General features: G+C 43.2%; 4 protein-coding genes across 12 annotated transcripts in view; all 4 read right to left on the reverse strand.

Annotated features, from left to right (window-relative positions):
- plekhg4 (pleckstrin homology domain containing, family G (with RhoGef domain) member 4) overlaps positions 1–4,511 on the reverse strand; it is a 92,734-nt gene extending 88,223 nt beyond the window's left edge. The window contains exon 1 of one of the 2 annotated variants that reach the window (XM_039613716.1): positions 4,387–4,511. In XM_039613716.1, coding sequence (XP_039469650.1) covers positions 4,387–4,461 — 75 coding nt within the window. In that variant the 5' untranslated portion in view covers positions 4,462–4,511. Of the gene's footprint in view, positions 1–4,229; positions 4,293–4,386 lie in introns of those variants that run through there. The other variant, XM_039613720.1, reaches the window with a different exon arrangement.
- A 3,836-nt stretch (positions 4,512–8,347) lies between these two features.
- Positions 8,348–33,157, reverse strand: slc9a5 (solute carrier family 9 member A5). Of its 2 annotated transcripts, XM_039613737.1 has the most exons (17): positions 28,861–28,982; positions 25,962–26,105; positions 25,565–25,867; positions 24,417–24,580; positions 22,110–22,188; positions 21,857–22,034; positions 21,381–21,601; positions 20,766–20,968; positions 18,985–19,074; positions 18,831–18,901; positions 18,610–18,736; positions 16,008–16,099; positions 15,732–15,858; positions 15,385–15,534; positions 13,853–13,922; positions 13,465–13,590; positions 8,348–12,678 (listed from the first exon to the last, which is right to left on the reverse strand). In XM_039613737.1, exons 2-17 carry the CDS (start codon positions 26,092–26,094, stop codon positions 12,062–12,064), a joined length of 2,751 nt encoding a protein of 916 aa, XP_039469671.1. In that variant the 5' UTR covers positions 26,095–26,105; positions 28,861–28,982; the 3' UTR covers positions 8,348–12,061. The 2 variants fall into 2 exon arrangements, with proteins under 2 accessions (XP_039469671.1, XP_031599579.1); XM_031743719.2 differs by lacking the exons at positions 25,962–26,105; positions 28,861–28,982 and adding an exon at positions 32,402–33,157.
- A 718-nt stretch (positions 33,158–33,875) lies between these two features.
- On the reverse strand, positions 33,876–93,746 carry fhod1 (formin homology 2 domain containing 1). 7 transcript variants are annotated; one of them, XM_031743712.2, is made up of 29 exons: positions 93,729–93,746; positions 92,171–92,401; positions 76,442–76,548; positions 74,099–74,163; positions 56,764–56,831; positions 54,536–54,641; positions 53,498–53,592; positions 53,311–53,422; positions 53,027–53,121; positions 52,803–52,946; positions 51,833–52,299; positions 50,134–50,241; positions 49,364–49,453; positions 48,652–48,678; positions 48,115–48,165; positions 45,436–45,593; positions 45,168–45,224; positions 44,913–45,047; positions 44,624–44,793; positions 43,428–44,024; positions 42,812–42,967; positions 42,530–42,712; positions 42,251–42,370; positions 40,362–40,523; positions 40,092–40,282; positions 39,801–39,993; positions 38,920–39,097; positions 37,959–38,135; positions 33,876–36,411 (listed from the first exon to the last, which is right to left on the reverse strand). In XM_031743712.2, exons 2-29 carry the CDS (start codon positions 92,333–92,335, stop codon positions 36,326–36,328), a joined length of 4,263 nt encoding a protein of 1,420 aa, XP_031599572.1. In that variant the 5' UTR covers positions 92,336–92,401; positions 93,729–93,746; the 3' UTR covers positions 33,876–36,325. The 7 variants fall into 7 exon arrangements, with proteins under 7 accessions (XP_031599572.1, XP_031599573.1, XP_031599574.1 ...); XM_031743713.2 differs by lacking the exon at positions 93,729–93,746 and having other exon boundaries at positions 44,913–45,044; positions 92,171–92,335; XM_031743714.2 differs by lacking the exon at positions 93,729–93,746 and having other exon boundaries at positions 44,624–44,790; positions 92,171–92,335.
- An 840-nt stretch (positions 93,747–94,586) lies between these two features.
- Positions 94,587–105,124, reverse strand: LOC116323376 (NACHT, LRR and PYD domains-containing protein 14-like). The gene is made up of 8 exons (XM_031743699.2): positions 104,183–105,124; positions 102,418–102,591; positions 101,558–101,731; positions 99,828–100,004; positions 99,546–99,719; positions 96,933–97,106; positions 95,720–95,893; positions 94,587–95,075 (listed from the first exon to the last, which is right to left on the reverse strand). Exons 1-8 carry the CDS (start codon positions 105,097–105,099, stop codon positions 95,057–95,059), a joined length of 1,983 nt encoding a protein of 660 aa, XP_031599559.2. The 5' UTR covers positions 105,100–105,124; the 3' UTR covers positions 94,587–95,056.
- Between the last annotated feature and the right edge of the window lie 39,055 nt (positions 105,125–144,179).

Consider the following 144,179-nt stretch of genomic DNA (forward strand, 5'->3'; position numbering starts at 1 on the left):
ATTTCATAAATGTGGGAGCAATCCAGCAAACAAACAAACCTGTCTGGCAGCTTTTGCAATCAGAATTATGACCTAAATGCACTGTGATGCCAAACAAGATCAGCTCTATAAATTCTCTATAGGCTCCTCTTGTTCAGGGTTTATCCGTTTATTTCTTCTTTCCATTTGTGCCATTTCAGTTATTACATGGTTATAGTTATACGCAGTATACAGTATAAGAATGGCTAGGGCAGGACACTCTGAATCTGAGGTAAACACTACAGACAAGAAAGAAAATGAGGCCGGCCAGCAGGGTGATGCTGTAAACACTTTCCGGATGAGTTTATAGTTTCAGTCGCCGGTTTACAGCCTTACTGAATCCAACTGGATGTTCGTTTTGTACATTCTGACCTCCGCTAGTGTTCAGAGGTCAATAAAGCCAGGGATGATTTACTGTGAGACTGACTGTCCCTCACTTTCTCTGTCAGATCCAGCCCTCACTCGTCTTTGACGTTGTTAAAGCAGGCCATAGAAAAGGCATCATACGTTCTGTATATAACATAAAGATGGCAAAGGAGGTCAAGTTTTCACTCCTGGACAACACAAAGCGATAGGTGATGTCACGGTAACTATGTCCATCTTTAATTTAATGTCTCTGCTGCGATGTGAGCGTGACAGTTTTGTAAATGTTAGAGCAATAATCACAGTGAAATGCTACAGATGTACACAGATGCTGAACAACAGAAGAATCCGGACTGAGAGACAGTGAATCTTAAGGTTCCCCCTGTGAGGAGTCCAAATGTCTGCTAGTGTCTGTCAGCTGCTTAGACTCTGAAAGCTTCTTCTGGTTTGTGGGTCACATTCAAAAATATTTATCCGGCTCTGAATTCAGCCCAGAATTAAACTAAAGGAACCTTTCATTATAATATAAACAGAATCCCCATCCTTCACCTTTCTGTTTGAAATACTCCAAAATATTGACAAAGAGGCACATCGACATTTGTCACATGGATTTCTTTCTTTTCCAACTACCAACTATAGTGGAACTAAAATGTCCAGCATTTAACAACAATAAAGAAACGTACTTTCTGACAGAGACAAAGGTGAGCAGCAAATCTTTAGAAGGAGGAAAACACTACAGTCGGTGGATAATGAAAACAGTTTAATTAATCCTTGATCACAGGTAAATGTCTTTAAACGCAAGCAGTAGACACAATCAGCCAGCAAAGAGTTTACACTGAGTTCAGTCTCCCTGTTATTTGTGACTAGTAATAAAGAGATTGCACATAAACCCTACATACACAAAACACTTAGCTGTGGTCCATCTTTGACAATTATTGTAAATATTACAAGAATCACTTTCGGTGTTACACAGAATGCAAGGGGTTAAAATGAAAAGGTGAAATCTGACCGATTTACAACTTAAAGCATTCATAAATATTGTGTTTTACATCTGATTGCCTCAAGGCCTTATGACATCCTCCACACTATGCACTTGAACATATAAAAATGATGAGCACCTCTTTCATTGAATTTTGAGTGTTTTATCAACTTTGTTACATCTGTGGTGTTCCCGGTCAAAAGTGACCGCCATAGGAAATGAATGGGAATCCACTCAACACCCCCCCCCCCCCAAATAAAGAAACTGAAAAAAGCAGACCTACACTTGAGACAGGTTAAATCTATGGGCTCAAAATGTGGTCATAAATATTTTGTACTTGTAAATCAGTTTTGTACTTGTAAATCAGGATTTGTATGTGTAAAAAGAATTTGTGCGTGCGTAAAAAGATTTGTATGTGTAAAAAGATTTTTGTGTGTGTAAAAAGATTTGTATGTGTAAAAAGAATTTGTGCGTGCGTAAAAAGATTTGTATGTGTAAAAAAGAATTTGTGCGTGCGTAAAAAAAGATTTGTATGTGTAAAAAGAATTTGTGCGTGCGTAAAAAAGATTTGTATGTGTAAAAAAGATTTGTGTGTGGACTTAGCCAAAAACCCCCCTGCAAGTTACAAGTACGAATTTTGACCCTATTTTTCTTCCTGTCATCTGATTGGTCAATGTCATGTCAATCACAAATGTAACAATCCAATCAGAGAACAGATGGGTTTGGCTGTCGGAGGGCACTTTTTGAACTGCAGGTCCTTGAAGGAATAAATGCCCTTTACATGCCAACCCAGCGTTTTCCTTCATCACCAGGAAGGAAAGCAGTCTGTGGGACGTCCGAGTTTGGTGATTTTTGTGTCACAGGTCTACGTGCTTTATACAGGGACTTCCACAGCTTTTCAACAGCGCTGCGGACGGACGGGGGGGTGGGGGGCAGTGTTTTGGAAATGACAGTCTTCATTACAAAGCTTTCTTCGTTATGAATTAGCATACATGTTTTATTGAACATTTGAAGAACTAGCAAAAAAAACAGAAACTCTTGTAGAGGACATAAAGTCAGAGATAGAAACGACAAGGAGCAGGTGCATCTAGTACAGGTAGAGCTGCTGCAAAAACCCACAGAGCTCAGCAGCCAGCGCAACAAATTCTGGATCCTTTGCTTTTAGTTAGCATTAGCAGCACATCCTGCGTCCGATGTGAAAGGACCTTTATGCTGCGCACTGTGACTCACAGCAATGGTCCCGGGTCAGCCCTGACTTTGTGTTAAACTAATCCTAAAGTAATAATGGTATTTCTAACCACTGACATACCACAACTTTATCCTTTCAACAGCTGCTGAAAGTAAGGGGACCTAGCTGCTATCGGATATTTATATAGAGATCCTCCAGCTTCAAACTGTATTACCCTTCAAGGACCTGCAGTTCAAAAAAGTGCCCCTCCGACAGCCAAACCCATCTGTTCTCTGATTGGATTGTTACATTTGTGATTGACATGACATTGACCAATCAGATGACAGGAAGAAAAATAGGGTCAAAATTCATACTTGTAACTTGCAGGGGGGTTTTTGGCTAAGTCCACACACAAATCTTTTTTACACATACAAATCTTTTTTACGCACGCACAAATTCTTTTTACACATACAAATCTTTTTACGCACGCACAAATTCTTTTTACACATACAAATCTTTTTACGCACGCACAAATTCTTTTTACACATACAAATCTTTTTTTTTACATACGCACAAATTTTTACACATACAAATCTTTTTACGCACGCACAAATTCTTTTTACACATACAAATCCTGATTTACAAGTACAAAACTGATTTACAAGTACAAAATATTTATGACCACATTTTGAGCCCATATAAATCCTACCATTAAAACCATCTGCAGCGTCTGCATGATTTTGGACGTTACACAGTACAAAAGCTGGACTCAAAACATAAACAACGCAACTAAGCTGTCCGAGTCACGGCTGTACTGCAGTTTTATGTGACTATTTTTAGTATATTATTTGTATCTACCATGTATCACAATTAACAGCCACAGCAACTGATCCTTAACCACCCAACTTCCCAAAGTTCAACATGCTCCTCATAACTTTAGGGAGTAATTCCAGCCAATCGTCCACCCACTAAACACTGTTCCTACAGTATGTTTAAGATGCAGGACGTGCTGCTGCAGAGCTCACAGTTACACAACATGCAGCTCGAGGCTAAATTCTGGAAAGACAATGAAAATCAGACAGGTTTACTGAAGGAGCTGAAAGTTACATCTGCAGATCATCATAGACCACAGAAAACTACAACTGAATACCATCACACACAATCATCAGGCCCTGAAGAGAAAACTGTGTTACTTGAGTTTCGTCCAAACACGCCTCTAATGACTGTTATCCAACTTTAACCTGACATGGTATAAGACAGTGACACACTCTGTCAATCCTGAGCTCAAATCCAGAAATTAGTGGAGAGACTTGATTATAAGTTTAAGCATTCAATAAAATAAAATGTCAGGAGTTTGTTTCTGTCATTTGTGAGAGAGACTAAATCCCTGCATGGCTTCCAAAAGTCCATTTACTGCTACAAGTGTCAATGACAAAAGTTGTATAATTAACTATATTACTCATAACTAAATTTATTTTTAAAAGATTAAAAAAAAAAAAAAAACCCACATAAATTCAGACTTGTGAAAGCTTTATTCCATTTCTTAAACCCAAAGAGATTAAAGGCGCACGAGGCTAATTTCAGCTTAAAGGAAGCTAGCAAGAGTTAGCCAAACCGCCAAATTCGTTAAACAGCAGTTTGAATTACGAACTTCCGGTCAGGACTCTATCAGGCAGAAAACACAAAAAATCTTCCCCTTACCGCCACTGAGGAGCTGTCTCCATATTTAAGGACATACCCATCATCCATTTAGGCTAACAAATTAGCTAACAGGTGTGGCTAATGTCAGGGAGTCAGGTTCAGCTTGAAACCGACCCTGGTGCGCGGTATCCGGTTATGTGTGTGTGTCCACACTCACCATTGTTTGGAGTTCTTCCTTCAGCCAGGATTCAGGAACATTGTTGTCCTGCTTCATCGCTTTATCACAAATCATCCCTCCAAATATATCCAACAGGAGACCTACCTTCACCCCTTCACCTGCATGGCGCCTCAGGGGCGGATCTAGAAGGGTGGCATGGGGTGGCAAGTGCCACCCTAAAATGATCCCTTGCCACCCCAAGTGCCACCCCAGTTTTGCATATGACAGCGTTGTTTATTAAAATAAGATAGCATTAACAGTTTGAGCGTAGTTACAGTCAACAGTGAATATAAATGCTAAAACTGAATATATTGGATAGTGTTCCCCCCCTCCACCATTAACAAATGGTTCAGCCCATAGCAGGACCGGCTTTTTTTTTGTTTTCAGTAGCAAGCGATGCTTATGATTGTGCCAGAGCACAATTTGAACAACACCATGGGAATTTCGGATTTTGCACAGGTGGTTGGATGTTACACTCTGGAAATGGAAGGAAGGTGAGTGTTATTAACCCTCTGTGGTCCACGGACACGCTGCACCTCCAAATCACATGACTATTTTAAGATGACATAGCAACAAGCTGCAGCCACGCTGAGTCTCTATTTCAGCCCACATTGAAAGTTCGGACTTAAAAGTTCTTACATTTTAATTACAGGCCAGTAAATCCAGAGTTATGATAATATATATAAGCCACGCTTTTTTCTAAATACTGTCGTCACGTTTTTGTGTGTGGGGGTTTTAAGCGTTTTCTAAGGACAGCGCGAAAACAGTAAAGGAAGGGGGAAAAAAGCCACCTCTTTCCTATCGGTGGAAAAATGCACCATGTCGACCAATTAAAAAAAAAAAGTCAACATGTGGGATTTTGTTGTTTAGGAAGAGGGGAGAGTTTTGGGAGTGACGGTAACGGCAGCGAGACAGAGCGAGCGAGTGAGAGAGAGAGAGTTTTTAGATGTGGGAGATTTGTGACGTTTAGTGTGGAGTGTATACTTAGTGTGTTGTGCTGTCTTGTGTAGCTGTTCTGTTGTGTAGTCGTTGTTTTGTTGTGTGTGTCAGTGAGGGCACTAATGAATGTCACAAAGGCACATTTGCAACGTAAACAGTGTCACTAAGTAGAAAACCAGCGGAGTGATACACCACCTGTTGTCAGGCCTGCAGGTTTATCCCTGTGCTGCTCTCCTCTCTTTTGGTGGACAAACCTTTTTTTTTTTTTACTGGCACACATCATTTGTGGGGCATCTTATTGCGACACCTGATTGTTCTCTCATTTTAGTTTTAGTAATATTTTTAAATGGTTGTTGAAAATGAAAGAAACAGCAGGTGTATTGGCTGCATTTTTAGATAAATAGTTGTATATGTTTACAAAATGTAGAATTTATATTTGCATTTCAAGTTATAAAAATTTACTCAACATGTCTGTGGTTTTTTTCACAGTAAAAAAAAATACTACTAGGATTTTAAGTTCTTTGTGTGATTTCAGATCAGTAATACTAATGCAGTATGTCAGTGAAAAAAACAACTAAATTCAGTTGAGCTGAAAAGAATGATACCAAACAAGGCAAGGGGGAAAAAATAAAATGAAACAATCTGAGGGTGAAATACAAACGTAAACTCAAAAGGAGTCCAAAATGTCCGGTTGTATTTCAGACCTCAGTGGGTTCATCCAACAAATCATGAAAAATTTGGTTTAAATTTATGTTCATGACAGTGCAGATTTCTGACATTTCGTGTAATTTAAGCTGTAACAATGTGATTGTTTTCTAACAAAGAACAGTGTGAAACTTAAGTTAGACTTGTGTTTGTAAATGAACCGCCCCATGTTGTGTAGCTTTCTGGATTTTATACTTATTGGGCTACATGTTTATTTATTATACAGGCTATACAGTACATAACATCAAAACTCACATATTTTATGTAACTAAAGTGTGTAATTATGTGGGCTACAGACGATAATTAAGTTATAGACTATAACGTGTATACTTACTGCATTTGAATCATTTTAACCATATGTAACCACCTGCATATGTGTTTGGGGGGGAAAAAAGGCTTTGATTTTGCCACCCCATTTCATTTCTTTGCCACCCTCATGCCACCCTAAGAAATTTTCTCTAGATCCGCCCCTGTGGCGCCTGCACTGTGCGTGCTCGCTCCACAGCGCCCTCTGCAGTCACGCAGCGTGCTGTGCTGGGCTGCATGTTTCGAGTAAGGGAAGAGCCACTGTACAAACAGCTGAATTCAAATACCATGCACATCGTGCTTACTTGTGCTACTCTCCATGAATTGTAGGAGGAATGACACATAAGAATGAGTTGATTGTTGTTGTTTTTTTCAAAAAACATATTTTTTGTTAGAAACGTATGATTTAAAAGTGGTTAGCATACAGTACCACAGACACTGCTTGTATTTATTATTTATTTATCAGAGGTCAGACTGAATTGGTCTGTGGGTCTGTTCAGGTCCTCAGGCTATATTTTGTCTCTATTTAATGTAATAATATGTAATAAACTGTAATATGTAATAAAATAATGTAATAAACATGAACGAGCTGTTCTAACTTTAAATTTGACATTTTTAAATCTCATCTGTAGTTTTTGCTGCACGTTAAATGACGTCTGCAGAGGTGAACTACAAAGCAAGCTGCATTCAGAGATAATCTGATTATCAGTCTCCTCGTCAAGACCTTGTTTGTGTACATACCAGCAAATCTGGCAGCAAATCCGGAACAACAAAAGTAAAGAGAAATATTTGTACAGTTTCAGCACGGCCAGATGAATGCATGTCGGTTCTTGTTTCAACACGATGCATACAGTACGTGCTGCAAGGCTTTGTTCAGAAGCACTGATACCATACAGCTCAGCAGGTTTACGTTTACACACAGCCCCTGGCTTGTCACAGCTATAAAGTGTGGAGTGACTCTGGTATTTAACTCTGACGCTTTTAAATGTTAAAAAAATACTCCTGAACTTTCCGAAATTAACTAAAGTTTTCAACCCAATCTGAAGAAACAACAACCATGAGTTTAACTGCCAAAAATATATACTGTGTACTTTGCCGAAGAGATACCAACAGAACTGAAGGACTAAACTGTACTACAAGTGTAATACGAGTTTGTACCACAAGATGGTGCTGTGAGTGAACACAGCTTTATTTCAAATGGAAGGTCTGGAGAAGGGGTTAAATTGAGCTGAAACAATAATTAAATCTGATTGGAAGTTTCATACAAAGTACGAGTGAGTTCATTTTCATGTGCTGCAGTCTAGCACACACTCTGTCTGCTAGCTTAGGGTACGTGGCTGTATTTTCCAGAGAGGGGATGTTTGCCTTCTTTGCATCCATCATAGTAAAAGTCCTGCAAATGAAAAATCCTTCACAAGTCCAGAGGTTTTCTAAACCTACCGAGCGACATTAATGATTAAAATGACAGAAGTACCACCAACGGAGGGGTGGATGTAAAAATTTCCCAGAGTATCGAATGTTTTACTGCTGCAACTGAAACCAGCAGAAAGAACATAAAGGACTGAAACTCTCAGGTGGAGCCGACTTTTAGTCCAGTACTGCACTGTTTGTGAACACTTCAAATTATGTGTACTTTACTAACATTTATTTTACTCATATTCTGAAGGAGAACTGTACAATAAATGTCAAGTAAAAATATAATATTTCCTCTTAAATGAGATAGAGGAGAAGGACAGAGCAGCATAAATTACTGAGTATTATAGTATTTCTGTGGACTGCTAAGATACATTACATTACAGTGTACAGGTGTAGTTTAAAAACATCTGTCCACTGATTGGTGGTTGCAGTCTGAGGGCGTTTTAGCTTCTGTTACTCTGCACAGTCTTGAGTAACAGTATCAGACGTAGTGAAGCATGCAACGTTTCCCTCAGACATTAGAAGTAAAGCATCAAAAAAGTAAAGCAGGTAGAATAAAGAAGCACGGAGACAGCTGGGCTCATTCAGAAAAACACTTCTCACATTTATTGACTCTTGGTTCTCTGGGCCGAAGCCAAAGCTAACACACATTTGGCACAAAGACAGATACGATTCATTGGATTTTTCCAAACAACAGCCCGAATCACAGGCCAAACAGACGGAGACCTGCCGCTGTGCAGAACGTTCCCCCGTCTCAGAGATTCAGGCATCACTGCGGCAATGATCGACGGGACACGGCGAGGTCATCCCCACCCAGATCCAGGTTCAAGTATGTTTACAGTGCGAAGGCCTCTCTACAAGCAGCGACATGTTTCCTGTTATCACGGCTGCACCACGAGGCGACAGCAGAGATGAGGCAGATCACAGCAGCCTGCTGCAGCCACCCAGTGTGCACTTCACTCCATCTTAATTCAGGTCTTTGCACTTCAGTTATTTACACATGTGCTGACTTCTTCAGCTGCAGGTGCTACTTTGTGTTAGTTTTTTCAAGGAGCAGCTTCAGCCTAAGGTGCAACGAGGAAGGAAAAAGAACAGAAGAAAGACCAAAATGTCTAAGTGATCATTAATACTTCGTATGGTTTGTGCTTGGGACGCCAACCTTAGCTGTCTGAAGTTACAAAAACAGGATGTATTACATTCATGAAACAAAATATATTTATCAGTCGTTTTAAAGCAAAGCGGATTCATTTTTGAATCAAAATATTACAAGATTCTGAGATGTTCTCATGCGCTTCGTTTTGAGTGAAGGACAAAATAAAATGTGTCAGTTCAGTGAGCTGGAACAGGCGTCGGCGTGTTTACTGAGGTTGGGATGTTGACATTTCTGTGAGTCAGGTGGCTTTGCAAAGACTTTTATTTACACTGAATGTCTTCTATCCTGCACTCTAGTAAAATAAAAACCTAACAGCAACCTTGCTGTTAGGCAGGTAGTTTCAACTTAAAGATCAATAAACTGAAAACGAAAATTCTTTGAAAAATAAAGAAACTGTAACTGTTTGCATCCTGCAGCTTCACAGAGAGTTTTATAATTAGCTCACTACGGCTGAAATGTTTTGAAGTGCAGGTCAAAGCTGGATGTCGCCTCTGGGTCTGAAAAGTGAAGCCAGTGCAGAGCATATTATTTCTAATGGCCAGCAGGGGGCGACTCCTTTAATTGTAAAAACAAAACCCTATATTTAGATTTGTATTTATATGATTATTCTATATTTTGGAAATTATTGTCCTCTTTAAACTAAAACAGAGGATAAAGCCGGCTATGATTTATGGCACGGCTCTCTTGTCAGTGTCAGAGCCACCTCAGCCCGAGGCTTCAAACATGATGCTGTCTTTTATATACAGTCTATGGAGCATCAGCACCGTGGAGAACAGTGAGATCTCGTTTTAGTTTTTTGTTCTGTGTGCTTTCTGGATTGAGAGGCCGACAGGACTTTGAGGGTGAAGCTGAGCGGCTGCAGAGGCTGCAGATCTGTGATCGGCTGACGGAGTAAAAGCAGCTCGATGAGACGTTAAGGCAAAAAAACATTCTTTGGCAAAACAAGAGAAAACTAAAGAAACCATCACACAAACATGTTTGCCTGCTGGTGGGATAAAAACCTGCAGACGGCCGGAGACTGACCTCTACACCCACCCACACACACGCACACACACAGAGACAGAAAAACACATGCAGTAAGACAAACACTGAATCAACAGAGAGCTGAACACAGACACGACAGAGTAAGGCAGTTACAGACGGACGCACGCCATAGATATGTTCATTATGCTTGTTATTACACACTTTGGTCATTTAAAATAAACTACTCTGTAGATTTTATATATCTGCAGTTTTACAAAATACATTTTCAGATTTTTACGGTTTACGAGCAGCTTTGACAGAATAAATACACACATTCAGATTCTGAGCAAAGCAAAGAACTCTGACTGTCAGAAAAGCTTCTATCAGCTCAGGTTAAAGGGTGGCAGCAGGTGGAGGTCTTAACCCCTCTGTGCAGCAGCGCCCCCTGCTGCTGTCTGCAGTTGGGTTTTCAAACCAGTTGCTCATGAACCCAAACTACAATCTGCACCAGAAAATTTGCCTCAGGCAGCAACTGATTAAAGGACATTTAAAGGAAAAAACTCTGAATTTGTGAAGGTATTTAATTAGTAACAAATCAACATTAAACAGGTAAAATCAGGCACAAGTCAGCAGCTGCAGAGAGGGGTTTGAATGCACTTGACTACAACCAAGGACCAAGGATTATTTTTATTGTTTTATTCATAATCTGTGATTATATTGCACTCACTATGTCACTTATAACTCCTTCACTCTGTGATAAACTACATAAAATATGAAATTTTCCTCCAACTTGCAATCAAGTGGGCTTTGTTAATGTCCACCTGCAGCAAGAATATTCTGATAAGTGATTACATAGTTATAAATTGCGGATTTGATCAATAACACACAGATTTTCCTATGCAGACCTACAGCAGAGCAGCAGTGAGACTGAGAGCTGATTCTGTCGATGAGTATGAGGCCAAACAGAGATCAGACAGTTCATGTACAGACTCAAACAGACAGTGAAAGGATCGACTACAGAAGTTTGTCTGCAGGACTTTCTGACAGAAAGACAAAGGCCACTTTGACTTCACCTCCGTGTTCGTGCTTTTAACGTTACTTATAACTCTCTCCCTGTTTGCCATCCACTCTCAGACATCGAGATAAATAAAGCTGGCAAACATCTTTGTGAGAGAGAAGAGCTGACAGGAAACTGCATATATAATCTTTACTAGAACGCTGCACTTGATGATGTTAAAGGTGCCTTGGTTTTATGCCCACTGTAAGGACATCCATCTGTGGCGCTAGCAGTAGAGCTTTGTCTGATAATCACTGGGTTGGCAGGTTGATTCTAGGCTTGAGTCCCTCCATGTGGTGAACAGATAGTTAGTGTTTTGTGGCCCCTCCACTTTTAAAATGAATCAGAAAGCCCTGAAGGGAAACTTCTCTCAGCTCTCCACTGACTTAGACGTTGATTAGTCTGCCACTAAAAATAGTTCCAAATAAATACACTATGTCCTCCTGTTTATCTGATAAAACTACAGAGAGCTGTCTGCAGGAATTACCAAACCTTTTCAGAAAGCTTTAAGGCTTCAGCACTGGGCTCAGAGCTGAGAGCCACAGACTGAGAAGAAACGATCCCGATGAAACAGCAGCAGGAACTCAGCTAATTTACTCAATCATGTCCAAAAACAACAAACACCTGGAGCTTTGGAGTACCGTCAGTCTGAGCCCGTTTACCCTGCTTTGAGGTCAAAAGACAAAACTCTGGATGTTTGAGGAGAATTTAAAGGCTAGAGAATCGCAGACAGGAAGCTGAAAGCCACGAGAGACACATAAACACACGACTGCTTTGAGTCTGAACATGAGATCTGATGATGATAAAATCTGTAACATCACACCGTTCACCTGCCTAACAGTCACCTGAATCTGAACACTTGTCTGCACCTGTGTTGGCTGGTGACGCACAGATCAAAAGCAGCAGGTGACCTCTGACCTCTGCAGGTTGGTCACATGGAGCTCAGGCTACAGGAGAGAAGATCGGACCCGCTAAGAGGTGCAGCTGTGGGAGGACGGATGATGAGCTAGTTTCCTATTGGACGGCCTAACAGGAAGCACATCACCTGATGTCTGTGAGTATCCTGAAGCTGCTGATTGGTGGAGTCCAGCCCTGCTCTGCAGGTGGGTGATGTTCCACTGATCTAGGATCTCCTGTTACAGCTGGGTGGGCCCTCTGCTGTGAGGCTCAGGAGGGGGCGATGTCACCAGGCTCCTCAGGTACACGCAGGGGGTCCTCCTCCTCCCAGAGCCGGGGGCGGAGCTAGGTGGTGGCGGTGGAGGCGGCAACGGTCCGGGAGGCTTCAGGGAAGACATGAGCGGCTGCATCTCCGCAGCCACTCCCCCTTCCACGTCCTCTTCTTCTTCCTCCTCCTCCTTCTTCTTGTCTGGGAAGAGGAACGAGCCCTGAGACACCTGAGGTCCGATGGAGAAAGTGCTGCCCGCTGCGCTGCCGGGTGGCGTGTAGGAAGCTGGGCGGGGTCCACCCAGCCTGGAGAGGGCGCTCACCCGTGGGTGGACGGGCTCAGCAGCGGCTGGTGGGGAAGAGATGCTCTCCAGAGAGGAGATGCTCTGGTTCCAGGCCTGCTGGAGGTCCACTGGGATGATCTTTGTGGCCTCCAAAGACACGCAGGGGGGAGGCGAGCCCAGACTGCCTTTCCACGGCAAATGACTGTCTTCACTGGTCGGTGAGGAGGATGCAGGTGGTGGCGAGGGTGGTGCAGGTGGTGGAGGTGGTAGTAGCGGAATTTGACACCCTTCCAGAGCTGCTGGCACTGAAGGATGAGACACAACAAGGGGACAGTTACTGAGCAGCGAGGCTTGAAAGACTTAAAGGTTCATACTTTAAGAAAAGCAGGAGCTTCTGCTTCTGCTTCTAGTTAGTCATGTGACTTTAATCAGACTCAGGGACTGTAAATCAAAGACGGATGTAGCTTCTGGATTCAATAAGGAAAGCTAAGACTGAAGTGCCCAAAATCTGCAGTCTTCCTAGCAGCCAGCAGGGGGCGACCCCTCTGTTTTCTACAAGAAGTCTGGCTCTGTTAAAGTCGATGAGAACATGTCCCTAAAACTCACTTAATCTGTTAGCTCAGTAAACACTTCCCTGATGACTTCACAGCTTTATTTGCTGGTTCAGTTCAGTTTGTGAATGCAACATGATTTTAATTTTGCAAATTATGGTCCAAGGGCCGGTGTCCTGCAGGTTTTAGATGTGTCCTTGATCCAAAACAGCTGATTTAAATGGCTAAATTACCTCCTCAACATGTCTTGAAGTTCTCCAGAGGTCTGGTAATGAAATAATCATTTGATTCAGGTGTGTTGACCCAGGGTGAGATCTAAAACCTGCAGGACACTGGAGATCCCCACCCCTGCTTTAAAGCGTGTCTTCCTTAGGATTAATAAGTTGCTACATTATGAGCATACTGTGTCCCTCTGTCTGCCACTCCACTCCTCACTTATTACATCCAGATTCACGCACACAAGAAAGGCTGGGGCTACATCTGTCTCCTACATCCAGTCTGAGGTCCACTGAGTTTTTGAGTGACACAGTGAAGTTTTACCCGATTTGGGTCGTTGCTTTGGCGTCTCGGCCTTCCGAGCTATGAAGGTGATCCCGACGTCTTCGTCTTTCTCGGGATCTGAATGTTCAGCTTTGTCCTCCGTCTCCACGGGAACAACCACCGGATCTGAACACAAAGACAGAGAATCACAGCTGCTGGTAGGTGGAGACGTTACCTGTAGCTCTATTTGTATCGTGCAAGACACATGAGCTCAGTCTCAACCTGTGACTTTGTGTCCTGTGAATAAAAAAAGATCCATAAATAAATCCTCTCTGATGGCAGAGGAATCTTTCCTTAGAGGCTCAGAGCAGATGTGTGGATGCGTTGGTAAGTAGAAAGAGCCTGCTGAGGCTGCAGCACTCTCTCTGTCGGCCTTTATTTGCGTTACCTTTGTCCTGCCAGCTGACGTTACGTCTGGGTTTATCGCTGCCGTCCTCCTTGACGTCGGATCCTCGCCGCTGTTGAAAGGGGAGAGAGCAAACGCAGTGAGCCACAACAGGAAGCAGCCGGCCTTCAATCAGCAGTCCTCCGTCCTTCATGACAGACAGCGGTAAAAGCCCCTGCGCTGTAATCCAGCAACCGTGTCACAGTCTCAAATGTCATGTTACAGTTAAACAGACTGACGCAGAGATCCATGTGCACGTTTAGACATCTTTGTGAGGACAGAAAATTGGATTGCTACTATACTTGTGGGGACAAAATGCCCGTCCAAGACTCAAAATCACTTTAAAACCTTTAAACTTTGTTTCTCTCCTTCATCTTCCAGCTGTGTCACTCAGTATGAAACGTTTACAAAAGTCTAAAATATAGATTTCCTTGGACCCGTCCAACGACCGATCCACCACGTGTCCACAGTAATCTGCGGACTGCACCGTGTCATTTAGAGGGCTGTTAGTGGTAAAATGGGATTCTTTGTGAAAACAACTCCAGGTTCACTCCAGAAAGTGTTTTTCTTTCTTTGTTTTTAAGAAATAATCCAGTAATTTTCTGCCCGTCTGGTTCTTTCTGTTTACTGAGCTTTCAGCACAGGTAGTCCGCTGCATCATGTCTGCATAAATAAAGCTGAATGAATAACTCGCACCTCCATAATCAGCTTCGCCCACACAACACTAACAGCGAAACTTCGCCATCCAGTGGATCCTTCAGCCTCTCTGTGATGGACCTGAGCTGGAAACTAGCAGGACTTTACTGAGCTTACAGAAGATATACGCCCAATAAAAATGCCAGATTTGGAGCAACGGTGAGAACAGATGCAGGTGTGCACTTTAAGTCCCAAAACAAGGGCAGTGAGAGCAGACCAAAACCAAGCTTGAAACTACTGATCAGTGCACAATGAGGCTCGGTGACTCACTCACTGCTCACTCATTTCACAACACAAAGTCACACAATGACACTGTTTGTCTTCACAACCTTCAGCCATAAAAATTTTGCAGTGGGTCTCAAACCAAAGGAAACATTTTCCAGCTACAGTACAGTAGATGTAGAAGTACTTTATGAAGTACATCTACTGTACTGTAGTTTCCTCCATCATCATCAGGAGTCATCTGATCGTTCCAGATCCATTCAGTCCAAACAGAGCAGGTCATGGGTTTTCTCTTGATTTAAAAGAAAACATTGTTCAGAGCATGCTCAGAAAAGTGATTCTTAATCTCAAGCATTTCACTTCCTGGTTCATTAAAGGTGAAAAAAATATTCCAAACCAAACTAAACAACCCCAAAAACCTGTCTGTAACGAGAGCTGTTATTTCAGCATCACAATCATTCTGTTTAACACGAAAAGACAGAGGATCCTGGGACCGGCTAAATCCTGGAACAGTCTAAAAGCTGTACCTAACAAACTGGCGGCTGGTGCACTAAGCAGAACTTTATGTTTTCTCTGGACTTTGGTTAAAGCTTGTTTTGGTGACTGATGCGTCTCACCTTCTTCAGGCTGCGCTCCTTCTTGTGGCGTTTGTATCGGGTGGATTTGAAGGTCTCCATGCGGCTCCTCATGTTCCTCTGAAACACCTCCCGGTCCTGGCGCTCCTGCTCCCCCAGCGGCATGAAGTGACGACTGTAGTGGGACTGATACTGAACACAGAGGACACCAGCCTCAGCCTCACACACTCAAACACATTTCATTTCCCAGTGAGACCTGCTCCCCTGTCCTGATCTTCTTCAAAGATCTCAATAATGACTTTAAAGACCCTGAAACATCTTGAGTGCCCTCCAACACAATCTCCAGAACTTTAAGAAACCTTGGGGCTCCCTGATGGAAAAAAACGTACCCGTCGCCTGGGTTTGTACAGGTTTCCAGCGAGGACATGGTGCGTCTCCATGTCCTCCTCCACTTTGGCTCCAGGAATGTTATCGATGACCTGGAGGTCCAGACACACACCGCTGCCGTTCTCACGTCTGGAACAGACAAACATCAGCGAGCATTCAGGCCAGTCAGAACTGAAAAGCTCACAGAGAGTTTGATAATTCACTTATCAAAGGGCACAGGGTGAAATCTGAAACTTTTATTAGTCCGGCAGGGCAGATTTTGCAGTCATGTGACTCACAGGTAGTTTGTGACGTTGGTGACTTCGGGGAACGAGGCTCTGCTGGCCATTGAGGGCAGAGACAGTCTGGCTGAGGTCAGGACGTTCCCACCCTGCACACACACACACACACACACACACACACACACACACACACACACACACACACACACACACACACACACACACACATTCAAAACATGTCTTACTGCAGGTGCACTACTGGCAAATCACCTGGTGTTCAAACAAAAACAAAATCAAATGAAACCAACAGCGAAGCACCAAAAACTTGCAGTTCCTCTAATGACCACCAGAGGCCCCAGCACTGAGTCAGTCATAAACAGTATTAAATCTGAGACCGTCCTCATTTGTAACAACCCACAGTTAATGTTATTGTATACATTTTTGTGGCTTTCTGACAGGCAAAGGGACATTTAACCCTGAAGTCAAATTAACAGATTTTTTTTCTTGAAAGGAGCCACCTGAGGAATTCCAAGCATGTCCCACTGGGAGGAAGCTCCAGGGTAGACCCAGAGTGGATATTCCCACCTATTGTACTGTTTATCCATCTAAACTGCTTTGGTTTGAGGTATTCAGTCACGTCATGTTGCTCAAAAAATATGTTAAAAAACCGAAAGTCTGTTTCCAGAAATCCTGACCTGGTTTCTAAGAAGATAAAACCACAAAGTTTTCTGTAGGAAAAATGATAAAAAGTTATGTATTTTTAAAATGTTGTGTATGGAAGTTCAGAATCCTATTTTGGGATGGATTTTTAGGGTTGGAGATTTTTATGCTCCTCTAAAACACACATATGATGGATCGTCATATAATAAAAAGGCTGTCTCGATGTGAAGCAGCGTCATGAAACTTTCCTGTTTTCCTCATAAATCTGGTCCAGGGGATTTTTCCTTGTCTCAGTTGGTGGGCTGATAAATAAAACTCACCTCTGCTCTGACTCTAATGTCGGCCTCACGGGGGGACTGAGCGTTAGCCTGGAGGCCCCTCACTGTGTCTTAGGGTGATTTATTAAAACGCTCAGCTTGTGCAGGGAGGGTCAGACTGTTTGTGTTTCACTCTGCTGAACAGGAAAGTTGACACTCGTGAAAGGAGACGCCAACAAGTCCAAAATCAGAGCCAGCTCAGTCTGAGAACACTGAGACAGATTTTAAAGGAAGGACCTAAAAACAGGAACATTTTCAAAGCCATAAAAGAGACGATTTCATGTCTTTTCACAGGCAATTTATCTCCAAAGGTGGGAAATTCTTTTGACAAAGAGGTCAGTGTAGTCATTCTTCTTCTTCTTTCAGCTGGTTCCTTCAGGGGTCACCACAGCATCTGCCTCTATCTCACCCATTCCCAGCATCCTCATCTGTCACACCAACGCTCTGCACGTCCTCCTCCTCCGAAGTCTTCCTCTTTTCCTCCTGCCTGTTAGCTCCATCTCCATCCTCCTTATATATCACTATCCCTGCTCTGCCTCTCTAACTGTCTCTGATGTACTCATTTATAATCCTGGTCCAGCTCGGCCTCCATCTCCAAACCACACATCACAGCAGGTCTCACTGCCATCCTATAAACCTTTGCTGTCACACTTGCTGCTGTCTTTGTGTCACAAATCAACTCTGACACTCGTCTCCACCCACTCCACCCTGCCGGCACTCTCCTCTTCACCTCTGTTAAGCACTGTCCTCTCTGTTAATCACAGCATTAAACTAGAACAGGAAAAAAATAAAAAAGCAAGTAGAGCAGAACGAAATAAAACAGAATAATACAAAATATAGTATCTCAATAAGTAAAGGCTAAATAAAATAATAAAAGACAAAATATCTGAATGAAACTAAAAAAATCACTTTCTAAGTGTTGCAGAAAATAATCACAGTGAATGTCAGAGAGTATGAGTATCAGTTTGACCCTGTAAGGCATAAATTATATATATATAAAATATAAAATATATAAAATATAAATATAAAATAAATATCATGAGTTAAAGAAAAATAATGAAAATGAATAGTTTGGCAGCAATGGACTTCCATACAAACAACCAGTGCTAATCACCTGTGTTATGTAATTTATTTTTTCAAATTATATTTTCAAAGTAAAAACAAATGATGATGTTTTCTTAATGCTTCTGGATTTGTTTGAGTCTCTGTCATATTTTGAATGTTTCTAACGTGTTTCCTGTTCTGCTGTGTGCCGTCTTCCTCCTATACACAGTAAACCTCTGTGAGCTTCACACTGGAGCCTACTGGCTCTGATTCTTGGTTTAGTTCTCCACCTGGTGGCTTTCAGAGGAACTCACAGAGACGGGACGTCATCGCTCATCAGTCCATGAAATATGCAAGTCACTGTCAGCAGAGAGGGATTATACCTGGTCGTTTACGGGCACTTGTGTGGTTTTCTTTATGAATCTGGTCCCATTCATTTTCATTTTCTGAACATTTTCAGTGTTGACAAAACCAAAAGCCATAACTGACTTTCATCAAATGTTATTGTGCTGCTATAAAACCATGATTGATGTAAAGCTGACACGCTTTAAAACTCTCTCGATATGACAGTGAAAGACTTGCTTACTGCTTTCCTTCTTTACACTTAATGTTAGTAATGCTTGGATGGTTTTTCCGACCTGGTCGATGACGCTGATGGCGTCTCTGATGTTGATCTTCTGATAAGCCTCCCATAGTTCACTCTTCCTGTAGACAGACTTCCTCAGCAGCAGCTTACTCAGGTAGTTCTTGTCAAACTGCTCCCACCTGAGCTCAGACAGAGCGACAGGTATGAAACACTTTGTCTCTGCAGCGTACTCTGATGTTGCTGTAACATTGCAGTGATGTTGGGGGAACTCACTTGTCTCGCCAGTGGTGATATCCTTGCAGTCCTGCGATGTCCTCCACCGCAGTCAGGATGTGGTCGAAGGCCTGGAGACAAAATATTATTAAGAAGGGCGAAGGTGAAGAAGAAGAGGAAGAAGAAGAAGAAAGGGGGAAGAAAAAGAAGTCACCCTCTCGTGGATCTCCTCGTTGATGGTAGGCTTCCTGTTGGTGGCACGAGGAACTTTGAGCCACTTCACCAGTGGTTTGATGGTCAGACCCTGATGATGAGAGAAGAGGCTCAGAGAGCTTCTGGTCAAAAGTATGTGGACACCTCCTCTAGGACCTTCTGTTTTATTTCAAGGGCTAAAGTCATGATGGCACTTCCAGTCTAGCATTTGAATCTCAAAGAGACGTTTACCATCGAGGTGACAGCAGACCAACCAAAACAGAGCCGTCTATCTTTGCTGTATGTGCATCTGAACCCATTAAAGGTGGATTTACCAGCACCGGATTCTCCTGTGTGGAAGATTTAGTGGAATTTTCTTTTGCTTTTCTAAATATTCTTGAACCTTGTAGCAGTGTTTTTGCCTTCTAGTGCTTCTTTTTCTACATATTAGATGAATATAATGTATACTTTATTGATCCCCGTGGGGAAATTCCTCTCTGCATTTAACCTATTCACTCTATATAAGTATAAGCACTGATTCCACAACATTACAGTGGACCTAAAACTGGTGCAGTATAGCCCTGCCTCATGTCTCAGCCCCCCCGGAAGAAGACTCACAGCCTCTGAAGCAGTGTTCCAGTTTCTTCTACTGTTTCTCTAAAACAGCCCATAAACTTGAGAAATGATTTGCTCATAATCCAGAGATGAGTCAGTGTTATCCACCTCTAAGTCATGTTTTCGTTATTATCAAAGTGATAAACCATCATCTGTTGCACTCAGACGGTAACTCATTAACAGAAGACATTTGTGGGAATCACCACCGTCTGCTGAGGTCCGTGATTCATGACGGGAGACAGGAATCAAAGGTCCTTCAGCCTCAACATCAACTCATCACTTACACCAGAGTACACTCTTTAGATTTAGTGTTTATAATAGAACAGAATAGAATAAACAGACACTAACTCACTCGGCTGCTTCTGATTCCAGGGGATGGTTTTAGCTGGAAATGCTTATTTTATCTAAATTAAGATGATATCAGACACATGCATGTGTGATTAACACCCAAGATGATGGAAGGATGAATCTGTGAGTCCTCCTAACAGCCTGAAGCAGACACATTTTATGCTGGGTCCTCATTTTGATTGGTTGCTTTGCAGTTGACTCCTTTTGGTGAGTTGTAATGATGATGAAAAGGCCTTAAATGGTTCTTTTTGGAGCCTGAAAACAACTCCTGTGTGTTATCTGCAGAGGCTTCAAAGCACACTGAGCGCAGCATAAAGACAGGGATGGTTTGACCTGCAGCTAAAGTGTGTTTCACTAAAACTTCCAAAAAAGTCGCATAAGAACAAAAGTATCAGCAGAGTTCGACTTTCCTTCAATTTCCTTGATAATTTCACCACTGAATGTGAAATTAAAGGACACTTTATAACATCGACACAGCTATTCAAAAGTGAACAAACTCGTTTCTGTTTTTTAACACGCTTCACTTGTGACAGATTCCAGTTCTGACACATCAGATCAACAAGCGAGGCAAATTTCAGTCAGTCAGCAGCCAGTTAGTGAGAAAAACTGAAAAATGGCTGAAGCGAACAGACGCTAATCTGTCAAATTTAAGGGGGGAGTGGAGCAGGGCCACCTCAGGTCACCCTTTAGCCACGCCCCTGCTCCCATCTGTGCAGAAGAGTGAAACTCACTGGTGTCAAACTAAATTTAATCTGTCTAAAAGTCACGGCGTGGGTCACCTGACCTCATTCGTTTGCTTGTTTGTCTTTCAGGGAGGGCGCTGAACGCCATCTTTCCTACCTGGAACATGACGGTGAAGAAGACAACCACGATCGTCGTTGCGACGAAGTAATCCTTGGCTTTGACTTGCTCGCCGTCTAGCAGTACAACCAGGGCGAAAGCCACCGCTCCCCGAAGGCCGCCATATGACATCACCACCTGGTCGATCTTCTCCAGTGGGACAAGCCGGAAGCGGTTCAGAACCCAGGTCTGACCAACCACACCTGGAGAAGAAGGGGCGACAGTTTCACCTTTGTGCTGCATGAAATATCTTAATTTAAGGGTGGAGATCATTCAACATATTTTCTGGATTCAATTTAAATTCTACGCGCCTCCTTTCAGCAGGGAGAGGTGCAGCAGGAGGGGGGAAAAAGCCTTAAAGGTTAAAAAGGAGGTTTTTCTCTGTCTGATACGAGTGTGACATTTGAGCGTGCTCAGTTAAAGATCAGCCATGCAAAAGGTCATCACAGGAAAAGCAAACAGAAAAGGACAAAGCTGGTTTATTCCATCAGCGATCATCGAGCAGATGCTCCATATTTTTCTGCTTTTCTGCGAAGCCGCCGTCTCCTCGTTCACTCTGAAACATATCCTAGTAAGATGCTGAACTATTTTAAGACATGATGGAAACCAACTGACCGACAGCTCTGAAAATGAAGATGAAGACGAGGGTGCAGGACACCAGGCCCGTGTCCCAGGCCCACTTTGACTTGTCCACAGCTGAGATGCCCAGGAAGATGAAGATGATGGTCTCGGCGATGCTGGCCAGAGTCTTCATGGTGTACTTCACCGTGGTTCGAGACTTCTGGGAAATGTTGGCCTCCACATATTTGTTGGCCCCGATACCACAGAAGGTCATGCTGAGATGTGACAAAGAGAAAGTGAGTTCTTGTCTCGGTGAGAGACGCCATGCTGTAAAACTTAAAATCAGACCAGAGTAGATACAAAAGCTGGATGGCAATGTTTTTGTTTTTGCAACCAGAGAAGTCGCCATCTGCTGATGATCAGAAAGAATGCAGATTTGCGACATTGCTCCACTGAGTTAACACCTCAGACCCAGAAGCCGCTCCATCTTTTATACACTGGTAGTTCTGATTTATAGAGGATGGACTTACGACAGGATGGCGGACAGGGAGAAGAGCTCGGCGGTCAGGTAGGCCAAGTAGACCATCAGGAAGACGAGGAGCGGCTCGATGATCCGGACTTTCTTGGTGAAGCGAGTGATGAAGCCCAGGATGACGGCAAAGATCAGACCCACCATAGTCCCCCCGATACTGACGATGAGGAAGGAGGCTGCAGGAGAGGAGGAGGATGTAAGTCACAGGACTCGGGTTTTAAGTCAAAGTTTATTCCTTTCTGTGGACTCACCGACTCCTTTGAAGTAATCTGCTGTCTGCACATTCTCTGCTCCCACTTCCACAAAGGAAATGTAGACTTTATATAAAACCTGCAGAACACAGACAGGTTTAGACTGTAGGTGTTTGGAGGGCTGAGCCCACGGATGGTCTAATGTTTAGTGATTTGGATCTCGGGAAAATCAGCTAAAGTGCTTAATAGCACCACAAGGTGGAGCCTCATTCTTTTTTGTTATGTGGAGCTGGAGCGCTCACAGACTAACAGAGGTCATCATGTATGACCAAACAGCAACCTTTGACCCCGGGGCTGATAAATGATAAAAACTGTAGTTCCTTGAGTGACCACTTGAGGCTGACTTCAAAAAGAGAGTCAGTCCTCCAACATGTTTACAGCCTGGCACACAAATAGTTTCCATTTATAGCTAATTATTTTGGTTTGTTGTTTTTTGTATCTGTATAGATTTTGTTCCCATTTAAGGACTGGCAGCCTCAGCCGGCGGTTCTCTGCTCAGCTTCACCTCAGCTTAATTAAGTTTTTAATATAATCAGTGTCTCAGCAGTGTGGAGGTTTACACGTTTTGCTTCACACGCAAAAGATTCCCCGATTTAAAAGCAGGAGGTGACACAGAGCAGCCTCAGGGGTCACAGGCTGGTGTACTCCGAGTGTCAGCCCTGTGGGAAGGTTGTGTCAGGTGGGGCACGTGCTGCAAAAAATCTGCTCCCAATTATTGCAGCTTCATTTGCTGTGGCTTCCCTTTGGGAAACCTCTCAAGAGGTCTGTGCTGCAGTTTCTGTGGTTTAAACTCTAATACAATCAAGATGAAGAAACGTGTTGTTGCTGTTTTGTTTACTGCCAGGTCACCTCTGTGCAGTGCATTTTTGAACGTACTGCCCAACAGTAGTGATAATCAGCTGGATATCAGCTCACTTCACTGGGTTATATTGCTTTCTATTTTATTGTCCTGCAGTGGAAACCCCTCCCTGCTTTTCAAACACTGGTTTCATGTCCTCTGCTCTCTAAGCTGATTCACACAGTATGATTCTCCCCTTTATACGTACAAATAATCATTTCACAGCAGGAATTCCAGGCATTCTAACTGTTTACAGGACCTTAATGTGCTGCGTGACAACAGTAAATTATAGCGTGCGGCTTCGGGGAAGCATGCAGCACTCAGCTGAGCCTGAACAGTAATAACTGTGATGTGAAGCGATTGAGCAGCATTAGTGTGCGGCCAGCCTGAGAAAATGAACTCCTTCCTCGTCCTGTGCTTGCAGGTCATGGCTGCAGTGCTCCCACACTTTGGTTTTTTCCATTTCTTGGTGGGATTAGCTCAGATTCAGAGTGCTGCTGAGGATTAGACAGTTGCAGTGTTAATCTCCTCACAACTGATTAATCTCAGCTTTCTCAAACAATAAATGTGAGAAAATGTGAAGGTTCTGCTCTTCTGGCCTGGTCCGTGTTCATCACGCAGCTCTGCTGCTCCGATTCATCAGATTCTGTCTCTTCTCTGCCTCTCGTGATGTGGAGTAACATCGTAAATCAGCGGACCTGCTGACGCTCAGACTGGCGCTCAGACTGGCACTAGCACCGACACTCGACCTTTCACTGCTACCATCACTTCATACAAATGCAACAAGTGGAGTATGAAGTGCAGGAAACAATATGTTTGCACAAACACGGCCCACAGTGCGTCCTTGTGTGCTAGTCATTGTTGACCTTGTAAGCCGCTCTGTTGCCACAGCAACACACCTGACATGATGAGGCATGTGTGAGAGCGTGTGTGTGTGTGTGTGTGTGTGTGTGTGTGTGTGTATACAGCTCTGCCTTAACATGTCATGTGTTTCTGTGCTGGTTTTACACCTACTGTGGGGACGCATGTCTGTTTGCCACATTGTGGGGACACAAAGCAGTAAAGTGCTCAGTTTTAAGGTGTGTTTTGAACAGAGGGTGGGGCACATGTGTGTTGTTTGTTTTTTACTGTAATTTAAGTTAGAACATATGACAAGAAATGTTTTGCAAATGTGTCAGCAGAGATTTCAGAGACTAAAAAAAAGAGAAACACATACATACAGAAAATACATTTACACATGTATCAGATTTTCTGGTGATGTTTTAACAAACTTAAAGTCATCGTGATATAAAATCTCGTATTATTATTGGAGTCTTTGAGGATTGGGTGATACAATGAAATTTTAAAACCAGTCACCATCAGTAACCAGCTGGTGATTGTTATTGATGGTGAATAACGGCACACGCATGTGTGTGTGCCACTTTCCATCCCCCATCCCTTGTGTCTGACTGACTGTGTGCGTTTCTCACCACGGTGACGGCGTCATTGACCAGTGACTCTCCAAACACGATGATGAAGAGCGTTTCATTGACGTGAACCTCCTCAAACACAGCCAGCACCGCCACGGGGTCGACGGCTGAGATCAAGGCGCCGAACAGCAGGAAGTCCAACATTTCGGCCTGCACATGCTCATCTGCAGGCGCACGCGAGAAATATGAAGAGACAGGACAACACAACAATAACAGGAAGTTTCCAGTTTTAAATGAAGCAACTTCAACATTTTAAAGGAAATTATTCTGCGCCACTGGTTCTCAGATGGTTGGGGAACTCTGTCAGTACTGTATATGCAATGATTACTAAATCTATCACAAACCAGTGAAGACAACAGAGAGTTCAGAAGAGAGTGCAGGTAGGGTGGAGTGGGTGGAGATGAGTGTCAGGGGTGATTTGTGACAAAAGGATAACAGCAAGAGTGAAAGAGGAAGACCTCAGAGGAGGAGGTGTGACAGAGGAGGAGACAGAGGCAGATGATCTTCTGTGATGACGAAGGAGAGGTGATATGTGTTTGTTTTTTCGCTGTCATATATAAATCGTGCTCCAGAGTAAGAAGCATGACCACAACCATGATAAACATGACCAAAGTTTCAAGTAATCAGGTCAGCACACGTCCAAAAAACCTCCTGTGAGAAACGAAGATGAAGAGTTAAAGGAAGAGGAGGTACAGAGTGTTGTTTCAGACAGAGGATGGACCGGAGGGATACACCACAGCCCAACATGACAACATAAATAAGGACTATGTTGAAATTTGGATTATGGAAAGCTGCTCTCGTTCAGTCCAGAAAATAACAATAAAGGTGGAAATGAGCACCATGAATCTCCTTTAATGGCACTTAATGTACTGTGGATTGTACTGTAAATTTACTGCACTCGCTGTGTGTTTGTCCTGAACAAATGCTGTTCGCTGGCACATTTAGCTCAAATTTATTCACAACTCACTCTTATTTCTGTTTCCTGGAAAGAGGCGCTGCCTTAAAGGCTAAACTCAGAGAACAACAAACTGATTGCTGTAAAGAGCTCGGATTGAGGGCAGACTCTAAATCCTCTGCACAGAGGTGGGGCTGTGCAGGACTGCAGATGCACACCTGTGACCTATGACCCCTGCACCCCCAGCACTGACCTATGAACCCCAGCAGTTTGGCTGTGTACAGGGAGAACCCGGTGCAGAAGGCGTTCCACAGCGTTCCCACCACAGCGTATGTCAGGATGGCTCCCAGGTTGTCGAAGAAGAGCCTGGCTGGCATGAAGTATCCGGCATCACCCACGATGGTCGGCAGCAGGAAGAGGAAGAAGAGGCTGGGCTCTAGCTGGTATAGCTGCTTCTTATTGGCTATGAGGACGACCCCGCCCAGGACCAGACCCAGCAGGATCAGCATGCAGCTCTCTGGGACCACGGTGGTGAAGCGCTGGGAGAAGTGGAACACTGCAGGACAAGATGCACCGATTACAAAACAAGGCATGAAAAAGTTTGCACGACTTCGTTAAGTTTAATTCTTTATCTGCTTTTCTTAATTTACCTTCTCTACCTTCTGTTTCCTGCAACAGCTCCTCCTTGTTCCTTCTGCTACCAAATCCTATGTCAGCTTTATTTTTTTCCACCTGCTTGGCTCTGCAAACATCTGACTCTGCAGCTCCTGACTCATGATTCATTTTAGACAGGTCTGCAGGTGTGAACACAGACATGTGTCGCACGTGTACAGAGATGTGAGGAGGGAATTATTTCCTCTCTAAATTGTTGATATTTTTGCGTTTGATGAAACACAAAAACAAAAATCAGCGCTGCCATTGTGGCCTTGGACATGTAGTTAGGAATCCATCAAGGCCTGCGGTGAGTCACAACAACACACACACACACACACACACACACACACACACACACACACACACACACACACACACACACACACACACACACACACACAGAAATGCTGGTGATGCTCCTCATAAATCAGGACACAGGGAAAAAACATCAAAGCCTGAACGAACATACTGTGTGCGTCTGTTTCCATGATGATTCATTTACACCAATCAGAAGGCTCTGCTCCATCAGCCAGGGCTGGATCACCATCCAGACAAACTGGGAGTCAGAGGAGCCTCTGACTTCCTCGTTATCATTTCAGTCGACATAATTTGATCAGCTGAAGCAGAATGAAGCAGAACTACAAGTGATCCTACAAGTCAGCCGAACCCAGAACCTTCCACTGCATCATCATCATCATCATCATGCTTCCTGAATATTCTGCAGACCACTGAAATAAGTCTTTTTAAACAGGGTAACTCTGCATTTTATTTAAGCTGGTCATCGGGATCACAATGCTCCGTGTTCTCCATGACCATGGATAACATCATTGGGTCATCCCCACACTGAATTCTCCACATACACACATGGAGCATCAGCTGTTTGCAGCTTTTAACTAGAATAAAATAACAAAACATGAACAAAACTTTAAACTGCATGTGTGAATGAGCTTTGTGCCTGACTCACATACATGAACAGATATGTGTGTATGACGCTCTTACAGAAAGCAGTTCAGTTACATGGTGTACTCGTACACGACTCTAACTGTGCTCTGGATAACAGATAGCAGAGGAGCCACAACAAGAGGACAGACAGAGACAGCGATACAGTCCTTCAGCTTACTGTAAAGAGCGCTGCATAACTTTTGTAATTTTTCTACCAACATCATAAGATAATGTCTGTCGATCTTTGAGCTTCTGGGTCTGTGTCCTAACCCTTTAAAACCTGAACCATGAAATAATTACTTAGTTTGGAAAACAGAGTGTTAATTAAACTTTCTGACAATCTAATTAACTATTCATTTGCATATACTCTGCAAGTTTTAATTTGTATCATATTTGCTACATCTGCCATTTTTATTGCAATTTATTTAGTTTTTGGGGGGAAAAAAACACAAATGATGTTAAAGTCTCAAAAACTCAAATTCTCATGTATCAAATATGATGCATGTTACATTAAAGGCTTAAACTTGCATTATTTTTAATAGCCAACAGCAAACGACTTCTCTGGTTGTAAAGAAAGACGTGTGAGTGTGTAGAAGTTTAAGGGAAACGTTATTCTACTGCCTCTGTGAGCTATGACTCCAGTGAGCGCTTTTCTGATTATTACTAGCTAGAAGTATGATTGAATACGAGTGAAGTTTCTCTCGATTTCTCAGTCGGATCTGCCCAGGTTTCAAACTCCAACACAGCAAAACTCTCATTTTGAAGCTTTACATCAGGACTTAACGGTGGCCATGCTCATATTTTTTATATACTATGCTCAATAAACTAACTGCTGTGCATTCAATGAACACATTTAATAAACTATATTTAACAAATAAAATGTAAGAAAATATAAATGCAGCCCATAAATGTTGAGTTAAGAGAGAGCTCGTTGTCTGAACAACATCAGTTGGAAATAAAATCCTAGATTTTGGTGCTTGATGCTTCATTGCTTGTTTCAAGAGAAGCATGTTTAGTATTTGCTTTGTACAATAGTACACACACACACACACACACGCACGCACGCACGCACGCACGCACGCACACACACACACACACACACACACACACACACACACACACACACACACACACACACACACACACACACACACACAGCTGAACCACCTACACGCCAGATGCACAGCGAGGACAAAAAACACTGAGAACATTCAGCTGCTCAACATGACGTCCAGACATGGACATTTATACACCACACATCCAAAGCAGCTCTGAAAACACAGACTGACAGCGTCTGAGTCTGATTCCTCTGAGCTGCAGAGCTCCACCATTAAAACTCATCTCTGAGGTTTCATCACCATTAATCTACACACATACGGTGGTTTATTCTGACTCACTGCAACACGCACCACCCTGCTGCCAAACAAAATCTAGAACAACAAACACTGATTCATCCACTGCAGAAAATAGTCCCCAAAATGGTCTATTAACTCCTAAATGACAGTGAACAGTCTCTCAAAGAAATGACTGAACCTGAAATTTTGTTTGTTTTGTTATGAAGGTTTAACTTTTGAAGATTAAAAGCTTAAAAAAACACAGTTTTAGCTTTAAAAATGTTAAAAGACACCAGGAAAGGGCACATTTGTCTGAGACCATCTTCAGTGGCGGATTAATCCACCCGTGGCGCTCTGTGACCCTGGAAGGATCTCACAGGGACAGGAAACGGGGAATTTAACAGTAGATGCTTGTGTTCGGCTTTAACGACAGGAAGAACACGCAAGAGATCACCAGACCTGCTGATTTACGTCTAAATCATCTGAATGTGTGCAGCCAGCTGCAACAGAGCCACAGTGTGTGTCTGTGTGCACGCATGTGTGTGTCACTAACATTACCGCATTAGTAAGCAGTATGTATAGCATGTGCGTGTTATTGTCTTGCAGCGCAGTGACTCACCAGCAGCTTAGAAAGCATCTCTGGATGGTGTATGTCAACAGGTATTCCTCATGTTGTGAGGTTAAATGTGCAATCACACTATGGGGACGAGTCTTCTTTACAAGGACAAAAGCATGAAATCGTCAAATTTTTAAGGTGAATGCAGCGTTTAATGTTCGAGTTTGTTTCCAGGAAGCGGATGAGAGTCATAGTAACATGGCTGTGTGTGTGTGTACCTGTTTAGACATCTTTGTGGGGACCAAAAATTGGAATGTTACTATACTTGTGGGGACCAACAGTCACGTATGAGGATAAAAGTGCCTGTCCTCACGAGTTTGAAGGCATTTTTGAGACTCAAAACCTGGTTTTAGTCTCAGGGTTACAATTAGGTTATACTAAGGTTTAGGCATTCATTTCGAAGCTTAAGGATAGAGTAACTGTAAGCGGCTAGGGAAAGTGTTATGTCAATGAGATGTCCTCATTAAGATATCAAAACGAGAATGTGTGTGTGCGTCAGTTAAAGTCCTGCTGCTCTGGTTCGGCTCTGAAACGCCCTCAAACACTGAAGCTTTCAAAGACCGAGGTTCAAAGGTTTCTTTGTTCTTTTCACATTTTAATACTACATAAAGTTTATTGTTCATTACTATTAATGTTTTACTTATTTTAGCGCTGTTTCTTTCTCACTTTATTTTTAAATTTTGTGTAAATGTCAAAGCAACAAATGCTGCAGCTCATGCGATTACATGAAATGGCTGATAAACATAAAACTTGATTTTTTTTAAAAAAAGCATAAGGTTCACATCCAAGGTGAGATGACAGAAATAATGATCTCATCATGTCCAACCAAGAAAACAAGCTATAGAAAAGCAGCAGCAGCTGAAGTTTAACCTATACTACAAACTTTTTGAGCCCAACTGAATTGTTTCTAATGATAATTAATAAATATGAATAAATATTCTGTGATGGATTCATGCAACAGCCAATCCCTCCAGCCTCCAAATATAGTTTTTTTCTCTCCGTTAAAAAGTGAAAATATTTATTTATGTATTGTGTGATGACCCTGCCGTCAGTTTGTCCTCAGAGGTCGGGTAATCTTGGGCTGGAGCTGAGGAGGCCTGGACACCTGGTGGTCATTGGGACTGATTGCACCCTACACTAGCAGACATGGCCAGTTCTTGGCTGATGGAGACAGACTCATCCACCCACTCATCCAAGCACACACGCCACATAAGTGACCTCTTAATCTATCTACAGGGACTCCTTCATTTGTGTCAAGATGGAGACACCTTGAGGAAACTGGGGTCTCCTCCGGGATCTGGACCCGGGACCTCATGAAACCCAAAAATTAAGGATCATTCCTCTACGCTCTTCTTTCCTCTACTCCTGTGCTTGCTGCTCCCTGTCAGTGGGACCCTTTCCAGCTGAAAGTAGGCTCTAACAAGATGCTGAGGTGCTGGGGTAGCACCGTTTCAACAGGATGCACCTGATATCGAGCAGTCAGTAAGCTACTTGCCCCACAGGTTCAGGTTTTGCCAGCTAAACTACTCTGTTGTGGAGAAAAGAAGCACTCACTTTAATATGGGCTTTGAAACACTTTGAAGTGCACTTATGCAGCAGTGGGAGTCCTCTTGTGGTATATACCAACCACAATCCCAAACACAATTTTTGCACACTGTAGAAAACACAGATCAGCACATGATGGGAAGGTGCTCATTTTAACAGCTCTGCCAGCTGGATGTCCAACATTATGTCCGTTTTGTTTTTTTCATTTCTGGAGTTTTCTTCTTCAGTTCTCTTAAAGGTGCTTCTTAGGTACTAAGATGCTGAGAACAGAATTGGTGAGCACTGTAATTGGTGCAGCAGTAACTAGAGTAATCTTAGTATCTTCATAAATACATTTGTTAGTCTTAATGGCTGAAGTATGTAACAGCTGGTGTCACTTTTACGATCTAATCATAACAAAACAAAACTAAACCACCCATATTTCAGACAGAAAGGGTGTAGGTCGAAGCAACAGCTTGTACCCCTCATACATACTACACAGTTTAACCAACCATGAAGTGACAATACTACGAGTCAGTACGTAGAATAGTCAGATAAAAATTTATGTCCAGAAACAGACATCAATAGCTGAAACGTCCTGTTGATGTTTAAAAACTCTTACATTTGAACATTTACAGTGATGTAAAACCAACAAACACTACCAATACTACTAATAATAATAACAAATGTTATACTTAATATTATGGAGTACAGCACGGATTTATTGTTGTGGTCTCATTTATCTGGAGTCTTTATTTCTTTTTATGAAAACAATATAATGACTGATCCTGTTCATGTTTTACTCACTAAATATGATTTTCTCGTTTTGAACTTGGTGATATCTCAGTTTTCTAATCTCGCTCCATTTATCATCTAATCTAATCCCAAAGGAACTAAATGCGTTTTTATTACTTCAACAACTTGTTTATCATCTGAAGATTCATTTTATTTCTGTCTTCTGTCTGGTTGGTTCATTTTTAAACTAACCGAATAATCAGAAATAATCAGATATAAATAAAAGTTGTTAACACTGGATTAATTAACAGGAAAAGAAGGTACTGTTATGGAAGGCCTCAGGTTTGACTATTTCCTTTGGGTTTCTGTAATATTACAATATTACAATAATAAAGAAATCCAACATTTATTAAAAATGTACACCAACGAAGAACATTTCATATGCAATCAAAATTTTAAAAAGCTCAGTTATTTTAGTTTGTACGGATACCATTTGATTAAACTTGGTGTTTTATCGAGTTGTTCAGCGTGTACAGTGACTGATAAATCAAAGATTTCACAGGAGAACTGCGAGGCTAAAACCAACAGTTAGTTCTTCCTCATTATCTAAAACTCCGATCATTACTTTCAAACCCAGAAAATATTTTAAACTCTTGTTTCGTCTGATTACAAAAATGTTCATTATCAGAGAAAACTATAAAAGAAGGAAATTATCCCAAGCTGAGGTAGGAGGCCCCACTGGGGCATACTGCTAAAATAGCGTGGTCACTTGTTGGTTAATATTATTAGTAAAATATTAAAATTATTGGCAGTAATTAGTGTCTTTGTTTAAAAAAAAAGAAAATATTTGTTACTTATTTTTTCAACCATTTAATGAATTAAGCCGTCAGCTCGAAGTCACCATCAGTAATGAGCCTAATTCTTCTTTTAAAGTTGTTCTCAACATCCTGGTAATCGTCAAACAAAAAAGAAAAAAAATCATTTACTTTTCTCTACCATTTTTTAAAATGATTATTATTTTGGTAGTTGACACTAATCAGGGTTAGAAACATCAGTAATGATGACTTAGACATCAGTGTTAACTATATCAAAAATGGGGTGGGTTCGGGGGGCCCAGCAGGAACTTTCTGGCCCGTGGCTCCGCAGCAGGTGAGTCCGGCCGTGGCTGCAGCCATTCCCTGACTCTCATTAAACTTCCAGGCTGGTTCTAGCTGCAGTAAGGAGACCAGTAAAGTTCCAGTCTGTGTACAGGTGCTGGGACACAAACACACACAGACACACTTACAGATCTTGGCCACGCTGGCCACCAGTAGCCAGATGGCGATGATGTACGGGGTCTGGACGTAGCTCCACTCCCACTGGACCACCCGGTACCCGCCGCCGTGATGATGATCATGCTCCCCTGGGTCTTCCTCCTCTCCGGTGCCGGTCGGTTCCTCTGCAGCGGACCGGGCCAAGGCGACGCCGGGCGCCCCGTATTCCGCCCCGGGCTGCGGGAGGAGGAGCGGCGGGGCGGAGGGAGAGGCGGGGACCGGCGGAGAGAAGCCGAGCCCCGGCCCCCGGAGCGGCGGAGAGCCCGTCCCGGGCAGGTCGGCGGCGGCGGCCGGCAGCAGGAGCAGCATCAGTCCGAGCGGCAGCATCTCGTCCCTGGAGCTCAGCGGGCGGACATCCTCCGGGCCTTTATATACACACCGGGACACGGAGAGGACGCGGAGCGAGGCCGGGAGCCGGTTTACAACATCAACAACACACACGCGCGCACGGACCCACGCTCACACACACTCAGACTCCGGTAAGACACGGAGGAGGGGACACCGGAGCCGGCATGTGACCCGCCCAGTCCCCCTTTAAAGAGACGGAGACACTGCAGGTGAAGCTCTCCTCCTGACTGACTCACAGCTGACCTGATGCTCGGTACCGATCGGCTCTGACGTCACACATCAATACTGCTCGGCGTGACGTCAGATTTTCAGTTCATTGACATGTTTGAACTTTGCAAACATCTGGTGATTGTAACTGAGTTTGTTTAAATAAAGCTAGATTTCCCCCCTTTTTTTCTTTTTTTCTTTCTGTGCTGTTCAAGTGTGCTGTGCTCCTTCATGGGAGGATTACTGAGGAGGAGTAAGAGGAGGTGACCTGGGGAAACATGGTGAAGGGGCAGAGCCAGCTTGGGGAAAAAAAAAAAAAACTGAATGAGAAGACATGAGGTCACATCTGGCTCACTCTCCAGCAGGAGGAGAAACTATGTGAAGATTTAATAAACGTATGAACAGATATGATCATCCTGTAAAACCAGAACATGAGCAAGTTAAACCACACGCCTCATACAAAACAGCACAGTGTAAAACAGGCTCATGATTAAATGACAGCCTCCTGAAACAGACAGTATACAGAAGATGAGAGTGGTAACTGTGTCAATTCGCTGGTTAGTAAAGTCCAAGGAGTAGATGTGACAGGCACACCGCTATGGAGGACCACAAGAGCCACACGCGTGGAAATAAAGAATTCTGTGCTTAAATAATAAATTGTACAATAAATTATGCATTTGCAAATTCATTATTTACAGAATTCTTTATTTCCATGTGTGTGGCTCTTGTGGTCCTCCATACACCGCACCCTGTATAGCAGGAGCTTTTTAATGATGAAGCCACGACAACCTGAGGCACTAAACTGGACGTCCAGTGCAAGAATATAACATGAGACACGAGGAACATGAAAATATTGTTGTGTGGATCGAATGAACAGACTGCAGACACGTCTCTCTTCTTAAAAATCTTTATTAATTATACCAGCGACACATTCAACCATCCATTTAATGTTTCTATAAAATGTTCGTCTTGCTCTTTAAGTTAAAACAAAGTCGTCATCAGTTTGTGAATGGAAAAAAAAAAAAAAAAAAAAAAACATATGTGAAGAAGATTTTCACAAACTGACCTGAAGTCAGTCGCAGAAAGAAACGCGACCATAAAAAAAACACCTCAGAGTGCAAAAAACACCAAGACCGAACGCACACGGTCAGTCCTGTAATCACTCCCTCACACACACACACACACACACACACACACACACACACACACACACACACACACACACACACACACACACACACACACAGATGTTTGTACCACGTTAGTGATTTTAGGTTTTAATCCGAGTTTTTTTTTTTTTAACATGTGTGATTAAAAGTTTGCAAACTGAGTGTTAATTAGTTTGAAGACCACGCCTCCACGAGTGCCCGAGTCTGTGTGACCACGCCTTCCAGTCTGTGCCATGTGTTTTGACCTGATGAGCCCACCTTCTCCTTGAATTTAAATAAAACTATACAACTGTCAAGTTTTAAACAGAACACCTTTGTGTTGTTTGTGAAGTTTGTGACGCTGCGACAGCAAACTCTCCAAACTCTTCAACTCTGTGCAGGTCGGAGTGCAAATCAGCTTCAGGATGACAAATTTTAAATCTAACAAGAATCTGACCTTTTATTTGCAACTTATTCCTCAGATTATTCCAAAAGCTCCAGAACAGCCACTAAATGGACCCTGCTGTTTGATAATTACGTCAGCTGAGCTTTCTATGAAGTACATTTGCCTCCAAATCCATCAAACGCACTTTCATTTATTTTAGAAAACAGGTTTAAAATTGTAATTTTATTATGATATTTTCTAAAGTCTCACAGTCTCCTGATTTAAAGTTAAAACAGACCAGTTAATGAGCCAAACGTGAGGATATTTCACACACTTCCATAAGTTAAACATATTCACCAGCCTGTTGTTTCTATTGAATTTTAGCAGCTGTTTCTGCTGAACTCTCAGACTCCTCCTGATCCTTCGCTGACAGTTTTTGGCTGTGAAATAAAGAATTTGAGGCCATCCAGTGTGACGAACCTTTAACAGAAGAGTCCATCCTGTGAAATACGACAGCACATTAAAAATAAAGCTTAGCTTAGCATAAAAACTGGAAATGCAGAGAACTGGAGCCTGGATCACCTGACAGCAGCAGTAAAGCCCACCAATTAAAAATGTTTTATGTGCCGGATGACTTTTATTTCCCTCAATTTCATTTTGGAGGACGGGTGTTTGGATATGTGGCCAGTAAAACAAACTCAGACTGCTCCCATGCCAGTTTCACTCATGATGTCATGTTCCGACTTGAGCGCATCATCCAACTGTTCGAGCGGCATCAAATCTGGATCCAGCTTTGCAGACGTGCTCAGAAACTACACGCTGATGTGGCTTTCTTATTCTTTTTTTAACTTATTAAACTTAAATTTAGGAAAGTTCATATTAAGAACAGCTATGAAATTTTATTCCCAGTAAGTTTATAATTTAAGGAGCGAAACTGTTCCTTCACATCGCTGATTGTCTGTTTACACGTCGCTCCAAAGATTATAGTAACACTCCAGTCCAGCAGGTGGCAGTAACACAGAAGACCAAACAACAAAAATGAGTACGAAGCGACGTGTGTAGGAGAGGCCTTGCTCGACTTAAAGCAAACACACAGATTTTATAAACTGGGGAAACTTCCCAAAGTTATCTTAAAGTCAGTGAAAAATGTAACAAAATACCAAAAGTTTAAATTTAAACTAATCACCAAAAAACCCAGAAACAACTTTCATAAACTGCTGTCCCAAAACAACAAACCCCCGGCCTCTGAACAGCCGGTGTGGCGTGCCCGAGCGTGCCACGTGTTCGAAACCCAGAAACTCTGTTTTGAGATCTCGATGAGCTCGAGCCGAGAGTCAGACAGGAAGAGACGCACCGACAGTGTCAGCACAGAGTGACACTTCAGAGTCGGCAGTGATTCAAGTTAAAACTCCAAAAACAAACATGGGAGCAGTTTGAGAAGTCGAAGGCTTTGCTGTGCTTCTGCTCTCATTTCATTTATCCGACTCTCACACTTTCAGTTCTGGACGGACACCTGACAGCGAATCCACCTTAAACTCATTTCTCCGTAAGACCGCAGGTCTGCATCCAGATTTCCTCGTGAGTTTCAAAGCTGCAGGAAACCAGTAAAAATCTGTCACGCGAGAAGAATTCTTCTCACAACTATTTCTACATCAAAGTGTCTGAACAGCTGCGGCAGATGTGCCGGTGGAAGAGTCTCCAAACGCAGAGCGCACGTCTCCCGATGTCTGCTGGAGCCGCTCAGCTGGTCTGGGTTCAGTCTCTGTAATCAATAGTTCGCCGATTTATCGATCAGCTGCAGTCGCAGCTCAGACTCGGTCTCCTGCCGTCTTGTTGTTGAGCCCCAGAGCCTGAACCACCTCCACACCGAGGCCGCTCTTCAGAGTCCTCCTCACTGAAACACACAGAAACAACGTCAGCATTACAGGAAGCTGGGGCTCAAGTTTCTTCTTCACTGATTTTGATTCTTTTCACAAAACTCTTCAGAAAATCTTCAGCCTAAAAATAAAAAAAGTTAAAAATATCTCCTGCTCAAATTCATTTCTTTGTTTCTTTGGGCTTTAACGTCTTAGAACAGACCAAAGAGGAGGCACGGGTGGACCAGCGACTCCCAGCTTCTGCCTGATAACAACTATTTTACTTGGAAGGCTGCTTTTTCTTCTTCCATCTCCTCCTAGAAGAGAACGCTTCAGGAAATCGTTCCTACAGTTCTCTATAACACGTTTTTCTGTGATACAAGATTCCACACATATTTCTCTATTATACCATGTTTCAGCCTTTCTCAGATTTATAGTGTAAATATAATAATTACTCATGTAATCTGCACTAGTTTCTTGCACAGTGTCAGTCGCTGTCATGCAAATTTAAAGAATAATAATAATCATAATTTCCTCGAATCTGAGAAGCTAGAAGCTGCAGATTTGGGCGTCTTTTGCTTTAAAATAACGCGTGAAGGTCAAACACGCCAAAAATGTTCCAAAAAAAGATTTCAGTTTATCGTACTGCCGCCAAGTTACTTAAAACTGAGTCTGCAGCCTGCGAGCAGCAGTTCATCGTGTCCTGCGCTCAGCAGCAGGATGGCTGGAGCTGATGGTTATCTGCTGCTGTGGACAGATTTACTGAGGAAGTGCAAACAGCGATATGAAGCTGCACAGATATCAGCTTGTTTTGGACACACAGCTACTGTTGTGTCTCCATGCAGTCTGAATCAGACTGAAGCTCAGAGGACTCGACCTTCAGCGTGACAGGTCCCTAAACACCCCAAAAACACAAGCAAGGGGCCGCCGCTACCCCTCGCTCAGGTCTGACTTTTCAGGTCGTTCTTCAGAAAAAAACGGACAGAGTACCTGACAGCGTCGCGTTCATCAGTTTAAACTGTGACGGGAAAAAAGTGACTAAAAGTAAAACAAAAAGAAGCTTTGAAGAATTTTCAAAGGCAAAAATTTAAATGTCATTGAAACTTTCTTCAGCTGTGTTTGACCAAAATCATAAAATTCACTGAAATAATAAATAAATACATAAACGAGAAAGATTTAAAAAAAAGAAATCCTGTTTCTCTTCCGGGTGCCCCTCAGCAGGCTTCTGAAAGTTAGCCAGTTAGAAGAAAGCACGTATGGAGGGCGGAGCTTAAAGAGGCGAGCGCTCGTTTCAGAAAGGTGATGAACTGCATGAGACTCATCTAAATGAAAATGCTGATTTTAAGCTCAGACTGCTTTTGCAGAAATGCACCCTGGGAGTTGAAGTCACATAAAGCCTCGACTATACTCCGTTAGGGACGCGGGGCTGCTGGAGACCCGAAGGCTCAGCAAAGCTGACGCAGCCTAAACGCTCCGCCCACGAGCCTGGAACGTTACAAAAAATTAGGCACGCCCTTGCACTCACCATCTGATGACATCACATATGTCACAGCGAATCAATATTAAGACGTAAATTCATACTCACGTGACTTCCTATTCACTCGGGACCGTTTGCGGTTCTTGGGGCTGGAGGATCTGCCTGAGGGATTCTGGGTAACAGACTTGACGAGTCGGTCCATGATCTCATCTGTGGCGTCGTCCTGGGAGCTCGTCCCGTCTTCTTTGGCTACAGACATCTTGGGCGGCTCCACCCTGCCGAGACCTGAGGAGCAGAACCGGAACATTAGCCGAGAGCAGGAACGTGACAAGGAGCAGGGTGAGGGCGCCTCGGCGGTACCGTCCACGGCTGCTCGAACTCGTTCAGAGTTTAAGAAGCGTATTTATATCAGTTTTCTAACTTTCAGCTTAATTTCAGTGTGACGCAGCATCTACCAGACTCACTAGACGACCGAATATTTCACAGTGATTGGTTTAAAAATGAAATTATTTCAGTCGTGCCGAAACAATTGTTCATTATGTTAGTTTATATATGGAGGCATTATGTTGATGGAAATGGAAAAGAAAACACCTCAGTTTGTTTTTTCATTTTAACCAATCAGAGTAACTCCAAATGAGTCCTGAAGGATGTTTCTACAGTGTCTGGTGGAGCGCCGCCGGCCGCCGCCAGCTCTACTCAGATTTAAGCAAAAGAAAATGATTTCCCTTTCTTTGCTGCAGCTCCAGCAGAGGTGGAAATGTTCAACTTCTATGCTTTCCAGTAAAAAAGAAAAAGCTGATTTAGCGCGTCTGAGTTCACATCACAACGCCCTCACATTTTCTGCGTCCTCACTCCGATGACTCACAACCTGCACAACATCAGAATGTGGGGAATCTCGTGCTGCAGACCACATCTCATAATGTCTGATTTTACTGGTCGAACGCTCATTTCTAGCAGAAGCAGCACAAGCCTGACGCCTTAAAGTTAAACTGATGCTGGAAGTAAACGTGGCGCTGACAGTCAGTTATAGTGGGAGTCGTGTGGAGGTGAAGAAAGCTGCTGGTCTTACTGCGGACGGCTCGGGAGCGCCTCAGGCCTCTCTGATCACAGTTCAGGGTGCTGCTGTGACTGATCAGCAGGTTCTTCATGTTCTCGTGCTCCTCCTCCTGATCTTGGTCTGCCTCCGCTGCCATAGAAACAGGGGACGGGCTGTCCGGACGTGACACCGCCCCTGAAAACTTCTCCGTCTGAGGAGGGGAGAGTAAGGACAAGCCCACTTTAAAAATAATATCTGTAAACAGTGATTTAATCTCTATATTGTAAATGTTTTTTTATTCCTCTCTCTGTTCAACAGTGAATGCTGGTGAATAAAAACCAAATGGCATCCTCTTAGGACCGAAGCAGCGCCACAAACTGCAGTTCCTCAAGTGGCCACGGGAGGCATACTCCAAAAGTGAGTCACTCCCCATAGGCTTCCATGTTAAAATGCCCAACTTTACAGCACAATTAAACACATTTACAGCCTGCTGCAAAAAATGTTTTGGTCTGTAGAGCTGATTTCCTCCTTTGCAATAATCACACAGGCAGTAAACTGATTTATACCTCGTCCATTTGAATTTAATTAAAGCCTGAAGATGGAGGCGTGGCGGCTCTGATTGAGAGGTGTGTTTGCAGTGGTGGTGCCGTTTGGAGTGTTTAAATTGTACTGAAAGATCATCTGAGAAGTTCAGTGAGCTTCAACCATTATATGAATCTGCTATTTAAAAGTACAAACCTGTGAAGCTTGAAGTTTATGGGTTTTGTTGCTGTTCTTTAATTAATACAAATATTTATAATCTATGTAGATAATGGCGTTAACTGATTGGCACTGCATCAAATCAAGTAACTCAGATTTTGCGATTCTGTTGCCGCTGACCTCTGACCCCTCTGACAAACAGGGGAGAGTCTTACCTCAGTGATCATCTTTCCTCGGGTCTTGGTGCGCTCTCGGTGAACGGCGCGTTTCCGTTTGATGGTGAGCACTCGCTCTCTGGTGGTGCGATATTCCAGAGCGAATTCGCTGATAATCCGACAGAAATTTGTCACCTTGATGTCTCTGACCGAGGAGGACGGCTGACCCAGGAACAGCAGGAAGGAGTGGAACCTGGAGGAGGAGGTGGTCAGTGCATCATCATGCGGAGGACAGTGTGTGTGTGTGTGTGTGTGTGTGTGTGTGTGTGTGTGTGTACGCTGATGTGTCACCTGTTGATGACTCTCCTGTGGACGACCTTCAGGATGATGATCCTCTGCGTGCAGTCCTTCAGGAAGTCCGTTAGCTTGTTCTTCAGCGCCGCTTTGGTTTCATGTTTGGCCACCACCTTCAGGTTGTCCCATGATGCTTTGCAGCGTCTCTCAAGCTGGACCAGGTTCTCCGACAGCAGCTCAAAGTCCACCTGGAGAAAAAAGTCAAGTAGTCAGCACCAGGTGATTTTACATCAGGGCGGCGTAAAGGTGAGAAGGACTGAACTGTACTTTGGCCGAGCGGTTGATGGCGGGGATCTCAGAGTAGACGTCAGAGGATTCTGGGTAATTTTCCACCACCAGGTTACAGGTGTGATGAAGCAGAGACTGACGGTGGACCGTGTCCTTCACCTCCACCACTTTCTCCAGGTAACTCAGCTCAAAGCCTTTAGCCACGCGCACGCACACACACACACACACACACACACACACACACACACACACACACACACACACACACACACAGAGATTCAGAGGACGACGTTCGATCTCCGCCTGAAATCTCTAATCTTGACTCCTTATTTGGAGGAATAACAAACTGGCCCTCGCTCTCAGAGATAAATATTGGATGTAAACAAAGCGCCGTGCACGTGTTTGAGATTCTTATCCATCACCATTCCCATCACAGAGGCGTCTGATTGGCCAGATCTAAGATCCCAGATGAACTACTGACCAGTGTAACCTCGAAGATACGTTACCATGGTAACCAAACCTCGCCCATAACGTGATCCAAGTAATGATTAGCACGTGCGAAAAGTATACTACACCTAGTAAAGTAAAGCTACTTGAACTAATAGATCATCACCATCCAGCAGTGTCTGTTACGTGTTTCACTACTGCATTGCATTGTGGGATATTATACTACAACATTCCCACAGAAATAGCTTGGACGTGGTGTACCGTCCAACAAAACTGTTCTTTGTGACTTCAGCGGTCAAACAGGGCCGGCTGTGATCACTTCCTGGGATCTGTTTTTCTGACTCAACTCATTTATCAATGATAAATTAGTACATCAGAGGATTTGAATAAATACAGATGTAGACAGACAGTTTGTGCAGGCTTTTTAAAGGGCGGATTCAGAGTAATGAGTCTGCCAGCATGTAAAAATAAAGCTTAAATCAAGCTCTTTCAGCCTGATTTTATCTCACTTTTAATAACGTGCAAATACATAAACACAAACAAATGAAAGCTTCAGCCGAAAGTCAGTTTGAGAGCACAAACCAGCCTCTCGATACAGTCTGAACTTTCCCTTTAAAAATGTAAACTGCTGCTGTGTATTTATTCTATCTTGGCTTGCTAGTCTGTAACAGTTACAGTTTAAGCTGTGCAGTGATGAGGAGGAGGAAGACAGCGACGGGATCGTAACAGCGCCTTCAATCCCTTTCAGTTAGGGCAGCAAACACGATGCACAGCCTCTGGAACAGCCCTGCTTTGGTTTATGTTCAGTTTTCTTTGATGTGATAAAGTGAAGAGGAGGACAGCAGCTGTTAGCAGACCTGCTGCTACATCCTTTTTAATCAGCCATTCAATATTTTAAGCCCTGGTTCATTTACTGTCACAGATCATAAAAGTCTTCCTAAACACTGATGTATTCAGTTTTTATAAAGAAGTTGGGGAATAAACAGCTGCTTCCATCTTCATGTGAGTAACCGTGCATACAGCCTGTCTGTGAACAGCAGGGTGCAGAGAAGGAAAGGTGAGGCTGTGGCTCTCGTGTTGTGTAGCAGCTGCTGTCAGCTCAGACTAAAGCACCGCTGACCTCCCTGCTGCTGACTGGCTGCAGTTAGAGTGCTGTCACATGTCGCTGAACCACCAGGGAAAAGTGTTTTTAACCAAACTACTCTGTGCAGCAGCTGTTCAGTTTATTTGGACAGGTCTGGAATATTTTATCACTGCCTGCTGCAGCAATAAAATCACTCATATGCAAGTACGTTTTTTAATGACGTGTACATACTGCACATGACTTTTTGTAATCATGGAGGGATTCACATTTCCTGCTGCGAGGGTTGAGAGTTTCTACACCTCTTCTCATGTTCTCTGTGTGTGTGTGTGTGTGTGTGTGTGTGTGTGTGTGTGTGTGTGTGTGTGTGTGTGTGTGTGTGTGTGTGTTACATCCTCACATTGGAGCTGTTGAGGAAGTTTCCAATGGCAAGCAGCGTCGCCAGGATTCTCCTGAAGGTCTGATTGGAGGAGAGCTGCTCCATGCCGAGCTTCAGGTCAAACAGCGGCTCTGCTATCTCCTGCAGGGGGCGACACAGTCACAGTCTCAGCATTGTAGTATAACAGCCCGACTATCATCAGATCCAGTTTTCCTGTAATCTTGCTGAGCTGATCTCAGGTGACTTTCAGCTTCTCTGTGACGTGTAAATCTTCCACTGATCTGAAATCAGCTCGTTTACCTTCTCCAGAGCCTCGTAGTTCAGTTTGAAGGCCCAGAGCTGAAGGCGGGGGGTCAGGCCGTTGATGGAGGCCAGGGTGAGCAGGAACTGCTCTGCTGTGCCCAGAGGGAGGTCAGGGTTGGCGAGCTGAGCCTCCTGGATCTTCTGCTTCTCCTCCTCTGTGGGGGTCATGGTCAGGATCTTCTGCTCAGGACAGAGAGAGAGCCAACAGCGTTAAAGTTCAAGATGAAACAGCAGACCGATCAGACTGTGACCCGTCCACACACAGGAAGTCACCCCTACCTCGATGCCCTCTTTGCTAATGGCAAACTCGTCAAAGCTGAGGATGGCCGACTTGATGACGTGGATCGCCGGCAGGACGGTCATACCGATGTTGATGGCGTTACTCCTCTTGGAGTCCAGAACCAGAATCTCGGTCTTCTTGGTCTCCGGTCCTTTCTGCACACAAGCGACATGTTAAAAACTCGAGGAGTGCGACAGTTTTCCTGCTCAATAATTCCTCCTCCAGCTTTGGAAGAGAGCTGCTGACACATGACTAGCAGTATCAGCGCTTCCTGTGATGTCATAAAGTTACACAGTAACACTTCTTAAAAATTATCACTTTTAATGGTAAACTGATAGTTGGTTAAACTAAATACACTTGATCATGAGTGCAGTTCATTTTCTATTTAGTATTCACTGCTTGTTTAAGTTTGAGTGGTTTGAGTTGAAACATTAAGTGTAGAAGTGAGAAGATTTTACAGCCCGCTGGAGCCCCCTGGTGGTCAAACTGTGGCAGACCGTTTTAAATGAGCTCATATATGTGTTTGACATTGAATAATCTTTCTGCAGCCCGTCTCATTTTGCCCTCTGTGGGTCTCAGGCAGGGTTTTTTGAAGAGAATCTATCGTCCACCCACCTTGGCTACTGGGAGCTCCTTGCCTTTGGACTCAAACAGATGCTCGAGGCGGGCTGTGTCCACCGCCACCTTATCCAGAGACGCCCACACCGTCCCCCGACCGAAGCGACACTTCTTTGGTCCGTCTGCCTGCTTCAGCTCCTTCCAGAACAGCTTCACCGTCTTCTTCTTCTTCTGAGAGGCCTCAAGAGGAGGAGGGGGGACACCTGGTGGAGGTGGAGGAGGAGGGGGTGCGAGGCCTCCCGGTGGAGGAGGTGGAGGAGGAGGGGGCGCGAGACCTCCCAGTGGAGGAGGTGGAGGAGGAGGAGGGGGAGCCCCCGGCATGCCAGGAGGGGGAGGAGGAGGGGGAGGGATGCCAGAGAGGGTGAAGGATGAAGCGGAGCTGTCGAAGGTGTCTATGTCCAGGACGTCGATGTCCTCCTCGTCCAGCAGATCAGAGAAGTCCAGGTCCTTGATGCGCAGGGCGGCGGCGCTCGGCTGCAGCTGGTCCCAGGCGTCGTTGGAGCTGCCGGGGCCAAGCGGGGTCATCTGGGTGGTGTCCAGACTGCGGGCGTGCGCCTCGGTGTCGATGCTGCTCTGCTGCCGGATGTAACGCTTCTGATGGTGGATGGAGACACATTTATCAGCTTTGCGTTCAACCTCCAAACCGTTTCACGCACCGATGAGCCAAAACATGACGCGACCCCGCAACCCGCTCTTAGGCACCAACGTGAAGCCAGCGGGTCTCAAACTGGAGCCACTGATGCAGGCGGGTGTGGGAGGGGCTACAACAAGAAAGCAGCACCAACTTTTCATTTCATGAAAAGCAAACAAAGCTGATTTGTTCTGCTCGCCCTGAACGTTTGTCTCAGAAATGACCTCAGCACTCGTTACAGAAACTCTGCTGAGCTCCTCACAACACTTCAGAGAATCTCTAGATTCCTGTCGGAGAAGTTCAGCTCCTCACCTGAATGTTCTCATAGACCCAAGAAACCCGACATATCCAGACCATCATGTTTTGGCTCATAACCCCTACAGTAACTAGGTGCATCAACTAAAACCCAGTTCACTTTAAAGATACATGCAGCTGTAGTTTATAAGTGAGTAAAGAACGAAGGATAAACACAGTACAGAAACACTGCTTTTAAAAACCTGCGGATCCGCAGAGAAGAAAAAAAAAGCATCTGCAGACAGAATAATGTCCTTCATGTTCTGACCTGTTCTTCAGCCAGTCGGGCTCGTGCCGCCTGCGTTGAGCCTTCCAGACTCTCCAGCTCTGCCCTGCGGGAGGCGCTGCTCTCATTGGAGGTGGAGGACTCTGCTGAGCGCGCTTTGAAGCTGGTCAGACGCTCAGTCACACGACCCCGAGCAGACACATCGTCACCTGCTGGGAAAGGGAACGAAATCACAAAAGAACAGAAGAACGTTTTTGCAACTTTATAAATATATATGACAATAAATAAAGTCTGGAATGTGCAGTGAGCTGCAGAAAAGTGGCTCTCTCACCAGGCACGACGCTCCCCTCTTCTTCGTTGGTGTCTGCAGCTGCAGACGGGCTCATGGGTCCCGTCTTTGAGTAGAGCATGTCGAGCCTGAACTTTGTGTCGTTGGATAACGTGCTGCCCTGTCGTACAGAGGCTGCTGCAGACAAAAACACTCGTTTTTAAAGGTTTATAAAGTTTAAACCGACAGACAGATTCAGGGGAAGACGTGTTCTGCAGTTCCTGTCTCTGCCTGTAGAGGGCAGCTGTAGGATCTCACCTGGGTCATCCTGGGAGTCTGAATGTCCGTTTGTTTCCAAACTGCTTGATGTTGAGCCTGAACGAACACGAACAACACACACACACACACACACACACACACACACACACACACACACACACAGTAAGCAGAAGAGTGGCTGCCAGTTCACACATTCAGTCAATCTGGAGTCACAGGAACAGCATTAGCACCATCACCGAGTAGCAGAACCACGACGCGCACATCAGGAGGCTGTGTGCAGCTCTGTGACTGTAATGTGAAGCTTTACCGTGACGTGACGGCACTTCGGCTGCGCCCTCGTCCGCTGTCCGTTCCAAAGTTGGAGTCACAGCATCATCAAATGAGGGCAACTTAATCTCGCTTAAGTCTTTAGTCCTTCGCTTCTTCTGCCACTGTTGGGCAGCCAGGTTGCGCAGGAAGGTGCCTCTGAGGAGGGAGAGAGGAGGGGGGGCAGGGATTAGACCTGATCCCAGACTCCGAGGCTGCTTTGAGGAACCGGGAGGCAAACTTTTCTCGCGTTGAGTTAAAGGGGACCTTTTTCAGTGTCTTCTCTTATTTCCTGTCTTCTTCAGATTGTTGCACTTTTGGACGATCATATTAAACAAACGTTTGGTCAAAGTTTCAAATAAATAGGTCAACATATTTAAAAGCTCAGGTGCTACTTATGGAGGTTTGCCAATCAGGAGGGTGGGTGGCAGATTTAAGTGGAAAAGGTCCCCCTTAAGTTACTTTAACACCGAATCATCGCAGTCAAACTGATCTCAGATTCATTTTTATTCTCAACTGCAAACCAAACCAGCTCCTGGCAGATTAAACACCAGCAATTAGACTCCACCCAGAGTTACAAAAGACAAAACCAAACCAAACTGAGGACCGGAGGACGTCGTCAGCCCCACCACCAGCAACACAACCCCCACCCACATCCGACTCTGCAGCACTGAAACATCCCACCGGTGCAGATTTATGACTTTAATATGTCAGGATTTGGACAGACCACTGAGCCGTGGAGCCAACAGAAACACAAACCCAAACACACAATTTTTATATGGTGTTTTTATTATTCAGTTGTTCTTGGCCACCAACGAATCTCTTCTCATTTTGGCGTTCTGAGGTCAGTGCTAATTTAACATTTTCTAGTTCATTTTATGAAATGAGACGCTCTTTGGTGACATGAAGGGGTCAGTTTGGATGTGTGGTAATCATAACGTGTCTGTTTGTGACAGCGTGCCGTTTCCTCATCTACGACTGGTTCTACAAATTTTTTAAAAATTCAAAAATGCGCCCCAAAAAAGCTGTGAGTAGGAGAGACTCACAAAACGATTGGTCCCAAAGTCGGACCCAGCGATGAGCTCCTCCAAGCAAAGTCATATTTAGATAAAACTGGAGCAGAAGCAGGAGACGCGTCTGAAAAGTCCAAACCACCTTCCAAACATAACCGACTGTGTTACTGCTGAAAACAGGGCCGTGTGGGGTGTTTTCTGATTCTTTGGGGTCGTTTTACATCTTTTATCTGAGGTCACTTCGTACAGAGACACGGGGGTCCCGGGGGTCCCGGTTATCCCTGCCCATCCACGCCTATAGTGCAATTCACTGGGACTCTTACTTTGAAAACATAAAGAATATTTTGTAACGTTTCCGTAAAACGTGCAGAAACTTTGCATTAGTTACATATTCAGACAGAAATATTATCATATCATCTTCTGATTAGTTTAAAGTCTTTAATACTGGCAGAGATTTGGAGGAGTCTTAAGATGTTAAAAGAGATGCAGCTGTTTCTCTCCGCCAAATGGAGAGAACAAAGTTCTTATGTGAGAAATTGTTTTTATTGAGGTACAAGTACACAAGTCTTAGCTGCAAGCGTACTGAAAAGTACACTATACCATGTATATCAATACACATGTAGTTAGCTTATTTCTACCAGTACAGTGGAGTAGAGAGCGGTACTTTTGGAGATGGACCGGGTCCAGGTCCGGGGGACCGCAGGGCTGCCGGGTTCGGCTCTGCGATCGACAATCTGGGCTTCACGTCTGTGTTTAGTGGCTGCAGCTGCCTCCCAAAAATCACACAGCTACATTTTTGCTTCACTTTATGAGTTTCTATTGTTCTGGTCTGAACCACAGAAGGACAACAGATCCAGACCAAGACCAGGACCAAGAGAAAACTACGGCTCAGGAGGGTTTGTGTGCTGGGAAATAGATAATCTACATTTAGCACAGAGATACTGGAGGCTTTGCTTTTGCTTCTCATTTGTGTGAGACTTGAGCTGAGAACATTATAGACGGTGTCACTTTGAGCTTCTTGGAGCCGTTGCTGCTGCAAAATGTGACCCCGCAGCAGCTAAAGACCCTGACATGCACACAGACTGCATGTAACATGTGACAATGCATGAATGCATCCAATGCATGTTTCCATGCTACATCCTGCTGCTACAAACAAGCTTCTGCTTTCTTTGAAGGAATCCATGTCCATCTACTCTGAGCATTTCCTTTTACAGTGCTGCTTTCTCTCTTTGGTCAGTCGACACAGAACGGCAGCCATCGTTGGCTGAAAGATCACGACGAGACCGTGCACGGCGTCATTACACTGAATGACATCGGCACGATTCTTTCACGCCGGTCGCCTCGTCTGAAAACCCAAAATGACATAAAAGCAGCAGCTTTAAATCTGCATTAAGGGAGTTTAAATGTCACTCAAACACCTTCATAACACACAACCCAACCCACTGAGGTGATGTAGTCCAACCAACACACACACACACACACACGGGTGAGTTACCGTCACCTTAAAGGACATGAATTAATCACTTCCCGCTGACTCACCTTCACTCGAAAATACAAAGAGTCCTAAAGTTGATTTCAGTGATGACACACACAAACCAAACAAGCACCAGAGCCCGACAACCATCCCTGCAGCTCCCAGCATGCAGTGGGGCTGCAGCGGTACTTACTGAAACTTCCTCAGCACCGGCTTGTCCTGATTTACATTACAGTCAACTGGGCTGTAGAGACACAATACACATCTGAGCATGACACACACACACACACACACACACACACACACACGGAGAGACCCACCAGACGCACCAGCAGGCTTTCATCATCCTGTTCAGGCTGCAGCTGCATGCTGTAACCGGCTACTTTAATGTAAAACCTGCCGACGGGTGCTCAGCTGCATAAAAACCCTTAAAGGAGCCCCTTCAAAGTCAGACCTCTGTATATGTGGCCCACCTAACAATAGACGATCCAGAGAATCATGTAAAAAAGCAGAAACTGAAACCAAAAAAATAGAGCCTGAAAAGAAAACCGTTCAGCACAGAGATGAATGAGGTCAGTTAAAGGTTCCCCTCCCATATTGAAGCACCTGAATCCAGCCCGATGTACAAAAGTGTCACTCGTCAAAGACTCATTTTATGCAGCTGAACACCAGACTGACGACTACAGACACACAGGACGATGAGGAGCAGGAGGTGGAGACGTGTACTTACCAGAAGAGCTCCTCATCCTCCCCAGAGCTGGGAGAGGAATAAAAGGAGACGGAGAAAAAAAAAAAAAAAGGGAGCAGGAATTTTGGAGGAGAAAGAGAAAGAGACAACACATTATAATGTTATAACCGAGAGGAAGCACGCCGAGAGTAAAGGACTAATAACGGAGAGAGCGAAGAAGCTGCGGCTGAACTTTTCACCGTCTGCAGCCGTTCTTACTGCAGCGTCACCGTTTTTATCAAACTGAAAATCAGAGCCAAAAATCATCTTTGACAGACAAAAATGATTCTGAATCACATAGAAAAACTAAAAGAAAAGGTAACGAGACATCAACAACTTAAACATGGAAGAAAAAGTTCAACTAAACTGACAAAAAACTGACATAATCCATCTCAAAATAATAATTACATTTTCCATAAAATTATCTGGATGCTCTATACACGCCATTAAATGGGAATCAGCCAGGAATTTAAACACAGAGTATAATCAAGTTTTTATAAAAGAAAAATAACGAAGGTTAAAGAAATGATCCAGAAACAATAAAAAAAAAATGCCCACAAAGTTCCAGAACAACGCTGGACCCTTTAAAAGGCGAAATTTGATCCCTCCTGCAGTGATAACCCTGCACAGCGACGCCACACACACGTGGTTTAACCGTCCGTTAAATAAACAAACAAGAGAGCGCCCCCCCAAAAAAATCAGCTGATTCACTTACTTTGCTTTAGTTTTGGGGTCCGTCTTGTTGTCGGGCTGCTGCAGATTCGACTGCGAATTCTCGCGCAGAGAGAGATCTGGGGAGGATGGACTGTAACACACACACACACACACACACACACACACACACACACACACACACACACACACACACAGAAAATAAGCAAACAGCCAAGAAGAGAGAGAGAGAGAGACTGCTTTAAAAACATTGCTCTCTGCCAGTTCATTCCACCACTGCTCTGTGTGTGTGTGTGTGTGTGTGTGTGTGTGTGTGTGTGTGTGTGTGTGTGTGTTGCTCCACGTCTGCAGCGACCATCAAGAAAAATCAGTGCTACTGTCAGCGTCTGACGGGTCAGTGAGGAACATGTGACCAGACGTTAGATGAACCCTTAACGAGCTCCTGTTATTGCAGGTTTTTCACAGAGCTGTGTGGACAGCAGAGTGGATGTGAACCAGTCCACGGTGAGTAAGACTGAAAGCTAAAAGTTCAGCTACACGTTATTTAGAAAACACCAGACAATAGTTGCCTCAAGCCTGTGTGGTATGAGAAATATACATGATAGTGAGAAATGCATGTTATTGGTCTGTGATTTTGCAAAAAAAACTTAAAATAAATAATGACAGTGATTGTGAATACTAAAGGGACTGAAGGCATGGCAGTGGACAGAGTGCTGCAGGGAGCACTAGCATGACTGCAGAGTGTTTGTTAGTCTACAGCAGACAGGCAGGAGTCCTGGTTGCAGGTCTGAGGTCAGTCTCAGTGCTACAGACCTGCAGTCGGCCCGATGCTCCTCAGAGATGGAGCTGGTTTTGGAGAAGAACCTGGATTTCCTGCTTAGACCCAGAGACGACATGTGGTGGCTGAGGAAAGAGCGACTCCTAGTGGTCAAGATGCAGGACAGCACAGCGAGAGAGAGGGAGAGAGACAGAGGGGAGGGAATCGGTGGTTAAATCAGAGACAGGGAACCGACACCAAGACACCCAGATGAGGAAAAAAAAACAAAACAAAACAGAAAAAGAGCCCGAGATAAGAGGAAGAAAAAATATAACCAGAGGTGAGAGAAAGCGTCCACGGTGGTGTGATCTGTTGAAAATCACCACAACTGGAAAATCCTGATTATTCTGCCATCATGACAATAATCAGCTTTAAAAAAAATTAATACCCGTTTTTAAATCATCAAACCAGTCAGTTAAAAAAGACAAGAAAACTTGGAAGCAATAAACTCTCCTGGGATAAATCAGCAGATAATAAAAACAAACAGGTAATAAAACTGGCTAACACGTCTCCATTGATTAATCTGATCCCTTTGAGTTTGTACTGCAGAGTTTGGCGAGCGTATGGCAGCGCACTGCCGTAATCTCAGGGAGGACAACAGCCATGAGGGACGGCGGGCCGTTTGGTGTGCAGTAATATTTAGGCCAGGGGTGGGGATGTCCAGGCCTCGAGGGCCGGTGTCCTGCAGATTTTAGATCTCACCCTGGGTCAACACACCTGAATCACATGATTAGTTCATTATTAGGCCTCTGGAGAACTTCAAGACATGTTGAGGAGGTCATTTAGACATTTAAATCAGCTGTGTTGGATCAGGGACATCTAAAACCTGCAGGACACCGGCCCTCGAGGCCTGGAGTTCCTCCAGGCGGTGGTACATGTTCAAATAAGGACCACATGAAGGCCAGGATGCAAAGTTTCCCAGCAAAACATTCCTCTGTAGTGACAGGATCGCTGCTCCTCACATCAGCTGTTTTCAGTGTTTCTGTTGTTATGGCTGAGTGGTGTTTAGATTATAATATAGATCATGACGGTTAACTCTTTCACACCTACAACAGCCCGTTTTTCACGAACTTGAACAACTCTTGGTTGTGAACACAGAATGACTGAAACCACTTTCCTCTCCGGCTCTGCAATGACTAAAACACGACTAACATTCGACCTGCCGGCGTCCCTTTAAACGCCCGTTTCTGCAGAGGCCAAACACGAGCAGAAAGGTTTACCCGCTGAGGACAAACATTCCTGCTGATTGAACTCACAGAAAAGCTGCTTCCAAACAAAACACGCCCCTCGTCTCCCCCCCTCCTCGGTCCGTCTGTCGGTCTAAACTTGGTAAACTCCGAGCAGCGGGAGAAGACGACGGCGCAGACCACAGCACCCGAGGGAGACGCAGTCTGACTGCTGCCTCCGATTAACAGCCGACACGGCGTTTGACCTGCAGGAGAGTCACGATCACAGGAAGGACTTCAGGTCGTTTCCTCCCACAAACCAGCAGAAAAGCACGCTTGCACATCTGAACCTCCACTACTGCCTCGATTTCAGGTTTCTACTTGGGCTCCGTTTAGTGAAACATCTGGAGCTGTCGAATGTTATACGAGCTTCCTCGAGATTAAAGGTTACCTAGCTGTCATTGATTAGTCTCACTGATTATTAATGATCAGAATCAGGACGTAAAGGTCACGAGCAGAGTGAACTCACGGGCTTGGCGGCGTTTTTGTTCCCTGCTCTGTGTCCATGGTGCCGTTGGGGGACGTGTGGGGAGGCAGCGGAGATCCTCTCCGGGATCCGGATGGACTGGAGGCGGAGCTGCTGTGCTCGGAGGCCAGCGGGGACGAGGCCCTGCTGCCGAGACCCGCCGTGGGGCTCGGGGAGGAGATGACCGGGGAGACGGTGGGAGAGGCAGCGGGGGAGACTGTGGGAGACGCAGCGGGGGAGGTGGCTGGTGACACCGAGGAGTTGACAGAAGATGGCGAGAAGAGGGTAGGAGTGGTCGGGGCGGTGGAGGGAGACGAGGGTGTGGGCGAGGAGCGGGCGTTGAGAAGATTCTGACTGGACGAGCGGCGGCTCCTCGGTCCATCCTGCTCGCCGGTTGCCAACTTTCTTCTCTCTTTACGTAGGAGGGGGGAGGAGTCATCCACCTCACCGTCTTCGTACTTCAGAGTATTCTGCGCGCACACACACACACACACACACACACACACACACACACACACACACACACACACAAAGAAAGACTGAGCATGCTCTAAGATCTTTGTCCCTCATATAAGGGGTAACAGAAGTCACATGACTGAATGATGATGGTTACAGACCTGCACCTTATAAATTCAATGCTTCTCATATTAGCGCCATAAATCCTGCGATTGCTGCTGGTTACACACTGAAGCAGCGTCCCTGTGCACTGACACACATCCTAAATCTCACCGTATCAGCACTCAATGTTGGGATGTTGTGCAAAATGCAAATAAAGCTGAGATGGAGCCACGATTTTTATTGATAACAGTAAATGTTTTTAAAGGCCGAACTGCAGCAGGCCAGCTGTAGCACTCAGGACCTGTTAGCAGGGCGCTTTCAACGACAGACTTTCACCGAAAAAGACGTCTGTTTGGAGGCAGCATGTGTTCCTCAAAAATGTACATGTATGTAAATCCCTGTTTTTCGTCGTTACCTCGTATATGGTGAACTGCGTCCGCAGGTCTGGCTCCGTCCCCTTGCTGTTCATGTGTTTGCGGACGACGGCCTCCATCCCCAGCAGCTCCAGCTTGTCCGTCACATCGTAGAACGAGTCCTGGTCCGGGAGCGCCGCCAGAGTCTGAGAAGCACATGGAGGAGTGAGTTTGTGGACCCTCCGAACTTCTGACCTTCTCGCTTACATTTAGAAATTTTGCTTACCTTGTTGATGAGTGTCATGGCGAACACGAGCAGCTCCGTGTCGGCGCCGTTCCTCTCCTCCAGGACCTCCATCATATAACTCCATGGCTTCACACCTGCCAGACACACACAAAAACACCGGATCATCATGCGGCTGAGCATCTGGTGAAGCTACCCGTGTCACATTCAGGGCATCCGTCAGAGGAAGAGGTGATAGGTCACATGGAGCAGCTAATGAGAGTAAACGTTACAGACACGTTATACGTGATCTTACATAAAAACATCATCTGTGTTTTTGTGCGCACCTCTCTGTCCAGCCACGGTGTTGACGGCTCTGATGAGCAGAGGACTGTTGGACTCTGAGTACTCCACGAAGACGATGAGCAGCTTCAGGGCAGTTTTCACCACCAGGCGAGACTAAAACAGACAAAGGTGTTGAGTGTTTGACCAGCAGGTGGCGTCGCACCACTGCTCTGAGGTCCGAGGACTCACCGAGCTTCCCGTCAGCGTGTACAGCCACTGCACCGTCTCGTTGTGGTTGATCACTCCGTTCATGCCGTCCACAAACAGCATGATCTGACTGAGAGCTGAGGACACACAGACAGATGGATGAGCGCTGGCGTTTCCACAGAAGGCTCCAGCAGCTGCAGAGGAGCCTATAATCTGCAGCTGCTGACTCAGCTTTCTGTGGGTTTGCTGGACGTGTGAAGCCGAAGCTCCGTTTCCATTCTGACCGAACACAAGAGCATGCGCCGATCCGAGCACGTGGCCCCGGGTCTGTGTTTCTGCGCTGGCGCCGTCGGCACGTTCCCAGTGAAAGCGCCAAGTTTCACTGCTGCCACTGTTTGTGTTCCTGTCATTTAGGTGAAATTATGCCTGCCGGGCAGAAAGTGCTGCAGCTGACACAATAATTTACACATTTGTTGCTTCTGGGCTTGTTTTTCCTTTTCCAGTTATACTAAAAGCTTCCAGCTGATCCAAAATGCTGTAATTCAAAGTAACCTCAGTAAGCTTTACAGCAAATCTCACCATTAAAAAACACAACACACGTCTACACTTTGCATTAATTGAACCAATATTCGATTTCGTCTACTATAACCTTATGATATTAAATTAAACTAAATCAAATTTTCCTGTTAAACTGGCGCTGGTGTTAATGTTCCTGTGTCGCTGTAGATCTAAACACCCGAGCAGGTGGATTACCTGCAGGATTATGAGCTGCGTTTAGTGCTCAGACCAAAAACTAAACAGTCCTACAGTTAAACACACAAACCTTCACATCAGGCATGTTCACTGAGTGGATATCTGCTTCAGACAGGCTTCTCACAGATCTGTGTTCAGCCGTGTGACAGCTCAGGCACGATGAATCATAAGAAATTAAAGAAGTTAATTTAGTGTTTTTGGAATTTACAAATGCTTTTTTGCCTTATGTGAATGACCTCGGTGCTCTGAGCATCTCTGTGCACACGCAAACATTCAAAGGTTTCACAGCCTCCCTTTAATCCTCAGTGAGAGTCGGTGGAGTCTCACCTCTCAGGATGTAGTTCTGGTAGTTGTGGTCGGCCTCCGCCCCGACTTTAATGAAACACGTCAGCCCGTCGGAGGCCACAAACTCTGGAACCAGGTCTTTATCATCCTGCAGACAGAAAAGACTCGTTTAGGAGACTGTTCCAGCTGGTGTTACAGAGAGCAGAGCTCCTGCTGCAGAGGCAGTCACGCTGCAGCTTGTTTTTAATACTCAAGTCAGACCTTCGTTCCCCGAGGTTAGCCTGCAAGGCTCACAGGTAACAACAGCTCGCACAGACAAAAGCATGAAGCAACACATCAATATGTCAACAGTTAATCTCAAGAACTTCAGGCCCTTCATAGTTTATGTGCCGACCTGCAGAGTCTGTCGTTTCTCAGAAATGGCTCATGTGACTTTTGTGCTTTATGTGTTTATATTATCTTTGCTGATGGATTAATATAGAAACAGGACGTCCCCGCAGCTGCTTCTCATGGTGAAGCCAGTTTTTTATAAACTCATGTAATCAATCCTGTCATGAGAAACTGCATTTCCTCATATTTTGCCTTTAAAATGCCAGTGCTGCAGCATGGGGAAGGGAAGTGTGGGAACGTCGTGTTGGAGTGTATTGTTATGCCTCGAAGTGGCCTCGAGCAGCAAGAAGCCACTCGCTGATGAACTTTGATCAGGAATACCAAACTCGGCTGCTGCAGCCACTTGTTTTTCTAACGTGTGCGTTCTTGTGAGTTTGACTTTGTGTCTGTGTCAGTGCCTGCTGCAGTTACAACATCCATGCCAACGGCCACTGAAGAAATCTAAAGACTGTCTCATAATTACCAGATAATATTACAGGAACCAGCAGCAGTGTGACCTGTGTGACCCATTTCTTTTAATCATGCAGGATAAACAGATCCGAGAGGGTTGTTCGAAGCTTTAAACAGCTGGTTTGCATTTAAGACGTTTTTACACCATCGTTAGCCAAAGACACTACGTCAGGTGGCTGCCATTAATTATTTCCACTTTTAGAGGAGATTCTTTTTTCTAATGTTAATCAGAATAAACCTGAAAAAAATCCACTTAGAAACCAGAGAAACTAAAACTACAGCCACAGAGCAAACAACAGGTGCAGGCATCTCCCAGGCTCTAGCTCAGACTACTAGATGAATGCAATCAAGACCTCAGCTGAAAAGAAGTACACTATTTTTTGGACTATGAGTCGCATTAAGCGAAACAAAACAGTCAGATAAGTCAAACTTTACTCAACTCATTCTTTTTGCTTCCTTCACTTCTGTACCATTGATTCATTAATGTTGAATTCCCTAATAGCTGCTCTATTCCCATGTTGTTGCAGTATATTAATGACTAACCTCGTATTGTGGATGGATTATCTCAGTTGTTCTCCTGACTGAAGTTTGGTCCGTTTACAGCATCCTGCCATGTGATTGCATTTGTACCTAACCATCGGGAACTCTCACGTTAACTTTTATCGAGTGGAAAAAAGTTAGCGTTCATCCTCCAGCTTCACTGTGTTTATGCTATGCTAACATAGCTGTGTCACTAGCGATCACGTAGCACATCATTATATAGCAGCTAGCCCAACTTCAGTAACCCTACAAACGTCACTGCTGTTTAGTTTTCTGTCTTCATTTATGTTGGAAGTGATAGCAGAGCTGTACGTTTGAATTCTTTCAGAAATCTCAGTCAGAACATGCTATATCATGTTTAGATGGAAGCTAGCGAGCTAACTTCCTGCTAACTTCTAACTCCGTTAAATGTAATAAATCCTGTTTTCATGGATGCCTGGATGTTAAACTTAATTGTTACACCTGGTAAAGCAGCAACACTGATCATTTTATTAAAGACGAAAGAAATTAGACAGTTTTTAACTCTCAGTGATGCCGCAGTGTTTTGGACCCGAAGAGACGGAGTTTAGGACCCAGATTACTCAGCGACGCTCCTGACTACGGTAGCCGTAATGCTTCACAATCCATCAACCAGGGGTAGCTTACCAAAGTTGTACCAAAACATTTTTTGACATATTTTTGAGCGCCCTGCACCATATAAAATCGGTTCGAGGTCAGTGAGCACAACCAGAATTCATACATAAGGTGCACCAGGTTATAAGGCGCACTGTCGATTTTTGAGAAAATTAAAGTGCGCCTTATAGTGCGCAAAACAGTAAAATCATTTCACGTGCATGTAAGTTGAGCTGCGCTTAAACGAGAAGTAAAGTTCTGACAGGTGAGCGTGTTACCTGGAAGAGCTGTTTGAGAGAGAAGAGGGACCGCCGGAGCTCTGGACCCTGGGAGTTGTACAGTTTCTCTGAAACACAAGGAGAGATGCAGGAAGTCACTTCATAACCAGTGGTGACATAAAAACGTCAAATAGCCTGTCTTCAAGTTTTAAGCACAGCACTTAGTACTTAACCTAACTTAACCTAAGAAGCTTCCCTTAAACAGAGGATGGAGATGGCGGCGGGGGGGGGGGTTAAAAACAACAAAACCATTTCCTGTTCCCCCCCCCCCCCGCCCCCATCACAGCCTCTGATTTTGATATGATATGTTTGAAATGTAGCCGTTCAGAACAAAAGGCTCAATTCTGATGACACAACAGTGCAGTTTAAGTGAATCTAAACCAAAATACCATTAAAATATAATCAATTTCACAAAATTCTCAAACACTCCTTTTACTTTCATTTAAACACAGTGAATCTCTGCAGAGAGCTGAGCAGGAATGACTGATTTCCACTTAGATGAACATTAAACATCTTTACTGCTCTTAAACACAGACTACACCTGAGCAGGTGATGTGCACGTACAGATCTCTTTAATCCGGGAGGAACGATGCAGGTTTCTGAAATTTGAGTCATGTCAGATCAGGACTCTCAGGTCCACGACAACACAAACATGAGCAATCAGAAAACAAACAAGCCTGCAGTTCATCAAACAAACAGCAGGTGGCGCGAAGAAGCTACAGCAGAGGAGACCACACTCATTAAAAAGCTCAATTAAAATGTGTGTTTTCTGACTCCATTTCCACTGCTCAGTGCACCAACCACAAGCATCTTACAACCAGAATGAATGAGTGAGTCCCTGCAGTTTCAGTTGCATGCTCTGCCTTTAAGCCCACTTTGGAATTTTTGGAATTTCTGTGTGAAACTTGACATTCTGCCCGTGTTAGCCAGTAACTGCTGTTTCAGTTGTAAACAGCACTCAGTTTATAGGAGTGAGCTTGCACTAGTCTCTGCTCAGTTTCATGGTCATGGTCGGTCAGCGACAGTGTCATCCACCTGTATGCAAAGCTCTACCAAGGCTCAAATTTTCCTCCACGACAGATGCAAATGGCGTCAAAAAGCATCAAACTGATGTCTCACAAGTTTTCGTTACCATCTTCTGTGAATTTATGAAGCTGTAACACAAAATTAAAGATCAAAGTCAACATCTGGCTCTGAATCAGCTACAATGTAACCAAGACTGACTTCTCAGAAAATTTCATGCAAATCGCTTCATAATCCTAATTACAAACAAGCTGAACCAATCCCGTGTCCTCTTTGGTGACACCAATGACCCCATAAATCTGTGTTCTGAGCTTGTTTTGGGGAGCCGGGAGAGGACTTCCTTTCTACTTTTTTTTTTTTAATCTCCCATTAGATGGAGCCTTATTAGCTTGTTTTTCCTTACAGCAGTACCATAATTAATATGTTCAGTTTTTCCTGGTTTCCAGAGTCTGACTGGACCACCGCAGGTTGTGGAAACACTGCCCCCTGTCCTGCAGGCTGCCTCGTAACCACGTGTCAGCCTTCAGGCTCAGGCCTCTCGAGACTGGCACCAAAAATGAGTCAATCCCCACAGACTCCAAAAAAATTCATCTTCAGCATTAAAAGGCATATTTATAGCTTGGTACAAAATAAATGCATAGTTTCCACTTTAATCACAACTGGACATTTTTAAAACACCTGTTTTGGTTAAATCTTAAATTTATGGGCTTGGCTGCTTTGATTGTGCTGCTGTGATGATACAGGGAGCTGTAACTGCTACACCTCTAAACCGGACCCCCACACCATGTTTTAGGAACAATAAGTGGGCTTTCTGTTACAGCTCATCTAAGAAGCTTGTACTTCGGTCTCACATGCACCTGAGAGCTGTGTGCATCTTTTATATACCAGTCAGACATTTTTGATTGCAATGAGATTTGTGTGTCCACTCAGGGTACTGACCTTAAAGGTCAACACTGTCTGGGACATTAGCAACATATCAGGATTGTGCTCAGAGACGTCTCGTCTATTCCACAAGAGCTCTGGGAAATAATCTCAATCTGATGCTGAAGCTAAATAAACTGGAGACAGTTTGAGTGAAAGTAGAGAAACAGAGAAGTGATTATAAGAGTTCATGAGAAACTGACTCTGGAACACAAATCAAAGCAAGGAAAAAAAAAAGGATATGAAACAGAAATAAATACAAACATGCAGTAACCAGGGCCTATCGCAGAGGGAGGAAGTCACAGGAGGTGTACGTCGCTACAGCCACATAAACCATAAATCACTCCTGAATGGCCCGCGGTCACGAGCAGCCGCTCGTACACAAATACTGACTGATCGATTTTATACAAGTGTGACTGGCTAAGAGCCTCGCTGGCAGCTAAGACATCTAACCAAAACAAGGAAGTTCAGTGTTTACACGTCAGACAGTTAAGAGCCTCTTTAATGATGAGGGATGTTTGCATGGTATCAAAACACAATCGTGTACAGAGTTTTCTTCAGACGGAGACGGCCATCAGGCGGACGAGCGTGGAGAGACACATTTCCTCCATCGCCCTCGGCGCTACAGTGACGCCAGCCCTGCAGAAATAACAGGGGCTTAATAGAAACTTGTGATGAACAGCTTCGCAGCCTGACGTTAAACGGCTGGAGAAATATCTCACCGGACGGCGTGACATTTCTAAATCTGACAGAGCCATCCAGAAAAGCTGTTCGTCAGCACAATCAGGAGAAAGCATCGCAGGAGTGATTCCCGACACCTGCAGGGAAAGTGAGGACACACTTTCATCGGTTTGCATTTGAACTGCCGACATGAACCGAGATTGTACGATGTAATAGCCAGCCTGCGGTTGGCATGGCAAGGATTACAACAACAAGAAGATAGAGGATGTTGTGTGTTTGTTGTGAGTCCTGGTTTTAAGATGTAACGGAGTTGACAGGCGAGGTTTCCACCACAAATATTATGAAGCTTTGAAAGCCTCTATCAGCTACCAGCACTACTTCAACTAAACTGCTTAATTTAAAGGTGAAAATCAGTTTCAGTCACATCTTGATTGATTTAACAAAAATCCTCTGTGGAAGCATCCAAAAGGCAAAAACGGCCACAAAATCTTGGACATGACTGTAACTCAGGCGTAGTTTCTGTTGCGGATGCGTACAGATATAACCAAACCTGGACTTCACCTTGTGACCATCTTCTTTGAGAGCTCACTGCTGTTTCCACAGCTTATGTTTAAGTCATTATCTGTAACATGCTGGTCAGTTGTCCTACACCAAGATTTGCTTACGGTCATATCTAGACCAATCACCAAACACTTACATCATTCAAAGGTTCCTGTTTTCCTGGAAAGTAGTGACACTAAAACAGGAACTAAAAAAGTTCTTAGGAACTTTTATAGCCTTCAGCTCCTTACATGTGGATCGAGACTCTTCAGAGAGCTAGAAGATAAACCAGAGGAGGCACCTCTTATTTTAGCTCCCGTCTCTTTAAGGCGACGGGTCAGGATGGGTAACACCTCCTGCACAAGTCCCTCTGTTACACAGTCACCGATCTCTGACGGTTTGCAGTGGGATGATTTATTTTTCCCCAAACTTTGCTCCTGTGTCTCACATTAAAGCTGCAGCTGGTGTGTTCGTCTCCAGAGGTTTAGGCAACGTTTCGGAGGCTCAACTGAAACTGCTCAGTGGGCAGAGGCGACTTATCATTTCAAACTAAATTACAGCTGACAGATGAATAGTTGGTGATATTTCAGACAAACAGAGCGAGGGAGATTACAGAGGTGCAGACACAGGCAGGCGGGGGGAGGGGGTGGGGGCTGGGGGGGGATGTCGCTGCAGAGTTCCTGTCAGCGGACACGAACACAAATAAAGCTCGAACTGAGGAGCTTTACCAACGTCCGCCCCGACGGGAACGGCGGCCCCCTGCAGCTCCGAGGCTTAAAACAAAGGCTCCAATCAGCCCAGAGTCAGTCTGCACATCTGGGATGAAAAAGATGGAGCTGAATGGAAACAAGTCCTAAAATATTTCACAACCGCTCCAGTGTTTCACCACAGAGCCAAAAATAAAAAAAGATGACGTCAGAGGGATGAGTGTTCGCTTCACCACAGAGTCACAGGAGCCACTCTAGCTCCAGTTTGCTGAGGGAACCAATACTGGTCATCTTCATCTGGACTCAGTCATTATGAACAGTCATTCAGTTTTATTTATAGAGCACAAAAATAAAAGCAGTCCCCTCAGAGTGCTTTATATTATAAAGTAGAGACCCTAAAGCAGGGGTGTCCAACTTCAGTCCTCGAGAGCTACTGTCCTGCTTTTAGATGCATCCCAACTCCAACACAGCTGAATCAAATGATTGGCTTACTTCTTCAGCATGCCATCAGGTTCGCAAAGGCCTGCTAACAAGCCATTCATTTGATTCAAGTGTGTTGGAACAAGGATGCATCTAAAAGCTGCAGGACAGTAGCTCTCGAGGACTGGAGTTGGACACCCCTGCCCTACAATAATACAGAGAATAAGCCAACAATCAAATAACCCCCTATGAGCAAGCACTCTGGCAAAACCGTGGGAAGGAAAAACTCCATTATAACAGGAAGAAACCTCCAGCAGAACCAGGCTCAGGGAGGGGCGGGGCCATCTGAAGCGACTGGTTGGGGCGAGGGGAGGAAGACACGCTGTGGAAGAGAGCCAGAGATAAATAATAACTGATGATTACACACAGAGTGGTGTGTAAGCTCATAGAGTGAAAAAGAAACAGTGCATCATGGGAAGCCGCCAGCAGCCTACACCTATTGCAGCATAAGTAAGGGACGATTCAGGGTCACCTGAGCCAGGCTGTGCTCTATCACCTATGTGTGGATTCAATACTTTTAATTATGTACTACAAATCTTAGAAGATGTGCCATATTTTTAATGACTGGCTGAGGAAGCCGATGGAAATCAGCTGCTGCCCTGTGTCACAGCTCAGGACCAACATGCTCCTGTACTTGATCCCACCAAAAATATGTTAGCCTAATGCTGAAGAGGCAGAGTGGGGAGCAGCAGGCTGGAGGTGTATTAAGAGCATGAATCCTGAACTCACAGAGTCAGCAAAGAAAGCCAGGTTTGTTCACTGACACAGCAAGCTGCAGTTCTGTAGCTCACATTAAGACTCAGGTAATATTCTGACCTGGGTCAGACTGGGCCGTCCGCCCTCTGGAAGCACTCCACTTCACCGCTGCAGACCATTAACAAAGATAACCATCAGGCGGCTGCCTGCACAGTTACATGGAGACCCAACATCAAAGACGCGCAGTAAGAAAAATGTGGAAGACTCCGGCAATTTGAGTCAAATACAGTCCAACCGCCTCTCCCACAAAGCTGCAGTCACACCTGAGTGCAGTCAGACCTGCAAGCCTCCTGATGTGCTCGTCTGTGTCAGCACTACAGACTCGCTTAACCTGTCAGTGACCTTGAAACCTGCCCGGCGACACGAACAGGATCAACGGGAAGTCACAGTCGCTGGTCATTTTTCGCATTAGTATTACAGTAACAAAAAAACCCCCAAAACAACAACAACCGAGTAACTTAAGCCACACAAGTTCCACCCAGAAAACACTTCACCTGTAATGTGCTGATCCCCGTTTCCTGGTAGTAATAAATACCACTTTTAAGCAACGTTACTGTAACCTGACACGCAGCTGGTAGATCCACAGTCTGAGATATTTAAGGATTGGGAAAAAAAAAAAAAAAAAAAAAAAGCAATGCAGGCTGCAGGTTTTAATTAACTGTTCATTTAAAAAGCTGTTCAGGTTTAGTTCCCAACAAACAAATACTTCCTGCAAATACTAACAGAGAAGAATACAGCCCCGCCAAAATAAAACCAACAATCAATGCCTTGAGATGATTGATGGGATGCATTTAATCCTGCTTATTTTCTCTACATTTCTATTTTTGGCACTCCGCTAGAATAACTTCATGACTGAGTTACAGCTAAAAATCCCAAAATATCATGGAGCCTGTTTAAGTAATGAGCAGTTTCTTTCTGTCACGTTTTAGCTCCTGTCTGAAGCTTGTTGCCGTATTACTGCTCTGTTTACTTTCCAGAATCAGTACTTAATATTTCCTTCTATTATGGAGCAAAAGTATTGATCTGTTATAGCAACAAGGAAGTGGTTCCACCTCCAATTACATCTTTCTACTTCCTGTCTGCACAGGAAATGAGGTTGTGTCTGGCTGTATAGACAGACATCTCCTGCCTGCACCTGCAGTTTATCACACATGTAAACAGCTTTCCATCACATCTCTAACGTGATGGAGAGATGAAGGAGTGAACTGGAATGGTTCTCCTGTACTGACCTCAGATCAGCCCTTTAACACTAGAAGTCCCAGAGAAGAGCCATTTGGCTTTTCTACCTATAAAACCCACCGTCGAGCCAAATGGCTGGTAGGCTTTTAGCTAATATCCTTAATCACCTGTGAACAGCTGCTTTTGTTATGTAAATACGGTGGGGCCATGCTGAATGACTTGGAGTGGTTAGTTTCCTGAGCCACAAGGAAACTTGTGTTTCAGTTTGCCTTCTTAGGGAGAAATCAACACACATGGGTGTATTTCCTTTGTTGCTGAGATTTATTGATAAAACAGTACAAAAAAACAAAAATAAAAAAAACAACCATTTGTACACATATTTACAAATAACAATAAAAAGTGAGTGAGTACATTTCAACATTTTCAGCAATCACTCACAATCCTGGCACTGCTATGGTATCTGTAGTCTGCATTTACCACATGTGTATCTGTAGCAGTGAACACATCGCACAGTGGCATGATTGTTCTTGCATTTGTGTTTGACCTGACACGTGGCTCTTTTTCCAGGGCTAGGTGTGGAGGGTTGTGTCCGAAGCAACTGTTCTTTTCTTGCCTTCTTCCCAGCCATATGAGAGTTAGCCAACTCTCTTGCAAGCTCCACCAGGAAGTCCACCCGTCTTTCCTGCGTCCCGTTGCATGCTTGATACAGCACATGTGCATTCAGTGCTGCCATGTCAATCATGTTATAGAACACGGCAACTGGCCAGCGCCGTGTTCCTCTGCGGACCGTGTACTCCCGCACCATCTGGTCAATCACATCCACGCCACACTTTGTGGTGTTGTAAAAGGTGACAGTGTTTGGCTTCCTTTTGGTGGTGTTATCAGTCTGAACCACGCTGTGCATGCTGCTAAGAATATAGACTGTCTTCTTCCCGTTTGGCGCATACGCCGTCAGCGTGGCCGCAGAGGTTGAAAATACCTAAGAAATAAGATAAATTGTTATTTCCATAGCACTTTTACACACAATGAAACACATGAACATAGAACCACAAAAGACCTGCAGCCTACCTGAGTGGTGAATTCATTGCGATTTGTGTATCTAGCGGATTGAGGAATTTCCGGCGAATCTTGTTGACTGTGCCGAGGATGGTGGTTTTCCGTCTAAAGTTTTTGCGCAAGTGAAAGCGATGTGAAGAAATTGTCCGTGGTAACATTTCTGCCCTTGTCTAGGAATGGTTCCATCAGCCTCATCACTACATTTTCAGACAGTCTCTCCCCACTGGGACGATTGGGGTCCTTGCCAAGATATGTGAGGACATTGCAAATGTACTTGGATTTTAGGTCGCAGGCCACCCAAAACTTGATCCCAAACCTGTCAGGTTTACTTGCAATATACTGCAGGAAACAGCACCGAGTCTTTGATGGGAAGAGCTGTTCATCAACGGTGATATGTAGACCAGGGTTGTAGCACGTGATGCAGTTGGTGACAAATGATCCCCACACACTGGAAACTGCAGCGAACTTATCAGTCTTTCCTCGATCACTGCGGGTGGACCTGTCATCAAAGCGTAGGTGTTGCATGATGTCTTGGAAGCGGTTACGCGGCATAGTTCCAATGATCTGTGGGTTTCCCAGGTTTGCTGACCAGCAGTCACGTAGTGATGGAACCCTAGTAACCCCCAAGAAGATCAAGATCTTTGATCAAGATCAAAGACTCGGTGCTGTTTCCTGCAGTATATTGCAAGTAAACCTGACAAGTTTGGGATCAAGTTTTGGGTGGCCTGCGACCTAAAATCCAAGTACATTTGCAATGTCCTCACATATCTTGGCAAGGACCCCAATCGTCCCAGTGGGGAGAGACTGTCTGAAAATGTAGTGATGAGGCTGATGGAACCATTCCTAGACAAGGGCAGAAATGTTACCACGGACAATTTCTTCACATCGCTTTCACTTGCGCAAAAAACTCTTAGACGGAAAACCACCATCCTCGGCACAGTCAGCAAGATTCGCCGGAAATTCCTCAATCCGCTAGATACACAAATCGCAATGAATTCACCACTCAGGTAGGCTGCAGGTCTTTGTGGTTCTATGTTTATGTGTTTCGTTGTGTGTAAAAGTGCTATGGAAATAACAATTTATCTTATTTCTTAGGTGTTTTCAACCTCTGCTGCCGCGCTGACGGCGGCGCGATGCGGCCAAACGGAAGAAGACAGTCTATATTCTTAGCAGCATGCACAGCGTGGTTCAGACTGATAACACCACCAAAAGGAAGCCAAACACTGTCACCTTTACAACACCACAAAGTGTGCGTGGATGTGATGGACCAGATGGTGCGGGAGTACACGGTCCTATAACATGATTGACATGGCAGCACTGAATGCACATGTGCTATATCAAGCATGCACCGGGACGCAGGAAAGACGGTGGACTTCCTGGTGGAGTTTGCAAGAGAGTTGGCTAACCTCATATGGCTGGGAAGAAGGCAAGAAAAGAACAGTTGCTTCGGACACAACCCTCCACACCTAGCCCTGCAAAAGAGCCACGTGTCAGGTCAAACACAAATGCAAGAACAATCATGCCACTGTGCGATGTGTTCACTGCTACAGATACACATGTGGTAAATGCAGACTACAGATACCATGGCAGTGCCAGGATTGTGAGTGATTGAAATGTACTCACTCACTTTTTATTATTATCTGTAAATATGTGTACAAATGGTTGTTTTGTAGAAATATTTTTTTTTTTTTTGTACTGTTTTTATCAATAAATCTTTTGGAGATTTATTTTCCTGGATGATTGAGAATGCATCAAGACGAACACAAAATGAAGTTCACAGCTTTTAGCAGTTCCCCCTCCCCACACACAAACAAAGAGGCAGTTTGCAGTTAGAAATTCGCAATCATTCACACACCCCCACTCCCCTCCACAATTCTCAGGTAACGACCCAATTTACATATGAATTGATGCCAGCAGACTAGCCAAGTTAGCTTCCACTTGGCTGACAGAGGGTTAGAAAAGCCTGGGACTTCTAGTGTTAAACCTGCTGAGCTAACATCCTGCTACGACTTGTAAACCATTTAATGCTGCATGCCGTTTTGCTCCAAAGACCTTTGAAGGCGTTTTTAATCTGATATGTGCGGTGGACGCGGCTTTGGACCGGAGTTTAAAGAACCATTCAGTCTGCTGTATTCAGCTTTCCTGTGTATCTGCAACTGTTGCAGAGCTTCGATGTAACGATGCACACTACATGCTGTGCATCAGGTGAAAACGTGCGAGCTCCCCGCAGCTTATCCACGATTATTTGTTGTCACTGAGAACGTTAGCACCTGTTGACAGCAGCTCAAGATAAAACGCTTGTGGTTACTTCTGTCTCTCAGAGGACCGCGAGTCACTCAGACACCCATCTTTGGCCCAAGATGGCCACCAGCCAGCCACAGTTTCACTGCTGCGGCCGAGCACCGAGGAGGGAGCGTCCTGGGATTATAGAGAGCTATAACTGCTTTATGATGCAGCGCAGACGCAGCAGCTGAAATTCCTCCGTCCTGACTGAACTCCCACACTTAGACTGCGTGAAGGGCGAAGGATTCATGTTGCTTGTCCACCAAGATCAGACTAACTCGTTCTGACAGCAAACAAAATCATTTCAAGTCTGTTTCACCATCACGCTGGCAGCAGGGAAATAAATAAACAGGCGAAATACAAAAAAAAAAAAAAAAATTAATTAAAATCAGCTGACCCTGCTGGTTTGTTTACATCCGTCTGACCTGATGTGAAACTTACTGAGAACCTCAGCCACATTTCAGCTCTTATTTTGTTGGATTTTATTTACAAAAAAAGTATTTTAAGAATTGAATTTAAGAAAAAATTTAAGAACTACAGAATTGTCTCACTGGATGGCTGTCGGTTTTTAGCTACAAACTATTCACATTGTTTTATATGATCGTGAGGCTTAGACTGAAACAGCAGACTGGAAACATTATTTGCAATTTTATGAATCAAATTCAAGGTTTTTTTAATATTCTTGAAGTCTTTAAGAAGTCAGACTCAACATGAGGCCAAATCTGAAGCTTGATTTATAGCACTGCTTTAAATCTACAGTCCAGCCTGATGTGCAGATTCACAGAGACATCGGTGCAATGCAGACTGTAACTGTGTAGGTCTGTTTAATAGTAATATGAACATGGTATAATGATAACGTAAAATTACTAAGTCTCTGTGAAACAAGCTGTAACCGCCAGGCTTGCTGTCCGGTCTGTCCTGAAGTCCAGAATTTTAGAAAACACATTTTATCATTTGGAAAAGTTCTTTTCATGGATTTGTGTGATTACGGCACTTTGGAGCAGAGGCAGCGTTGCCGTCTCTGGTTCATATCCCGCGCTCTTTCACATTAGCCAGAGTTTCTACCAGAACTCATGCTGGATTTCCCGCTGAGTCTCCAGTTTGCTGTGCACCATGTCAGCTTTAGTAACTTCTCAAAATGGCACATTTGGTTTGACGGTCATTCAGCGGTCCAGCTGAAGCAGCGCGTCAGGTCACTTTCACAGAAGTTTCTCTTGTTTGTTTCCTTCAGCTGCTTTTGTTTGATTTTCTCTGTTTATTCCCTCGTAAATGTCACCTTCCTCCCTGTGAATCAGGCCCGCTGAAGTGTTAATCAGTGCATCTGTATGAATGCAGATACAGCATGTGGGAACCACGGATCTAAGTGGTGTGGGGGGCCTGAAGAACTGCACTCACTAACGACCATCAGAGGCTTCTTCGAGTCGCAGGAAACGTCAGCAAAACTGGAAACTTCAAACAGGCAGAGGGACACAATAGGAAGAGGTCAGACGGTGCTTTCGGTGTGTTGACGAGCAGATGCAGCAGAACACGAGCGATTCTTGTTCTGTGTAAATAAAGTTTCTTACATCCGTCTGACGGAGACAAAAACACATTTCTAGAGATTTATTTTTCAAGCGTTCCTCATAAATAAAGCCCATCAGACTGCAACAGCAGGGCCCTCGTTGAGCTGATTAATGAGCATGATAGCGATGACTGAAACAGAGGGACACTGGGAAGGATTCCTGTGTTTGTCCTGTGGAGACAGGAAGTGAGCTCCATTATCTCAGCGTGGTATTTCCTGTTAGTGTCAGCGTTGCTAATTGAGTCCAAGCCCAAAAGGGAAGAAGCTAACTAAAAACTTCAAAAGCATAATTTGCTTATATTGATACTTTTTATAGTAAAGGTTTGTGATCTCAGAGAAGCCATGATTGTAGTTTTTGCCCGACTGCACGGCGTGGAGCTCACGCTGAACACGATTCAATAATAACTTTGTTTAAACTAGAAGAAAAGGATTTCCCTGAGAGACACAATCAGCTCGCCAATCAGCTGTTCAGGAGGAGGAACACTTCTCAGCTGGAAGGAGCCAAATAATTGTGTTTAGCTTCTTGACAAGAAGATTTAATGCTTTTTTGTCCCACGTGACAGGTAACTGAACATTTTCGGGTTTTGCAAACAGTGACATGTTCCTAATTTTTTGACTTCGTATAGACAAAAGATCCATCAAGGAAGTAAAGACTGGAGTTTAATGAATTTAATGGGCAAACTCTGAGATCATATCGGGCTAACATTCACTTCTGGGATGTTTTTAGCGTTGCAGATGTGAAGATTTGATGTTTTTCCTTTGCCATTGTTTTTTTCTGATGACTGGGTGGACTGAGTGGCACTTTATTCTATTTTTGACATGACAAAGACTCTTAGCATGAAGGAAACAATGGCTGGTTGCAAACCTCAGAGTATTTTTAGAGCTGCCACAGCCCAGACTCTGTTTGAAATGTACAATTATTATGAAATGAAATAAACATTTTATTTTTAAGTGACATATCTGCTGATTTTTTTTCTCTGAATCTTTGATGCTTTTTCTTTTTCCTCTCACGAAGATGAAAACGTCATCTTGGACTTTACAGAGAAACAGTTTTAGAAGATTTGGTAATAAACAAAATGTGATCTGAACTCATGATCAGGAACACCAAGTAAGTGTGTCAACATCCAAGCAGCCGCCACAAAGGAGGGAAGGAAGCACAGTCAGTGCGCATTATTGATGACATCATCACGGCCGCGAGCCAACAGGACACACAGACAGACACACAGCATTGCTGGAAAATGGCACTATGAGCTTCGTGTGGAGTCTTGTCAGGATGGGACTTTAAGGTTCAGGTTGAGACAGGTGAACAAAAAGAAACACATACATGTTTTTACCTGTAAGTTTACAGTAGTTGGCAAACTTAAACCTGAATCTGTCTCTAATCTAAACCCTGAAACCAGGTCTGAACCCTGCGAGGGACCCAGTGGAAGGACGTGGCATCCTCGTAATGTGTTAATCTCCTCCTGTGGGCTTCAAACTGATCCCAGAACAGCCGTGTTGCAGTGCTATATACTTCATAAAGAAGCAGATAAAGAAACGGATCATTTTCAGTCTAATAAAACTGGTTCTACAGAAGAAGCAGAAACAAAAGGTAAGCTCTGTCGCTTCAGCGAGGACGGATAGCTCTCAATCACAAACAAATCACAGCGAGGGTTCCAAGGAGTACACATTCTGGGAAATCCCCTCCGGAGCAGGAAGGGTGGGGTCATGCCAGGCAGCACGGGAAGGAGGGAGGGAATAAGTGGCTGACAGCGGGCACTCTGGGAAACTTCAGCATTTCCCAGGAGAGGAGATTCTGACCAACTGAAGTCAGACCTCTGCAGCTACCAGAGAAACGGACACAGATCTCAACAAACACATGGAAACCAACAACCCAAGTCTGAAGCTCTTCACAGGATCCTCAGATCCAAAGACACACAATAACAAAGACATGCATAACAATTAAAGAGACACAAACAGAAAAAGCTAAGTGTAGTTGATGAATCTCGGGGCTCCTCTGTGTCATTTAACAGTCACTGGATCTCCTGAGATCGCTCCTGTTTCACACTCGGCCTGCAGAACTTTCCTGATTGTTTCAAAAACGCCTTAAAGGAAATGAAAATGACACCTTTTGAGTCAGAATGATGCAAAACAGCAGAGACGACAGAGAGACTCACTGGTCTTCTGATAAGAACTACTCCATCTACAGGTGGAACCTTTTTGAAGAATGCATTTTAATGAGTTTATGGCAAAACACAGTGCCACTAAACACAGTTATGTGTAGTTTATGAGTGCGATTGTCTCAGGATCCCCTCTGGGTCATTTGACTGGAACACGATCTCTCCCGTTTCTCACTCTGCCTGCAGAACTTTCCAGCACCGTTTCAAAACTCTTAAAGAAAATGAAAGCGAAGGCTTTCTGCCTCCGGCTCCGTCCTTTCTGACACTGGTGTGTCCAGCTGCTGCGAGCAGCAACACCACAGGCGTAGATAGGGGCAGAAAAGGGCTAAAAATAAAAACCAGAGTGGAGCTTTGGTCTGCTGGGATGAAAACAGCTACAAACACAGAAGTGTTCAGTGAACCGCCGAGAGGCTCGGAAGACCATTTTAAACAACCATCGTGCCCAAAGCCAAGACACAGTCAACAACAATAAATAATCAGCCACATGCAGAGCAAGAGTGCAGATGAGGTGAATCCGCTCAGTTTCAGCTTCTTCATGTTGTCTGTATTCACTGATGTGCACGACTCTGGAAAGGTTTTAAGTAACAACCACAGGGAGGCTTTTAGACCGTGATCGCAAACACGCAACCAAATTTCCATTTAGACCACATCAGGATCGAACTGCAGAAACATACCCACAGATTCCTTTACACAAACTGCTCTGTGGTGTATAAACAGACACTGCCCTTATTTTAACATGGACAACCCCTGCATGGAGGAGCTGATCTTTGTCAAAGCAAACGGACTGCGGCTTAATGGTGACCTAATATGCATTGACTTTGCATGCACATCATTCTCATATTGAAATATTGACGTCCCTAATATCGTCCTCAGGAACCCCAACCAAACAGGGGAAGTTCTCTTAAAGGCAGAGGAGCTAAAACTGCTTATTTCAGACAGAATGAACTGATAGGTTCAGTATAAAAGTATAAAGTTTTATTTTATTTATGAGCAGCAAAGTATGCAAAGCTACTATATACTAGTCAGAGACTAAAAATATAAAGCTGGAAACTGGGACAACAGGTCCCCAAATGTGTTCCTGACAGACAGACAGCAAATACAACAAAGTGACCAACAATAAAAGCAGGTGGTGCAGATCGCTTACACATGTCCTTATATGCCCTCATTTAACGTTCATGTCTCCTTTTTCACTTGAACACCAGAAAGTGAGAGCCAATCAGAAAGTTAATTTAAACTGGGCGGGGCTAAACTGGCTCATTTCAGACAAAGGATGAACTCAGACACTAGAGCAAGGCCCAATGTAAGATGATTAAGGAGGATTATGATCTGTGACTCATGCAGAGCTATTCTAGTAGGGTCCTTTAATAGCGTTACATAAATGACTTCCTGACGACTCACAATTAAACAACATGACTAAGAAGAAAAAGCCAGCTGGTGTCCAGAGATGAGACTCAACCTGCAGAACCCAGAGAACCGGTCTTTAAACGATCAGCAGCAGGCTGAAGCACTTTAAACCGCGCTCTCTGTTTATAAACAACAACAAACAATAGAGTATAAATAGAGCACTCAGCCTCTTTGTTTACAAACAATAAAAAGTTAAATATTTGCAGGCTCTGCCCCTCGCTGAGCTCCTCGGGGGTTTCTGATGATTACCAGTCATGAGTCCGTCTATGAGCCGTTCAGCACGCAGCCACACCCAGCATGCACCTGCTGCAGCCTGGTGGCTGTGTTTGATTTGGATCCGTCAGTGTGTGCACCGGATGGTGCGCTGGCAGCGATTAATTAGAGGGAGGCACAACCATTTCTTTAAACTTATGCCAAGCTAATGCCTCAAAATGTGTCTTCCTTTACTCTGTGCTTGCCCCCCCCCCACATCCTGATAGCCCGTGCCAGGTCGTCTTTAAGTCTGCGAGTAGGTGTGTCACTTCCATCACGGTGCTGACAGATGAGAAACCTTAAAACTTATAATATCTGATAGCTTTGAGGAAAATAAAACAAACCGGTTTGATAATGCTGACCTGTAACCACCAACAGGAACAAGGCTGTAGGCTGCCCTGCTTCATATTACAGTCTCATGCTTAGGTCTGCTCCACGTGACTGTGGAGGTTTAAAACTCTACAACAACACCCCTGACAATCAGAGGTCAGAGGTCACAGAAGGAATATAACCAGACACGCAGTGAGTAGAGGAAACGGGAGCAAAGGGAAGCTTTTCGAGATGGCATGAAAAGGTAAATCAAAGCACAGGATTTACAGAAAGTGCTAATACTGCCGTGACTGATAACGGATTCGCTTCACCTCGCTCTTTCCCAGTGAGCTCAGATGTAAACTGGTTTATGTGGAAACATTTTAAAAAAAAAAAAAAAAAAAAAAAATCAGAGAGGTAGACTGATGTTCAACACAGCCAGGCTTTCCTTGTGTTCGCTGGCTCGACAAAGCCTAAAATCATATTTGAGATAACGGTGCGATGATAGTGGTTATCATCTTTCTCTGCTAATCCCTGCATCCTGGGTGGCTGTAGCTCAGGAGGCGGAGCAGGTCATCTGCTAATCAGAAGGTTGGTGGTTTGATTTGATCCAGTCTGCATGCCAAATATTCTTGGATAAGATAGTAAACCCAGAGTTACTACAAATGTGTTAATGTTAGATAGAAATCACTTGCATAGAAAAAGTCTATAAAGAACATAAAAATAAAAATGCAACACTGCTGCAAATAAGACGAGAGGTTCATGCTGCAGAAAATCATTAATCTGGTGATTACAGAGCTGCACAGAGCAATTAAAAAAAAACTTTGAGATAAACACTCCCACTGGTGACGGCTGAAACTTTTAATATTTAAATGGATCCAGTTTAAACTTGCTGTCCTGCAGCCTAATAAAGAGATGACTGCACAGGTGTTCCTGATGTTTTCTGTGATTGAGCAGCGTGAAAGCGATGAAGAGTTTGATTTTATGCACAGAATCAAGTATCAGAACATTTAAATATTCCTGCATCATCAACTCAGTACATGCACAGTTCACTGACAAGTTTGCACTCAGTTTATAGCTGGGTGCCATGTTGGTACAGCTGAAATGGAAAGCCTGAAGATAACCTGATCCCAACCAGCTCCTGCATTCAGCGCGAGTTACCACAGTGACGGTAAAAACCACAGAAAGCTCCGACTTTAACCTCGACATCACTCGCCTTAGCATTACTCTCGCTTGTTAAATACGCTCCTCGGGACTGAAACGAGGCAAACAGGAGCCACGACTTCATTTTGCTTCTTAAGATGAAATCTGTGATAAACAAGGCTGCTGTGAGGAAACCGCTGGATGTAATGACTGATATCATCAGGAGATCCACAATATTCCCTAATATAGTCCTGACACTCTTCAACATGCCCGCGCTCCTCCTCCTTTTGCAAACGTAACCAGGACGAGTCCGGACAGGAGCTCGTCTTCTCAAGCCGATCTGTTTCCATGGAAACCTCAATGGGAGATTTTTTTTCTGGTCTTAAAAATGTCTGCAGTATCAGACTTTAGTTGGAGCTCGCCTGAAGTGAGAAGAGTCATGCTAATCCTGTCTTACTCACATTTACATGCGGCAGTGAGCTCCCTGTGGGGTCAGTCTGCAGGAAACTACATTTCCCAAAATGCACTTAAAACAATGAAGCTTTTAAAGACTTTCAGGCTTTCCAGCAGCCTGCTCAGAGGACACCTCTGATCCCTCTAAACAAGCTTCGGAGGAGCTACTGCTAAGCTTTCCCGATGTTCAGCACCTTCAACAGATAAAACAACAGCTGAGCAAAACTCTAAACCTGAGCTCAACTTCATGTGGAGAAAGTAACCGCTGTATTTTCTAAGCTGCAGACTCAGAGAAAGGAAATCCTCCCAGCTGAGTGCAACACGTCACTGTGGTGGAAGACGGCAAGAGTTTCCCCCAAGTCATCACTCCTGTGCTGCAGGAGAGGACAGAGGGAAAAAATAAAGCAGAAGACTGAGGACATAATTACCCAGGATGGCGTGAACACGAACAGAGAGCTGAGTCCTCAGAATCAGGATGGGCTTCCTTCCTCTCCTGTGGAAAAATAAGAAACCGTTTGAGTTCAGAATAAAAACAGTCACGACTCAGAGTTCAGGTTCAGTCAGAGCAGCCAGCTTCGTGACAGACATCTAACCAGATTAACTTTTGTGTAATCGAATCATCATACGAGACGGACATGGCACTCAAAGAGTCCCGAGTTGGCATATTTGGGAGGACACCGAGTCAGCAAAGACGATGGAAGAAGAACCTCCAAAGTGGGTTTAATTGGGTTTTTATCAGATCTGAGTGCAGTTTTCATGCTCCAACAAAACTAAAGGCACTTTTCACAAAGACTTGCTTCTACACGGAGTCCTGATCCGCTGTCAGTGTGATCAGTGTGTGCAGACAGCTGGTCTGAGGTGATCCCAGAACAGCTAAGTTTCCACATACAGTCAGACTGCGGCATGCTGGGATTAGAGTATGGAAAGAACGACAGCATGGAGGTATGGAAAGAATGAGAGCGAGAGAGAAGGAGAAACGGGAGAAGGGAAGATGTAAAGGTGGGCGTGTTTGTCTGGAGGCTAAAAGAGGAATACGTTTTTCAGACGCTCTTACAGCATTGCACAGACTCCAGATCTTATGTGCCGTAAATGGCTGAGTTTAAACTGCTGGACACACACACAGACACACACACACCAAGCAGCTACAATGTGTGTGTTTCAGTTCCACATCACTGAAATGAATGTGATTCATCACAGAAAGAAGGTCCAGTCTGAGGCCTGGATTTGAACCCAGATACTCCAGCTTCCTCCCACAGTCCAAAGACATGCATCGGGCTAGGAAAACTGGTGATTCCAAACCAACCATAGGTGTGAAGGGTTATCCATCTGTGCACTTCAGTCCGGTGACAGACTGACCTGTGCAGGGTGTCCCGGGCCTCCTGCCCTGTGACAGCTATGACAGGCTCAACCCCCTCCTAACCCTGAATGGGATAAGTGGAAGAAAACGGACGGACGGACGGATTTTTTGCTTTTTCATAAACTTATTGTTTTAAAAAGTGATTTTAATTTTTTCACTAATTCTACTTCTTTTACTCCTTTTATCCATTATTTTGATTATTCATAATTTTATTACCTCTGCCAAGGAAGTTGTGCTTTTGGTGTTTCTGTCTGTAAACACGATACCCGGAAAAGTTTTGATCGAGCGGGGGTGAAGAGCGGGGTCACGCAACAATTGATTAAAAAATGGCTTCCATCCCCCGAGGTCTTTGTGGTTAACTTCATGATTTATTGGCTCAAAATTGATGACATCTTACAAGTGTGCTGTCTGTTGGCAACATGTGAAAAGTAAAAATTTAAAATATCACCCTCAAGGTCAACAGATGGATCTGAAGGTCAAAGCGATGATGCCATACAGAGTGATTTAAAACCCTGTTTCTGACTCAGACAATGTTTAGGTGCACGGGGATTCTAAATATCACTCTGGACCTCTGAGCTTCAGATGTGCATTTTAAAATTATTATATATTTTTATATAAAATAAAATAGCAATCATCTTTAATAACTAAATTTAAAATGGTACTTCCTGTGATCTCACTTTCACACCTGCCTCTTTTTTTCTTCTTTTTTTTTTTTAAATTGACCCCAGAATGTTTTACACTTTTAAAGAAAGTGTTGGCAAGAGTATATAGTATATACAGAATTAGACCAAATTATTCCTGTGCATCTTAGCTGATGTCACAATTAGACATCATCGTTATACTCTGAGGCACGTACGTTCTCGGGCAGCCGGTCAGTATGAAGCTGCCGCCTGCAGCGAGCACAGCGTTTAAAGCGCTCGACAACAAAATCTGTTTTCACTTATTTATCACTAAACATGTAAACAACTTTTACTAAACAATGAATGTTACACATGTACTATATGAACATAACTAAAATGAATAATAACAATAGTACTTTAAATTACATAAAGTGTATTATAGTGAGTAATGGTAAACTACTATTGTTTTATAAATATGATAAAAATGTGCTGTGCCTTTATTTTATCTTGGCTATTTTTCCATATATTATTTTTTATTTCATTTTAATATTTGAGTATGTTGTTGACAGCGATTGTTTGGGTGCGGGTGGGGATGCAGGTGGGGGGGTGTCTGTGTGGGTCCAGTGCTTCTCCTGTTTTCTGTGTTTGTGGGGTTACAAGGACGGCATGTCTCTGCCTGACGTGTTTGGCTGCAGCATTAATGAGTCATGTTCCCAATAAAAATACATGTTAAAAATAGACAATTGGCAGGACACACACACACACACACACACACACACAAAAGCTTTTCTTACGCCACATCTTCATAGAAGCTCTCCAGCTCGTCTCGCTGCTCAGCCAGAGAAGAGTCCAGGTCCAGATAGTTTCCACTGGGAGACAGCTGGAGGGTGCAGTCTTCCAGCTGAAGGACACACAGGCAGACAGATCAGTGAAGATCAGGTTTATGCAATGCTGAATCACGACGGAGCTCAGCTGTGAACAGATTTGTCTGTGTGTGAAAAGCCGAGGCAGAGCGAGGGACACCGATCTCTGGTGTCAGTAGAAACAGATCCTGCAGCCGCTGCTGCAAACAAACAAAACTGACTCGACCGGTTTAACCGATGAGGTCTGTGGATCGTTGCCTCTATATTCATGTGGGAGAAAGTAATCTGGTCGGATATCTGCTAATCTGGATGATTCTCACACTAAAGCTGCACCCAGATTTCTAAAGGATCGTCCAGCCTAATAAAGCTGAAGACATTTTGAGATTTGGTAACTAATGCGAGGACACCTGCTGTCTGAATAAATCACAAACTGAAAACAGTCACATTTATGGCAAATACAACAAGATGCAACAATCCTCCAATATCAGGAGTCACACTTTATGCAAAAAACTCGCCAAAATATAAGCCACCAACTTCAATTAGCTGATCAATAACAGCTTTTCTGGATGAGTGATACATGCATTTATTTACAGCACAGTGTAGGACAGCTGTAGATCACATGCTTGGCTGTGACTTCTAAAGCCACAGCACAAGAAAAACTCCTGACGTCGATTTACTCCAGGATCGTATCGATCCATGTTGTCCTGCGTCAGAGAGGAATGCCATTTATACTTCAATATATTTATTATATTCTTGTTAAAAACAATGGAGTCCTGGTGTATCAGTGTAATGTAATAAGACACAATGTTGTCAAATTCAACAGCAGCAGAAAACACTGGACTGTTGTGCCGATGCTTTAGCTCAAACAGATGCGACTCCTCCACCGTCGTTCCTGCAGAACGCCCGATTTTACTGAATTTGCATGACATGTAAATATTCTGGCTGACTGGAAAAATAAAGACAAAGAAGCGAATTATCAAGAATGAACCACAACCATTATAAAGCAGGACCTTATAACAACTCTATTGTATTTATATATAAATAATTCATAACAATGGGCATCTCAGGACACTTTATAATACAAGAAGGTACAGATCCACTAACATCGTTCAACAGACGTAGTGTTTTCAGTGGGAGAAACATTTCTTCACTCATCCAGGTGACTTCTTCAGTCTCAGCTGACTGCAGGTTTCCCCAGCCTCATAAACAGTACATTTGCACAATGACTGAAACTAGCCCACTGAATTTTTTCACCTATTTACACCTACAGGCCAGTGGGCGCTCTGTCAAGGATGAGGATGTACACATCCTGGACAGGGAGGAACGCTGGTTTGAGCGCGGAGTCAAGGAGGCCATTTACGTGAAAAGGGAAAGACCATCTCTGAATTGAGGAGGGGGCCTAAGGGTACATCTGTCACCGTCTTACAATGCTGTGATTGCAGCCATTCCCCAACTCTCTGTGAATGGTACTCATGGCTATTGATCAATGGTCATGAGAATTTGCATATTAATGATGAAGGAACTGACCTCCCAGCCCATTGTTCCTTCAGTGGTGCTTGTTTCAGTCATTGTGCAAATGTACTGTTTATAAGGTTGGAAACCTGCAGTCAGCTGAGACTGAAGAAGTCACTTGGATGAGTGAAGAAATGTTTCTCCCACTGAAAACGTTACGTCTGGATGAACAGAATCAACTTTTTGGGATTTACTCACCTGGATGATTGAGCATGCATCAAGACATTATTCAACACAACTCCTTTAGTTACGCGCCTAGAGGAGTGTAACTAAAGGAGGGTTTAGGGTCATCTGATCTTCACAGCCAGTCTGCTTCCTATTCTACTTTTCATCACCCTAAGAACCACAAGAAAGCCCACAGTCTGAGACTGAACAGCTATGTAGGGAAATGTATGATGCCAATAGGTCTTTAATATTACCGTTTGATCACTCATGAGTAGTTTTCCAGAATGTAAATGATAACAGAGACGCGGGAGGTTTCGAATTTTTATAGTAAGCAGTCATGCATATTTGTTTAATGTGTTTGTTGAAGGCCACACTGACTAAAATGACTCAAAGGTTCCTTGCAGTGTTAATGGAGGCCAGTGTAATGCCATCAGGTTAGTCACCGTGTTTCTGAGGTTAAATACAGTAACTTTAATTTAATCTGAGTTTAGCAGCAGGAAGCAGGAGTCATCTTTCCCTTTGTCTTTAAAACATGTCTGTAATTTAACTAACTGACTTGTGTATCTGGTTGCATTGCTAAATATAACTAGGCATTACCTGCAGAACAATGGAAATGCACGCAGTGCCCTCATGTTATACATTCTTCCCTTTGGCAGTGAAAATAATTGGTCCCAGCACAGAACCCTGGGGAACTCCATGACTAACCTCTGAGTGAAGAAGGCGCGCCATCCAAATAACTTGGATTTTTCTGAATGATGTGTTCCAGTTTCAATAATAAAAATCAGTGTAATCTGTAATAAAACTGACTGCTTCATGCAAACAAAGTTGGTTTAGGCTGAGAGAAGCTAATTAGTAACCGTTGCTGCTGTAAATGTTTTACAGCCATTTCTAAAGCTGGAGCTGATGTGTGACTTTTGTGCTGTTGGATAATCATACAGTTATTCATCTGTTGTGAATGAATGCTGCTCACTTTAGCAGCACAGTGTCAGAAGTTATTCTGTTTATTTTAGAAATGGCTGTTTAACCCCTCCCTCCTTTTGTATCTGTGGCTTCTGTACTTTCACTGTTTTTATTTACATGTGACAGAAAGTTGCTTTACAAAACCAATCCAACAGGTCACACAGTCTGCGGTTTTTTGGGGCAGTATGCAACAGGAATGTGTTTTTTACTCTCTCAAACCAGTAAACAGGGTCTGTGTTCCAGATCAGTTTCATGTCTATTTATAGCTGCCCTGCTCGGCCTGGCAGCATGTTTGTAGTCGAGTCATGGCCAGGTATGAGTCTACAATAACCAGTTATCAAACACATCAGGTCTGCTTTTGAGTGTCAGACTCTAGACCTGCAGGTCCACATTCTTCTTCTCTAACAACACAGATCCTTCCGTCAGCCTGGAGCTGCACGGAGGAGGCGGAGGAGGCTCACCTCCACATTTTAAACTGATGGTGTAACTGCAGGTCACGTGGTTGTTCATGGATTTACATTTTCTTCACTATAGTTTTCAGTAAGAATTTACAGAAGACCTGAAAGTGAACTTGGACAGTGACCATAAAAGAAGCTCCAAACATCCCCCCTGACTCAATCTGCACATTTTCAGGTTCAACTAATTTTACATCTGAGTCTACAGAACCATCCAAATCTTTCTGTGAAAAGTTTGTAGAGTTTGCACTCACATTTTGATTGATTGATTGATTGTACATTATTCATCCCGAGGGAAATTGGGTTAAGGCTGCCAGCTGTGCCAGCGCCGTCTTACCCATCCGACCATACATACATTACAAACATCACATGGGGAAGACAGGTCAGAGGGGTATACATGGAAAAGCACAACATGAGGAAAGATAAGGAGAGAAAAAAATAACTCCACCCAGACTGAGCTCCAACAGGGAGATCAGTTTGAGAACAAAAATTTTAGACACAGTAGTCTAAGGAGCTGGGGGGGGGGGGAAAAAAAAAAAAAAAAAAAAAAAAAAGCGACTGGACTTCTTTAAGTTTCTTGAAGACATTTCATCCAAGAAGCTTCTTTGGTTCTAACACCAATTGGTGGAGAGTCCCAGATTATTAAGGCTTACTGGGAGTGTCCCTAAGAGGGTTGTTGACCGACTATTGATCATCTGAGTCAAGGTGTGGAAATGGGTGTAGGTCATTATCAGCCAAGGTTTCAGGCTAACCCATTGTGAGACCATGCCTCACCCTGTCATGTGGTTTATTGAGTTCAAATGGCCCAGGATGCGAGTGGGCGTTAAGGCATTCAATTCAATTCAATTCAATTCAATTCAATTTTATTTATATAGCGCCAAATCACAACAAAAGTCGCCTCAAGGCGCTTTATATTGTACAGTAGATAGCACAATAATAAATACAGAGAAAAACACAACAATCATATGACCCCCTATGAGCAAGCACTTTGGCGACAGTGGGAAGGAAAAACTCCCTTTTAACAGGAAGAAACCTCCGGCAGAACCAGGCTCAGGGAGGGGCGGCCATCTGCTGAGACCGGTTGGGGTGAGAGAAGAAAAACAGGATAAAGACATGCTGTGGAAGAGAGACAGAGATTAATAACAGATATGATTCGATGCAGAGAGGTCTATTAGCACATAGTGAGTGAGAAAGGTGACTGGAAGGAAAAACTCAATGCATCATGGGAATCCCGGCAGCCTACGTCTATTGCAGCATAACTAAGGGAGGATTCAGGGTCACCTGGTCCAGCCCTAACTATATGCTTTAGCAAAAAGGAAAGTTTTAAGCCTAATCTTGAAAGTAGAGATAGTGTCTGTCTCCCGAATCCAAACTGGAAGCTGGTTCCACAGAAGAGGGGCCTGAAAACTGAAGGCTCTGCCTCCCATTCTACTTTTAAATACTCTAGGAACAACAAGTAGGCCTGCAGAGCGAGAGCGAAGTGCTCTAATAGGGTGATATGGTACTACAAGGTCATTAAGATGGGGCCTGATTATTTAAGACCTTGTATGTGAGGAGCAGGATTTTGAATTCAATTCTGGATTTAACAGGAAGCCAATGAAGGGAAGCCAAAACAGGAGAAATATGTTCTCTCTTTCTAGTCCCTGTCAGGACTCTTGCTGCAGCATTTTGGATCAGCTGAAGGCTTTTCAGTGAGTTTTTAGGACATCCTGATAATAATGAATTACAGTAGTCCAGCCTGGAAGTAATAAATGCATGAACTAGTTTTTCAGCATCACTCTGAGACAGGATATTTCTAATTTTAGAGATGTTGCACAAATGGAAGAAAGCAGTCTTACATATTTGTTTAATATGTGAATTGAAGGACATGTCTTGGTCAAAAATGACTCCAAGGTTCCTCACAGTGTTACTGGAGGCCAAGGTAATGCCATCCAGAGTAAGAATCTGCTTAGATACCATATTTCTAAGATTTTCAGGGCTGAGTACAATAACCTCAGTTTGATCTGAATTAAGAAGCAGAAAGTTAGCGGCCATCCAGGTCTTTATGTCTTTAAGACATTCCTGCAGTTTAACTAATTGGTGTGTGTTACCTGGCTTCATGGACAGATAGAGCTGCGTGTCATCTGCATAGCAGTGAAAATTTATGCTATGTCTTCTAATGATGCTGCCTAAGGGAAGCATGTATAATGTAAATAGAATTGGTCCTAGCACTGAACCCTGTGGAACACCATAATTGACCTTAGTGGGTGAAGAGGACTCTCCATTTACTTGAACAAATTGGAGTCTATTAGATAGATATGATACAAACCACTGCAGTGCAGTACCTGTAATACCTACAGCATGTTCTAATCGATCTAATAGGATATTATGGTCGACAGTATCGAACGCAGCACTGAGGTCTAGCAGGACAAGCACAGAGATGAGTCCACTGTCAGAGGCCATAAGAAGATCATTTGTAACCTTCACTAAAGCTGTTTCTGTGCTGTGATGAGCTCTGAAACCTGACTGAAACTCTTCAAATAAGCCATTCCTCTGCAGATGATCTGTTAGCTGTTTGACAACTACTCTTTCAAGGATGTTTGATATGAAAGGAAGGTTGGAGATTGGCCTATAATTAGCTAAGACAGCTGGGTCTAGAGATGGCTTTTTAAGTAAAGGTTTAACTACAGCCACCTTGAAGGCCTGTGGTACATAGCCGATTATTAGAGATAGGTTGATCATATTTAAGATCGAAGCATTAATTAATGGCAGGACTTCTTTGAGCAGTTTTGTAGGAATGGGGTCTAAAAGACACGTTGATGGTTTGGAGGAATTAATTATTGAAGTTAACTCAGAAAGATCAATTGGAGAAAAGAGTTTAACTTAACATCGATGGTACTAAAAGTAGCTGTAGATAATATTACATCTGTGGGATGATTATTGGTAATTTTTTTCTCTAATGATAAAAATTTTATTTGTGAAGAAGTTCATGAAGTCATTACTAGTTAACGTTAAAGGGATTGTTGGCTCAGTAGAGCTCTGACTTTTTGTCAGCCTGGCTACAGTGCTGAAGAGAAACCTGGGGTTGTTCTTATTTTCTTCAATCAGTGACGAATAGTAAGATGTTCTGGCTTTGCGGAGGGCTTTCTTATAAAGCAGCAAACTATTTCTCCAGGCTAAATGATGATTCTCTAAATTTGTGACACGCCATTTCCTCTCCAGCTTACGAGTTATCTGCTTTAGGCTACGTGTTTGAGAATTATACCACGGAGTCAGGTACTTGGATTTGAGGCCTTAGTTTTCACAGGAGCTACAGTATCCAGAGTCGCATGCGTAGTGAGGAGGTAAAATTATTAACAAGATAATCGACCTCTGTTGGAGTAGTGTTCAGATAGCTGCTCTGCTCTATGTTGGTACAGGGCATTGAAGATGATAACAGTGGGTGGATTATATTCTTAAACTTAGTTACAGCACTTTCAGAAAGACATCTACTTTGATAAAGTCTACTCTCCACTGCTGTGTAATCAATTATTGTAAATGTAAATGTTATCAGGAAATGATCAGACAGCAGAGGGTTTTCAGGAAACACTGTTAAATGTTCAGTTTCTGTGCCATATGTTAAAACAAGATCTAGAGTGTGATTAAAGTGGTGGGTGGGTTCTTTTACATTTTGAGAGAAGCCAATTGAGTCTAATAACAGATTAAATGCGATGTTGAGGCTGTCATTTTAGCATCTACATGGATGTTAAAATCACCCACAATAATGATTTTATCTGAGCTGAGCATTAAATCAGATAAAAGTCTGAGAAATCAAAGAGAAACTCTGTGTAAGGCCCAGGTGGACGATAGATGATAACAAGTAAGACTGGTTTCTGAGTTTTACAGCTGGGGTGGACGAGGCTAAGCATCAGGCTTTCAAATGAATTAAAAGTCTGTCTTGGTCTTTCGTTAATTAATAGACTGGTGTGAAAAATTGCTGCCACACCGCCCCTCGGCCTGTGCTTCGAGGTTTCTGGTAGTTAGAATGACTCGGGGTGTTGATTCATTTAAACTAACATACTCATCCTGCTGCAACCAGGTTTCTGTAAGGCAGAGTAAATCGATTTGTTGATCAATTATTAAGTCATGTACTAACAGAGACTTGGAGAGAGAGACCTAATATTTAATAATCCACATTTCACTGTTTTACTCTTTGGTTCAGATGTGGATACTGTATTGTTCTTTCTTTGTGATTTTTATGTTTAAGTTGTTTGTTGCTGGTTTTAGTTTTTTTTTGTCTTTTTGGGAGCTGACACAGTCTCAATGGAGATGGGTTTTGGGGGTAGCAGGAGGAGAGAAGCTGCAGAGAGGCGTGTAAGACTGCAACTCTGCTTCCTGGTCCCAACTCTGGATAGTCATATTTTGGGGGTTTAATAAATTGGTCCATATTTCTAGAAATGAGAGCTGCTCCATCCAAAGTGGGATGGATGCCGTCTCTCCTAACAAGACCAGGTTTCCTCCAGAAGGTTTGCCAATTATCTATGAAGCCCACATCGTTTCTGGGACACCACTCAGACAGCCAGCAATTTAAGGAGAACATGCGGCTAAACATGTCACTCCTGGTCTGATTGGGGAGGGACCAGAGAAAACTACAGAGTCCGACATTGTTTTGGCAAAGTTACACACCGATTCAATATTGATTTTAGTGACCTCCGATTGGCGTAACCGGGTGTCATTACTGCCGACGTGAATTATGATCTTACTGTATTTACGTTTACCCTTAGCCAGCAGTTTTAAATTTCCTTCAATGTCGCCTGCTCTGGCCCCTGGAAGACAATTGACTATGGTTGCCGGTGTCTCTAGCTTCACGTCTGAGAACAGAATCACCAATTACCAGAGTTTGACCCCGGCGGTGTGTCGCCGAGTGGGGAAAAAGCAGTTAGACACATGAACAGGTTGGTGGTGTACCTGGGCTTCAGTTTAAGACTATGCTTCCTCCTCACCGTCACCCAGCCGCCCTCTTTCCCCAGCTGCTTGGGGTCTGCCGGGGAACAGCTAACGGGCCCACGCTATCTTCGGCTGCACCAGCTACAGGGGCCTGGCTAGCTACGGGTGAATGAAGGGTGCGGCCGAGTCTCAATTCAGTAATCCTGGCCTCCAGAGCTGCAAATATGCTACATTTGTTACAGGTATCATTACTGCTAAAGGAGGCCGAGGAGTAACTAAACATCTGACACAATGAGCAGGAAAGTGCAGGAGGGACAGGTGAAGTAGCCATGGTGCTAACGAGTCGGCTACGAGCTAAGCTAAGCTAGCGAAACAGTAAAGAGACAGTGAGTGAATACTTTGGCTATAAATTAGGTAGTGAGTACACAGAAAGGGTGATTCAGATGAAGCACGTTAAGATTATACTATGAAAAAGGGATGTATCAAAAGATTTAAATTAAATTGCTAAGCAGAAAAGCTACTCAGAAACACCACTGTGTTTGAGCAGGAACAGGAAGTGATACTCTACCACAAAGCGAGCGAACACCAAGTGACAGCGCCACCAAGAGTCAGGGATCAAGTCCCTGGGAAGGCATCTGGGAAGGATCTCAAAACTGGATTATAGATGGCACAGTGGGTGTCATAAGCCCCGCCCTCTGTTCAAAGATTGTTGTTCACAGTGGACACAGATGCTTCTTTCACTCCTCTTTCAAACCATCTGTCTTCTGTCCAAAATGTAAACATTGGTATCCTCAAAAGAGTGACCTTTGACCTTTATATGCAAACTGAAGAAGCTGCTTCTTGCATGAGAGGTGAAATGTCTTCAAGAAACTTGAGTCCAGTCACTTTTCTTTCCAAGCTCCTTAGATTACCAAGACCTGGATACTAAGAACCTTCAGACAGAGCTTTTCTAGTCTTACCGTCCACTCGAGGCGTTTTAACGCCAAGTCACATTTGAACCATAGAGCACATCTACCTTACATCCATGGTAATCTAGAATCTCCAGTTAAGCTAACAAGTGTTTGGACTGTAGGAGGAAGCTGGGGTACAGACACAGGAAGCACACACCGACTCTCCATCTCACCAGGATTCTGCCCAAATAAAGGAGTTCGGCTGTGAGTGTTAGTATTTTAAGGCAATCTCCATGAAGTGGGGACAAAATGGTTAAAAATGTTCTGTGCTGTGATTTTAAAGCTTTATGTCTGTTAAGTATAGAAAAAAAAATATAAATAAATCACTGGCCATTATTGCAAATATTTCCAAAGGAAGAAGCACATCGTCCTCTTCCAAAAAACAAAACGGTGAAAAAAAAAAAAAAAAAAAAAAAAGGATTGAGGTGATGTTTTAAAACTCATACATTTTAATTTCTCCTGGTTTTTATTTTTGCCTGCTTTTTTAACCTAACATCTTAGAGTGGACAGGAATGGCTTACACACATGCACACGTCTTAAAAAGAGTGTGGAACACCGGTGCCTTACTCCTCCAACTTCCCCCCTCTTGGTCCTCATTGATTAGCATCCTATTGACCCACTGGGTCAAAATGTACATGCTTCCGTTATGCAGAACTGTGTCATCACGGTATTTATCATTTTGCAAAACCAAACAGGAAAGGTTGAAGAACACTCCACCTTTTCTAATTTGAATCAGCTGGATTAGATGCTCTGCTACAAACTCTGTGAGGGCAGAGACGGGTAACCATGCAAAGGATTCACTCCGAGCATGTGCGCATGTTCTTGGGCTGCACAATTAATCAAATCTAAATCTCAATCACGATTTTGGCTTCCCACAATTAAACTAATGTGATCGACCAATACTAAAAAGCGTGCTCTGCCAATATAATGCAAAGCAAAAGCAAATGACGCCCAATACTGTGCCTGATGACATGGCTGCATGTGCCAATGACAGCTGTTCCCTGTTCCAGTCTGTATGAGAAACAACTGTTAAAAGACAGATTTACAACAGCTTGTCAAAACAAACATCAAATGTCTGACACAGCAGGAAGTGAAGAGCTTGCCCCCTGAAGGGGATCATCATCCATTGTTTGGAATTACTTCAGATTTGGGGCAAGTGACGTTAACCTGGAAAGAATCACATACAAAGAGTGCTGCAGAGTTGTAACACAATAACACACAACTGCCTGAACACACAGGCCGAGAAAAACAATGCAGTGGTTGCAAATGTGACTCGTCCAACATCAGCTCGGATGAGTCTGTACGGTGCATCGGCTTATCAGCGTATCCATCCAGCTCCCACCAGCCAATCACATAAGAGTCCAGTAAACACGGGGAGTAATGAAGGCTTTGGGAAGACGTTGAGCTAATTGGACACCTGATACGTTATCCTCTCTCTCTGTTCTTTTGTGGCAAAACCTGACAGGGGAAATTAGAAGAGGCCCCTCAGCTGTTTTGTTCATGTTCATCGTGCAGGTACCACAAATGGAGCGAAACCTTTACTAGGAGATGCTCTCATGCCAGGTCAATAAACACCTCGTCTGTCTGCAAAGAAGTTCTAATTGACAGGAACGTAGCATGACAGAAAAGTGAAAGTGGTGCCCGGATGACTTTGTTTTATTTAATTTATTAATTTTATTAGAGCAGTCATCTGTCTGAACTGGTTTGGTTGAGGAGAAAGAGGAGAAGGCGAGACGTCACGCACCGCCTAAACTAAATGAAGTATTTCCAGTAATGACAAAACATATGTGGAGAATCTTGTGCTGTGTGTGCCAAATGCAAGACGGGACAAACTCAGACGATGCCCAGACTGTTTCCGCCGACACTGTTCATGTGCAAACACAGCTTTACACTCGATTTAAATAAACACTGCTGCTAATTTACTTTGATCCTCTTTAAAGCTGACACTGAGCATATGAAACAAAACTCATCAACAGCCTGTTGTGCAACTGCTGCCTACAAATTTTAGGAAGGAAGCGCCTGTTCAGCTCTTATCAACACATTGCTTTTAGTATTACATCCGTCCATGCATCCATCCAGGCTTATCTGCTGTTTACAGGTCCCACCCTTTTCCTCCAAAAACCAGGCAGTGAAGCAGGAGGAGGCGATGAAATAAAACCAGCTTCGTGCAGCACAGCAGATGTGATGGCTGTGTACCATTCTCATTATCTCACTGAATCTATCAAGGAGGCGGAGAGCTGCCTCAGGTCGAGCCCTGGGGCAAGATGGGAACAATTAGGGGGTCAGTGGAGGAATGTAATCTATAAGGACCAGCGTTCTCTGGTGCTTATCTGATGCTAGAAATTCCAGCCGGGCTCCGACCGCCTCGCGGCAGGCTGGTGTCGGGCTCACGTGATGGCTATGAATCTTTGAAACTGAACTTAATTTTTTAAAAAGTGAGAAATCAGCACTAGTGTGGAAAGAAGCTGGAGAAACACAGTGTAGAACATGTTCAAACAAAGACTGCTGAGCAATGATTGCTTCATCCTTCTTTTAATAACTGCAGAGGGAAAAAGAGCAAAATGTGACGTCAATAAGATGGATGAAGGCAAAACTTCAACCTTTCAACTATTCACAATAATAAATATCTGAAAGTCTGTACCTGGCAGCTCACACGGATATACTTCTATTGTCTTTGTGCGCAGCGCTGTAACTTCTCACCTTCCAAACCCAAATCACTATTGAATGCTCGTAGTTACTGTAGTCTGATTACTGTCTAAAGCGGCACAGTTCCATTTCTTCTACATTTTTTCGAGCATTAACAGAAACATGAGGAGTTTCTCAGATTGAACAAGTGTGGCTCTAAAGCCTCCATCAGCTTCTAAAGCTACGGGTCCCATTTCCTTGTGTGCAGCTATGACCACGGTAGCTCGAGGCTGAAGCTTGTGAGAGCTGTTGATCGCTTGAAAGCTGGAAATTTGTCCTGGAAACCTACTTGTGCATTTATGGCAGTCGGGTTAAGACAGATGAGGGAACCATGAGATTCATCATCAGTAAATTGCTCTTGTGACGCTGACTGGATGGACTAACCATTAAAACACATCTTCAGATATGTCATCGTCATGCTTCGGTTTCACTGTTAAAGCTGTGTTTGCACTGCAGGGACTATGAGGCTTTGGAAGAGCTCAGTGTGTTTCCACTGCCGGGACTCTGTTCTTCACTGGCAAAGAAACCGCTTTACAAAATAAATGTCTGAGGGAATTATTATCTTAAGGTTCTGGAACTTTTTGGGTCAGCCTTGCAGCTCGAAACGCTCCTGATTGGTGCTCACCACTATTATTAAAAATAAAAAAAATATGTAGTTGTAGCTAATATAATTTGTTTACTATGCTGTGGCCTTACAGCAGCATGCCAAACATGGACTGAAAATAAGGTGTAGTAGAGTCGTGCACAAAAATGACATGTGTGACTCATCTGGAGTGGAAATGCAGACAACCAAAGGCCAAAGGTGAACAAGGCTCCTGGGACTAAAGGTTCTGAGAACGCTGGGTTTTATGGCAACTTCCATTCTTTTGTGTGTGTTAACACCAGATGAAACAAGGTCTAAATTAAGCTCCAAGTTTTACCTCCAAATTATTCCTGATCCAACTTTCTTTCATAAGTACGTGCAGTTTCTTGCCAGGGCTTGCAGCTCTGAACATTTCTGACTGGTTGAGTTATTTGGAGCTTTTTCAACTTTTTTTTCAAAGACCATTTAAAAAATAAATAAATACTGAAACTACAACATGGAGCTACAAAAGACAGATGGAAATGACCACAAAGTCCAAGCTTCATTAGGCTGTAACAGTGAAGAAGAAATCCACGGGTACAGACAGTTGTGAGCAGCTCTTTCTTGGTGTGTGAAAACAATGCAACTTTAATTCAATTCCAATTAAATGCAGTGGAACTTTATATAGCATCAAGCAAACAATACCTCAAGGTGCTTTATTTTGAAAGGTAAAGACCCTAAAACAATAGAGAAACCTGTAACAACCAGGCGACCCATTATGAGCACGCATTTGGCGACCGTGGGAAGGAAAAACTCCCTTTTAATGGGAAGAAACCTTCAGCAGAACCAGGCTCAGGGTTCTGCTGCGAATAAAATACTTATTATAAATACCTGTGTTAAAAACCTTTAAAAATTAAATAAAGACAGAATGTGAAGAAAAAAGATGCTTTTTTTTTTTTTATGTACAAGGCTGCACTTTAGTGTAATACCATTTTTCACCACAAGGCCATAAAACGAGTCGGTATATATTTTAATGAAACATGTAATTAAGAAGACCTAAGGGTCTGGAAAAAAAGGCAGAGCTAAAAGAAATAAAGAAAAATAAATAAATATTTGACTTGTAATAAACCCCTCCTGACAGTGGACTAATTAAAACTTGCAGAGTGTCATTACAAAAGGCAGCTTTAAAAACAGCCCTTGCTTTTCTTAATAAGTCAGGTAAATAATGACGTTCTCAAGGAGCTTTAGTACGAGTGAAATCAAAGATGGCAACTTTAGCTTCTTGGAAATTTTGTGGAAATTAGGCTCGTGTACAGCGGTTGTCACGAAAACCATCAGCCTCAGAGAAATCGCTGCTCTTAAGTTAGCCTATAAGTTTCCACAGCTTCATAGTGCTACCTAATGTCAGACAGTCCCACAACACTGGCACCATCAGGGCTCACTGAATTATAACACTGCTGCTAATCTTCATTTAACAGGCTGCAATTAGAAGCTTCTCGTATTACAGCCCATCATAAACTCTGTAGCCAAAAGTCATTTAGATGTTTCTGACAGTCGCCCATTAAAATTAATCTCATTTCATTTTGACTCTTAAACCAGACACTGCTTTTGTCAGCGATGTTACGCAATCACTTTATTGTGGCGTGTACTTCAGACTATCAGAACTGTGGAATGTGTGCTTACATGTAAAATGACTCACTGTAGTGTAACAGCATGCTGACATAATGCTGAGTGAGCCTGAGTGACATGACGCTGCAGTCACTTCCTGTTTGGAAAAACAGACTCCTTAGCACAAAGCAGCATCATTAGTCACCCAAGCAACAGGAAACAGGACCACAGAGCTTATTCCGCTTTTCCAAACAACAACGCATTAAACTCACCATTTTCAGCCACATTTTCAACTCCCTGACAGAATGGACCATTGTGAAGTGGAGCAACATGACTTTTCACGATAATTTCATGAGGCAAAACTGCACATACGATAGCTTCAAAGGGCAGGAAGACTACTTCTTCATTTTGAATCAATCCAGTTTTATTTATACGGTCCCTGTTCACAACAGTCACCTGCAGACACTTCCCAGTGATACAAATGTTCAGAAGATCCAGTATGAGCAGCACTTTGTGACAGTGGGGAGGAAGAACTCCCTTTTAACAGGAAGAGACCTCTGGCAGAACCAGGCTCACGGAGGGACAGCCATCTGCTGAATCAGGTTGGGTGTAAGGGGAAAGAGAAGCAACTGCCCCTAATCTTAAAAGCCTCCTGAATCCAAACTGGGACAGGTTCCATATGAGAGGGGTCTGTTCCCTACAGGTCTGCCTCCCATTCTACTTTCAGAAACGTGGGAACCACAAGTAAGCCTGCAGGCTGAGAGAGAAGTGCTCTGTGGGGATAATAATTATTCTGCGAGGTCTTTACAATATGACACAGCCTGATCATTCAGTTTGCGAGGGAAATAATAGGACACTGTAAAAAAAGTGTCCAAGTTTTGGACCCTTTCTGTTAGTTTTTCCCCCTACAGCTTTCAGGCATTAAATTGAGATGACATAAAATGGTCTTTTTGCTGAAAGACAAACGATTTGGTCTTAAACCCGTGATGAACACAGAGTCAGCAGGGTTCACCCTTTAGGGAAGATAACCAAGTGTACAAAATGTTGTTGACATTTCAGTCTGAACGCACAGGATGCCGAGTGTTTTGGTTTTTTCCTTTGAGACTTCCCAGTGGGGTCATTCAGGTCTACCTTCTGTCCCCGGAATAAACCTGGAGTTTGAGTTTGTTAATTTGACCTTTTTCACTTAGCTTACCTTCACTGCACCTGCACTTATTCAGTTCCTAACCTTTAATCTTTTTGAAGGCACGTTATGTGTTTTTATATTGCCTTCTGCCCCTTTTCCATCTCGACTTTATTTTGTCTCAGGATGTAGCTGAATGCCTCTGCTGTGAAAATAACCCTGAAGTGATGTTGAGCCTTATTGATTATGTTCGGATCGATTCTGAATCCCTGACAGAGAAAGGGGGCTTGGGACTAAGAAGGAAAAAGCTCACGTGGAAAATCAGACTGAAAAAAAGAGAAACGGATACAAGTGTAATTAAAACGTTTTCTACTTTAATGAGGAGGAGGTCAATAAAGTCCTGTTTCTCTCACACTTGTATTGATTTCTGTATTAAATGTGTAAAAGGAATAACAGCTGCTATCCTGTTGAATGACTCGTGTTTTCGGCTCTAACTCGGACACACCAGACTGTATGAGTTTAAATGGAGTCCGGTGTGTGTTTTTGGACTGCAGCAAACATCATAAACGCCTCTTTGACACCTGAAGACTTTCGGCTGACTCGGATAATTCGAAGTATTTAAAACTTATTCCCACCCCAGCCTCTCTGTCCGGTCCGGTTTAGCAGGTTTCCCCGTAAAGGTTTAAGCTCCCCAGCAGGACTGGCGTTAACCAGGTAGTCCCGTCAGTGACCCACCTTCAGCGGCGGCTCCAGCAGCTTGTGGATCCCGGCGATCTGCTCGCTGAGCGGCAGGTTCTCTTCCAGGTTCACCGTCGGAGGTCTCCGAGGTTCGGGGAAGTTTGTGCAGATAAACGGATCCGAGTCCTCCAGGTACTGGACCCGGCAGACGATGGAGGCCATGGCCGTGCGCCCGTGACCCGACTGCGGCTGTAAAAGTGCGAGCTGTCGGCGAAGGTCCGTCCTCCGCTGGAAGAAAGTTTAAATGAGAGGAGAAAGTGGTCAGCTCCAGATATATATCCGCCACTCACTTCCGGCGCCTTCAAAGTAAAACTAAACCTTAAAAGAAAAACTCATTATTCAAAAGAACACTTTGTTGATGAGGAGATTATTTCTTATTTATTTCTTATTTTCATCAGATCTGGATTAGGTTCTTAGTGCATATCAGTGAACTCACCCTCCAATCTGCTCAGACCCCCCAAAGTTACCCTTATGAGATCACACTAAAAGACCAAGTTTTTTTTTTTACTTAGATTGAGGCATTTGAAAGGTACTTTTATTGTAATTAAAATTATACACAAAGGTCTGACAAAGTATACTTCAAGATAACCAGATAGCAATACAAGACCCACTTAAATCCTAATCTCAGTATTCACTGACCGTTAGTTGGGCTAGTCACACTGATAACTTGTCTTCTTGTTTGCAGCAAATGCTGCATTTTTTATGCAGACTGGTGGTTTTTGGTGTCAACCAGAAAATAGTCCATCGGGTTGTGCCAGAGACCATCATAAGGTTTAGGATGTCGCTGCGGGGTGGCACGCGCTCTGTGCGATTGGCTCAGTCTGTCATGATCTTTATTTCTTTATGATCCTTCTTTATTCAGACAAGCACAGAGGTTCTGTCAGACTGATCACATGTCCTCTATGCTGAGTATGAGCCTAGTATTGGCTTCTGCATGACAACAGTCGCAGAATACGAGGTGAACTGCTTTTAAAATTCATTCATGTTAGTCAGGCTTTTCAGCAAGTTTTTAAAAGTTATCTGCACATTAAAAATGTTTAGTGATTCTTTGTGAAGGCAGGTTATGTGACAGAAGCTGAGCACATGTGGTATTGTAGTTTATGTTGTTTACATATAAGAAAACATATGTAACCAATCAAACTGTCACGGGCAGAGCTGATGGATGAGCATGCAGCTCCTGGAGCCTCGGGGTGCAGTGTGTTAGGCCAGCGGTCCCCAACCTTTTTTGCGCCACGGACCGGTTTATGCCCGACAATATTTTCACGGACCGGCAATGAGGTGTCGCGGATGAATACAACAAAATAAAACTAGTGCCGGTACCGAAAAAAAGAAGATTTATTCATAACACACGTGAAAAGACCCAGGAAAACCGAGTTAACGATAAAACGATAACAAAATAACGTTGAAAACCGATAAAAACCCTGAAAACCATACATTTCACACCTGAGCCTCAACTCTCGCGGCCCGGTACCAAACGACTCACGGACCGGTACCGGTCCGAGGCCCGGGGGTTGGGGACCGCTGTGTTAGGCTGCTAATCCACATTTTTACTAACCGCTCCATCCTCACGAGGCCCGTCAGCAGAGCCGTTTGTTGATCAGCAGCGTCCTCTGGTGGCTGACTGACTGTAGTACAAAGATTTTCAATGACACATTAAAGCTTTTTGTTTTTCTAGCTAGCTTAAAGAGTGATGCCGAAAACTGTCATTAGGAAATTAAAAAAATATACACCTGCAAACACCTGCGCTTTTTCTCAGTCATAAATACTGCTTAAATCCCCACAAAGAACTTGGACTCACTGGACTCCCCTAGGGATACAGATGTATAAATGTTCAAATGTATATCAAATACTTCAGCCAAAAAAAATAAAATAAAAATAAAAGAAATTTCCTTTCAGAATATTTCTTTTTACAATTCATGTTGCTGAAGTTAATGCAAAAAAAAAAAGAAAAAAAAAAAGAAAGAAAAAAAATCAGAATACTTTATTAATCCCTAAGGAAATGATGTAAAGCTACACACAACCTACATATGCACACTGTCATAGTCAATCTGACATCCAAGGTATAATCTTACCATAATCATTGAAGCATAAGTATGAATGTCTTTTCCCTAACTCCTGCTAGAGGCATCAATCAATCTGGATTAAACTTTATCAACATCTATGAAGCTTTCAGGAATTATTTTTACGTCACTCACATACTTACAAGTTATATAAATTATGTGCAGTAGCTGATCTTAAAACAAATGGCAACATTACATCTATGTTAAACAGTTTTTAGTGCAGTGGGACTTTGACACAATTGTAACTAAATGTTTGTCAGACAGTGATGCTAACAGTGCCTGTAACCCATCACTTTGTCTTATACAATGAGTATGTAGCTTGAAGAGAAGAAGAACAATAAATACATGTTTATTATTCATTTATTTGCTGTTTATAAACAGAAATTTTCATCACCTCATCATATACAGTATTATAATGAAAATAAAAAAAATAAATTATAAATGATCATACATGTCCATCTTTTTATACATGAGCAAAGCAAAGAAGCACTGCTGGCCTGGCAAACACACAGGGTGCTTCTTGTATGATACAATGATATCATGGGTATAATTACAGTTTATGCTTCCATGGTGGAGTTCACATGGTTGGCTCTACATTGTCTGACAGGTGAAATGTTCTCTGGGCAGTTCGCACTGCAGCACGCATAGTTTTATGCACTTCTTCCGATTCTTATATCAGTGACTGATGGGTGGAGCTCTACTTGACACGCCACATCCCAGTAACATGGAACAGTGAGAGACTCTATGTACAAACTGCTGCTGCTTCGACCTCTGTGGATCTGTGGACTCAGTTCATCTTCTCTCAGCACATGCATTACCCCATTTACCAAAATGGCAGCCATCTGTGGAGAGAAGAAGAAACACTGAATACGTGTTTATGTGCAGCACATCCAGTATAAAATACAGCAGAGATTCAGATCTCTTCAGAGCAGCAGTGGAAAGGCTGTGCAGTGTAGCTAGCACTGTCTTAGTTCTTCATGTTAACATGTTGGTGTGAACATGTTGAGCTTGAAGCTCACAGACCTGCAGATGCTTTTAGCATCAAGTCTAATCAATTTCATGAAGTAAACTGAGCGCCCCACAGGCTTCATTACTGCACAAATTCGTTAGTGCGGATAGATATACACAAATATGATGACAGGTCGTCAGCAGGGAATCTAGTCTAGTCTGTGGCTACCAAACAGAGTGAAATCAGATGCGATACTCTGAGAGCGTGATGAATGAGGACTATCTCTGTACATCTTGTAGGGCTGTCACCTGTAACCGAGCTTTTGTTGGCGTAGGCATGAACACAACATAAGTAGGCAGTGCTACATCACAGAAAGTGTCTGACTGGCTCATTGAGTTGTCTTTTTGTCTGAAGCCTGTCTTCACTCTCCTCACAGACCTTCAGGGAAAGGTTGTGAGAGCCTGTACACACTTTTACAGGAAACACTGGATTTAGTACAATAATGTTCAAAGCAACTGGCTCCAACCCTTTACTGACCTCAGAGTCTCTAGTGTAAAGTCTGGATGCTTCACAAGATCAACGAGCTGTTGCACGCCTGAATTGTGCAGCTTGTTTCCTCTCAGGTCCAGCTCTCTCAGATGGGAGGGGTTGGACTTCAGAGCTGAACTCAGAGAAGTACAGTTGATTTCTGCTGAGCTGCACCAATGCAGTCTGAAAGAATAAAGACATATAGATAAAATGATTTCCAGTTCAGTCAGAAGATGGTTCACTGAGACTGTCGTGTTAAAAATGTTCTAAAAAGGCCCCAAAATTTAGATTAGTGCCATCAATATATTATTATCACTGCAAATATAATACTCAGAGTCAACATGTTCATATCTATAGAAAATCTGAAAGTCAGAATCACACCTCACAGATAAATCTGATCACTTTATAGATCACATTTGATGGTACAACAGTGTGAACAAATAATGTTTGTAGGCTTTGTTAACAGGAGAACCTTATTGAAACTTCTTTATATCTTTACCAACTATTTTCAGCTGTTTTAAGATGTGTATGACTTAGCTACCTCTTTGCCACTCTGAACTGTGCCGTCCACACATATTTAGTTCTATTTCAATTCAGTTTCATTTATATAACACCAAATCACAACAATATTGCCTCATGGCACTTTATACTGTAAAGTTAAGACCCTACAGTAATACAGAGAAAACCCCCCAAATCAGATGATGCCCTGTGAGCAAGCACTATGGCAACAGTGGGAAGGAAAAACTCCCTTTCAACATGAAGAAACCTCTGACAGAACAAGGGGTCATGGAGGGGTGACCATCATCTTTTGATGTAAAAGGCTGGGTGATATGGAAAAAAATTATAACATAATATTTTTTTCCAAATCAATCGATATTAGTATAGATCATGATATAAATCAAATCACTAAATCTTTATACTTTATATTGATTCAGTCCTAACTGGCACAAGTTCATTTTATATATGTAATATAGCTGTAATCTAGTTTTATTTCCTGAAGATATGGACACAACAAAAGCAACTGTCTGGTTATCAACTCAAACATAAGACCACAGCAAGCTTCTGGTTGAATGTGACAGCTTGATATAAGTTATTATCACTGTTCTCTTCTCAGTTGTACTCATGAAAGCCTGCAGGTTTACAGGAAATGCTGAAGGGTTGATACTAACTTCAGTTCAGTGTTCCTGAAAACCATGTGGACCAACTACCATCGTTTACTGACCTCAGAGTCTCCAGTAAACAATGAGGACTCTTCATGAGATTAGACAGCTGCTTAACTCCTGAATCCTCCAGGGTGTTGTGACCCAGGTCCAGATGTCTCAGATGGGAGGGGCTGGACTTCAAAGCTGAGCCCAGATAAGAACAACTGGTTTCCGACAATTCACAGCCCCTTAATCTGAGTAAAGAATAAAATGTGGAGATAAAATAATTGATAATCCAACCAGATGTGTTCAGGTTCTAAATGTGAAACTCAAGAATAATTATTCCTAACCAATAAGCTTTTAACCAATAAGCTTTTTTGATTTTAGTAGCTTTCTGTAATTATGGACTGTTATCTTATCAGCTTCTACCCACTTTTTTTTTTTTTTTTTTTAGCCTGCAGTAAATTATTTTATTTACAGCATCATCCTGTATACCCGAGGGAGTGCAAAATAAAACAAGTCAGTGCTGTACATGTGTCAGAATCATATGAGACAGTAGATATTTATCACAACTGAGTTTACACGAACTGTGAATATCAAGATATCGAGCAAACAACATAAAAATCGCATAAAGGACATCTCCTGTCCTTTTCTGGAAATAAAGGGAGGTTCAGTATCCACAGTCATCTTAACTGAGCAAACAGACCTCTTGTAAATGACAGAGGGGCACTTGCGTGTTGGAGCGTGACTGTTGTGAAGGTTTCACTTTCATTTATTTTATTTTATTTTATTTTTTTTTAAATATTTTATTTTTTGTTTTTAAATTAAACACAGCATGCTTATACAGATTCAACTGAGGACAATTACTACATTTAGCCTTTGTGAACTTATAAGCATGAAAAAAGAAACAGACGAAAGAAAGAAAAAAAATTATAAGAATATTAACTAACTAAAGAGTAAAATAAAATAAGAAAATTCACGCGGAGTGTGAGGCATAAATTATGATCAGTTAATTTTTTAAAAATTCTAGAAATTTCTAGAAACAAATTTCCCACGTGTGGGACTAATAAAGGTTATCTTATCTTATCTTATCTTATCTTAAATGGCTGCCAAATCGTACAAAAACTCGCCAGATTCCCCTTTCTATCAAATCTTATCTGGCCACAGACACCATCTCATTAAGCCACCTTTTAAAACACGGGGCCGAAGAAGACCACCACGGTAAAAGAATAAGCTTCTTTGCAGCCAGCATACCCACTGTAATTATCTGTTTTTTTGAAAAGGAAAAAGATTTGATTGATGCAAATGATCCAAGTATAGCCAGTGTACTATGTAGTGGTACTTTTTTCTCAAATTGGTTTGAAAACCACATAAAAATCTGGCTCCAAAAAGCTTTCAGGACAGAGCAATGCCAAAATAGATGTGCAAGGGAACCTTTACCGATATTACATCTATCACATAAGAGGGATACAGAATTATAGATCCGGTTAAGTTTAAGTTTAGAAAAGTGTAATCTGTGAATGACTTTAAACTGGATTAGTTTATATCTAGCGTTTATTGAGCCTTTCTGAATATTGGACAAACAATTTGACCATTGGTCCTCAGACAGAGGGACACCGAGGTCTTCAGCCCATGTTTTCTTAATTCGATCAGAATCAACTGGGATTGTAAAGCACTTGACAAACTGAGATATCAAATGTTTAAAATCTGCTTTCTGAATTATATCAAAGTAAGTATGACTTAGTGGCTTCAGTGGAAAGTCTGAAAAGTTTCATTGAACAAAATTCCTTATTTGAAGATAACGAAAAAAATGTGATTGAGGTAACTGGAACTTTTGTTGAAGTTGAAGGAAAGACATAAATTTGTCATCTATATACAAATCCTCAATGCATTTCAATCCCTTTTCCCCCCATTCTAAAAACACCCTATCCATTTTACCTGGTTTAAACAAGTGATTATGTATTATTGGCATTCTTACTGAAAAGTCAGGTAGTTTAAGAGATTTCCTAATTTGACTTAATATCTTTAAGGAGTGTTTAACAACAAAATTACGACTGATAGAATTATTAGAAGAACCCGTGTTAGAAAACAATAAGACCGGTAATGAGGCTTCAGATACTGTTGCTGCCTCTACCTGGAGCCAGATCGGAAGCTTATCATAACAGTAATCAGTAGGCGACCCCACTGCCAGTGCAATAGAGCTCTTGAATGTCTAAACACAGGGAGACCCAACCCTCCGCTGGAAGTATTTTTTTGAAGATGATATCCGAGGGGGTTTTCCTGCCCAAATGAATGAAAGAATCAATGAATCAAGCTGCTTAAAAAATTTAAGTGGCAAATAAATAGGAAGGTTTTGAAAAAGATATAAAAATCGTGGCAGAGACACCATTCTAATTGCATTTATTCGACCAATCAAAGATAGAGGGAGCAGTTTCCATTTTCTAATATTGTCTTTGAGCTTGTCCAGCATTTCCAAGAAATTCAATTTATAGAGAAGTTTGGGATTTTTAGAGATCTTAAGGCCAAGATAGGTAAAAGATGTTGTCACTAATTTGAATGGGAGTGAGCTGAGAAACTTTGGCATAGATTATCTGTTATTGGCATAAATTCAGATTTGTCCCAGCTTCTACCCACTTAATCCAGATGTCCTTACATAAGGATAATGAATTTAACAGATAAAAAAGTAAACTGACCTCAGAGTTTCAAGCCTACAGTGTGAACTCTTCACAAGGCTAGCAAGCTGTTTCACTCCTGAATCCTGCAGCTTGTTGTCACTCATGTCCAGATGTTTCAGATGGGAGGGGTTGGACTTCAGAGCTGAGACTAAAAAGGCACAACTCATTTCTGACAAGCTGGATGCCCTTAACCTGAATAAACATTATAACATCAGGTTTAGAATAAACTAAAAAAATCTAGTATCATCACAACTTCATATCATATTCATCCCAGTGTACAACTAAAACATGGTGTCTAACCTCAGAGTCTCCAGTCTGCACTGTGGACTCTTGAGAAAACCACACAGGTGCTTTACTCCCAAATCTTCCAACTCCTTGTTGTGGCTGAAGTCCAGAAGCTTCAGATAGGAGTGGATTGCATTCAGAGCTTTAGCCAGGGAAGAACAGCTGGTCCTTGACAAATTGCACCGAATCAGTCTGAATAAGAAAATAAATTATATACATTAGAATCACAGATAATTTGATCCAGGGTTTTACATGTGCATATTTACAGCATTACTGTAGTGACCCAAATCAAACTCTTCATCAAATGGCCACTGAAGTGTATGAAAAAAACAAACAAAAGCTGGCTCTGGATCAGTTCCATTCAAAGAAAATAAACAAAATAGGCCCATAGGTCCCCAACTGGTTGTGGCAGATGGCCGCCCCTCCCTGAGCCTGGTTTCTTCCTGTTAAAGGGGAATTCTTCCTTCCCACTGTTGCCAAAGAGCTTGCACAAAGGAGGTCATATGATTGTTGGGGTTTTCTCTGTTTTCTTTGTATTATTGTAGCATCTTTACCTTACAATATAAAATTCTGCAAGGCAACTGTTGTTGTGATTTGCCTTTATATAAACAAACAAAATGGAACTGAATTGAATTGAATCAATTATGACTTAAAATTATGGCATTCACTGTGTAAGACACTTTTTGCATTGCTCTACTGGAGCTTCTGAGTATTATTTGAAGTATCACAATAATAGTATACTGGGATGCCAACCTTGCAAGAGTATGGAAAAAGGAAAACAATAAAACACTCAAGGTGACAAAGCTCAGTGTGTAAAATAGTAGTATGAAAGGTTGTGAAAACAGGCACTATACTGGCTGCAATGAAGATCTTAAAGGAGATTTTCTCTAAATGTAACAGGATTATGGCACCATAGCAGAAATGAAAAAGGAGATAAGGGATTATTCTGAAAGGGTGAATAAGCCAACCTGCAAATGTATTCAGCTGAAGATGAAATTACTTGTTGTTACTGAACAAAACTTATTATTTAATAACGTGATAATGTGTATAACTTGTAGAGAAGATAACAAGTGTATAACACTGAGCTAGTAAAGCGAATACCCCTCACAGAATACTAACAATAAAGTTTCTCAACTGCAGAGATAAGCTTGTAACAGTCACGATGGTGTGGTGTCTCTTTAAGACAATGTAAGGTCAGAAGTATGCGCCACTGCCCTCTGTGGGGTATGAGAGCAACGTGCTAGCACGTGAGTGTATGGACAGACACGGACTTTATATGTTTTACCTCTCTAACAATTTGCAACGTTACGGGTTGTAGGAACACTGTGCTTCATGTATGATAAACAGTAGCCGTTCAACCGGCCTTGTAAGGTTGATGAAGAGAGTGGGCATTAAAGGACAAGCACTGTGGAATTCCCAGTGCCAGTGTGGTCGTGAGTTTTTCTGACTGTCCTGCCAAGTGTTTCTACCGCTCCTCTCAACCACTGAGTACAACCCATGTTATAAGCTGGAGGCCATTAAATCAACTGGACTGAGAAAAGCTTTGAACAAGATGAAGGAAAAAAAGGGCAACAGTAATGAATTTAATTTGTACAGTGTGTGCTAATGAATCTTATAAACCTTCTTTATAAGCTCCTCTTTGAGGAACAGACAGTCATTTGGATTTCAATGGAAATAAAATAAAAATTTGTTTTTAGACAAACTTTGAACAAATTCTGCAGACAGACCAAGATTTTGAATTTTACCTCAGAGTCTCCAGTCTACACTCCGGGCTTTCTAGAAAACCACACAGCTGCTGCACTCCTGAGTCCTGCAGCATGTTGTCACTCAGATCCAGATGTTTCAGATGTGATGGGTTGAACTTCAGAGCTGAGCCAAGAGATGCACAACTGAACTCTGACAACCTACAGCCCTTCAATCTAAAGAAAGAATAACAAGAATCAAGAATCCAGTTATTGCACAAACATTTACATTTTTAATTGTGCAGTTCAGTATTACTATAAATAACCAGTAAGCTTTCCATAAATTAGTAGAGTGACCTTGTCCTTTTGCAATTGTGGTTCAACCTCCTGAACAATAACTCATGTCAACACAGATCAACAAACATGCTGCTGTCCTCAGTCAAGTCTTATAGCAAAATTAGTATCAGCTCACACATAAAAGCTGTATATAATACATATGATATATGTAGGCATTTGTCAGGCTAAAAAAATCCAAATAAACCTATCAGAAAAATAGTAGAACCTTTAGTTGCGGCCACATTAACAATCTGATATATTATTAAAAATGACATAATGCAATTCTCAGCTCAGCAATAGCAAAAATTCCAGGAAGACTACAGAAGAGCGGATACTGATAGAATTCTTTCCCCGGTGAAGAAGATATGACTCACAACATTTACCCAAGTCAAGAACATCCTCAAAGCATATCTTTGTCAAAGTCTACACTCAAGAGATGCCTTCTATGTACAATGTACAAATAAAATTTACAACAGGGTGCAAACCACTGGTTATATTTAAGAACAGAAAGGCCAGATTAGACTGCCATAACACACAAAACTTGGCCATTGGCCCAAATCTTATCAAACTAAAGTCTGTGACCTGACCTCAGGTGCTCCAGTCTACAGTTTGGATTCTCCAATGCAGCAGACAGATGCTTCACTCCTGAATCTTGCAGATCATTGTAACTCAGGTCCAGCTGTGTTAGATGGGATGGGCTAGACTTCAGAGCTGAGGCCACAACTTCACAGTGAGTCTCTGAGAGTCTGCAGCCACAAAGTCTGTAAGGACAAACATTACACTTTAGATCTACTTTACACATTTGATGACAGTTGAACATATCCCACTAACATGTCAGCTTATCTTCTTTCTTTTAATTCTCCAAAAGTTGAATCTGTTCATCTGGACGTAGCGTTTTGTGGGAGAAACGTTTCGTCACTCATCCAAGTGACTTCTTCAGTCTCAGCTGACTGCAGGTTTCCCAAAACCTTATAAACAGTACATTTGCATAATGACTGAAACCAGCCCACTGAAGGAACAATGGGCTGTGAGGTCAGTTCCTTAATCATAATTATGCAAATTCCCATGACCATTGATCAACAATCACTGACCAAAACCCACTGATCAAAGAACACTGATCAATGGCCATGAGTACCATTCACAGAGAGTTGGGGAATGGCTGCAATCACAGCGTTGTAAGATGGCGAAAGATGTACCCTTAGGCCCCCTCCTCGATTCAGAGATGGTCTTTCCCTCTTCTTTTGCAGCCATTCCCCAACTCTCTGTGAATGGTACTCATGGCCATTGATCAGTGTTCTTTGATCAGTGGGTTTTGGTCAGTGATTGTTGATCAATGGTCATGGGAATTTGCATAATTATGATTAAGGAACTGACCTCACAGCCCATTGTTCCTTCAGTGGGCTGGTTTCAGTCATTATGCAAATGTACTGTTTATAAGGTTTTGGGAAACCTGCAGTCAGCTGAGACTGAAGAAGTCACTTGGATGAGTGACGAAACGTTTCTCCCACTGAAAACGCTACGTCCAGATGAACAGATTCAACTTTTGGAGACTTACTTTCCTGGATGATTGAGCATGCATCAAGACTTTCTTTTAATTATTTTAATAATTGTTTAGCTTTAATCTGCAGAAGGGCCTTAAGTTGCATTCAGGCTGTGCACAGTCTGTTTACATGACCTGATTCTGCAATTGGCTCCAAAAAGTTATCATCTGGATCCAAATAACATTTTTACTGGCCACTGTGTTAATGTGATTTTTGTACTGGGTTACTCATTAAACAATTCCAGTTGTGAACGATTATCTTTGTTTGCTGCAAGAGTCATGTATAAATTTAGGATGAAATTTAAATGTTTTTCAAACTTTTGGTTAATGGTGTTCTCTGTGACAGATTTGTGCTTAGCATACACCTGGGTTCTATGTTTTAAACCACAGAAGTAATTTAGAGACTGGTGAAGTAAACAAAGCATGTGAAATTGATAGTTAATATTAGATACTTACGTTCAAAGAGGGGAAATGGGTTACCATATGTTTTGTAGATAATCAAAGTCTAATGATTTTTAAATACTTGTAGGATGCTGAAATAAACTAAGGTGATAGATGTTAATCTGTCTGTGAATGGCACTCGAGACCATTGATCAATGGTCATGACAATTAATGATCATGAAACTGACCTCACGGCCCATTGTTAGTCAGTGGTGTTATTTCGCTCATTATGCAAATGTACTGTTTAGTACACTACGTCCAGATGGAATACCCTTACCTGGATGATTATATCATCAAGGCGATATAAAAAAAATGAACCTACTTTGAATTATACTGTCTGAATTGTTAATGTTAATCACATTTGGACTCACCCAGCCTTTTTACAGTTCCTCACAGCTGGGATCAGTCTCCATTGTCCTTTCTCTGATGCATTGTATTTCCTCAGATCCAACTCATCCAGAACCTCCTCTGACATCTGCAGCATATAGGCCAAAGCTGAACAGTGAATCTCAGAGAGTTTCTTATCTGATCTGTTCTTTGACTTGAGGAACTCTTGGATCTCCTCATGGACAGAAAGATTTTTCATCTCCATCAGACAGTGAAAGATGTTAATGCTTCTGTCAGGAGACATTTCATCACTGTTCATCTTATTCAGACTGTTTATGACTATTTCGACATTTTTTGGACTATTCTCCGTCCAACCCAGCAGACCTCCTAAGAGTCTCTGGTTGGACTCCAGAGAGAGGCCATGAAGGAAGCGAACAAACATGTCCAGGTGGCCATTTTTACTTCGAAGGGATTTTTTCATGATTCTCTGTAGAAAGACATCCATAGATGGGGAGCTGTTTTTGTATTCCCAATCTCTCTTCAGGAAGTCCTGGAGCACTTCTGTCTTTTTGTGGGTGAAACAGTAGAACAGATAGACTGCAGCCAGGAACTCTTGAATGCTCAGATGAACAAAGCAGTAGGCTGCTTTCTTGAAGATCTCACACTCTCGTTTGAAGATCTCTGTACAAACTCCAGAGTACACCGAGGCTTCTGTGACATCCAACCCACACTGCTCCAGGTGTTCTTGGTAGAACAGGATATTTCCTTTCTCCAGATGTTGAAACGCCAGCTTTCCCAGCTTCAGGAGAACTTCCTTGTCAGCCTCTGTCTGCTCCTGTAGACTCGTCTTACGTCCCTCGTGGTACTTGTTCTTCTTCCTTTTTGTCTGAACCAGCAGGAAGTGTGAGTACATGTCAGTCAGGGTCTTGGGCAGCTCTCCTCTCTGCTCTGTAGTCAACATGTGCTCCAGAACTGTAGCAGTGATCCAGCAGAAGACTGGGATACTACACATGATGTGGAGGCTCCTGGATGTCTTCATGTGTGAGATGATTCTGCTGGACAGCTCTTCATCACTGAATCTCCTCCTGAAGTACTCCTCCTTCTGGGCATCAGTGAAGCCTCGTACTTCTGTTACCCTGTCAACACATGTAGGAGGGATCTGATTGGCTGCTGCAGGTCGGGAAGTTATCCAGACGAGAGCCGAGGGAAGCAGATTCCCCTGGATGAGGTTTGTCAGCAGCTGGCTGACTGATGACTTCTGTGTGACATCAGACAGCAGCTTCCTGTTGGTGAAATCCAGTGAAAGTCTGCTTTCATCCAGGCCGTCAAAGATGAACAAAAGTTTACAGACGGCGAGCTTCTCTGCTGTGACCTTCTGTAATGTTGGATGGAAAACATGGAGCAGCTCCAGAAGACTGTACTGCTCATCTCTGATCAGGTTCAGCTCCCTGAATGAAAGCAGAACCACCACACTGACATCTTGGTTCTCCAAGCCCTCTGCCCAGTCCAGAGTGAACTTCTGCACTGAGAAGGTTTTTCCAACACCAGCAACGCCGTTGGTCAGAACCACTCTGATGGGTCTCTGTTGGTCAGGTAAAGCTTTAAAGATGTCCTGGTACCTGACTGTAGTGTCATCATGACCCTCCATCTTGGAAGCTGTCTCCAGCTGCATCACCTCATGTTGAGTTTGAAGCTCTTCACTCTGTCCCTCTGTTATGAAGAGCTCAGTGTAGCTCCTGCTGAGGAGTGTTCTACTTCCTGTTTCATCAGTTCCTTCAGTCACACATTCACATCTCCTCCTCAGACTGATCTTATGTTCATCTAAAGCTTCCTGCAGACCATCATCTGCTGAAAGACAAAAAAACAATGAGACTAAAGAGAAAGAAAACTCCAGCATAACACAAGAAGTTGAATTTTCAGAAATGAGTCTATCAGCAGATAGATGTTCAATCGTACTTTGTACTTTGCTTTCACTGGCCTTCTGCCGTTTAGCTTTTGTTGTGGGGATTTTTCCACACTGGGGACAGAAGAAGTTTCCTGATGAAGCACACTGGTCCCAGTATGAGCAGACACACTGTTTGCAGAACCAGTGTCCAGAGCTGGTGGAAACCGGATCCTGACACAAAGCAGAGCAGGACAGCTGCTCCTCCTCAGGAACATCACTCGTCTTCTTCGCTCTAGACACAAATAAAAAATGACTCAATTTTCTGATAAAACCCAAATTTAATACCAGCGCTGGCTTACAGGGAAAATATTGTTTTTTAAATAAAAACATAAACATGTAATTTTACATTTAATTTTAACAATAATAATAACTTATAGACAGAGGGCTGGATCCTGTATCCTGGGTTCTGCTCTGTGCCTGGCACGTGTTCCTGTTACTGGACACTGGGGACAATTTTCAATGAGCAGATTTCATGTGCAGATAGATTCCTTCACTCTGAACAGAGCTGTACAGTAAAAGCTTTAAAAAGTGTTCACTCAGTCTGTAACCCAATCTCAGCATCACAGGAGCATGTGCTGCATTAATGATTCATCCAATCATCAAACACAGACACATGTTATAAAGAAGCTGAACATTCAGATGTCTCTGAAATCTGAGCAAATCAGATGGCTGCATCCCAAATTTCTTCTTTAAAGTGAAAATTTTAATGCTAAAATGTATGTAAGAGACTAGATTTGAAAGAAAACATCTTCCATTCATCCATCCATCCATCCATCCATCCATCCATCCATCCTCCGCTAATCTGGGGCCAGGTCGCAGGGGCAGCAGCCTAAGCAGAGAAGCCCAGACCTTCCTCTCCCCAGCCTCCTCCTCCAGCTTGTCCGGGGGAACACCAAGGCGTTCCCAGACCAGTCGAGAGATAAAATTTCTCCAGCGTGCCCTGGGTCTGCCCCGGGGCCTCCTCCTTGTGGGACATGCCTGTAAGACCTCACCCAGGAGGCATCCTTGTCAGATGCTCGAACCACGTCAACTGACTACTTTCAATGTGGAGGAGCAGCGGCTCTACTCTGAGCTCCTCCCAAATGGCTAAGCTCCTCACCCTATCTCTAAGGGAGAGTCCAGCCACCATTCAGAGGAAGCTCACTTCTGCCGCTTGTATCCACAATCTCGTTCTTTCGGTCACTGTCCACAGCTCATGACCATAGGTGAAGGTAGGGACGTAGATCGACCGGTAAATTGAGAGCTTTGCTTTTACGCTCAGCTCTCTCTTCACCACAACAGACCGGTACAGCGTCCGCATCACTGCAGCTGCTGCACCAATTGGTCTGTCAATCTCCCGCTCCCTTCTCCCGTCACTCGTGAACTAGACCCTGAGATACTCGAACTCCTCCACTTGGGGCAGGATCTTGTCCCCGACCCGGAGTGGGCACTCCACCCTTTTTCGGCTGAGGATGAGAAAACATCTTCAAGTTCCTGTTCTCGTTTTTTTTATTTTTTTTTTATTTTATTTTTTAATAAACAACCTATAAGAGCACAAATAACCCAAAATAATCAAATAATCAAAAATAAACAAACGGGTGTACCATCTAGTGTGTATACACACACTATACTTAGTCATACATACACATACCTACATACATATGTATTCGCCTATACACTCATACATAATGACATATACATATATACACATAACCATTCAGAAATATGGCATACATAATTACAGAGATTCAAACAAAATCGGGTCTCCTTGACAAAATGTAATGTTTCCATTTATCCCAAATATCATTAAATATGTCATATTGGAGTCTATTAATGAAAGTAATTCTTTCCATTTTAAACATCCCATAAACAATCTCATACCAATCATTAAGTGATGGAATTTTCACACTAAGCCATTTCTTGGTAATAGTCTTACGGGCAGCCAGACTCAGAATACCATACAACAGCTTGGACGTTTTATCTACATTCACTGAGTATAAATATCCAAACAAAAGTTCATCCCAATTAAAGGGAAGTTGCATACTAAAATGATCTGTAACTCAGAATGAATCGATACCCAAAAAGTGTTGATCAATGGGCATGACCAAAACAAGTGGAAATGTTTTATTCCTTGGGCCCCACATTTTCTCCAACAGCTAGAGTGAATAGAATAATGTTTACTTTGTGCAGGGGTAATAAAAACCTACAGAGACTCTTCCAACCAAAACATCTCCATATATTAGAACTAGAAATTCTCCACTGAAAAACACACTGCTGATACCAAATATCATTTAGAATTTCTGTATTTGTTTCCCTTTCCCATTTTTTTTTAATGTAGGCAGTATTCCACTTCTTAACCTCTTGTATACCCTTATACAATCTAGAAATCACCTTGAGGCCAGGATCTGCCTGGTAAGCCTTGACAAATATATTCAAAACAGGAAGAGAGAAAAGATCTGTTCTTTTTAGGTATAAAGTTATGTATGTGATGCCTAATTTGGAGAAACCTAAAAATCCGTTTTGCTTAACTGGTATTGATCTTTTAGTGATTGGAAGTCCCTAAGAATTCCCTTATCATAAAACATACAATATGCCATTAAGCCTTGTCCTGCCCATTTTTATATCTTACATCTAACTTATTGGGTAAAAGTCAAGATCATAAGCGCACCATCTTAAAATCCTGGCCTCTTCATTCCAATCGTTCTTATTAAGAAATTGTGACCAAAGTTTTAAAGGCAAGTTAATCCATTGGTTTCCTTGATTAATTTGTTTTTTAATAAGTCTCACATCTCCTAAGCTTGCCTGAATTGGAAAATCTTTTAAGGCCTCTGTTTCTGTTTCTATTTCTTTCCATCTCGCTTGGTAGTCTACATTACACCAACACACTAATATCCTAAATTGAGCTGAAATATAATAATCTTTCAAACATGGGAACCCCAACCCCCCTTTATCTTTAGCCAACTGGATAGTTTGGTACTTAATCCGTGGTTTTTTCCCCTGCCCCTGTTCTCGTTTTTAATGCAGCTAAAATGCAACCTAATTCAGACCTTACAGCTAAGATGTCAGCTGGTGACCTGGTGGTTGTTAAATGCATCAAAGGATGGTGTTTTTAAGAGCCACTGATGGCTCACATTTATGTACCTTATACAGAAATGTAAAAGTAGCCTTAATAAGATGTTGGTGTCTATTAAGGACCACCATCGCTGTGAAATGCTCCCAGTTTTAATTCAGGATTATTTAAGTGTCACTGATCTAATATATCACTCAGGCAATCTTCCTCATAGATACATGCAGAACAAGTTGGTTTAAAGGAGAGACAGTCTCTTACTTTATGTCTGATGATAGAGGTTCATTACTGAAGTTTAAAGGCTCTCCTTTGGACCTGTCACTCTTCATAGATAAACACTTGTACTGCTTTCCTGGAGACTCCGGTGGAGCCTCATCTTTCCCCAGGTCACTCATCTCCAGTCATTCTGAGAGGAAAACCAGCAAAGGTTCATTTTACAGAGACAGAAATGAAAAACAAGCGAAAACCATGAGGAAAGTCATGCATGTTAATCTTTCATTGGTTTCATTTGATATGTCACATGTCCTAATTTGTCATTGGAGAAATTGCTAATTTTTTCTTTTAACTGAACGTTTAGTGGGTGGTGGCGTCACTGCTGTTAGTAAAGGCCCTGCAGTATCAAAGAGGGAAATAACGAAACTATTTATTATTTAGGGAATTTAAACAGTTCTTTTTAGGGTAACCACAAAACAGATACAAGTTTACTTCAGACAATTAATCATCTTTATCAAGAAAAATGAAGCTACTCGATCCCTCTGCTGTTTACATCCACGGGAGGAGCTCTGCAAGCCGTTTATAAAATGTTTCAGTTTGCTGCTGCGACCTGTGAGACTTTAATGCCACTTTATTATTTCTCAGATTATTCTATTATTCTATTCTAACACGGCATAAATAATAAATGCACAATAACACCCACCTCGTTGTCCTTCTGTTGTGTAGACTGTAAAACGGAGTCTGAGCTCACAAACGCTTTCACTTTCACTTTCAACCTAACATTACCCCGCCCCCAGACAACGTCACAGATGTGTGACATCAGCTTCTTACAGAGAGATGAGCGCCTGTATTCGATTGAATACTACAAATATGAATCTAATAAGCTTGAAAGTGATGCTACTTGGCATTACACACAGACATCAGACCTCCGTGATTCTACACACATAACCACAGCTGCTGATGCTGGTTATAAAGTGTCCCTGTAGGCCCATGGTGGTTAGCTGTGGTTTGCAGTAATGACCAACAGAAAGTGAAGAAAAAGTGAAAATATCAGGATGAGCTGTTGCTGCTGTGACAGGAAGCCAAAAAATGGAGAAACGTTTGTAACTCAGTAGAACAAACTCATGTATGAAGTGAAATATGCTGCAGCTGTTTGTTGTAATAGTACAGTAAAGTAAAACTTTTGTGGATCTGAACATCGCCTACAATTCCAGGTGCTGCCATTTGGCCTGGCACTTGCACCAAGACTCAGGTGGTCTCCTCAGGTGTAGGCTCCTCCCCCTTTACATCCTTTCTGTTTTGAAAACAGTTACAAGCTGCTGTAAACAAAGGAGTTTGCAAAGAAAAGCGTCTGGACTTCTTTGAGTTGCTTGAAGACGTTTCACCTCTCATCCGAGAAGCTTCTTCAGTTCTAAGGTCAAATGGCCGAGAGTCCCAGATTTAAACCCAGTGGGAGTATCCCCAAAGAGGGACAAAGGACCCCTGGTGATCCTCTAATCACATGCGACAAGGTGTGAAAGCGGGTGTGGTACCTAATCAGCCAGGGTTTCGGGTGAGCTCATTGTGAAACCTGGCCCCACCCTATCATGTGATTTCCTGAGGTCAGATGGCCCAGGATGTGAGTGGGCGTTAAGGCGTCTGGGGAGGGAACTCAAAACTGGATTATAGATGGCAGACAGTTGGTGTCGTAAACCACCACCTCTGTTCAAAGATGGTCGCTCACAGTGGACATAGATGGCCTCTTTCACTCCTCTTTCAAACCATCTGTCCTCTCTGTCCAATATGTGAACATTGGCATCCTCGAAAGAGTGACCTTTATCCTTAAGATGCAGATGGACTGCTGAGTCTTGTCCCGTGGAGGTGGCTCTTCTATGTTGTGCCATGCGCTTGTGAAGTGGCTGTTTGGTCTCGCCAATGTAGAGGTCTGGGCATTCCTCGCTGCACTGTACAGCATACACCACGTTGTTCAGTCTGTGTTTTGGAGTTTTGTCTTTCGGGTGAACCAGTTTGTGTCTGAGTGTGTTGCTGGGTCTGAAGTACACTGGGATGTCGTGCTTGGAGAAAACTCTCCTGAGTTTCTCTGATAAAGGATAAAGGATAAAGGTCACTCTTTCGAGGATGCCAATGTTCACATATTGGACAGAGAGGACAGATGGTTTGAAAGAGGAGTGAAAGAGGCCATCTATGTCCACTGTGAGCGACCATCTTTGAACAGAGGTGGTGGTTTACGACACCAACTGTCTGCCATCTATAATCCAGTTTTGAGTTCCCTCCCCAGACGCCTTAACGCCCACTCACATCCTGGGCCATCTGACCTCAGGAAATCACATGATAGGGTGGGGCCAGGTTTCACAATGAGCTCACCCGAAACCCTGGCTGATTAGGTACCACACCCGCTTTCACACCTTGTCGCATGTGATTAGAGGATCACCAGGGGGTCCTTTGTCCCTCTTTGGGGGGATACTCCCACTGGGTTTAAATCTGGGACTCTCGGCCATTTGACCTTAGAACTGAAGAAGCTTCTCGGATGAGAGGTGAAACGTCTTCAAGCAACTCAAAGAAGTCCAGACGCTTTTCTTTGCAAACTCCTTTGACTACGATGACCTGGATGACTGAGAACCTTCACAGACATAAGCTGCTGTAAAATGTCAAAGCTAAAAATTAAAAAAAATACTGGCATATAAACTATATTAAATAAATTTAAAACAGAAAGAAGCACAAACAAGTGCAAACTATGCAGAGAACAGTATCTGTGCTCACTTTGCTGTTCTTTGTTTCTGTTGAACATCTGTCGATGGATTAGGCCTTCCACTGCTGGCTGATCTCAGCCCAGTGAGTGTTGATCAAAAGATCACTCCTCAGGAGCCACTTAATTTAAAAAATATGTAATCAGTGAGTGAGAAGAGTCACCTGATCCAGATTCGTCCCATTCATTCTGGAATTTTTCTGACTTTTCAGTCTATGTCTGAGGCCTAACTTTATTACAGGCGTATATGTATTTATAACCTGTTTATTATCACTGTATTGCATTGCACTGTGCATGTCTTTTATTGGTGTTTAATTCAAAAATGCTGTATTGTTTTTGTGTAACTGGGTGACTGCTTCCTCATTCACAAAGGGTCACCACAGTGTGCAGTTCCACGTTTAAGCTGGATGACGCTGAGTTTGGGATCTTTCACTTTATGGGTGAACGTGTGAATCACTACAAATGACAAAGTTTAATCTTGTTTCTCTGTTTTTTAATTTTTTATTATTCTGAGGATGCTGCTTTCTGATACCTTCTTCAACATGTCTCAGTGCTCCAAAAGCAGCAAAATCTAAATAAATACAAAAATGTGAAAAAGTGGAGTTTGTGTTTGTTCCAGCAGGTGGCAGTGTTTCTGCACATTTCAGTGGTTGACAGCTTGCAGCGTGATTGCATAAGAAAAGTGATGAAACTGGTTGAAACACACACACACATACACAAGGACTTTGGTTATTTTAACTCGACTGTCAGTCAATCAGTCACAGCGACAGTGAGCAGTGACCCATGAAGGGACACTCACCTGGGTCTGAAAAACGTCCTGTCCCCAGTAAAACTTGTTTCCAGACAACCTCTGGTTGCATCTGTCCAGTCAGTGAAAACATCATTTGATCACATCATGGAGTGACTAGTTAGGAGGAGGACAGACGAGGAAATAAATAAGAATGAGAAATACTGTAAGTAGGAAGTGAAGCAAAAGATCAGAGTAAGGAAGGAATGAAGAGGTATGAAGGATGCAGTGAAGAGTGTGAGGAGGTAAGGGAAGAAAATAATCAGACATTTATAAGAAATGGAAGGAAAGTAATGAGGATGAGGGGTTATTATGTAAAAGCTGGTCTATAAATAGTTGTGCTTTTTACCCTCCCCTGTTTCCTCTTCTCTCTCTCACTTAACTAACCTTTGACCTCTGAGGCGAAAAAAGACATCCTGGCCCTGAAAAATTGGCCTGTTGTGGTTTTGGCTCTGCGGTGCTGGTTACTAGCTCTGACTCCATCAGCACAGCTGTTTCTTATTGGCTGCTTCTTCCTGAATTTCTCTGAGCTCCTTCCAGCTACACTGCAACACACAGTCACACTGGGAATACACCAGTTCAGCCGCAGACTCGTGTACTGGTAATGCAGCACTCCTAGAGGATCAGGTTTCTCTGTCCCTTTGGGATATGCTTGTTTGTCTGTTCTGGTTCCCGTTCTCTTTGTTTTCTGTACTAAAATCAACCAGGTGTGTTTCTGTCCAGTGTGGTGCACTGACAGAGGGGAGCTAACTGAGCTGCTCAGCTCATTGCACCTTCTACACCCAACATTTGGCTCCATTTGTTAGGAGGCAACAGTTAGATGTGAGAGAAATTCTTGTCTTTTATTAGTCAGTTACTGATTATTGATTATTGGGTAACCGAGCCTGTGCATGGACAGGATGGAGCTTGCAAACCAAGCTAGCTGATTAGTTGATAAGTTAGTGTTCCACCTTTATGTGTAAATGTGGTCACTTCTTTTTTTTTCTTTTTCTGCCTGTCCCGTTTGGTTCTTTTGCCATCAGAATTATTGTCTAAAGGTGAAGAAAGATGCCCAACGGACTTACTTTACCAAATGGACCATCCCAGCCTTGCCGTAATGGTCCATTTGATTCACCTTTTATTGTTTATTTTATTTTCACTTGCTGAATACGGGACAGACTTGACTGGGGGAAGGAAAGGGAGAAAGAAAGAGGAAAGAAAAACAGCTGAGAAGAGGGACGGGGAAAAGGGCAAAACCAAAACCAACAGAACAAGCAGACAAAAATACATATATCGATCACCTGGATCACCTGTTGAGAAAGAAAGAAGAAAGCAAGCAGAAGAAAACGAGAGTAATAAACAACATCACGATGATCTATGGGAATATGACAATAAATACTAAATGTTAAACATTATTGTGCAGCACGTAAGATCGACAGCGCACAGTGTGCTTTGAGGTAGGAGCCAAAAAGGGTGTAGTTTGTGTGTGTACACCTGTGAGCATGGACGCGCTTGTTTTTAAAAGGTTCCTTCATGTAATGATCTGCTAGAGGGTGTGGGGGGCCACAGCCCCGTCCTCCAGGGCATGAAGCAGGTATGGAGGAGATCAAAACTCCAGACATCCAGAGGCCCCCAGAACACAAGAGACCAAGGAAGACCAACAGGGGGCAGCCAGCCACTATCCCAGAAAGAGCTGAGGAGAGTCCCAGATGAGGGGTCACTCAGCAGCCGCGGAGCAGAAGCCAGGGGTTGCAGTGACGTGCCCGTGAGCTCCGCCCGGCAGCCAGCTGTGCCTGAGTGACCGAGCCCGGGGCCGAGGCCGAGGCACCCGCCCCAAAGGGGCCCGAGCAAGCCCCAGGCTCCAGGCCCCGATAAGCAGCCGCCAAGGAGTGAGCCGGTGTGTGCCTGGGCGCCCATCCCCGGACACAAAGAACCACCAACGCACCGATGTCTGGGGGCGTCCGCCACCAGCAGGGGAAGTGGTGGGGGGAGATAGGCCTCCAAACCTTGGATGTGGTCACTTCTAAACCTGCCCAAAAAACGTCCAAACTGAGACTTCAAAACGGCCCTTTACACACCAAAAAATCACTATGTCTGTCTTTTATATACAGGCTATTATTTATACTCAACTGCGGGTCAGCCTCAGAGGTTTTTAAAATAAATAAATAAATCAGAGTCGCCGACAAAAAATGATCACATCAGCATAGACGAAGACAACTGTCCCAGAGTGGCCATGACATGGATACTATCGGGAGGTACCACAACTCTCATTACGTGCACACGCTGCCATTTCAAATGACGGAGGGATCTCACCGTCTGAAATAATATTTAGCATCAGAGAAACTAATAAAGGTCCACAGGAGAGTGTGCGAAAGAGGCAGAAGAGGAGGATGAAGAAGGAAAAGAGAAAAGAGCTGAGGAGAGTATGTTGTGTGTAAGTGTGATCCTCGAAATCTGTAGATGACTATCTTAAGATCTAACTAAGACACGGACTTCGGGATGAGCTAGAGGCAGATTTGAGATGATGAAATTTACATTACTCATAACTTTGTGTTATTCTCTGAGTTTAAGCAATCAGCCTCAAAGCCCCACCTCGCAGTTTTTCACGGCCACTTAGAGGCATCTACTTTTTCTTCTCCCCCCAAAACAGTGTTCATTCCTGAACACCAAGAACGAGGCTGCTATTGTGTGTGTGTGTGTGTGTGTGTGTGTGTGTGTGTGTGTGTGTGTGTGTGTGTTTTAAGGCACATTAAGAAAATGAAGTTAAATTAGGAGATTAGACTCGTGGCCTGCTTGCAGGAGCCGCTTTCATAATTGCGCTTCGTGATATGTACGTTGTGCGCCTCTTCGACTACTAACTGACCTCCTGAGGTGCAACAATGACAGTAATCCACATATTGTTTTTATATCATCTCACGTCTGATCTGTGTTTCTGCTCTGTGATTGAAAATAATATCAGGCCGGGGCCTTCCCGTGTGGAGTTGGTTCTCTCCGGGTACTCTGGCTTCCTCCCACAGTCCAAACACATGCAGTTAGTGGGGTTAGGTTCTAAGCTGCCCACAGGTGTGACCGGAGTGTGACTGGTTGTCATTGTTGGGGAGTAACGGAATAGGCTACATGTTACGTATTTAAAATGCGAAATATGAGGTGGTATTCAGAATACGGTTACTTTGTTAAATAAATGGATTACACGGCGGTCTTTTCCTGTTTCATATGTTAGGCCAGAGGTTCCCAAAGTGTGGGGCCCGCCCCCTAGGGGGGGCGCAGAGCCATTGCGGGGGGCGGTATGAAAAGAAAAAAAAAAAGAGCGCTTGGACACTGTGGACAGGTTTTTGACGGGCTCCCACACAAACGCAAAGCAGGAGATGAAGCATCGCCAAATATGTTTCCAAACCAACTTCCTTCCAAGCCAAAGACAGGAAAATATGGTGAAGCATATCTTCCCTTTGGCTTCACCTGCACAAGTGCCAAGGTAGGTCTCCCCTACAAAATTAGTTTCCCTGCGTCGGGAGCAGCGCTGGGCTCTCCAAATCACGGACAAACAGGATCCCACATTCTTGATTTTTAGTTCACAAACACTTCTTGTAATAAATAACTACTCCTGACATTTTGGACATGTTAGCTCTTTATGCAGTAAAGTTACAGCGGGATACAAATAATATCAGGCTGATCCTGCCGTAATTTGTTCCCCCGGTTCAAATCACGGACAAACAGCTGTTTATGTGTTTAAACCCATTTTGCACAGAGAGGCATTTTTTGAAAAATGTATTGACAGCAATGTTGAAAATTATTACACAGGAAAAAAAACAACTACACGTAAAATAATCACACCGTGACGCCTCTGCCTTTCTAAATGGAGGGACAGTAACTGCGTGTATATGTAAGCGTGTAAAACCTGCAGATAGTCAGATTAACAGTAACAGTATTTTGTCTCTATCTGCCATTCTGCAATTCATCTCATGTAAACAATAACGTAGCGCACAGCGTGACGTGAAAAGAGGCACATACCTTTGACGTTGCGTGACGAACTCTGTAATCCTCGTCCACACGTAAACGCAAAAAAGGAGTTTTAAATAATCTCCGTTTTCGGTGAATCGCAACGCCGTTTACGTGTTGACGAAAAGCCCAAACACATAGAAACAGCTGAGTTTTCAAAAATACCCGTGTAAGTGTGGACGCAGCGTAAAAGAGTTAGTAGTATATTTTATTACTACCTGTAATTTATTGCCGTTTACTTGTATTTGCTTAATTGTTTACTAAATGTTTGAGGTGTGAAATAAACCGCAATGGAGCAAAATATGGGTGTGTGTGTTTGGAGGATGTCTTTGTGCGGGGGGGGGGCGAACATTTCCTTGTAAAAAGGGGGGCCTGGCAAAAAAAGTTTGGGAACCACTGGGTTAAGTAATCCAAAGTATTCAGAATTCGTTACTCTCATTGAGTAACGTAACGGAATACGTTACTAAATACATTGTGGGGCATGTAATCTGTAATCTGTAGTGGAATACCTTTTAAAAGCAACCTTCCCAACACTCCTGGTTGTCTGTCTCTGTGTGTTAGCGACCGACTGGCGACCTGTCCAGGGTCTCCCCCGCCTCTCACCCTATTACAGGCTCCAGCCCACCCGTGACCCTGACAAGGACAAGTGGACGAGAATGAGCTATGTACCGTGTGTTAGCTCCAGAAACGGTTTCTTTCAGTCTTGGTTATTTTTTTCCTGCCTCCCTTTTAGTTCGTGCTTTTTTTTTTTTTTTTTTTTTTGTTTTAAATATTGCGGGTAAAATAGTTTATTCTGCCAGAATCAGACTGAGAAATGAGAATCTGCTAAAAAAGTGCTGATTTTCATGTTTATGCAAAACAATGACTAATTACTAAACATTCTGGAACACCGTAAACTGTATGTTTATAGAGCTTCTACGTTTCGAGGTTGTGATTTTGTTATAGCAGATGGAGTAATAGACTTAATTATACTGAAAAGTTTTTCTAATATTTTGCCCACTCCATTAACATAGAATAATGGGAGTTTATAACAAACAGAACTATTGTGTTTGGATTACACAACTGTACAGGTGTTCCTAATAAAGTGATCAGCGAGTGTAAATTCAGTGTTTGTGCAGTGATTTTCGGTCGGTGGGCACTGAAACGCTTCCTTGTGTAATGAAACTTTAATCTGTTGGTGCCGTCCGTGTTTGCTCAGCACGTCGGATTTGCTCACAGCATCACTGTTGTTTTTGGCAGCAGATTATCAGCTGCTGAACACTGAAGTGTCCTTAAACGCCCCACACATGGAATTTCATAACAGCTCCTGCTTGCCAAATCAACATAGAAGCATCAGAAAGTGACATAAACACAAACACACACTAAGCACAAAAAAGAAAACCCGACATGAGCCCAACTGTAAATACTTCCATGCTGAATGTGGGGTTTTCAATATGAGAAGGGTCTTTGTTCAAAGTTTGAACACCACAGTTATTTATGTATGTTTTCAGTGCAGTTTGTCAATCAGCAAGAAAACTTCATGTTTAGGTGGAAAATGGCGAGTCCGTCGAAGTCTGGTCAGGACGCACATCACTTTTTATTTTGAATAACTTCACAGCAGGGCATTGGCGTTGGTGGAGGAACACCCACCAAATACTTTACTCATCACCAGTTCTATAAAAGCCTTCAATTAACATTTTGACATTGATAATGCAGTAAAGGTTACCATGATTACTGACGAAGTTGCTGCTTTGGGATTTTCCTGAAAGGCTTTTACAGCGTGACACATGACAGGAGCTGAGCGGAAACTATCCAGCTGTGCATGAAGGACTGAAATGCTCCAAGTGGCCTGCAGGGGGCAACATCTATCCACCGTGTGCTCCGAGTAAGACACGAAACCATCACGTTTCAGCTGATACTGTGGACTTTCCACTGTACCGCTTTATCATTTAATATAATTACAGATAATTTAACAAATTTTAAATGCACTTCTTGTAAAAGTGCATTGAAAGCTTCATTCACGTTTTGGCTGTAACAGCAAGTGTCCACATGATCTGTTCTTCCATGTTTCCCATTTGAGGAGTAATATGAGAAGGAGCACCTCCTGGCTGTAGGAGATGGAAAGCTCCTGCCAGCTGTCTGTGGTGATCGTCTAGCTGCTCACCCATCAAGAACCTAGTGTTGGTAAATGGTGCAACTCCTTAGATCATCATCATCATGTGTCATTTAGCTTTGTGTAATACTGAAGGCTCTGAGGTCTAGTTGTTATTTAATTATGTTCAGGCAGGCTCTGAAATCTAACTCAGACACTGGACTCAGCGCTAGCCCACATCAGCTGAAGGCTCCATGCAAACACTTCTACACATCCAAACGGTAGACCCAACATATGGCACGCTTTTAGAGCTGCTCTAGCCAGCCTATAGCTTTTACAGCTCTGCAAGCAACTTTTCAACCTACCGCCACCCCAACTCCTCCTTTCACGCTCTGTCATGTCAGCTGTCACCTCTTCTCAGCAGAGCCACACCATAAAATATAAATGAGTACAGATCGAAATGACATCCCAGCGGTCCTGACTGACAAGGCAACTCGAGCGCCAACATACAGAGTTATGCTCCAATATGGTGCTCTATTGAAACGACTGATTTTCTCAAATGACAGAGATGTCTGTTGTGCATCTCTGCCTGCTCTTTCAGCCCCTACACACACCTGTTACCCCTGTTGGCTCCTGCCTAATATATCCATGTGTATCATATTAGCAAAGCACGAAGAGCTCAGAGCCTAGATTCTGCTGCTGTGACAAATCAGCCATTCCACTCACAAGTTTCTGACTGAATTTGAAAAGTTCCTGCAATGACTGAAGAGCTTGAGCTTGAGCGGAGTCTGCTGATGGTTCCATTGAGGTTCGAGCTCTCATTAATATCCTTTGGAAGAATGCTCTGCATCGCTGCAGAAGGGTTTCACAGAAATCATATAGTTACAAAACATGTTGGACTGAACAGGCTTGAAACATGCTGTGGCTGTGTTATTTTGGACTGGTGCACCAGGACGGCTCAGAGCGATGGGGTCAGAGATCGCAGCGTTGAGAAAACTGATGCAAGAATCGAGATGCATGATAGATGCAGAGCGGTCTCTGGTCAGCTTCTCTTTGCCTCGTCCTCTTGCAACCAGCTTCATTAACCTCCAGCATCCATCAGACTGAGCCAGCAGTTTCAGCCAAATCACCCCACGAGCGAGAAACGACACATCAGCTCGCCAGCTGTTTCACAACTTCTACATCAGCCTGGTTTCTAGAGAGAAGTTAAAAATACACACAGAATGATCAGATAAACGGACCAAGCACAGTCCAGCGTCATCTTATGCAAGCTGTGCTGAGCAGAGTGGGGAGGACAGGAGGAGTGATGGACAGCCTGCAAGCTCTGGAAGGACCCCCTCATAACGCACCCTCCTCCACCCACAGAGGCCCTGAGTGCTGAGGGGGACATTCAGTCCAAAATACCATCATAAACCCATGAGCGGGACAGACGCTCACACATTTTCAGATAATACGTTCTCTTTGACAAAACCACACTTGACTTTTGTTTATGACACTTTTTCATTTCATTAGAAATTCATACATATCCCCACAGGAAGGTCACATGACCTCACATGTGCTCAACATCAACATCTGCCATCATGGTGCACATGATGGGGCCATTCGATTTCATTTGCAATTGGATGCTGTTTAACATGAGGAAATGCATCCATCCATTCACACGTTATTTTCTTAACCACTGTCCAATTCAGGCTCATGAGTTTGCTGGAGCCTATCGCAGCTGCGGAGCAGCAGACGGCTACACTCAGGGCTAACAAACAGAGACAGGTAACCATTTGAGCTTACATTCACACCTGGAATACCTGGCAGGAACCAGGTGGCCAGTGGCTTTGAACCCAGAGGAGGGAACATGCTAACCACCTCACATTTTAGTCTTGGTCCTGGACCTCTGATCCAGAGTTTGGGTTTGCACTAAAAATCTGACTTATGATTAATTATTCTCTGATTTGATTATATTCTCAGTCTTGACGCTTTTAATCTTTGGTTTTAGAGCTTCTCGGTCTCTTCCTTTGTTAGCATGCCTGCGGGTCCGGTTTTAGTTCTTATCCTTTTGTATTCTGGGTTTTGCAGTCCTTGTTTATTTTGATTCCTGGTGTGTCAGTTCATTCCTGCCTTCCTGTGTCTCCAGGTAAGATTACACTGAATATTTACTGTCTGTGGGTGTGTTTCAATAGTCTGTTGTTCTTATAACATAATAGGAGCGGTTCCAATTCTCTAAATACTAAGGAAAGGAGCTTCAGTGCTTCCTTTATTACCTCCTTTAGCAAAGGATACACTGGAGCTTCCTTTATGAAAGGAGAGGAGAAAATGCTGTCCGATAATTCAAAGTGGCACAGATCATGTAAATGTTAATTATAAGTGCTTTTTCCATCATAACTGCAGAAATAAAAACTACGTCTTGTTGAGTTGCTGCCCATGAAGAACACAGTTCTATATACACTCGAGATTCTGATCTATGAAGTGATCAGTTCTGTAAAATCAGTTTTTACTAGTAATGTCCTTTGCTGTATTGCAGCTTTTAGGAATATCATAAATGTATTTTTAATTCATGTCGGTTGGATAAGTGATGGTTGGAGGGAATTTTGCGCACGGAGGATCCACTGATCACAGCAGGTATAAATATATAAAATCCTATGTAATTATAGGAAAATAACATGTATTTCATACTTTTGACTATCAAACAGATTTACTAACCTCAGGAAATCATTGTAATGTCACATTGTGCCTGTGGAGGGAGCGTGAGGGAGAGCGGGGCAGGCCTGCTGGCCAAAATAATCCACCTCAGGTTTCATACAAGTGTTTCTCTCTGAAAACAATTCAGATAAATGAGAGGAGGATGAATGAAAATCAATCTGCTTTTAATATAAGAAGCAACTCTTCTGATAGAAACCACTGCACTCTGTGGAAACGGAGGCCTCAGGTGCAGCGCAGGATTTAATCAGAGGATTGCAAACTGTTCCACCCTATAAACCTGAGATCTGTGTGGTGAGCTGACCCGTACAAAGCATTATTCTCCATCAGATCCCGAGTCCTCCACGTGTTAGAGAAAACACTGTCACTGTGCCACGTGTGCAAATTTTAAATAGCACGTTGCAACATTCAGGCATTAATCTAACAGACTAAAACGGATTCATTCATAGCTGCATTTCTGAATACAGATATTCCACATTAATCCTTACAGATTCAGCAGAGGAAAGCCTGTCGCTGTGCGCACTGCTGAGAAAAAGAAGTGAATTTCTGCTCTGTGTTACTGAGAGGCAACAAGTGGGATTCACCTCTGAACACTCAGCGAGAGGACTGAGTGCAGAGTCTCAGGACAGTTTCGATAACATGGTTGTCATTCTGATAATATCTCCCTCTTCCAAAAGTACAAACTCCTAGTAGCAAATACCACAACAGGCAAGACAGGATTTTTTTTCATCGTTAGTTTGCGCAATTTGCAGTAAATTGTGAGCCACAGACTTTTTAATTCACATTTGTGTGACTCGCTCTCCTGAAAGGGAAACTTTAACAAGTATATTTGCCACGAGGCCACAAATACTCCTGCTCTGGGCTTTCAGTCACAAACTGACACTGAGCCGCTCCGCTAAGTCAAAGAAGGCTTTCGGCTGCTGCAGGCGTTTGTAGATCTGGCCCTAAACATCCCTTCTTCCTTAAATTTCCAACCTTTGCAACAAGGCGATGTTTTTCACTGATTGTTCTTGTTTGCATGACCTGTTTAAAACAGCAGAGTTGAACAGACTAGTGCAAAGCTGTTCCAGGTCTCAGAACACCGATCTTCTCTTTCCCTAACCCCTTCTCAACCTTTCCTTGACCTCAGTGACGTTTCCATCAAGGCCAGAGAGATTAGGAAAAAGAGATAGCAACGTGAGACGACACTGCAGAGGGCACGAGGAGAGTGCGTTCCAAAAATCCGTCCTGTGTTCTCCGTGTTCTTCTATTTACTTCCTGGCCCCATTTCTGTGTGTATTTCTTAACTTTGTTTCCTTGCTGCACAGCAATAAAGCCGTTTGCGTCTGCAACCTGCGTCCCACACGACCACCTGTGACAGTCAGGCTGAATCTGGATGTTTTGGCTGTGCACACTTTGATAGTAGAGCCGTCATTTTAGCTTTTTCAACTTGTAACTTATAGCCATGGCCACTTAACTAACCATTACATTTATTTGATTACTATTCAACCAAATGCTTACAGTTCTGGTATAATTCCAGCTTGGCCGCTCAGAAGGATCTCTGGGTGAGGCTCCAGTATTTCACAACACAGCTTAGACTCATAAGCCCTTAGTAGCTGATTTCTAAGCTTCTTCAATTCAAATCAATTCATACAGTGCCAGTTCAGTGTTTGTACCGTAAGGGAAAGACACCATGTACAATAATAAAGAGAAAACCAAAACCATCAATTGACCCCCATTCAGCAAGCACTTGGCAACAGTGGGAAGAAAAAACTCCCTAAACCTGGGGGGTAGGGTTGAGAGGAAAAGGAGCGAGCAGAGAGGAGACGGGACAAACGACACGCTATGGAAGAGACGCAGAGACTGACAATAACTGATGATTAAATGCAAACTTATGTTAAAGGCGGCAATCTTTGCTACCCCGTTTCCCTATCAGTCAGAGCCGCCACAGAAACAGCATGGAATATTTTCTGCCTCGACAAGCTCTCTGCTCGGCAACAGAAGGGTTAACCCTGCAGTGATGAAACTCGTGGAACCATGACACAGCATGACTTTGCAGTTTCGACAAGATGACACGGTTATTTTTATGTGTGTGTTTGTGACAAGTGGAATTTCCATTATCTCTTTGACTGACAGCTGCTTTTGAATGAGCACTGCTGTTGAACTGCAGAGGACGCATTTTTCCATTGTGATGATGTAGAGAGTTCACACCTATGATCTGTGATCAGATCTAAAAACAGGCAGGAAAAACACCGTGTCCGTTCATGCTTAAGATGAGTGCGGACCTGCTCTGGTCTGAGGCCAGGAATGCTCTGGCTGCAGGTTTAAAACAACACGCAGACAGACGGCAGGTTTTCACAGCTCTGCGGTGGCTGTAAATCTCTCACTTAACAAGACCATTATTGATAAAACACAGACCAGTACTGACAGGAAAATCTCACACAGGTGAGTCTATGTCATCCTGCAGGTGCACTGTGTTATTTTAAGATCTGAGGATAAATATTTTACCTACAAATATTTAATTACTAGATTATTATGGCGACTCCAGCGGCCTGACTACACAACAAAACCTGCTGTCAGCCTCATAATAACTTCACTAACAGCAGATTAGTGAATAGAAAACAGCATTATGCTTCCCTCACTGGTCCTTCATTGTACATAAAACGCAACGACAATGGTGGTCACTAAAGAACGAATGAACGTCACCATGCTGGTGAGAAGAAATGGTCAGAAACGTCATAAAACAGAGAAAAACTGCATCCATCTTTAAAGTTTAGGTTGGTGCTGTACTGACACATGCACGCAGCAGATGTTGGGTAAGAGACACTGGGTGTTTTACGATTTTGGATTAAGCTGCTAAAGAAGCTCGTGTGGGGTGGCTGTGGCTCAGGAAGTAGAGCAGGTCGATGGTTCAAAAACACTGGCATGCAGATCGGCTCCTCCAGTCTGCACGCCAAATATCCTGAGACAAGCTACTAACCCCACTAACTCTGTGTTCATCAGAGTGTGAATGCTTGATAGAAAGCACTTAAGCACAGAAAAAAGTGCTTGCATGAAAGGGTGCTAAAGGGTGAATGCATGCTGTATAAAGCGCCGTGAGTGCTCAGGTAGAATAGCACTATGTGAGAACCAGTTCATTTAGAAGAAGCACAAGTTGTGCGGAAACAATAAATAAATACTTAAGAGAGGTGTAACAAGGAAACTAAAGTCACCAGACAAAACTGTGACTGACTGGATTTGATAAATGTAGTGGATCTGTGGATGATGTGGTCCTGCTGGCGCGGTCGAGACATGACCTGCAGCTTGGATGGGGAGGTTTAGGGGCAAAGATATCTGAATGATCTACATTCCTACCCTCACCTGTGACCATGAGCTCTGGGTAGGGACCGAAAGAATGAGACCGCAGAGACAAGGGACAGAAATGAGCTTCTTCTGGGCGGTGTCAGGGCTCGCAGTTAGAGACAGGGTGAGGAGTTTGGCTCAAAGTGGAGTCACTGCACCTCCTCAGTGAAAGAAGAAGGTTTTCTGAGAATGCCTTCTGGATGTCTCCCAGGTGTTTTGGTTCTGGAGCACAGCAAAAACTCCAGTGTTAAATTAACACTGGAGAGTGTTTATATGAGTCCACACCTCTGAGTGTTAAATATAACACTGTTGAGTGTTATATTTTTAAAAGTAACCTCGTCAGTTTTGAAGATTAACAATGACTAACACTGAGCAGTGCTGATTTTCTAACACTGGAAAATAACTCAAAATGTTAGAAATATTCTTTGTTAAAATCACCCGGGTGATGTGTGTAATTCAATTAAGTCATCCACAGCAGACATCATCCACATAAAGAGAAGACAAACCCACATTTTTTTCTGGCAAACATGTAATAATGTAGCTTTAATGTCGCAAAATTAAAGAATGGGTTTATTATATTATCTATTTGAGTTTTTGTTGTGATTTGACCACATTAATCTCAGAGATTTTGCTACGTTGGGAACGCCTACCTCCCCCACAGACTGAAATCCAGTCCGACTTGCTGGAGCATCAGTTGTTTTTCCATTCTTACCTACAGCTTAATACCTGAACTACAGGTATGTTTTTATTGTCCATGTTTCTAGTTTTAACAGCTGCCAACCAATCAGAATCAGTCGGCTGACAGATTTCCGCAACTTTTGAAGATGTTCTTATCTTATCAGCCCGCGGCTTCATATGATGCTGTGGAGCTCTCAATCACCAGCAGAGCCAGATTTGTTCTCAACCAGGCTGAATAATGGCAAGATGCCTGGACAATCAGAGGTTATGCAACAGGCGGCTCCCATGCTGCCTGGTTCGACCTGAACCTGCACGACCTCCAGCGTGCAGGCAGCTGGAGGGGGGCTCGCAGCTTCTCCTTCCATAAGAAGAGTCAAAGGTCAGTGAGGAGATGTGTGTGTGGTGTGTGTGTAATATGTCAACAAAGTATTTATATGACTTATTTTTGTTCTTTAGTTGCATCATGAGAAGATGCCACAGCCTGGAGGAGATTTGATTACAAGCAGCAGCATGCCTCCTGTCCCTGTGAAGGCCGCGAGCTGTTGGCAGGAGTCAGGTGTGATTGTTTCAACCTGTGTGCGGCGCAGGAGGGGTGGAGACTGGATTGAAAACTACACTTACTGTGGGTCTTTGTCCTGAAACAGAATAAATATACTTGCTGAGTAAGGCCTCACATAAAAACACTCAAGTTTAGCTGATGAAAAAATTCCTGGGACCAGGCTGCGGATCTCTCACTCAAGACAAGTACAACCAAAAACAGGAAGAAGCTTAAATCACACACGAAACAGCTTCGACTGTATTTTTGTCCATTTCGTCATTATGCCTGTTCCATTATTGCTGAGTAGTCCTGCTCAGTGAACTGAAACATGGCTGAACCGTGTATATTCAAGAACCAGAAGTGCTGTCACTCTAAGAAAAACACTGAACTACGTTTACAGTAAGTTTCCCTGTTGGATGAACAGTTTTCTTTTAAAAGAGAAAGGATAAGCGGTAGAGAATGCCTACATGGATGGAAACTACTTTGCATATTTCCAGCTCAGAATCTACTAGAGTAGCTTTGCATGATTCAGTCCAAAAATAATGGTTACTTCTCCAGATCCTGACTTTGGTACAGACCCTCAGCTCCTCATGAAACCATTTTAGCTCCTTTCCCTTTAAACCAACCTTCTCCTTATTGGCTGGCCCTTAAAAATCAGAAAGTTTGAAAAGGAGGTGGGTGGGATGTTTTTGCTCACAGCCACATTTATTGCCCATCCTTAATATGAGGAACCACTATTTTAAGGGTATGAAAGTCCATATGAAGTCCCACTTAATGATGCCTCTACAGTTGCTCTTGAACTTGTTGGGCCTCCCATTAGTTTGATCCAGGAAAGATGCTCATTGTGTGGTAGATTCAGTGGAAAAATCACAGGCATTCCCTCAGAGTGAAAAGATTCATTACAGTTCAGTTTTATTTAATAATAATAATAATAATAATGGATTGCATTGATATAGCACTTTTCAAGGCACCCAAAGCACTTTACAATTCCACTGTTCATTCACACACTGGTGGAGGCAAGCTACAGTTGTAGCCACAGCTGCCCTGGGGCAGACTGACAGAAGCGAGGCTGCCATATCGCACCATCGGCCCCTCTGGCCATCACCAGTAGGGTAAAGTGTCTTGCCCAAGGACACAACGACCAGGACAGAGAGACGGGGATTGAACCGGCAACCTTCCGGTTACAGATGCGCTTCCCAACCCCCTGAGCCACGGTCGCATTTATTTAGCACCAATTCACAACAACAGTCAGCTCAATATGTTTTACATTGTAAGGTAAAGACCCTACAATAATAGACAGAAAACCCCAACAATCAGTATGAGTGACGGGGAAAGAAAGAACTCCCTTTGAACAGGAAGACACCTCGACAGAACCAGGCTCAGAGAGGGGTGAGGGGAGGAAGACGGGACAAAGACACGCTGTGGAAGAGAGCCGGAGATGAATTATAACTAAGAATTAAATGCAGAGAAGACTACAAACACATAGTAAAGTGAAAAGATGGAAGTGGAAGAGACACACTCAATGCATCATGGGAATCCACCAGCAATGAAGAGAAGTGAGTAAGGGATCGTCTCTCGCTGGTGCAAATGAAGACTTTTAAAGGAGTTCTTTTCTTTCAATGATCCTGATAATAATAAATTACAATAATCCAGCCTAGAAGTAACAAATGCATGAACTAGTCTTTCAGCATTTCAGGATGTTTCTAATTTTAGAGATATTGTGCAAATGAATGAAGACAGACCTTCATATTTGATTAATGTGCATCATCTGGCTTCATGCATGAATATGGCTGGTATCATTTGCAATAACAGTAATAATATTGCTTAAGGAAAGAATGTAAAAAGTTCTGGTCCCAGATCTAAGTTGTAGCTACAATAAACAAGGTTGTTTGAGAAAGTCATTCTGAGCTGCTGGATAAATGTTGCTGATCAGAATAAGACGAGTCTGCGGCTCGGTCTAACATTCCCGCTGCTTACAAGACAAACTACTTACTCTACTGCAGTAATACTGCACGTGTACAGTAACACTGCAGCGTCGTACTGTAATACAGTACTGGCCTTCAGTGCTGGTGGTCCCCGCAGCAGCAGCGGTGGTGCAATTGGCACCTCGCTCCACATATTGAACAACTCTGCGGGGACTCGAGGCCTCGACCCTGGCAGCACGTGTTAAACTGACTCTCGGTAGGCCACCACTCAGAGGGGGTCGCTTGATGCTAAGCCACCTTCCCCCCACATCCACAGCCAATCAGAGAACAAAACAACTGGGTGAGGGGTGGCGGTCGGCCCGCTGCTGTTGCTCAACTGGGCCTCCTTCCTCCTCCGTTCCACGACACCCAGGGCCAGCTCCTGCACTCCAGCGTCCTCTCCAGCGTGTAGCTGAGCACGCCTGTGTTTCCCTCCTACTCTGCACATGCCAAGCTGCCTGATGTGCGTTTCTGGCGCCGCTCGCTGCCTCCATGCTCCCCGGAGGAGGAGTTTCAAAATGAGTTGATGCAACAAGCAGCACCATTGAGCGAACAGACAGACAGAAGTACAATGATTAATGAAGTACCATTGACAAAGTGTGCGTGTGTTTGTGTTTTGTGTGTTTGTGAGCAGTTCAGCTGAGGTTTTTGTAATTTAAATGATTGCAGCTTTTTTGTAAATTATACTGGCCAATAACAGCGCCGGACACTGGATCACTGCAGGTCAGATGTCCCCCAAAGAGTGCATCAGCAGGCAGGATAAATAAATGAAGTCCTTCTCCTGTTTTAAAAATGTAAACTCCCCTTATTTTGCAGGACATCCGCAACATGTTAGAAGTGCTGATCAGTGTAAACCCGGCTGTGGTAAAGACAGCCTCTATCACACATGGGCAAAGTTGAGCCCATGTGTGACATGGACATCAATCACTTTCCAAAAACTAAATCCAAGCATCGCTTCCTAGCAAATTAATAAAAGCTGTAGACTGGGTAGACACAAGCCTTGCTTCAGTGGATTACTAACTGCAGGAGCCTCGATGCAGTTTGTGGAGCTTATATGATTAACATAATTTGGGTTAATGATTGGCGACTATAAAGTTATGGCTCACTTGCTTAGAGTTGTATTATATTGGAAGGAATACTTACAGATTGACATATTAGGAATAATAGAGTTCTTATTTTTATTTCTTGTACTTAAAATGTATGCTTTTATTTTGATAGTCTGGTAGGAACAGGAAGTTTGGTGAGAGGAGCGTGGAGGCACACAGTTTTTTGACCCCTCAATCTCTCTGCATCCGTTTGAACTTTGTGGAGTGTTGAGCTAAGGCTTCATTCACTGGAGAGCTACAATAATTAATACCATATCTCTCATCTCTTTTCCTGTGGATGTACTCCAAATCCACTATCTTGTTCTGCTCTGAAGCCTCACCGAGCTGTGACAGTAAGCATCTTGCTGCTTGTTCCGGTTGGAGTGGCACTGCAGCAGGAAATACTGCCTCCAGCTGTCTGTTGAACTATGGGATGTGAGTTTCATCCCACAGTTCCATCAAGGTGGAAAAAAAGCAAGGTGGAAGTGTCGGTGGCTATCAGTGACCAAAAAGGACGAAATTACACATTTTCTGGATGCAAAATTGTCATGTAAAACATATACACACTCGACAGTCGACATTAAGTGATGATGAGCTGGTCCTGATCTTTTTATACAAGAAGAGCACAAAACAGAGATTCTGGGATCAGTTCTCAGGAGAAGACAGCAGCAGGGAGAATGTCATGGTTTGATTCAGGATTTGAAGCCGTGTCACGGCCGCTTTCGTACATATTTCAGGATGTCATTGGGACAGTTTGTGTTCTTGTTGGCAGTTGGTAGCACATCGGAGGAGGCAGAGAAGTCGCGTCAGAGACCTGATTGACCAGCATTTTGAAAGACTTCACTGGTTTTCCAACTTTGACTCTCAAAACAGGCTTCAGAACCGTCCAAACTTCTTATTGTGGGTGTTTTTCATTTCCACGCGCTACAGATAACCTTTGCTGTAGGTCCACTGGAAAACCGAGCCTTCAGTCTCCAGGAGTCTTCAGATTCAGTTTTATATTTTATGAGGTCCATGGACTTCAAGATTTTTGACTTCAGAAATATAACATCAGTGTGGTCCCTAAATCCGACTTTATCAATAATCCTGATCGCTTTTTTCTGAAGTTTACATCATGGTTGAGGTGATGTTTGTATCTATTACTCCAGAAGTATGGCAATATAAGTGAACGGTAAAGCACACAGATAATGTAAAAGATGCTTTGCTTTACTCAGCACAGAGATGCTCCGTGACAGATAATTTCCTCTTCCATTTTGAATCATCTTTCTGCAGATACATTTTCATCCGTTTTTGATCTTGATGATGCTTTGTTTTCTGAACAATGATGTACATTTTTTGGTGCATTCTTTTAAAGATCACTGTTTATCTGTTTTAAAACCGGAAGTGCTCCCTCTGCTAAACCCTTACCCTGGATGGAGGACTGAATTTGCTCTTTCAGTTGTTGTACAGTTGAGAATTTGTGCAAGTCTCAAAGCACAAGGTTCACCTTAGTCACCTAAGAGAGCGCTTACATTCTTTCAACAGTAAGGTGAAAGATGTGAGGACAATGTATTCTTCAAATGTAATTCACAACAGCAGAGGAAATTTAAAAGTTTGACTTGATACAATCAGAATCATGGTTACACCTTTACCTCCTGCTCCAACTCTTCAGTCAAAGAAGAATGTGAAACTTTCCCTCTTTGTTAAAAAGATCCAAAATATCAGAGCAAATATTGCCCCTCCTTCTTCCTCTTCAGCCTCATGTCTTGATCGGGTGTCTCCTCTCAGACCTGGACCAGGGCATCACTGAGCTCCTGTAAAGTCTGAGGTGTAACCTGGTGGAGTCGGATGGACTGAAATGTCCCAGAGGTGTTCTACTGGATTTAGGTCAGGAGAGCATGAGATATCAATGCCTTCATCTTCCAAGACCTGCCTGCATACCTTCTCCGCATGAGGCCGGACATTGTCATGCACCAGAAGGAACCCGGTACCCACTGCACCAGTGTAGGGTCTGATAGTGGCTCCAAGGATTTCATCCTGATACCTGTTGGCAGTCAAGGTGCCATTGCCTTTACAGGTCTGTGTGTCCCTCCATGGATATGCCTCCCCAGACCAACACCGACTCACCACTAAACTGGTGAATGATGTTACAGGTAGAAATACATTGTCCACGGCTTCTCCAGACCCTTTCATGTCTGTCACATGTGCTCAGGATGAACCTGTGGAAAACACTGGGCACCAGTGGTCATCCTGCCAATTCTGGTATTCAATGGCAAATGCCAATCAAGGTCCACAGTACTGGGCACAGGGCCCACTAGAGGATGTTGGACCCTCAGGCCACCTTCATGATGTCTGTTTCTGATCGGTTGGTTGGACACACCAGTGTCCTGCTGGAGGTCTTTTTGTAGCTCTGGCAGTGCTTATGCTGGGCTGCTATGCACAAAGGACCAGAGACCAGTCTTGCTGATAGGTTAAGGGCCTTCTACGGCCCTGTCCAGCTCTCTTAGAGTAACTGCCTGTCTCCTGGAATCTCCTCCGTGCCCTTGAGATTTTGCTGAGAGACACAGCAAACCTTATGACAATGGCACATATTGATATTGCCTGATAATTAGTTACTATCAGGATGTCCTAAAAACTCCCCGAAAAGCCTTCAGTGATCCAAAATGCACTGGCTCTCTTCCAGAGTGTGTCTTTTGTCTTTTCTTCCTCCCCTCACCTCCACCGGTTGTGGCAGATGGCCCCGCCCCTCCCTGAGCCCAGTTCTGCTGGAGGTTTCTTCCTGTTAAAAGGGAGTTTTCTCTTCCCACTGTCGCCAAATGCTTGCTCATAGGCCGTCACCTAATTTTCTGGGGTTTTCTCTGTTTTCTCTGTATTGTACAGTCTTTACCTTATAATCTAAAGCGCCTTGTTATTGGGATTTGGTGTTATATAAATAAAATAGATTTTAAATTTAAATTGAATGTGCTATCCCGGAGGTGTTGGACTATCTGTTTAACCTCTGCAGGGTCCAGGTATCGCCTCATGCTGAACCTAGCCAAATCAAAACTAGTGAGTAAAACAGTCAGAAAAGATGTAGCGGAAAAAAACCAAGAATGACTTCCACCTGTAAAAACATTCCAGCTTTGGAGGCGGTGCCACTGTTTCCCCTCTAGAGCATCTATTGTTCATACAGCGCCAAATCACAACAACAGTCACCTCAAGGCGCTTTACATTGTACAGTAGACCCTACAATAATACATACAGAGAAAAACCCAACAATCATATGACCCCCTATGAGCAAGCACTTTGTGGGAAGGAAAAACTCCCTTTTAACAGGAAGAAACCTCGGGCAAAAGCAAGCTGAAAGAGACTAATAACTCTGCTACTTAACCAGATCAGTATCCCAGAATTTTATCTTGATGCTATACTCTGATTAAAACAACTAGACTTGAATCTCAATAATATGAAGAATTAATATGAAGAACGAAATTAAAGCAACAGCTCCCATTTACATGTGCTATTAGCAAGTTATCTGCATTTTGATCCATTTAATCTGCATTCATCTAAACAACTCAAACACAGCTGAAAACCCCCCCAGAACCGATAATGTAAGATTCTGTAGAAACAAGACACAACCAAAATATTAAGTACATTTAAACCCAAAAGGAAACTAACATTTGGACACCTCAAAACTCTAGGTCAGAGACCCTGGACCAAGACACATAATTCCTTTAAAGAAGTGTCTCTTTTCCTGAGAATTCAACTGGTTTCCATTCTGAGATAGTCATGTGGGAGGGATTTGATTAACACGAAACTGAAATGACATAAAATGACCTGTAATACAATAATAATTGCAGAAAATAAAGAAAGGCAGGGGTATATGAAGGGAACATTTGGCACTTGTGGTTCCTGTGGTCGAGATCCTGCTTGTCTGCATCAGGATACAGATAACTTGCTGATGTCATGTGTAAATGGGAGGGGGGGTGGGGGGTCTGATCACCATTATGGCTCAAACTGTAGCGATCGCCTTTGTTTGAAGCCTGAAATGTTTTTGCTTTCCACAATTTTCTCTTATTGGAGCACAGCTCAGTGTGAACTGCTGGTGGGGTGGTGGATGGTATGTATGGCTTTGTATGATTCATGAGTTTCCACGCTGACTGCAGTGCTCCCATGACGCTCTAAATTCTGCCTGACAGGCTTTCCCACCTCATACATGAATAAACTTCTGCTCCCCATGAATATTTTGGCAAAAAAAAGCATTGCTGGCGTGAATGCCAGCAAAACACATGAGCTTCAGGATCACTGACTTCAGTTCACTGCCCAGAAGATGCTCTGTTTCCTAAAGGGAGGCCAAACATTCTCCATAGCAAGAAGTTCTTTTAGGACGTTTGATTTGATGGCGAGGCCTGCAACCATTCGCTGTGCTCAGATGCTTTCTCAGGAACACCTGCGCGAAACTATATTTTGCTAAAAAATGTACAGTTCAGCCAGTGGTTCTCATTCAAGCCAGATGTAGCTTAAAATCATAACATAGCATGAAATGTCCAAGGCTGTCCAAGGTTGTGAATTTACACTTACTGAGTGCTTTATTAGGAACAGCATAACACTGGCTGCATTTTCCTCTGTGTTCTTGACGAAATTTTGGAAACCTTCCTTCAGAAATCTGCTTGTTGACACGATTCATCACATCATTTGTGCAGATTTGTCAGCTGCATATTCATGCTGCCAGTCAGCCTTTCCACAGCATCCCAAAGGTGTTCTACTGGATTCAGATCAGGGGAAGGCCACCGAAGTCCAGTAAAGTCCATTTAACCAGTTTGACTTTTCCAGAGAGGCACGAACCATTTTCCCCAGCAGATGTAAACTGTGGCCAAAAACATGCTCAGGTTGATGGGTCCAGATATTTGAATCCGTACACAGTCCGCACACATCAAGGAAGCGGTCAGCAGCAGCACTAAGACAGAAAGTAACAGTGGTGATTTTTCTTATGAACCCTCTTTGGTCCAGCCCTAACCTAGCCTAACCTAGATAATGAAAAACATTCTTCTAAAGACTCCAAGACGATTTTCAAAAGCCAGAGAAAAGAGCTGTATTTTGGTAGTAAAGTGTGGACATGCCAAGAAAACATATCCACACCACTGAAGCACCAACAGCAGCAGCCGGGAGTGGTGATATGAAGCAGGCTGGCTATGAGGATTCTCACCTGTTACCTGCAGCCTAAGCAGGAATGGTGGTTCATCGTATCAGGCTTCAGCAGTCCAGTTTCTTGTCATCTTCTACAAAGTTTAATCTGAAACGGTCTTCTGCTGCCCGATTTCATCTCGAGATTTTTGTTCAGCTGTTTTTCATCACACTTGCAAAAAGCGGTTCACTGAATTAGTGCTGCCTTTTTATCAGCTCCAAGCAGTCTGACCTCTGTTCCTCTCCTCAGTAAGTCGTTTCCTCACTGAATAGTTTTGGTTTTTCACCACTCTGAGAAAACTCTGGGGACACTTATGGTGAAAAATCCAGAAGATCAGCAGCTTCCAAAACACTCAGACCAGCTGCCTGACACCACTGTCCACACCTCGGATGTGGATAGTGACGAAGCGCATAACCAGCAGCAGCTGGCTGATTGTATCGCTGCCCTGTTTCCCTTAACAAGTACTATACTCAGCTTGGTGCGCTACAGTATCCATTTTTATTAAGTCAATATAGCAAAAAAGGTCTTCAGAGTCATTTTGTCTTCACTGAAAACTAAGCTGCATATAGGAAACGATGCCCAGCAATGAGCAGAGCTGAAGCCACGTCATCTGTTTAGAAACAAACTCGGCTTAAACTGCTTCGTTTAGGATGTTTTGCTCGCTCGTTTCTGTTCTTTCATTTTTAAGATTAATGGTAGCACGAGTCGCCACATGCTTGTAATTGAATTAAGTTCCTCTCTGCTCATTCGGCTTTAATTTACTGTCTTTTTATAATGACTTTAAGTCCCTCATATGTAATAATTCATGTTTAATTGATCTGCAACTAATCCAACAGAATAAATCACAGACTTCACAGTCTGACGTGGCGCTTTCTTATCGAGCTGCAGTCCTAATGACTGTGAGTGCGTGTGATTTTATCCATCGTGGTTTTACACGATGCCATGGTTGCAAACCGCACAGGTGTCTGATGAAACACTGGTGGGAGATTAAAACTCTGGACAATCAGTAATCAGCACTTTGATGAGCAGCGCAGTCGCCATGGTGTTTGTTAAACATGCACTGTGCAGAGATGCAGCAACCTGATAAATTCAACATGTGCTCTGAATGAGGAAATCATGGTGATGGCTTGGTTTAAAGCCTTGTTCTCACTTTTCAGGGAGGCAATACCCTGATATCACAGAGCTGCAGCTGTTGTCTGTCTGCACGAGACATGTAGGACTCTCACTGGGATACTGCACATCTTATTTGATTTGTATAATTGTCTGCAGCTCTATCATCCCCACACATCCCCGCAGGTTTCCAACCACAGTCCAAAGCAAGCAGGTGACAAGAAAACCTGCCGTCCAGTGCAGAGACCCCGGAGAGTCTGGTTGTGTTTTATTTACATTGTTCATGCACACATTATGACTTTATGTAGTTAAATTTTCTGTTAAAAATATTTCTGCGTTTGATTGTGTTTATTTTAAATGAAATTGAAATGTTCCAAGTTAACAGAAAAAGGAATTTAGTACTCACAAACACATAGATTATTTTATAATTATGTGATACATTCCAAAATTTACATCTTCTCCTAGAGTTAATCCATTAAAAACACATAAAAGTGGGCGTAACCAATCTATAAGTCTCACATCAGTAGCCGTTTCCGGGTCCAAACTCAGCTTTAGGTCCGAACACTGCGGCATCACTGAGAGCTACAAACTGTCTAATTTATTTTATCTTTAATAAAGTCATCAGCGTTGCTGCTTTACCAGGTGTAACAATTAAGTTTAACATCCAGGCAACCATGAAAACAAGATTTATGAAATTTAACATAGTTAGAAGTTAGCAGGAAGTTAGCAGGAAGTTAGCTCGCTAGTTTCCACCTAAACATGATATAGCATGTTCTGACTGAGAGATTTCTGAAACAAATTAAGACGTACAGCTCTGCTATCACTTCCAACATAAATGAAGACAGAAAACTAAACAGCAGTGACGTTTGTAGGGTTACTGAAGTTGGGCTAGCTGGTATATAATGATGTGCTATGTGATCGCTAGCTAACAGCTATGTTAGCATAACATAAACACAGTGAAGCTGGAGGATGAACGCTAACTTTTTTCCACTCGATAAAAGTTAACGTGAGGGTTCCCGATGGTTAGGGACAAATGCAATCGCATGGCAGGATGCTGTAAACGGACCAAACTTCAGTCAGGAGAACAACTGAGATAATCCATCCACAATACGAGGTTAGTCATTAATATACTGCTGCATGGGCTGGGCTGTAGTTACATCGTAAGGTTTTAAAAACTGAGCTTTAAAATGATTAGTGGTAATAAAAACCGAGAGAGGCCGACATTTTTAGGAGCTTGTTCAGATGAAATAGAACAAGATACAAAGCATTAAAACATGTTAAAAACAGCCTAAATAAACGCAGAGTAGTTTGGACCCGGAAGTTCATCACCTCACTGCTTAACATCCGGATTGTCAGCAGATTATACCTGTCTCCAATCAGCTGATAACAAGCCAGCTAAACAACACCTAATCAATTTCGAAGCTACTGTTATCCCTGCTAATGTTAGCCTTGAGGGTCCTAGTAAAGAGTCCTTATAATTAGTTTGATTACATCCTCACATCATATGGGGGTCACTAAGTGTCGGAGCCCAACGAAGTTAGCTCCACTTCAAAGACAGTTTCATTAATACTGGCAAACACCGGCAAAAACAAGAGCACTTATTGACAGAAAAGTTCAGAATATCCAACAGCTCACCTCAGTATCATCGGACAGAAGCGAGCTTCACTGACTAAAGAATAACAGCTTCCTCCAGAGTAAATGGAAGTGGGCACCTGATGAGGTAAACAGCAGACTGAATTTAAGCTCCAGACAAAGATGTCTGATGTGAGCTCTGTGAGCACATTACAGATTCCTGGTTTTACCTGCGGCTAAACTGGTGATTTGAAGCTCAGTCTGAAGATGTTACGTGTACTCGACCAGACTTGCTGGCAGCATCATCATTTTGTGAAAACAGATAAAGGGGTTCATTATGAAATTACTATGATATGAAAAAAATGATACAGAAAAATGTGAAGTTTCTCCACAAATCAGGCTCAAACTTCCTCCCCGTGTCCTCACACATGTTCAGTGTACGCTGGTTTTTGTGATGTTTCTTTTTTGTCTTTCTTTTAAAATGTTCTGCCCTTTCAAACACACATTACTGAGAATCAACAGATGTGCATTCACTGCCTCTTACTGGACCATCTAGATGTGCAGTTACTAAATATTATATACACAATACAGGGCATCACAACAAAGAATCTAGACGTTGTTTAGGTCCTCTTATTGTATAGCACATTTCTCCTCCCCTGTAGAAAACACAGTGGGTTTTGATTAGGAGAGGACAGGAGAGACCCTTAAGTCCCTCGTGCAGGACAAACTTTTTAACTGAACTCTCAGCGTGTCCCTCCTGAGGGTGTGGCTAAAGTTGGGGTGGAGTTGAGTCAGTGTGGAGTTTATGTTGTCCAAAGACATGCAGGAAATTTTAAACTGGCTTTAGGAAGCGATGCGAGTCTGTGGCTGTCTGTATATTCGATCTTTCACTCACTGACCCCAGTTGGATAAGAGGAGAAGGCATGATGGGGGTGAGAGGACGTAAGTGCGGGACGCACAGGAGATGAAGTCAACAATAAAAGAAACCTTTAAAAGTTGCAATAAGACATAAGAAACACAAAGGGTGCACAAAAAGAGCACTACATGGAAATCTGCAATGCTTTAACACACACGCAGCATATTAAACAAGAAGAGGTGGAAACCATTAAGGCCAGACAGACACTCTCAAAGTAGTGACGTAAAATCACAGACTACACAAAAGACATGACTTATTACAGCAGGCGGACAAAGGCGCTAATGCTTAGAGGAGTCAAAGGAGAGACGGGAAGCCTGGGGACACCAGGTAAATAAGAACAAAACCTCAAGTATGAGAATCAAAATTCAACAAACTGTAACAGTAAAACAGCTGTAACCAGACTGACTGAGACTTTTACTCATGGTTGAAGCTTCAGCGCAACTGCTGTATCATTACAGAGTGTTTATGTCTTCTATTCATCCTCTAACTTCTGCCTTTTCACGGTTAAAGTCAAAATATTCTTTCAGCGATATATACTCGGTCCTCGGTCTCCTCTGTGCCACCTTTCCTCCTGGAAACGCCCCTGGTCCATCCTTAGAGGCTCTTGGGTTGCACGACCGACCCGACAGCCAACAGAAGTGGCCGACTGCCACTGGCAGCCCTCCCTCTGACGCATGCCGACTAATGAAATGTTTCCAGCAGCCGTCTGTCGCAGCAGACGCATAAAAAAATGAGTGACTCCAGTTTAATGGTGACAAAGGTCAGACAGTGTGGTATGATGACAACGTGCTGCGCAGCCTTCCTCCGCCAGGTCTGCAGATAACGCCAGCAAAGCTGAAATTGTGCAGATCAGTCTCAGATTAGTCTTATCTTTGAGCCATCAGCCGTGTTTAATTTGTGAGCTGCTGTGATGAAAGGGAGGGTGGATTGAGCAACACTGCCCAGGCCTTAAAGCCGCTGCCAAACCTGGCTGCCAGAAACGGTTTCATAACCAAACCTGACCACAGCGGACTGCTCGCCGAGGCTCAGGCACTCGGTAACCCAGAAAGCTTCAGCAGACTGAGATTAACTCATCGCTGGTTCGTAGCGGGGCCCTCCTGGTCCACACAGGTGATCAGATTCTCTTCAAAAAGGAGAGCTTTCCTCAAACGTGTCGCCACAGCACCGATGACACAACAAGAAACCGGAGATACAGTTTTAAATCTTAAACGCGTTTTGTAAATAATAATTAACAAGCAAAAATAAAAAAAACACATAAATTGCACATAGTATCACATATATATGTTGTTATTATTTTTAAAAATCCATAAATCATGAGAGAGAGACATGGACAGGGTTTGGACTAAGGTCATCAAATATCGATTGGCCGGACTGTGGAGCGTCTGCAGGGTCAGAGGTCAGAGCTGAAACCAAGGTCCAGGTAGGAAGAGGAGCAGAGCGAGTGTTCGGGTGGACCGGTCGGCCAATCAGAGCGCAGGAGCAGCTTCACCCAGTCCGATCCTTCGCCTGGCTCCGGGATGACTGTACTTGGATGCCGTCCATTTCTCTATCCGTCATCCCCTCATCGCCGGGGTCATTGCCATCTCAGGCAGGCAGCCAGCCCGATTGGCTCACCCGAGGTGTAGAGGAGCGAGGAGGACACGTGAACACCACGCTTCCACTGTTGCTCAAAGGTCCCTAGGCAGTCATTTACCCCCCTAACCCCTCCTCCTTTCTCCCCCACAGACAGGCTCACTGGTCTCTGCTGTACAAAGGTGAGACAGCTGCAACACACACAGACACACTCACGCGTCCTCGTCTGTGTGACTTCAGCTGCCAAGATTTAAACGATTTAAGTAATCTGTTTTTTTTCACGATTAAAGTGAGTATTTTCTGCATCAGCGAGTAAAACGCAGCCACCTGCTGGACAGCCCACACCTCAAGACCTTGTTGTCTTTTGTGTGTCCACTTCATGCCACAGACACAGTTCTGTTTTAGAGTTGATCTAAAACTCTTTCATTTCTGTCATATATGCGATTGTGGTGGGTTTAGCTTCAGGTCACATTTGGGTTGCAAAGGTTTCTTTTTCAACTTCAGTGACGAGCTGATGTCATCGTGTCACAGATTTATTGATTTGGAGCAAGCACAGCACGTCCACTGAGTGTAGGCAGGTTAGATCACAGTCACAGGGTGCTGCCATAGACTGTATATAAAAGCTGAATCTAGCCACCGTGTTATCGCTTATTCATGAGGTTATGTTGTTTTGTTTTCACCATGGCCAGCTCTTCTTTGACTCCAACATGGACTCTGAAACTAGTGACAGACACTTGAGTATTTTGGCCTTGTGTGTGTGAGAAACAGAAGATATGGTTCTGTTTTATTTCATTCTGGAGCATTTCTGTGCCATTTCTTCCTGTTCGGGTCACGCTTCTACTCCCCGCCTCAACTGCAGTGGCTGGGAAAAATGAGGATCATACATAGCATTGGAGCAAAAAGGTCAAGCGTCCTGTGGCTCCACCCACAAAAATACATCCTTTCATGATTCTGTTTTTAATCTTACTAAAGGCAAAGAACAAAAAATGGCTCCTGGGATTTGAAAATTACAGATTACAAAACTAAATCATTCCACAAGTCTGAGCTGAAAAAGCGGAAAAGAAAATGGTTGTATGGACTGAAAACAATGTGTTGTTGTTGTTGTCAGTTTCCTAGCAACAGCGTTTACACTGTACCTTGTTATTTGCTTGTTTTTTGCACAAAGCTTCACAGCAGGCTTTTATTTAACACATCTCACTGTGGAAGCACAGCAGGATGGGTTATCTCACACTTCTTTGCAGGATTATTATCAGATTGAAGAGAAGCTTTTCCATAACATATTTATGGCTGTAAACACGAAGCTGCTCTGACAGTCTGAGCTCATCCGTGAGCAGTGAATCATGTGACTTCATCAGCAATGTGTCAGACTTCTGTACCTGTTGCTCTTGCTAGATGCAGCGGTAAACTCCGCTGCCAGGCCGCAGCCCCTGAGTTATGGTTCGCTTTAATTGGACCCAGCAACAGAGATGCTCAGCGAACTGAACCAATTACCTCCAGACCCATAATTCATCTGTGCAGCAGCAGATTTCTCGACATGTTCAAACTTCAGCCACTCAGTTACAGTACAGGGCGGGGACCCACCAGAGGGCCAAAACCAGATCAGGAACTACCGGGCTATTTCCACCACGTTTACTAAAGATATTCCTGCTGCATGAAAGATCAGGCAAGTTCCTGATTTGGTTCCTTAAACGCTGGGTATCTGCTCCAATTTGTGCTCAGTTTTATTTTAGATTATCTATTCAAGGCAATCACCTCAAGGTACTTTACACTGTAAAGCAGCCTCAGGCTAAAATAAGCAAATTCTTCTTAAAGGAGATGTTTTTGTATGTTCTGCATGAACGTAGGTTTGCATGTGAAAGCAGAGAAATTCAAGACAACTTCAAGAAATGTAACAACGGTACAGAAAGACTTAAAACGAGTAGAAAAATTACAGGAATGACAAAAACAAGGAAGCTTACAATGATTCCAACGAGTCCAAAGAAACACGGTGCAACTAAGAAGCAAAATGATCAGAAAGACACAAAAGAGATGCAAAAATATTCTTTTCATTTGGTTAAACTAAATGACGCCACAGTATTTGATTCCACTGCTTAAAATGGAAATCTGTTCAAACGACTGCTTCAGGTTTTTAAATGCTCTGCAGCAGCCTGCACAAATTAAAAAAGTTAATTAAAAAATGATTTAATTTCATATTAGTCCATTTCTAGTGCTGCACCTGTGACGCCTGCTCAGGCCTCTCAGATGAACTTCCACTGTCCCCTGAGATTAGAGAAAGTCAACAGGAGAGCATTCATTTTTCTGGTCAGCTGCCCAGCAACACCACCCTTACATCCCTAAGCAGGAAAGGCAAACTGATTTGTGGAGCACTTTTTTTTTCTTTTTACTTAGAAAAGGAAGGCGTCTTTACAATTAATTAAAATCATTTGGATGTATGCCAAAAATGTGAAAAGTTCTTTAGTTAACTTTGGAGGTTACAATTAAGACTAAAAACGATTTTTAACAAATTTAAAATAACAACTTGGAAAAGAGTTGGAGCAGAACTCGACTTTTCTGGGTGTGTTCAGACGTGTGGAGGATAATAACCTTGAAAGATGATGGGATGCTGCATCGGACTGACCATCATTTCTACACATGTGTACATCTGTGCTTTATTTCAACACCACTGAGCATCAAGAAGCAAAGGAAAAAAATTCCTGAAAAAACATTAAGTTCTTAAATTCGGCTGCACCCCGACCTGCTCCAGGCCGCGCTGTCAGAGGCCCCCGATGGGCTCCAAGACCACAGCTCTTAACCGTTTGTGTTAGAGGTCAAACTCATTGCAGGAGACAAATTGGCCCATAACGATCTCCTCCTAATGACACTAACACCCCCCTGGGTTAATCATTGCACAGACGCTCTGCGCCTGTGAGGAGCCGCGGAGGTCAAAGTTCAATGGTTTGTCTGAGAGATCTGACAGATCAGTCTGAGGAACTGCTTCACCCTCAGCCCACTGCAGAGGCCAGTATCAGGTCACAGAGTACACCCAGTCTGGGGTGAACGTTTGCACATGCTCAGTGGCTGCCATCAGGCATGTCTGAATACAGTGTAAATAAAGGAACGTGCAATCGCTGTAGGGGGCAGGGGTCACCATGCAGATCCTTCAAAATTACAGAAAGCTCAGTCATTTCTCTCTAAACTGAAGTCTTTTTTTATTCGCCTGGCTCAGACTTGTGTTTGCGTTTGCACACAAACAGGAAGTTGTCACCTGGTGTTCACAGTGTTTTCCTGAGTACTGTGCAAAGGTTTGGGCCCTTCGTCATCGTCATCTCATAATCATCCCGCAGCTAATCAACCAGTCCGTGTCTCCATCACAATCACAAAAAATAAATAAAGGAATCTATCTGGGTCACACAGAGACCGAACTGTGGAAAGTTCTTCAAGATACTCTGAATTCAGCCAGAATGTCAGTAACAATTATTCCCTTACATTCCCCCAGCCCAGTGCATGCAGCCACATTAGTGTGTGTGTATCAGGGATCATCCTGATACTTGCTAGGAGCACGTGAATGGCAAATATGTAACAGTCACATGGATTAAGGCTGCACATTTCTTAGCCTCAACAGTCACAGCTGTGACTAAATAGTGGAAGGATCAATCAATTAATCATTAAATCAATCAATCATTAAATCAATCAATCAATTAATCATTAAATCAATTAATCAATCAATCGATCAATCGAACAATCAATCAATCAATCAATCAATCAATCAAACAGTGAGTGCTGGCTGACCATCTGTCCATATGTAGTCCGGGTTAATAAATAGTTCTAATTCTAAAGTTATTGTCCACTTGAACCTTGTAGCAGGGGGAAACTCGTGTACATGAATAATTTGATTCCTTTATTGAAACATTTCAATTTGTAAGCAGATTAAAACTGAACTAACTGATCAGCGCTGGCACGGCTTCATCATGCTAAGACACTGTACGGAGGCAGAGAGGTGACGGCAGCACCCGTTTCTTGCTTTGCAACAGATACTGTGTCACGTAATTGCCGTGTGCCAGGCAGAATGTGGACACAGATGCAGGACTCAGGAGACAGGGAAGCACTTCAATGCCAGTAACTCACAGGGAGAAAAAAAAGCCCCAAATCTAAATATTAGGAAACTCACAGCAAGGAGACACCAACGCGAGGGACGATGTGACAAAGGACAAGGGGAGACTCAGACTATATACAGTGGTGGGAAACAGTGTTTGCCACACTTTAATGTTTCAGATCATCAAACAAATTTAAATATTAGACAAAGGTAACACAAGGGAACACAAAATGAAGTTTCTAAATGAAGTTGTTTATTATTAAGGGGGAAAAATCCAAACCTACATGGCCCTTTGTGAAACAGTGATTGCTTCCTAAACCTAATAACTGGTTGGGCCCTTAGCAGCAACAACTGCAATCAAACGTTTGCTATAACTGGCAATGAGTCTTTTACAGAACTGTGCAGGAATTTTGTTCCACTCATCTTTCCAGAATTGTTGTAATTCAGCCACATTGGAGGGTTTTAGAGCATGAACTGCCTTTTTAAGGTTGTGCCACAGCATCTCAATCAGATTCAGGTCAGGACTTTGACTAGGCCACTCCAAAGTCTTCATTTTGTTTTTCTTCAGCCATTCAGAGGTGGACCTGCTGCTGTGTTTT

This window comes from Oreochromis aureus, linkage group 1 (assembly GCF_013358895.1).
Source record: "Oreochromis aureus strain Israel breed Guangdong linkage group 1, ZZ_aureus, whole genome shotgun sequence".
Classification (NCBI taxonomy): Eukaryota; Metazoa; Chordata; class Actinopteri; order Cichliformes; family Cichlidae; genus Oreochromis; species Oreochromis aureus.

What these genes read in the sequence shown, in the direction of transcription:
- slc9a5 (XM_031743719.2), bottom strand. Translation starts at nt 32,756, where the DNA reads ATGCTGCCGCTCGGACTGATGCTGCTCCTGCTGCCGGCCGCCGCCGCC. An exon ending in AGATTACTTCAAAGGAGTCG is followed by an intron (nt 22,035 to 22,109) that starts GTGAGTCCACAG and finishes CCTCTCCTGCAG; the next exon opens with CCTCCTTCCTCATCGTCAGT. An exon ending in AAAGCAACGACCCAAATCGG is followed by an intron (nt 12,679 to 13,464) that starts GTAAAACTTCAC and finishes CTCATCCTTCAG; the next exon opens with TGCCAGCAGCTCTGGAAGGG.
- fhod1 (XM_031743712.2), bottom strand. Translation starts at nt 92,335, where the DNA reads ATGGCCTCCATCGTCTGCCGGGTCCAGTACCTGGAGGACTCGGATCCG. An exon ending in AGACTCCCAGGATGACCCAG is followed by an intron (nt 45,048 to 45,167) that starts GTGAGATCCTAC and finishes TTTTGTCTGCAG; the next exon opens with CAGCCTCTGTACGACAGGGC. An exon ending in GAGGAAAGATGATCACTGAG is followed by an intron (nt 39,098 to 39,800) that starts GTAAGACTCTCC and finishes TCCCCTCCTCAG; the next exon opens with ACGGAGAAGTTTTCAGGGGC.
- LOC116323376 (XM_031743699.2), bottom strand. Translation starts at nt 105,099, where the DNA reads ATGTTGACTACAGAGCAGAGAGGAGAGCTGCCCAAGACCCTGACTGAC. An exon ending in AGGAACTGTAAAAAGGCTGG is followed by an intron (nt 102,592 to 104,182) that starts GTGAGTCCAAAT and finishes TTGTCCTTACAG; the next exon opens with ACTTTGTGGCTGCAGACTCT. An exon ending in TGTAGGCTTGAAACTCTGAG is followed by an intron (nt 97,107 to 99,545) that starts GTCAGTTTACTT and finishes TTCTTTACTCAG; the next exon opens with ATTAAGGGGCTGTGAATTGT.